We start from the raw sequence: 142,833 nt of genomic DNA, 5'->3' as shown, positions 1-142,833 counted from the left end.
CCAATTCAGACTGGCTCGCTGTCAAGACTTGACACACAGCAAAAACAGTCGAAAAATAGCAACGCTCCATCTGATCGGCTAATTTGGAAGTTTTGTGGGCTCAGAGCTGTAACAGTTGGGAAGGTAGCAGACCCGCAGCATTTTTAGATACCTGTTTCTATTAGAGTGCTTTGCAAAAGTTTACTCCGTGAGTTTTGGACAGGAAGCGGATGACTCGAGAATCTTGAACATTGAAAGGAAAGAAAGGGGGAAGGGAGAGAGAAAAGAGAGAGACAGCTCATTGCTATAGAACGCGTGCAAATGTAAATGTGCAGCCAAGCAGGACACATCAATGCGTCGCATTTGGACAGAAGATAAACTGAAGGTCGGCTAGAGCAGTGCTGCAAAGACAAACTGATGAAATGCAATTAAAGTCTCTTTTGTAAAGAATGGTCTAGTTCCAGTGTTTGGTCCCGTGCAAGGATTCACAATTGTTTTATAACTCTTCGCAAGAAAAAAAAAAATTTGCTTCCTGCCTTAGCTTAAAGGCACTGAAAGAAGTAGGGCCAGATTCATTTCCTTTGAGGCTTTTTCTAGTGATCTGTCAGAAAGAAACATCTCCATAAACACTTAATACATTTCACTTCCATCAGTAATCAAGTCCACATTGGTGAAAATAAAAGCATTAAAATGAAACAGACACCATTTCCATGGGGAAATTTTATTTTACATCAACTCCAGAGTGGACAATCAGATTCAAATCTTAAAGCAGTTGCACGTGGTGTACTGTTTTGGAAGTGTGGTGTACAAGTTTTAAGTTAGAGCAACTACTCTACAGGAAATAACTCCTAGAACTACAACATGTGGGAGGCAAAAGTGTTCAGTCCCAGTCAGAAACACATCAGCTGTTCATGTCATGTTGTAATGTGCATAACTCGTTAAACAACTATTTAGGCCATGGATTTTAGGTTCAGTCTAACACCTGCTTCCATACCAGATCAGTTCATAAGTTCCCTATGCAATTTTGAGTGGAAGCTTCACGCTGCAGAGTGAGTCCGTCTAGGAAGTTATCTGTTTATTTTTGTTTCTTTTCTGTGAGCGTCCAGAGCCATTGACTAATCAAAAGGAGAGTCTCCGACTTCTCTACTCCTCTTGGAGCTGAAGAGCGAACACAGTAACAGCAGTGAGACTTTTTTCATCTCACATTGTCAAGGAATGGGTTGCGGTACTGTTATTCACAGCATGCAGAATTTTATTCCACTGTCATTTCACCTGTGAGAGATGCTAATTAATTCAGAAAGATTTTTTTTGCCTCTTCAGGATGTGTGCGAGAAAACCTAGCTGAAATGTCAGCTTCCACGTTTCAACATTGACAGTTAAAAAACCAAAAGAAAACTTTCTGCTTGTCAGCTGCTGGGGTTTGCTTGAGGGAGACGCACAGGGAACTGCTCAACGCTTTGATTCCACATGGGGTCGTCCCCCCCCCTTTTTTTTTAACCAGTCTCTTTTAGGACTAGGACTGCATTTCAAAGTCTTCTAACCTAAGTGCCTGACTAAAAATAGGCTTTTTGAGAAACTGTTCAATAAAGCACAGTGCAAAACTCCCACTGTGAATAAGAAAATGAGCATGATAGGGTCTCAGGCTTGTTTTGACAGGGACATTCTTTGGCCACCCCAGCCGCCCGTCAGCTTGGAAATGGCGTCGAAATCCTTCTCTTTGAGGGACAGCTGGAAGCAACTGTGGGAGAGAGAGGAGCACTGTCACAGAGCAATAACTCAGCTCTGAGCCCAGCCTCAGTCAAGTAATTTAGGATGCTCAAGCATTCCTAAGGGATGGACAACATTTTCTGCATTGATGGCTGTAGCAGAGCAGAAACGTTACAGCCAACAGATGGTTAAATTCACTATACTCTGGTGACTTCTTAAGCAAGGCTTATGTAAATACTTCAGGAACTACCTCTTTTCATTAAAAAAAAAAAAGAAATCAAGAAATCTTTTACCCTACATCAAAAGCCTTGATGCTACTGACTACCTGAACTAGTTTGTTATCTCTCTGCTTTACAGCCCAGATTCCTACATCCTCACCGCTACCTACTAAAAGTGACTCTTGGCAAAAACATTTTTTTCAGGTCTCTGACTGTTCTCAAGGCCGTAACCCTTGAATATATAGAGTAAGGTGTGCTCTCTTGGCTGGACTGCGCGCTGATGGGCTGATCCGAGGGCAAACGGCAGATCGTATGAGAGGACTCAGTTAGCATTACACCGTCAGCCTATTCCTCCCATTCCGAGATGCCCACATCCTCACATCAAGGACTCAAATCTGCTTTAAGTAGGCAGACCGTGTATTCAAGTACTTGTTAAGCCAGGGAGTCCCAACTCCCACCCAAATCATAGCGTTTTTTCTTTTTTCTAGCAGGAATATTTTTTAGCTTACCGGATTTTGTGCTTCTAGGATTCACTTTTTCAGCTTCTCTTCACCATCGTGAAAGAGGCCTGTTTAAAATTCCCCAGAAAACTCTCCCTTAATTATAAGATTTCCAGAGCTGCTATTTCAAACAAGGAACAGCTCACATGAGATTTGTGGTTTACAGCAATAGAGTCAATAATATCGACCTGCCACACCTCTCGGTAGCTTCGCATTCTTTAACTGACATAACAAAGGACATTTTTTCCTCTGTAAAGCACAAAATCCCCCAGAAATTGAAGTGAAAGCTGCATGAGATCATCTACTGCCAGAAAGAGAAGGCAGTGTCAGTCTCTCTAGGTAACATGGCTGACTGCCTTCCAATTAAAGGACCGTTCCCTGGGAGGCAGACACCTTTTATCTTGGACATGGAAATCACCTAGTAGCCTCCCTCCTGCATTACCTCGGCTGTGTGCAGACAACCATCAAGATTATTATAACTCTTACAGGTAGAAAGTTCCAAGAGTGTCACATAAAGAAAAGACAAAAGAGAGGCATAACAAATCATCCCTTTCTTACGGGACTGAAAGTAACATGTGTTGCTGTAGAAATATCTATTTTATTTGGATTTCTGTGCTTTAGAAGATCCTAAAGCAATTTCCAAACCACAGCCCTATTTCTGAGGAGGTTTAAGTTCAACCATAGCCTTACTCGCTGGAGCTGGAAACGAACAAAAGCAAACAGAGCGAGAACTGAGTGAGGTGCAAAAGGCCAGGAACTCATAGCTATCTTCCCTTCTTTATGGCTCATCTCAGAGTTCATTTGTCCGGACAAACACTTTAGATAGAGGAGGGAAGGCAGGGGCAAGAGGGAGGATACATCCTGCCCCCTGAGCTCCAGAGCTCCTGAGCATATGTTTCCTCCCCAGTGTATCACAGAGGGAGGTCAAAGGCATCCCCCTCAGCAGAGTCAGGTCTCAGTCGTGCCGCTTTTTTAACGCACGTTCAGATTTAGCGCTGCTTGCATCACACACCTCACACATTCACCTTTATTAGCGCAAGGGCCAACCTACTGTGCACTCGGTGTTAGGTTGAACAAGGGTTCCTAGTACTGTGAAGCACGCAAAGGGAAAGTTCTGGTGTTATATTCCCTAAGCTCGATAAACGCAGCTAGGGCAAAGTCTTCTGGAAAGCCTACCGCTGCTTCTCTGACAAAGCAAGAGAAAGCGTTCCTGAAATAAAGCTGAAGGACATATACGTGATGCCTACAAGAGGATTTTTTAAAAAATATTGCAGAAAACTAGTCAGCCAAGCCCATAACCACCTTTTAACTCTCCTGGACCTGGAGAGAGTCCTAGGGTCCCGCACAGGCTAGAGCTGCCTGTCGCACCAACAACACATGGCAAGGCCTGGCCAGTGACCGCAATCCAGTCCCATACCACATCTCTGCATCAGTATTAAGGGAAGGGAGAGAAAGGAAACCCAGGACAACACACAGCCCTTGAGCCAGAAGCAGCACATGAACATGGAGCTGAGGAACGTGCCCATCACTACAGATTAGCTTTGTTACGCATTTCCCTCCACCCAACCCTAAGCACCCACGATCAAAGCCTTGGGAAGCTCCAGAGGAGGGGTGCCTCCCAGCCATGAGCCTAGTACCGGTCGGTTTGTAGATGCAGGTGTGAGTATCGCTCCCACTGCGCAAGATAAAACAAGCATAAAATCCCTCCTTGCTGCTCCATGGGCGTGGGTAGAGGGTAAAAAACCTAACTCCTTCCCCACACAGCCATACTAGATAGACAGGCTCTGGCCTCGGTAATACAGCTTTCTGTGATAAGCGATCTGTACAAGGCAGTGGATTTCTTATGGAAGCAACACGTTCCCTTTTCTTACCCAGAGCCACTCCAGTGACAAAGGGGACTGGCACGGGGCTCCACTTTACCAGTCACATAAGGTCGTCTTCCTCATTGACAGACTGCTGGGAGAGAGAAACTCGTTTCTAGAGAAGCCTGAGACACCGGCTAAGAAAAACTCAAAGGATTCTGTGAAATGCTGAACCCACTACTCAGCAACCACAAAAAGAAACTGGTCTCAGATCCAGCTGCTGAGAAATGCTGCAAAGTGACATCTTCTCATTTAGTTTGGGCGGTCACACAGTGTTTTTGTTTTAAGCTTAGGAGAAATAATAATACTAGTATCACAGTCCAGCAAGAAGTGCTACACCACCTGTACTAACTCACATCTCTAGAGAAGGAAGAGCAGGCTGGCCTGGTACACTGCATTATAACAAGTCCACCTTTCAAGAAGACCTCACACTTCTGTTGCACAAGAGCATTTCCAATTATTTGTCAGGGTATGTGCCCCGTGGCCCAAGAAGTACCTTTTCCCAGCCCCCAGAAATTGCCATCAGGTTTAGTTGGGATACGAATAGCTGACAGAGCCACAACTCCCCAAACAACTGTTTTCCTGCTTTTGCTCCTCTGGAAAATCCTGACGGGTCGAAGTCTGTAGGCACGTGACGGCCATTCAGCACAGCGCTGCCTGGAAAGCAGCAGCTGCTATGAATTATATCCTGCGAACTCCATGGAGAGGGTACAGATAAGTGAGGACAGGGCAGCATTCCCTTTCCGGCCCGGGACCTGGCTGTCTCATGTTCTAAACAAGCAAAAGAAACCGTATATGGGAAAATATTTTAATGGAAGTGCAAAAACTGCCAGAAAACTCTAGTTATTAATAATCCACCATCTAGATGGAAAAATGTATTTTGCAAGTTTCCAGAGGGGTATTTTCCTACCCCAGTGCTGTTAAATATTTCCACAGAAAATCCGGGTGATACTTTTACTGAAGAAAAAAAAAAAAAAATTAGAGATCATTCCTCTAAAACCTGCCACTGAGCCAGGAGGCCTGCACATACCACGGAAGAATAGAACTAGATTTAAGTGTGACTTGAAAAACAAGAGTGCAGCTAGCTACAGACGGGAGTAAAGCGCTCACTGCACTGGAGCAGGGGAAGGGAGGCGACCAGTCACTCCGCCGTTCCGCAGGAAGGACTCAAGGGGTCACGGCAGATCACAGACTGGACCCAAGTCAGCTGTATCGTGTGGTTTTCACAAGGGGCAGGCACTCAGTAGGGCTATGTTAAACAAGAATAGAGGATGCAAGAGGTGTGAAGTAACCCCTCCTTTCTATTCCATATCCACAGGAGTGCTGTGTCCAAGCGGAGTACTGCGCTTCAAAACGAGGTGTGGACAAACAGGATCAACTCCAGAGGATGTCAGTGAGAACCATCAGAAGTCTGGAAACTACATGGCCTGTGAGTAAATATTAAGTGGAAGGAGTGGTTGAGCCCAGAAAAGAGAAGACGGCGTCAGTACGTAGCCTATTATTTACAAAAATAGCAAATGGGAAGGGGACAGTCTGTGCAGCCGCGTTGCCTTTAATCAGGGCAGATAAAGGTGTACCTAAATTATACCAAATGAAATTTAGGTTAAACATCATGGACGAATTTTGTAGCTGCAAGGATAATTAAGTATTGAATGAGTTGCCTGGGGAGATGGTGATGTTTCCAGCACAGAGAGGTTTTCATAACAGGTTAGACGAACAGGTGTAGTTAATCCTGCTCTGGGGTAGGAGAAGAAACAGGATGAGCTCGTGAGATCCCTTTGAGACTTCTCTTGCAGTCTAGAGGAAACAGTGAGAATGGTGAGCGGCTTCAATTCCTCCTTTCTTCTACAAGTGAAAACAAGGGCGCAAGTATGTTTTTAGAATACAGCTCTTGACCAGCCCCATACTCCCCCTTTACCTGGCTAGTCCAACCTCTCCCTTCCTCCTCCTTTCCCCTAGCTCAACAGCAAGCATGTTAGTTTTAGGTTATTTTGCATTCTCCAGGCAGTCCCTTTTCCCAGTGCTCCCTCCCTCCTTCCCTGAGGATTTAACTACTTTGTCACCAGCCCACCTATCCCGCAAGCACCAGCTAACTTCTGAGACTCTCACAGGTTACATATCCCATACAATCCTTGGCATCTTGCTTGGTTTTGCAATTTACTGCTTCTGTGTCAGACTGCAATAAAGCTTTGTGTGCCTTACCGTTGAAATATTATCTGTCCGCTGATACTAGTTCACATCATAAAGGTGCGACCTACTCCGCACCATGTGGCTCAGCTAGAACCTAGACCAGCGACGCTATCAGGCCTACTTGCTGTCCTCCCACTCCCACCGGAATCAATCAGGTCAAGTGCCACACAGCATTTTGCGAGGGCTGAAAAACGGACTTGTTTCCTGGCTTGGCTGACAGAGCCAGAGTACAGAGCCTTGCCCAAGGATAGCTTCCTCTTTGCTAAGCGAGTATCACTGAGAATCCGTTGGTGGTTTTCAGCGTCTCTCTTCCTGCTCTGGAAGTTGCCCCTCTTTAGCATTCTGTGGTCAGGCTGTGTCTGGTGCCTGCTAACAGCCCTACAGACAGCTGCTACAAAGACAGTAGGAAGCACGTATGAACAAAATGGGTGCACGTTTCCAACAGCTGCTCTCCAAAAAAGCTTTCTGGAGCTTAATGTACGGCGAGCACTTTGTACCCAGCTAGAGACAGTCCTTTTTCAGCCATGTCGCCTGACAAAACAAAAATCATCCCATCTCCACGTAGCTCAACTGTTTCATAACAGCTGACGCTGCAGCAAAAAAACCCCTCCCTCCAGCTGGTAATGGACCACCTCTTAGTGATGCAAGGTATAGCACTGCTGCTAGCTCCTAGGGCCTGTTGGATCAAGGCCTTCCCACCCATTTCAGGATGGGTGGCTAACCAGTTGCGGTCATTCCCTCCGCCCACCAAGATACTAACTGACATCCAGCTTAGCCAAGATTCCTCACCGACATGGCATTTCTGTTCATGCTTCGATTTACACGCCGAGGATTATGGTAACTTCTTCTAGCTAAAGCTCGTGGTGGTTCTGCCTCACTCTGCCTCCACGAGATTTGGGAGTTTGTCTCGAAGCTAGCGTTAGCGATGGATTACCGATGACCAACCATTCAAATAGCCCGGTCCCACAGGATAGTTCTGCCTCCTGTAGCCTCTTGCTCGTCAACCCGTTCTTCCTGAAGGTCCCGTGTCCAGGAGCCCTAATCCTCCAGGAAAATTTGTCTAAGTTGTCCCTGTAATCAGGTGTATAAAAGTGTATAACCTTTAAGGCAGACACCACACTCCACAGGCAAAGAAAGCACTTGCCTTTACAGTGTGAAGCCTGCAAGACAAGTTTCCTTTAATCTACCACCTGATAAGTAGAGAGCTTTAGCACTGCTGTCAGAGTTCCCCGAAGCAAAGGCTATAAAGAAGTAGGATTTGGCAAGAGCTGCTGTCATCTGCAAGACTGCCTCTTTGATCCTCCTTATACTTCTGTAATCATGCCAACATCTCTGCAAAACAGAACAACAGAGCTGCTGCATAAAGGCAATCTCCTTCTCACTTCCTTTTTTCCTCTGATGGAATTTTTGCTTGCTGACATTTCTTTTTATACAGTAAGAAAACCCCTGCACCTCCTTCTCCACGGTCCCTTCCTCTTTATTGCAGCATTTCTGTTTAAGCTCATGGGAACCCTGACTCAAAGAAGTAGCGCTGACTAGGAGACAGGACACTGGTCTGCAAGCGAGGAGACCCTCACACTGCCAGCCGTGCCTCTGACCAGTCATGAAACTGAGTAACTGAGCATTTCCCTTGTGCTGCTTTAGACCGGGAGCTCTACAGAATCACAACTGGTGACTGCGTGTTTGCCTAGCCCATTGCCTATAAATGGTCCCCTGAAGCAAATCGGGGCTGAGTAACCCAGACTGCTCTCTGGCTTGAGGGGCTCCACAAACCGTCTCCTGGACGCCATGAAAATGAAGAAGGGCTCACTAAACGGTGATATGTGATCTCCAATGTACACGCACCAGTCCAGACAGTGGTTACTCCATGCCGTGTTACAGGTATTTCCTCTGATTTCTCACCGTATTTTCAGTACCGTGTTATGTTGCGCAACAGCGGCAAAGTAATTAACGAAGAAGTCAGGTAGGAAACCTTGTCCCGAAGAGTCAGCCGTCGCCAAGACCCGACTCTGCTATGCCAAAAGCTGTGGCAAAACTCCAGGCAGTCTCTTCCAGGGGCTCGCACTCATGTACTGCCAGTATCATCAGCCTTTCAGAATGCAGTCATTGAAGACATCAGTCAAACAACATATTAATAAAAATTCAGGGTTTTTTCCTCTCTAGCACTCTTCTGATTTCTGAGCCCCGAAGGTAAGCATCAGCCACATTTCTGAACCTTTTTGCCTTGTTCTTTTTAACACGGTAACTATGATTTTGCTAGCGGTGTATTAACACAGAAGGTCAGTCTATAAGAAAAGAACCAAGCACTGGAGGACTACGCAATGATATGCAAGGGCTGGCAATTACGACTTGAAGCATTTGAAGTCAAAGTCCCCCTTAATTCATGTAGTAAAAAACTCTTATGTATGTACTTCATTAAAGTACATCCAATATGTAATATGTTAATAATTCAATATTCATTGAAATATGTCAAGATTAACAGTATAAAAGTACAGGCGGAATAGAGAGTCAAAGAGAAATGTCAATTTTGCTTGAGACCCTTTGTACATCATAGATGAAAGCTGAGGGAGATAAAAATATATGTACAACTAGCATGCAAGCTTTCACTTGCAATTATGACCACACTACCCAATCCTTTTACTAGTTATGCTTCGCTAGACTGTTTCTGTTTTTGAAAGGAACAAACCGTGTCCAAGCTACTGAACTATACTTATCTAGAGAGCATGAAATCAGAGCTTCCCAACATGTGCCTTTACAGTTAACATCCACCACATAATTAGTACTTTCTTTAAGAACATGTGTTTTTAAGTGGGAGCATCTTTGGAACCTTTGAATAGGTATTTTTAGCTTCAAAAACAAACAGAATTTGGACACTCAAAGCACTGTGTTCAGTCTGTGTTGGTGTAGCAGCCAGTACAATGGGTCTTGGTTTGCAACCAGAGCTCCTGTAAACTGCCACAGTATTTGTTTTTAAAAAAACTCCCCCGGTGTCATCTACTAGGGTGGGAATTTTGTCCTTTAGAGGATCTTGCATTTTGCACAACTCTTGATTATTTCCTTTTTGGGGACGAACGGAGCCCTTTCATTTCCCAATACTTTAAATAAAAGGTGCCATTTAGAAAAGATGCAGCGTTAGGCTCCCTTTCACTTGATGCCTGCAGTACAGTTCAGTATTGCGATGCAGCAGTTGCTAGCATATTCTTGAACAGAATCGGAGAGTGAGAGCAAGTGCAGTACAGTATTCGTTGTAAACGTGGCATGAACTCATTGACCCAAGGCAGCAGGCCAGGTCCAAAAGTTATCAGTTTGCATTTGACCTTAAATATTAGGCTTCCATGAGTATCTGTATTTAACAGGTTTGTCCCCTACTCATATATCTTATTTTTTGTATAGTCATTTGTACCAGCGCACAGAGACATGAAAATTTATCTGGATCGGAGTGGTAACATCTGACGTGCACTCACTTAACCCTTCTGTCCTACATATTCATCAGTCCTTTTCTTTCTCTCTTTCTCTATTTACATCTAAGATGACATTTCAGACAAGAGAGCAAAAGAAAAGATCATTATTCTCTGCAGCACAAGGGCCAGATTCTCCACTGCTTTCCACCGTGCCAGATCATGCCTGTGAAAGTCATTTGGCTTTACTGTAGCACAAGAGGAGCACAAAGCCGCCCGAGTGCTTTGTGCCCTCTCTTTGAGCAGGTTGAAATGACAGCATGAGGTGTAGTGGAAGGTCAGGCGTATGGCACATAGTCTGTAAGCTGGAAACAAATACCATCACCGGACTGCAACACGTACATGTGCTCTCTGAATGTCAAACGAGAAAAACGCAGTAAGCACACAAAAACTTACTCAGAACCCCTGACCTATAGGATACCATTTTCCCTCAGTCATTCACAGACTTAGACACAGCATCAGCTTTTTCTGTTTGGTTCAATAGCATTAGCAGGCTCCCTCCGCTACCCAAGAGCTCAACTGCCTTGCAACCGAGAAGAAAGTCTCTCAAATGCCAGGACAGCTGTTGCTCTTTCTTGCACAGGCATTACCCAACACCATCTTTAGTTCCAAATACACTTTTAGCAAAGTAATTTAAGTGGAAAATCAGGTAAAATCTAGGGCAGATTGACATGGAGATCATGTTGATCGTTATTGAACGACATTACAGTACACAGGAAAATAGCAAGCGGAGCTGCTCTGCTTTCACCCCACGCTGCAGGTGAAGAGCAGCCCAAGTCATATTTGACTAATAGGAATCTCTACAGCGAAATTAAAAACCTAATGTAACTGTATTGTTGGGATGCTCTTCACACCAATGTTGTGAGAGCAGAGGGAGGCAGAGAGAAATCTTCCATTCCTTTGTGAAATGCCAAAAAAACCCCACCAAAATTAAGGGTGAGATTTGAAGTATTTAAAAAATACAGACTTTTTATGCAGTGCTCCCCAGTGATGCCTGACAGCCCAGATGGAAATCCTAAGGCTTAGACAGGGCTAGTCACATTTTTTGTCCTGACAAAGTTCATTTAAAAATCCTTTTCTATTTTTTGATCTGCGTTTTGATGCACCTGATAATTTCCAAGCTGCGGGTATTCAGTTTCATTAAAGGAATGAACAAAAAGCTTTCTGCTGCAGAACAGTTTAAAAAAGTAGTTGGGAGGGAGGACTCGGGTCCCGTCTCTTCTCTCCAAAACACGGCCTTACTTTTAACCAAGTGCTTTTTCATCGGAATTGCTCTGATGCCGCTCACCGATTTACCCCTCGTTTATTAAGCAGCCTGCTCTTACAAGCTCAGAGTTCTATTAAGATATATGTTCAGCTACCTTCATACGATAGGAATAACATGAAATTCTGTCTGGCTAAAACAGAGCTCGCAGGTTTTCTAGCCATCCTTTCAGTGCTTTCATTCCCAGAGCAGATTCTTCATTTTGAGCCTTTTCAGCATTACTAACCATGTGCCTCTTTGTTGACCTATTATGGAAGGAAAATACACATGAACTGTGCACTCAACATATTCCAGCATTTTAATGATCTAATACACATCGTTATCGACGGAGTATTTCTTGTTTTAAGACCTTGATCCTGACAATCTGAAGCATGTCTTTAGTAGTCCAGAAACAGTCTCACTGTGAGGGGATCTATGCAGTAGCTTAATGCCAAGCACACGTTAATGAACGCAGCGAACCTGGAAAACGGAAGCCTTTCCTAGCTCACCAGCACCCGAGCCGGCTTTGAGCAACACTGCTCCCCTGGCACTCTACAGCAGCTCGTGTCAGTGGAGCACTGCGAGCTGAATGACAGAGCGCGCTTCATTTCAGACAGGTGGCAGAGCTGGGAAGCCAGAAATCTTCCAGGCATAACTCCCATTAACTTCTGTACCCATTTCCAAAGGGAACTGTCATTTCCCTGCTGGTAAGTTTTCATCTGGGCTGTTGCTGACAAGCCGTCAAAGCGTCCAGCCGATCCTGCTCACACAACCAGTGATATGATCAACAGGGAGAGAACAGGAGCTAGACCTGAAAAGGCTTTTGGCCTCCTGCTGTGCTTAGATTATGATTTAATGCTGAAAAGTTGGCATGGCAACCAAATGCTTGGCAACAAAATGTCACGGCCAAGGAACAGGTCCAGAAGAGGGCCAAGCAAAAGCGCTGCCCAACTCTACCGCGGGCAGATCTGTGCCCTACATACACTTCTTGTCAGCGCTCCTGTAGCAGCCAGGATTACATCAGAAGGAAGCGTTATTAATAAACTAGGCAGGTCTGCAATAAGTGAACAGCAGATTTCTCCAAAACACTTGAAATGGACCCTGGCGCCTCATTCCGTCTCCTTTCGCTCCGTCCACCGATTGCCACGCGTTGCCAGGAGACAGTCTTGCTCCACACGAGGACTCGCCGCTAACTGCCATTGTGCTCCTTCCATGTCCCCCTCCTCCCCTGTCCTGCTCTTGCTCCCCTCGATGACAGGAGCCTGGCAATGCCCCATTTCTCAGTTCTGACACAATCAGCTCTTTTAATCTGGAAGTTTTCAAAAGCTTTTTGCTTTTTTCTACAATGACCAACCGAGCAAAATCCCCAACCCGCACAACTCTGGACTTGCAACACACAGGCTGGAAAAGGGATGCAAGTGCCTTAAAGGATAGGGCTGACCTAAGGGCAAATTAGTGAAGTACACTGTGAAGGACCTGGGTCAGATGGATCAAAGACTACTCGTTCGCTGCATGAGCACCGTGGCTGCGTCTCCTGAAGTCTAAGATAGTAAGCTCGGGCACCTGGTTAGCGCGCACAAGATACGTTAGCCTCATTTGCGCTGGGAACTTTTTATAACCCGTTAAAGCATACCCGTGGCTATTTAAATGCTCCCAGGCTTTTGTTTCATCGTATAGGGCTTCAAAAACCTCGCTTGCCTTTGGATATTGGCAAGCTTAGTCCCACGCACATCAGAAAACAAGCCATTCATTCTTCAGCCTTCATGAAGTGCTTTCCTTATACTCCTAAAGGAAACCTTTTGGATATAGACTCGGTACGAGCCAATACAGCGTCACCTTCCCGAGTCTGCTGGCGCCAGTGTCAATCTCTTACTGCAGAGAGCTGGGCTGTTAAGCAGATAAGTGAAGTTAAAGGCTAATCAGTTCCAGGGTTGGTTTGCCAAGGACTGTGAGCCAAGGATCAGTTTATGCTGCCATTTGGCATCGTCTTCCACGGTCAGAACAAACTGAAAGGTGGCAAGCGAGGAGGAGACCACTGTTGTACCAGAGACCTCAGCTCTGAAAGGCTCTAAGAGAACCGAGCCTAGTATAGCTGAGGCGTAACTAGAGAAAATAGTGCTTCGGCCTCGTCAAGGATCTTGGAAAGCAGACAGAAAATGAGCGAGGATTTTAATGCTCCATTTGCAGGGACTTAATCACACAGCCTGGCCCTGCACCTATGGGGAGGGCAATCCCTTCACGTGTTATTCTCAGTGCTGTATCCAGATCGAAGCATCAAGTCATCTTGTCTTCCCTGGATGAGAAATCCTTCACTGTCTGCAAGTAAACTAAGCTGAGCGTCCAATCTCCATCACTCCCAATACTTCTTTTTCTCCTTCCAGCATTCCTGTTCCCCGTCGTACACTTCACCACCCCCTGACCGCCGCTTTTCCCTCCTTAACGTCATAGTTTTCCAGATGCTCCTAGACACACATCAGCTCTTCCCCCCCTCACGTCATTTAACCTGGACAAACTGACACAAAGAAAATAATTTTCATTAAGTGGACAGGCTAATTAGACTGATTTATTTCATCTCGCCAGAACTTCACTGTTCTGTTTCCAATTCACTCTGGCACCATGGGACACATTCCCCTCATTCTTCCCTCCCATCACTAGGAGCAGTGACAAACGAGTTACATATTGTTACTGTTTTGAGCCTCCACAGTTGAAAACGACATTGGAAAATAAAGCGTCAACCTCACTGTTTCCAGCTTTCACAATCAGAACAGAGTAGCTGTGTTGTGAGCCAAGAGCGATGAAGCAGAGGAGTGGATTCTCTATCATCAGCAACGCCGGCTCTGTGCCTCACTAGCCGAAGATAAATGGTTGACGTGTTCCCTTGTACAAAATTGAAGGGAATTTCAGGCTACTCAGGCAGCAAAGTAACTCCCCAGCATGCTAGGTGATACAGCGGGCAGCTGAACAGTGCTGCGGTGCATGGAGAATAAAGGTGCACGGGTAGCACCAAGCTGCTCATCGCACCCTCTCTCACCATGCAGTCCTAACGACCATGTGAGTAACCCAATGAGCTATGCTCACAAGCCTCACTAGGATAGCTGTTCTGTTTGTAGTGCTCCATGAGGCAATTGTAGCCGGTCCTAATTCGTCTGAACTTACTTGCCCGCTGCGCTTTTACGAACATGTGGAACTACATACAGACAACTTTCAGACGCACCAGAGGCATACCGTAGGCCCGGCACAGACAAACTGCAGGTCTCCCAGTGCGTGGAAGGGTTATGTTTGCCTGTCGCTGCCTGCCCATCCCTCTCCTTTCGTCTTTGATTAAAGATACAAGCCACACAGTGACCAGCACGTGGACAGCCAGTAAAGTAAGTGCAAGGCGGTTCACAAGCACACACACATACAGCCGAGGCTTTGTTCGGGTCATGTTTACTCGCAAGGCAAACAGTTAGGCATTGTTTCTGCTTGACAAATTGTAACTGTCCAGCTAGGAGAGATCTAGTTCCAGCTGGTTAGGGCTGTTTTCATTTCTTGCCTCCTCCCCCTCCCTCTTCAATAACTTACGAATCCAGCTTACCCAGGGACAAAAAGAACAAGGACAAGCTGCCCCTTGGCTTTCTTCCCACTTTGAACTGACACTGACCTAACCGAAGTCCCTGCCTCGACTGCCAGCAGAGGTAAGATCCTTATGAAGCGTGGCTTGAAAGGTGAACTCGCGCTTGACAGGTGTCTCAAAGACATTAAGGTCCTGCGCTTTTGGTATTATTAGGAGCAGTGAAGAGAGAGACCCTTTCATAGTCCCCACAAAAGTGCTCTCAGCTTGTCAGACACTAGAGAACAATGGACATTTGATAGCATTGGAGCCACAGGAACCTCAGAGCTATTTACTACCTAATTACTTTTTTGCCTTGTATAGCATCTGGTGCAGCAGGTACTGATCATCCACTGTACCACACCAAATGTCAGGTACAACTCTTAATACCAGTCTCAGAAAATGAGTATGAGAGCGCGCTATCATCAGAACAAAGCCACTCATTTTCTCTTAGGCAGACATGACAAAGTAATACCAGAATGCCACTACGTGTTTGATTTACACCCTCTTTCCATCAAGCAAATTACCTTTTAAAGACAACTTACTACTTTAAAAGGACATTAAGGCTCTGTCACAGCAGAAGAAACACCTGTCTCCAGGAGCTGATAGTCTTCACAGCGAAGAGGTGGCAGAATCAGATTGGTGTTAGGTGACGTAAGATCTGTTATAGATCTGCAAAGAGAACCCAATGGTACTAGGAATACAGAACCGAACTGAAATTCCCGGCTCACTGCAGCCTAAAGTCTTGTTCCGAAAGACATCGGTATCATATGAAGTCCCTCCAAACAGATGCTTGTTAGCTTCACTGTTCTGTCAAGAAGGTGCTTTCAGAACCTCTCCCCGATCTTGGGCACCTTTCCTGTGAACCACAGCGTGTTCTCCTTTGAGGACTCTGATTTCAACCGTCAGTTCTCACGAGCGTTTGTAGAGAATGGGACTGCAGCGAGTTAATCCAGGTAAACCACAACTGTGATCCAAAGTGCACTAAGCAACACACCTCCTCCCATTGCCCGCCATGGGGCTCGGGCCCTGGAATTGCAGCGAAAACAAAAGTATTGGGAAAAACGTGAGGACGTGGAACATCACTAGAGACAATACTTTCTTTCTGTATGGGAGGTGGAGACCTAAGCGCACAGGATCGGCGATTGGTTCCAGCTAGCTGGGTCACCAAAGTCAGATCCGGACTGCTGAGGGTTCGGACAGCCCACGCCACTACCAAAGCAAAGCAACTCTAAAATCTGTTTTCCAAATAACCTTACTTACGTTATATAGCATTTTGAAACTGTTTTCCCTTTCAGTTTTTTCCCTTCTGTAATTAAAAGCCAATGTCCTTTACCTAGTGCTGAAATGCCTCCAAATAGCCACAAACACACAGGGAAGTCTTTCAGAGCATAATGTAAAGCTGAACTTGTACCATCGTCCAGAACCCTGACCTTTGACTGCTGACCAAACAGTAGGACTAGAAGCTAAGTGCACAGTTCATGTGCACATAATTTGTGCTTATATATGTGGTTAAAGCAGTGCATTTTAAGGACTATAAAACATGTCACAAAATCCAAATGTAACAAGCAGAACATGAGCCCCTAAAGTTCTTCATTTATTAACCCCACCATCAGTATACAAACCAAGTCCGAGACAGCAGTGTTAACGCTTTCCACTGCACTGCATTTAACATGCTTCTTGGAACTTTTTTGCATGACAACCTGGTGTGCGAGAACTCAGAGCTGGGTTACCCAAACATAAGTTTCCCCTTTAGAAGGGGAAATTGTTCTTGTGGGCACTGGCGAGGGAAGGCATGCTCAGCTTCAGTTCTGTGAGGCTAGCTCATATCAGCAGATCTCATGACCGCCCCTCTTGCTTGTTCCTCCAGTTACTAAGTATTCTATAGATAAACTTCACTTTATCTGAAGGGAGGAAGTTACTGCCGGATGCAGAGTCAGGAAAGACAGCAGCCTATTGCACAGAGCAGCAGCTTCTTAGAGGAACAGTCATTTTCCCAAGCAGATGGGAAAACAAGACTGTTAACCACTCGAGTGCCCAATGCCACTAATTCAGCCTGTACAGGCCTCAACCGCTTCAGCAAACTGGAAGGTGCAGCGCCTTTTCCCTTACAATCTTGAGAATGAAGTAGAAGCAAAACAACAGGCCTGTAACAAACATGAGAGACAACAGTCCTCTGAAAAACTGTGATTTCCTTTCTGGTAGAAGACTGAGCATCAGTGCCTGACTGAGCTCTAGGATCACTGAAGAGTTACTGCTCAATCCAGAGCCTATAGCCAGTAAAATGAAAAGACAAAAAATCGCTGCTGTAAAGAGACCCTAGCGCAGAGGAGGGCGAGAGCCGGTGGTCCCTGTCACCTCCCACTACCCTTCGCACAGGATTTCCAGACTCTCTGCTCAGAGCATTAGTGCTGGGCAGGCTGCTTGACCTCTGCAAACTGCCGCACGCACACAGAGGCTCAGCCTTGCAACAGACCTTCTGTGCACATGCCCGGTGCATCCAAGCAGACACTAGGCATTGGTGCACAGCGTGCCTAGGGGCACTTGCGTATCGGAAGCGCTGCAGAGGATTTAACGAGCCAAAGGACAGGAGACCTGTTTTCTCAGAGGAAATGTGCTCTCCCTGACATCATGGAAAGAAACCACCACAATCTTAGGATACTTGAAGAAGAGCACTGTAACGCATGTCCACAAGTGATGCTGCTCCAAGGCCCATTTTGTCTCCCAGAACAACAGCCATCCCCAGGGGTGGCACGGATGTAGCCTGTAACGGATTAAGGGTGGCAACATCACAGAGCCACAAAGGTAGACAGAACCTCCTTGGTTCAGCTGCTAAGCAGATAACATAGGGGAAAAAAAAAGAAAAAAAAGAGTAAAGCCTTCAAGCCTTCCAGTGGTTATCCCCCTGTGAACCACTTCTCCTCTGGAGGGTTGAAACAAGCAAACAGACTCAAGGGCAAGTGCTTCACAAAGCCTAAAGACAAGCCTCCCTGTACTGAAAATTACAGAGTGGTTTGCTCTCTTCCAGCATAGTATAATCCAGGCTCTTGGCTGGCAGGCAGCCACAGAGCTGGCTCTTCTGTAATAACGGAAGCCAGTGGATCAGGATCTTGTTTACAAAGAGCAGCCACCTGAGTTTGGAGACGGTGACCTCAAACCTCAGAAGCTGGGAGGACTTGAAATATCCCCAAGGGTGCAACATGCTGCGTGTAACCCAGCCCAGGCCTTTGCCCCATCTACTTACATCTGCTGCTTTATGGGGGAGAGTTACGGTTCATAGTTTGCAACATCGTTTTATTTTTTTAATGCTCTAGGATTAAAGTCCTCCAGGACTTGCTCACCTTAAGGAACCAAGGCACATCGACTCAGTCTTTACACAATCAACAACTTGCCACTTGGCCAGCCTCTACAGAGGCCTTGTATCTGCATATCCTGATAAGATAAGGATACATCAAAGGTGTGACTAACTCCCCGACTGCCTCTCTGAGCTCCTTTAGCTTTGTCCCTGCAGCATTGTTACTTTGAAGTGCAAGTCATTTGCTCCCTACTTACCTAAGTCCTCCGGGGAAATCTCTACCTTGTCTTAAGTGCAGTCTAGCTGTCCCTCTGCCAGAGATAAGTTACAGCACGAGCCCTACCTGGAGCGCTGGAGGGAACAGCGTGCCATAATCGCTTATCAGCATTAACAGCCACCCTGCTCTGAGGCACAAGTCATCCCATGGCTTGGGTGTCACCTCGCTAATCTTTTGGTGCAATGCTCTCCCCAACAGAGTGACTGTCTAATTCAGGGCCGTGGTAAAGCCCGAGCCAACGTCTGTGTTGGGACACGTGTTCTCTAGGGTTTTCTTTTCAATAGTTTGTTTTATTACCTCTGCTGAAGGCCACCTTCCTCATCCCTTCATGAAAAACAGAACACTATACACAACCAACCTTCAGCTGCTTCAGCGCCAAGTCCAGCAGTTCCCAAGCACTTAGTACAGGTCAGTTAAGCAAAATCTCTCCCGTTCAGGAATAAACACAGATGCCTCCTGCAGGCTCTGCTGAAGGGATAGCAGGCACCAGCTACCAGCAGTAATGAAACCAGTAGCCCTAATTGGATTTGCCCCTAAAATGAACGTAGGATCCTTAGGGTTACGGTACTGAGGTACTCTTGCTTACGCAATTTAAGGTTTCAGTGGAGCAATTTTCAGTTACAAATATAACCAAAATACAGGCCAGCAAACATACTGGTTCAGAACCAACTGCAGTAAGCATCAGTGCTACGGTGCACAGTCTGAAGGCATTGCACAAGCTTACATCTACGTACAGCAAGAAGTTACACAAATACCTTACAGGAGAAGAGAATAAAGTCACGAATAGACATTATCTCCCATGAGCAGACTCGCCACAAATAAAGTAAAGAGCAAGAACGCCGCTCACTTTCCTTTGCCCCTTTATATTGCTCATGGGACAGATCCAGGGTCCTGACTGCTCCTTGCCCTGGAGGAAGACAGGCATTTAAAGAGGCACTCACACAATTCTACTGGGAGTTACCGTAATATCGGCTGCTTGTTTGACATGCCAGGTGAAAAAGAGCAGAAACCCTTACACATCCCATTTGGACGCTAAAACCAAATAGTGCCATTTCCATAATCTGTTCCTCATAGGCTCCAACCCTGGTGAAAAGCATTTTTTTAATAATGTAAAACAGATCTGAACTGAATCACATCGCTGAGCCCCCCTAGTGCAGCACACCTGTAACTGGTAGTCCCAGCTTCTCTCGTTCCTGAAGCTCTTGGCTCTTAGCACAAAATCACTTTCTTTCATCCCTTCATACCGGCTTGTCGGATGTCCCACGTGCTATTTTATACAGGTTACAGAGTCTTTGGCAGGGTGCTTGGGCTAAAGCACGGGCAGCTGTAGCCAAAGTTAAGCGATTCCTCCCCAGAGTCGGGGCTCCATCCCATAGGTAGCCACCGCTCTTGAGCCATAGAGTCAATCAGAGCAGCGGAGTCACAATCGGAGCAGCGGAGTCACTTTGTAATTATAACATAATCTTCCCTTCTAAGGTCTTGATATCCTTTCTGGACAGGACATGGCTAAACAAAGTGATCTGCACAACCTCAGACGGCAGAGCTGGTGGCAGACTCCTGGTCTCACAGGTTAGCATGTTACGTGTCATCCAGTGGCGTGTAAACTTTATTATTCTAAAAGCAAAGTCACCCAATTAAGAACAATGCCTGAAGCAAGGGTGAAGGACGTTTCATCCTTTCTGAACTCAAAGTCTCTCTGTACACCTGCACTCTAGAGACACAAACACCTGCTAGTCCCAGCGAGTTCTTTTGATAACGATACATTTCCCTTATCGAATCAAATATCTGGAAAAAATGGCTTGGCAATGAACTTATAAAATCTACTGGAAGCTACAGAACAATTTTTTTTTCATCCTTTGAAAACACCCTCGTATTCAACCGTGCAGAGAATTCAGTGTTTCAGAGGGTTATTTTTTGGGTGACGGAGGGGGAGTTGCATTTGTCTTCACGCACTGAGCACGCTGACGCTAGAGGCTGAAAAAGCAAGAGCCATTCCACACAGGGAAGGGAAAGGAAGGGACAGTGCGAAGCGTGGAGACGAACCACGTAGGCAAAACAGGAAGCTCCGGCCGAAGAGGAAATGCTTCAGTGCTGTCTTAAAAACATTTTTCTGTGAAAGTCCAGGCAGCTAGAGAGAGTTGAAAGAAAACCAGCTTTCTGCTGATTCAGCAACCTAAAGCTCATGTTCTGCAGCATACGGACTGTTGCGCCTTTCCCCGAGGAGAGGGCCGCAGCTTACAGCAGCTCGCGCTACCGCTCTACAAGCAGCTGGAGCGAGGAACCAGCCTCCTGACAACCAGCCCCGAGCACACACACTCACATTTCACGTGCGCACTGTGCTTGTGTCATTTCAGGCGGTTTCTAGACGTAGATGGGGCACGGTCATAATCCTCGGTGGCATATGCTCTTCCACGTATTTGGAAGCAGCTTGTCCAACGATGAGATCGGCTACATCAGACGGCATCGTTTCCAGTCTCTGTTTGGCTGTCAGGATACTCTACAGGGGGAGGCTGCGCAGCGGCAGCCTCGAAAGCCTCAGCTGACGCTTCACCAGCAGATTGGTTTCCCCAGGACGCTCAGAAAGAGTCTTCTGACGTAAAGGTGCTAAGAGAAAATGGATTAACTGGATCACAATGAACCAGTGCGGACATTCCCATTTAGAAATAAAGTACCATTCATTTGTCTTACCTCACTTTAGTGCATCTATAAGTAGAGAGGAAGCAGACTCCTTTTTAAGGGTTAGGAGACCAAAAGTGTGAGCAATAAGGAAAGGTTAGAAGTGGCAAGTGTCTAGAGATGAGAGCAATCCTTGCATATCAGGTTGTGATGTCAGATGATGTAAGTCACAGATATCACTAACGCCTTGGCATGGTCGCAGCCACACAGCTCCTTCCTTCTGTGAATTAAAATCATTACAGACATTTAGCCTTTCAGACACAGCCTTTCTCCGAGCATTCATGGGTACTTCCCGTGAATGAATGACAGGATGAGAATCGATAAGCACTGTTCTTCCTAACTCAGACATCTCAAGAAATAATTGAAACGTCATGGACCTCAGTTGCGACTGTCCATTTAGTTTGTTAAATGCCAGGAGATCTCTTGTGCAAAAGCAAGTCAGCTTCTTAAAGCCAATTTAGATAATCCCATGATCCCTGGAACTACAAACAGGCAGAATTTCCAAGTACAAAGATGGCCCTGTAGTCAACATCTCTGAAGTTGAAAGACTCTTTGTTTCATGCAATCAGCATCATCTCCAAGTTTTCTCAGAAGCCGATGTAAAGGGGACCTCACTCCAACCTCCATTTTGTGGAGGGCAAACCTTTTTCGCCTAATGTGCGGGGCTCCTCCAACACAGAGGGTAGTTGTTGTAAGACACACACGAACCCAAACACACGCACGCATGCAGGCATGCACGCACGCACGCACGCATGATCTACCCAACCTGCTTTTGTTGCTGTGAGGGTTCAGCAAAGTCTGTTATCCATTTTGCCGAGTAGTCTTTTTTTTTTTTCCTACTAATGGTGAAAGGCAGTTTTCAGTTCGCCATCGACGGTGACCTCAAACTGACGGGCCAGCGAAACATTGCATAAACCACAAAGGAGTTTGCTTTCCTTGGCAGCACGCCCAATTCTGTCATATTAATGCTCTGCCAACAGCTATTGTCCTTGACAAGTGACTCTGCACCGGCAGAACAGGATCCACTGCAAAAAACTTCTTCCCCTGTGCTACATTGCTAGCATCTTCTGAGCCTTTAGGAAGGCTAAAATATCTGCCTACGCTGGAAAATTGACGACCCCTAGAAAACAGAGCTATTTTACAAAGTTTGGGGGCAGTGATTTGGCATTGGAAGAAAGAAACACCGTTCAGGAGAAATTAGCCACAAAATGGCACAAAATGCAACCGGAAGAGACCTAGGCAGACTCCACGGAGCCAAGCAAGACCCAGTAAATTGGTGGACAGGGCTGTATTGCATTTGTGCTCCCTGCGTTTTTTTGTTCGCTTGTTTCCACGTGCAAATCAGTTTTGGAGAAGAGGAAGCGATACATACGGATCCAGGGACTCGTCTCCTCGGTTAGAGCAATTAAGCATGCAGCCAAGTGACTGCGTGCACGTCTTTACTTTTGTCTATCGCTTGGAAGAGAGCACAGAGATAATGAGGAAGGGGTATTCACACTGTGCAAGGATAGGCAGTCAAGTTAGCAGACCAGTTAGTACACAACTGGCTTCTTTAGAGGCTGGCTTAGGGCAGGAGGTAAAAAGCACTTTGGGGACCACTAAAACACCGTGTTTTGCTAACACTGAAATATCTTGTCCAGGTTCTACTTTGTTAATACCCTCTCATTTGTGATGAAACAAAGTGCAGAAGCATTCCCAAATATGAGATTGAAGCATTTTCTTCCAGCGAAGAGCAAATTCGTCTTCCTCCCATCGCAGAAACCCTCCCGCAGAAAGCGTTCGTTCCATTTAGACGCGTTTTCCAGTGAATAAAAAGCTTTGTTGTGAAGTTGTCAGCCCGCCTGAGCGGAGCAGGGCACTATCAAACTGCTTAAATACTGACAGTAAGAATTTTCCTTTTAAAAAAAGGAAATGAAAGAACATTGGATGAGTCACAGAAAACTTCCCCCGTGTAAAAACAGAGCTGAAGGGGGATTTCTGGGAGCCAGTGAGACCAGAAAGTACACAACCGACACGTTGACCCATCCACTGGCGCCTGTACAGGGCACTTAACCTTCGGATAGCTATTAGCTTCTGTAGAGGGGCTGCATCTCCACAAGGCCTTGAGGAAGTCTGTAAGTACTAATTTTCACCCAGGAACAGAACTACCTGAGCGTGGCCAGCTTGTGTTTAAAAGAGACGACTTTCCCCAGCAAGGGCGACCTTGGTTACGGCTGCTGCTTGTCGACACGCTGTAAACTGCTGAACCAAAAAGAGAGGTGCCCCCAGCCGGCTCAGCACCCCCGTGCACAACACCCCACTCTGCCTCGGCGGGGCTCTGCCGGCAGTTTCTTGAGCTCCCTGGAAGGTTTTCCTGTGCTCAAGGAGACATTTGTGCTCCCTACTAATAAGTCAGAATGTGTTAAGCTTGAGGTCATGACGTGCGTTATAGGCAGGTAAACCTGGGAGTTAAAAGGACACCCATCGATGCTACGCCAGCTGCTTCTGAGGGGAGAGACCTCATAGCGTGAAAAGTCAAATGGTTCACATCTCCGTTCGTTCGCCTTTCAGCTACGCAAACTTTCTGGCACTTTGTCTCATCTACAGAGGAATCTCGCCCCCCATCACTTTCGCTCTGCTTTTAAGAGAGCAGAGGAAAAGACACGTGTTCCTTTCAAAGCACCTGTAAATCTTGGAACAGAACACGGTGTGTCTGTTTTATTTAATTGTTGATATTATTATCCCATTCTTGCTTTGGGATATTAGGCAAACCTTCCTTTCTCCGACGAAAGAGCAAAAACACCCTCTGCATATCTAAAGCAAGAAGATAACAGAAGCTCCATAAATGGTTTTGGTCTGTTTCTGTGACGGAGTCTGCGTGCCAGAAGAGGACGTTCGTGAACGAGATCTGAGTGTTACGGAAACGCGTTACACTTGCGGACTTTAAACAGAAATCCATGGTCGCTGTGCTCTGACACTTGTAGCTTTTTCTAGTCTTTGAATAGACCTTTTCTCTTACTTACACAAGGTCGTGCTTCCTCTCCCACCCCAGGGGATTGCCTGTGAGTTTTGAATAGAGTCACTTCTTTTCATAAATTGAGAAAGCGTTACTATTTTTCTAGCTGAGAGTCACCTATGCATGAACAAAGCTTTAAAGACACAATTTTCAAAGGTGGCTGGGGATTTGACTACTCAATTAAACCAAGAGAAATTGAATGTCCCAATCCTCTGAGGTGCTTCGGAAAAATGTCTCACTAAATGTAGCAGCTTAATGAAGATCTGAAGATATCTAAAGACGTTTTCATCTTCTGAAAAATCAAGGGTTACTTCCACACAGTGGAAACTTGACAGGCATTAACGAATATCAGTAATTCCCACAGAGGCAAATCTTATGCCATTCTTTTGGACTACAATCCAGTTAGTAGCCCTGTTGTTTCTTTCCTGAAGTACGGCTAAATTACGCGGCTAGGGCAGCATATCTGCTGCATTTTGGGGCTGCCTTTCCACGGGCAACACGGAGAATGGCGCATCAGCAGTCCGCAACGTCCCGTTTGGATCACGGCGACTGGAGATGCCGGAGGTATTCATACAGGTCAGGTGGCTTGGTTCAAGCTCACACCGCCGTATTTCCCTTCCTGTACGTAAGCGTAAGGAGAATTTGCGCTAGGCAACGGACGCGAATGCTGTTGGAGCGCTGAGGGCACCAGCTGCCCTAGTTGCCCTGACCAGCTACACCTGCTGCCACCACCACACTCCCTCCTCTGCCCATTGGCCCAGCAGCCTTATTTAAGCTGGGGCTCAGGCACTTGCTCCTTTTCTGGTGCTCTGCTGTTCCTTTGTTTTGTTTTTCAGTCTGCGTCTTGCTGTCCTGCTGCTTTGAATGTATTTTGGGGTTGTCTTATTGCTGTGGGGTGGTGTCTTAAAGTTTAGGTTGTGGCTTGCTGTGGTTGCCTTCATTAGACCTGTTGTGCCTGCTTTATTTAAGTAGCGTGGGACTGTGCCCGTGTTGCTGAGGGCACAGCCCTGCCTGCTGACGGTTAGCCAGAGATCCTGGCTTGCCTTCTTTCAAGTAGCCTGCTTTTGCTGCTCCTTCGTATAGGCGTGCGAAGCTTCAACCTATCACCCAGCACCGGTTGGGGGTAACAACAAAAGGGCTTCAATAAAACACCTGAGAACCAGATCCCTGCTTGCCATGAAGTGTAAGGTACCACTGTACTTATAAACATACTTAAAGCTTAAGTGCAGCTGTAAGTGAGGATTTGATTGCTCTGTAAATTGTCATCACATTTTGTTGGCTGGTATATCCAACAGGATTCCATAATAACTTCAGAGAGCTTTGCTATCCCATTACTGTTTATATGTTGAAAGCTTTTTAATGTACAGTTTTGTTAGGCGCAATAAAATTTTTTTCAGTTAGTCCCTTGGTTTATTTCATTTTAGAGCTGTGTACATGAGCTTGGTGAGTCATCTGGTTGAGAAACATAGGGAGAATCAGAGAAATGAGATATGTGCTGATGGGTTGTTTTGTTTATTGATAGATTATATTTTCCTTAGCAGGTATAAACAACAGATGACTTACTGAAAGAAAATTTGTGAAAGATGACCGATATTATCTATGTAAAGGTTGTCTATGATATTTAGAAAAAATGATTTACACAAAGTCTGAAGATCACACAATAGTTGAGGATTGCAAAACACATGAGTCTGTAACTCCTTGATGTTTTTCTTGACAGAACCTGTGAAGTGGTTTGGCTTAAGTGATAATTCGATCCAGATGTTGGCCTACATGGAGCAAAAGTATTTACTGGGTGGAATAATTCCCTGGTTTTCTTAGTGATAAATTTACCAGATCCCCATCTTGTGAGAAAGGAACGCGCTACTCCCAACAGTAGCAACTTTGCAGGAAGCTCTACATCTTATGAAATGGCTTGCTTAAACAAGTTGCTGACACCCACCCAATAATGACATCAAGCTTTGTTTTTGCCAAGTATTCATGGTGTGGGAGAGGGGGAATTGGGACTCATTTTACCTTACAGAATAAAGTTTCCTGCAATCTGGTGTACTCACTAAGCAGGATGCAAGTTGGGGGGATTTACTATGAAAGGTCATGCGGTCTGTCAGCAGTGAAGGGCTTAAGGCGGGGGGGTGGAAGCTTTGGGATTTATTACTTGGAGAGTATCAAATCTAATTGTTAAGGAAAACTCCTTTCTCCCGGAAGTTTGCTAGGTAGCATGATTTTGCACCTGTAAGCTCCCTACAGAAATTTGCTTTTGCTCTAGATCATTCCCTGGCTGCACTCTGGTGATGTTTACACAGTTGTCAAATGCTGTACTAAGTCAAATCAGGAATGAAACTCGGAGCTGTATCCTGTTGCCCCGGTAATTCAGGTAACTGCTTCCTTGACATCGCTTTGCAACTGGTTGAAACTGGAGTTTGCTGTAGAAAATATGCAAGTATAAGTACCTGTGTTGCTGTTGCTGGAAAAACACTGCTAAACCTCTTAATGAATGTGTGGGGGGATAGGAGATAAAGAAGCAGGAGTGGAAGATTTTTGAAGTAGTCTGAAACTTGCTGTAGCATCTTTAAGTGACCTCTTGTTTTCTGTGCGGCTTAGTGCAAAGCTCCCCTTCTTGCCTCTTTTCTGAGCATAATTATCTTGTTTGCGGTTCTGCAAGTTGAAGTTGATTGACAGTATTGATAGCCAAAGCTGTTGCCCCAAGAGGGTGCGCACGTAGGGAGAAATACAAATCACACTCAACTCAAGTCATAGGGAGGATATGTCTGTTGAAGTACAACCCCTAAGCTGCAGCAGGACAATGCAGGCAGAGAGGGTTAATCTATCTTCCCCACCTGCTGTCTAGAGACTTCAGCCAATTTCTAGTCAGTTGTTTCTTTTAATCTATTCCCTGAATGGAAGGATTTTTGTCAAGGTGGAGGCCAGACCTGTGAAGAGAAACCTGCCACTGATTTTTCAGGTGGTTTACTTTGTTTTATTTAATCTTGTGCTGAGTTAAATACAGCAGCCCTTGGTATGAGGGAAAGTAATTGTTTTACAAAGCTGGTCTATAGGGAACTTAGTGGAGACAGCTTTTATTAAAAAGCACCTGCAATGATTCCGTGATTTAATTCAAAGGCCACCACACTGAGCAAGGCATGTGCTGCAACAGGAGGGTGTGGATTAAGCCCTGCACCTTCAAGTGTGGCCATGAACATAGCTTCCCTCTAATGCAATTTTCTGGCACCAAAGCAGTTAAGTATTTCAAAACAGGTACCTGCACCAGCAAGTCTTTCCGTGCTCCTGCTGAGAATATTTTCTTGAATGCTGTGAGGGGCTTCCAGGCTGTGTGCCTGCAGGCAGGCCTGCCCATGTAAGCACTGCCTGGTACTCCGATGTGTCTGAAACAACATGAGAGAGATGGCTGGGCAGGACCTTGCTGTACTCCCCTACTATGTTCAAGGGGTGCTTACAGGAGCAGATGGCAGTACCCCGTGGACACGTCAGGGGTGTGCTTTGCAGCAGGCTGTGTGCAATGCCGGACTGAGTAACCCGGCTCTGCTGCCCAACCATCGGAACCAGGAAAAACTGTACTGCAGAAGTGGAGCCGGAGAGATGCCTGGCCACCCTCAGAGAGCCAGGCAGGCTTCAAGAGGGCTCTGCCACTGGTATAGCTCCTGAGTGACTTACTGCATGCTGGCAACTCAGCAGATTAGTCAGTGCTAGCGAAGGATGTTACTGGGTACAGACTGCTGCAGAGCAATGCAATGTCTTCCACAGGTCACTCCCTGGCTTCCTGGCAAAGCTTCTTGGGGAACAAGCTGTTCTTCCAAATAAGGGTTAAGGAAGTAGCAAAGGCAGAGGTGAGCTGGACCGCTGTGGGTTTGGTTCCTCCTGTTACAGAAATAAGTTGAATGGTTGAACTAGTTCTCATTTTAAAATTAAGTTTTGCTTGAGATGACAGAAGTTCGTTAAGCAGTCTTTTGTTGAGATAATGGCAAGATAAGCTTCTACTGCCCTGGTTTCTAAGTAGTTGCTTTGGTTTTATGATGATTTAGGAGTCATAACAGTGCTGATCACTTTACTTATCTGAAGTGTGACATGCATGAGCTCTGTAATTGGCTTGCTATGATCAAGGATGGGCATGTGATCTTGGTAGCAGCTCTTTTAGGAGAGAAACTGGAGCCTGGATCTAGGAGTATTGTGGAGCTTGCCAGATGGCTGTTTCTCCCAGTTTAATGCATTGCCTTATGTTCCGTTTCCAGCATGTTTCTTCTAGTGAGGTGACACCACCTGCTGCCAGCCTGCAAAGCTGCCTCTTTCTCTCCCCGGCCGCTACAGCCACCTGCCAAGAGTCCGTGCTGATAGCGCACTAAAGCTCGGGCAGGGAAATCAGACGAAGCATCATGGACTTGGTTTTCTCTTAAATGTATTCCCACATCTTGGTGGCAAGGTTGCACACAGATTTAAATAGATGTGCTGAATGCCTTAAGGAAATCCTGACTGGATTGGCAATCGGGAGATGAAAGAGCAAGTACTTGTTTTGTCTGCTCTTGCTCTAGTATTTTGTAGAAGGTCAGAAGGTCACCAGCAAATAGGAGATGACTGTGTCTACAAACCCTCCTGCAGAGATATAAAATAATGCTAACCCAGGGAAAAGGTGTGAAAGCCTTAAAGGGTTTTTATTACAGCTGTGATAGTAAAAAAAAAAAAACACCAACAAAACCAAAACCAAGACCACCATGACTTTTCCCACCACAGTAACAGGTATTTCCTTTCTGTGATGGCCTGTTAGATTTAGGGAGTTTCTAGAACAGGCTATTGAAAACAGCTGCTTTACAGCCTACATCCTTAACTGCCCAAGATAATGATGAGATTAGCAGCAACTGAAATAACAGAGAGGCATAAGATCTGAAACAGAAACTCATGCAATAAAAACAGACAGGCAACAAAGAAGCTCCCAGGAAGCATTATTATTTCTGGAGAATTTCTGTGAGCAGAAATACCCAAGCTGAAGTGGAAGTGGCCATGCAGAAATTGCAGCTGTGAGAAGACTGGTCTTGCAACTTGGCCCACATGTGAGAAACAAAAAACCACCTGCATCATCAGCTGACTGCTGAGAAGCTGCTCTGTGTTGCAGGGGCAGAATTGCAGTCTGTTTTTACTTAATCTCCATATTCTTTGATTTATGCTGGCCAGAGTAATACATTGCCATGTGCTTGCCAGTCTGTTGTCCCTTCTACCTTCCGTTTCAAAATTGCAGCCAAAATCTCTTTGTAAGGATCGCTGTCTCTATTTGCGATAATAGGTATCGGAGCAATCCTGAAACTTGCCTTTACATCTTCTAACTCCTTCTTCCAGGACTGGTGAAATCTGTGACTGGCAGTTACCAGCGTGAAGGTGATATCAAACACAGAAGGTCATACTCAAATTTTAGTGGATTGATTGGAAAAGACTTGAGGGTTTAGGCGGTTAGCTGACGAAACGCAGCTAGAAAATTGGGATTGGAGGAAGCTTTACTGTTTCCACTGCTCCAAAGTTACATCACATTTTCTTGATGCTGTACAGCTGCTGAATGGCTGTTGGTACTTTCAAACATGCTGTTACCTTGCAGGCAGCCACTGTCTTTGTATTTGGTAGAATCAGCCTCTGATCATTTTTAAGCATAGTTTACCCAGACCACAGCATGTGGCAAGATAACTATCAGTAACTGTCTAAAGAAAGCTGTTAAAATAAGCATCTGTTTATTCTGAGGCTTAATGAGAAAGCAGTTAGTGTGTTGCAATTTTACACTTATTTAAACATTTAAGAGCTTTGCAAAGTAAATGACAGTGAACAGGAGAAATGTAATCGTATTGTGTTCATTTAGAGTTTACCTGCAGCGACCTCCTCTACAGATTGTCAGCAGCGGGGCCACGTAGACCTCAGAAGTGTGAGACTGCCCAAGAGCAAAAGCAAGCTGAACTGCAAGATAGTAACGCTTGTGGGCAATTTCTGTCCGGTAGTGGGAAAACAGCTGTTTTCCTAAAGATCGGTCTCTGCTATCGTTAGCTTGCGTTCACCCGCTTCTAGGAATTTTGACCTGACGCGTGGAGGTATAGATATTTGCTTCTCCTTGAAAAATCATCTGCTAAGTTCTTGTTTTGGGGAGGCGGGGGTTGGGTAGAAGATGATTGTAATTATTTCAATGGCGTTCACAACTCAACAATGAAAAATGATGCTCTAAAGAAGTAAAACTGGTCAGACTCACCTATCGGAAGTGTTCTTTTGGTTTTCTTCCTATTTACTAAAGGAGTACATTTTGCTTGCTAGTGTTAATTGCTTGTTAGAAATGGAAGGTTGGTGGCCCCTGTTACGATTTGACTGGCAGTGGTTTAAACAGATCCTATCAAAACGAAGCGGTGCTTTAATTGTAGCTGATGCTTTTAAGTTTAAAAGAAGGCTTTGTTTCCTAAGTTCATTAAGATATCCAACTGCAATTTCTTTTTGAAGGAATTCAGGTGCAGGGATATTTTAGATTACCTCTCATTTAAACTACAGAAATGAAAACAAGTATGTGCGGAAGGGTTTGCTGTAGGTCACCTGAATTTAGCGTCGTCATTTTAGCACAGCCAGCTTCCTTAAGAAAATCTGAGGTTATGATGGAGAGTTCCATTCCAGAATATATGTAGGTAACAAAAGCTGTGTATAGGTATAGATACATATATATGTAGAATTTCCAAATAAATCCCGGTGTGACAGTACAGCAGATGGATTAAATGCAATGATGCCAAAGTCTTGAAGGGGGAAGTGGACTTGGAAGATCCCAAAGGGTGTTTCGTCAGTCTCTGAAGTGGGTCTGCAGCATCTGTGCATACTTGATGTTGCTCAAGAACTGAGTCACTCTGTCGCTTATTACACCAGTCAGGGAGCCAAGACTAGAAACCTGCACCATCCTGCACAGTTAACATCTAATGTGAACACGAAAAGGGAGTGAGGTGTAGGACACGGCAAAGAATTGCTGTGGGACGCCTGTCAAAAGTTGTTTTGGGGCGACCGACCGTGGGAGCTCCCTGATCTTGCTGTTTCTTGAATGCTTCAGGTTAGCACCACTTGAGAGAATGCAGGTAGTGAGTTAGCTGTAACCATGACAGCCAGCGATAGCACTCGAGCCCTTCTGAAGGGAAGGGCTTTATCTGGTGAAGGTTTTGTAATTACAAGCATCTTTTGGACAGAGAGCGTGTTTTGGGCAGTACGTTCCACGAGCCGTGGTGGTGCCCAGCACAAATGCAGTCGTCTAGCCAGAATTTTGGTCAGTATCTGGTCTGTATGCTGGAGTTATGTTGACGCTGTTGTGTTAGAACTGTGCCGTGATCCAGGCTGTCTTTGAGAGAACAGGGAAAAGAACATTTGCTGCAGGATTTAAGACCAGAAATCCTGTCTTTTCTCAGCGAAGGTGGAGAAGAGACTTACTCAGTTCTCGGGGGCATATTGATTCTGAATTCAGGAGTACTGACCTAGGGCAAACGGTGTTGTAGAGCAATCGTTTCAGTTTGCAGTCTGATTAAAGGCTTCCTTAAACAAATTAATGTGGTGTGGTCCATCTTGTCCTGGTTACGGCTGGGATAGAGTTAATTTTTCTTCCTAGTAGCTGGTACAGTGTTATGTTTTGGATTTAGCATGAGAATAATGTTGATAACACACTGATGTTTTTAGCTGTTGCTAAGTAGTGTTTATACTAAGGCAAGGATTTTTCAGCTTCTCACGCCCAGCCAGCAAGAAGGCTGGAGGGGCACAAGAAGCTGGGAGGGGACACAGCCAGGACAGCTGACCCCAACTGGCCAAAGGGATATTCCATACCATATGACATCATGCCCAGTACATATAAACTGGGGGGAGCTGGTTGGGAGGGGTGGATCGCTGCTCGGGAACTAACTGGGCGTTGGTCAGCGAGTGGTGAGCAATTGCATTGTGCCTCACTTGCTTTGTATATTCTAATTCTTTTAGTATTGTAATTTTTAAATTATTATCATTATTATTATTTTCCTTCCTTTCTGTCCTATTAAACTGTCTTTATCTCAGCCCATGAGTTTTGTTGTTTTTTCTGATTCTCTCCCCCATCCCACTGGGCGGGGGGAGCGAGCGAGCGGCTGCATGGTGCTTAGTTGCCGGCTGGGGTTGAACCAAGACACATCTTCATAAGTAGTGTTAGAAATTTTAAGAACTTAATACTAAGGGGTTTGAAATCTTCAAAAGCTATGACAGTGATGACAGAACAGTGTTACTGCCTTTATCTGTTCATCTCTAAATTCAACATGTTGCGAGATGGTCTGCAGAAATAATCATCTCCACAAAAATCTCACAAACCAGTCTCAATCGAATTGCGCGCTTCATTTCAGTGGAGGCTTGCTCCTAAAACACAGCAATGTGGTGAGTGTACTCTCATCCGTAATCCACTTCTCATCAGCATTGTAGAGAATCTTTCGAAGGGAAAAGAAGGAACAACAACATTGTCGCTGCGTCGTACGCTCTGTTCCCCTGCTCCGACATTAGATCTGGTCTACCACAAACCAGCCCCTAAATTCTCTCTCTTTTGAAGGCTAGCAGAAGAATCCCCTGGAAGGGAATTTCTACTGCTGTGCATTGTTACTGCTGCTTCAGTAGTTGAATTTCAAGCTTTGCATTTTTTTCGTCCTGCTAGGAGTCATTATAAAATGCAGAATTCATCTTCATTTTGGGTTTCAGTGAGATCTAAACTATTGTGAAGAACAAGATTAACAGATTTGTATGTTTTTGTATCACCGTGAGAGTTTTCCCATTCCATGACGATGAACATAGTGTCCATATTGGTATTATAAAAGACGCAATTTTACATGTGAGACAAATATTTGAATTAATTCCAGTAGAGCAAGCAGAAACTGTGGGTTTGGTACTAATACATCACTCGTTCAGGAAAGGGAATGGCTACCAATGCCCCGCCCCACTCATGTCTGTGGGAAAGCCTTCAGGGTTGCTCTTACCGCTCCAGGTACAGACTTCAGAAAAGTCCTCCTGCTGACAAAGCTGAGGGAAGCTGATTGCAGCATCTTGTGGGAACGGCCAAGGCTACTGAAGAAGTGGCCTCACAATGAGATGTTGAAAAAGTCCTAAGATGCATCACACTGATGATCTGTGTTAGCTCACGGTCCCCAAATCCAAGCTTGAATTTTCATACGTGAATAGCATCGCTGCATTGTTTTGCTAAGGGAAGGTGCAGTGTAACGACAGCTTTCCTCCCAGATGTTTAAAAATGTTAATTTGCGCTACTCAGCTTTTAGACTTGGAAAAGTACGTGAGTCTTAATAGGTAGTGGAACCCGTGGAGTAAAAGTACTGCCACGTTTATTTTGAGAAAACAATAATGTGAGCTTATAGTTCATTTTTTCTAGCATTTATTTGACCATTTTCTAGCAATAAGAAAAAAAAAATTCTCTGGTTCTATACTCTCGCTATATTTTGAAGGTGCTTAAATGTCAAATTTTATCACATAAGGCCTGTTTCCGAAGATAGGACTTTGTATCTCACGGCGAAAGTACTTCCTGCTCAGGCACTGTTTCATTTCACTGTACTTGTGCGTCTTCCTTTGTGAGATCTTCATACACTTTTAGACTTTCACCTCTTCTGCCGTGCAGTGTGGATAACAGAAGTGCTTAAAATGAGTAAAATAGCCTCTGAAGAACCAGGTGGGTTTTTTACAGGTACAAGCAGTACCTTTAGGCAGCATTTCACACACACACACATGCACACACACACACGCACAAACAAGATTAACAAGCGTGGAAGGCTGGGTACAAGCATATAAGGCTGGATATCCCCAGTTCCCCTGACTTCAAATTTGTGCCTGGCTATAGGAAAGGCTGGGGGTTTTTTTGTGGAAACTGAGGCAAAAATGAATTACCAAAACCACCTCAATCAACACAGCCAAGTTAACCATTTCCCAAACTCACCCTTGGGCCTTTCTGACTGAAGTATGACGACATAGTCGTTCTTATAATGTGCTTTTGTAAGAAAATATTTGTATTATCACAGGCATCAGCAGGAGTGGTACCAAACTACCCCCCTGGGGGGCCAGGAGGTATTTGGTTTTTACAGGCTTTGGATTTTTTTTTTAAGTCCTCATCCTGTTCTAAATACGGGAAAATGGCATTCACTTCTCTTTTTTAAGGTTCGTCTCTGACGACTGTTTTCTGTTTTAGACTGAAGGAAAACTATTTTGGTTTGGTCCTGGCATAGGGAAAAGATCACCATAGAAGCTTGGTGCTGTGAAAACTGAAATAAACTTTCTCGAGTCTTATTTAGCCTAAATGAAGACTCTGCATGTAGCTGGCATACAAAATTTCAAAGAACTAAAAGAGATCAGTTGACGGTAATGGAATAGTTTCTTCCTAGCTGTAACTTAACTGATCTCCCCATAGGTCAGTGATCTGCAGGGGAGGGTGAATGGTTCTCTGAAAGCAAGCACAATTGGGTGCGGGGGGTAAAAAGGAAAAGCAATTTGATATCGCAGTAGTTAGCGAACACAGTTTGGGGCCGTGTGGATCTAATGCTGAATATCAAGGTTATAAGAAAAAGGTTTCTACACTGTTGAGTCAAGTTTGCAAACACTTCTTGTATAGAGAGGGAAACAGAGTGAGTCGCCTTGCTAGACAAAAATCATACGGGTGATTATCAATGGAAAGATTTGTGGCAAAAAGGATGTGAGCCGATACGGGTAGCACCAGGATCAACTACAGAAACAAGTGTGACATCTAGTTTTGGCTGTATCTGAGTTTTGGGCAGCCTGCGTGGGTTTTCACAGGCTGGACGTTTTAAAGTAGCAGTGAGCAGCTATAGGTCCAGACAGCCTCAGTGGGAACCGCAGCTGCTCTTTGCTCTCCGAGTACCCGATCCTGCCAGTATCCATTTGCGCCCGACTGGGACCCCAGGGAGAAGGGCTGGCGGAGGGGTGGCGTGAGCAGAAAGGTGCATCTGCGTGCCCTGCCCACGCTGCGAGTGCCCCCTGCAGCACCTCGGTCCCCGGCAGGGCCGTGGGGACGCTGGTGCCACGGGTCTGTTGGAGTGCGGGGCACGGAGCCGTTAGCTCTTTCCGAAAGGTCTGTCCTTCTGGCTGTTTTTCTGGATGATCAAATGCCCCTGTTACTGCTGCATATAGGTACAGATTTAAAGACAAGACAAGTCAGCGTTCATTTGGAGACAGACCCAAAGGTGCTTGAAAGCTAAAGCCGCCAGTTTCCGTGCCTGTGTTTGGCACATCACAAGCACGGCTTGGCAGAGGTTCAGGCTGTAACATTACTGCATGAGCACCACTTCTGCTCGCCCTCCACAGCGTGTTTAACAGAAGCCAACATACTCTGTTGAGGAACATGCTGATACGTGCTCACGGGGAAGCTGATACATGGAAGTTACTGCCTGAGGTCAAAAATACTATCCAGAGTAATTACCTCAACAAAAGGTATCAGTAGGAAATACATACGTAGAAATAATAATTGCGATACCAAGATTTCATTATTTTTAATGTTCTCTGTCTTTCCCTTCAGAGTTCTCCTAGGGATGTAGGCCAGCCAAGACACTGCAATGATTGTGTTTAACAGTAGCATAAGGATAACTGAAAGTCATTGTTCCCTCCTACGTTATTCAGTATAGCAACATGCTGAAATTGAGCTTGTAACATATATATTCACAGAATAATTTTTATATCGCATTAACAAGCTTTGACACTGATGCTAATTCTTCATTAGAAGAAACATGACAAGTAGGCTGATTTAATGTGCATCTAGCACCGAAAGATTTCTAGCACGTGCAGTGAGACTTTTATTACTGTTTGACAGCTTTGGATATCTAATGCTCTGCTTAGTCACAGAGGAGGCGCAGACAGCAGCACAGCTTTTTCCCTCCTTTGCCTAAACTCTGGTCCTGATGCAGAGACCGTTCCTTTGCGTAAAGGCACACACATTTAACCTTCATGCCTGTTTTATCTGAGGTCTCTCTCTGTAGACTTTGCAGAGGAGTGGAGTGGACAGGAGCGCAGAAATGGGAGAACACTTACTTGCTGGGTTGTTAAATTGAGCAACTAAGTCAACGTTCCTGACAGACATTGCAAAGGTTGCAAAGAATTTGGAGGGGGGGAGGTTGTTGCTATCTAGTAAGTGACAACCTGACCTTAATCAACAAAACGGAACGTCACAAAGATAAAGTGGCAACAAAACTGGTTTTAATAACAGGGAAACCCAACCAAGAACGGGTGAATTTGCACAGTACGGGGGAAAAGGAGATACGAGCGCCCAGAAACTCTTACTTGTGGCAGAAAGGGCCGGTTTCCCCGGTCTGTGATTTCACCCGAGGCCGAGCCTTGAACAGAAGCAGGGCAGTTTTTCAGGCGCGGCGCTCGCTTGTGAGATTCCCTCAGGATGTGAGGAAGGCGCGGTCTCCGGTGTGGTTCGGCAGCGGCAGGCAGTTTGGGCAGGTGGACGCTAGAGGGGGTACCGAGTCCGTCCGTCCGTCCGTCCGCCTGCCTGGGAGCTGCAGCCTGAGCAAACAAGCGCTCCCCCTGTGCCTCCGGCCCTGGGCCGCCCGTTTCTGCTGTTCCTGCGACACCCCCTTTCCCGGCACAGCTCCGGTCTTTGCACCGCGGGCCTGAGGAGTGACCCAGCGTGTGCAGGCAGAAGGAAGGGAGTAAGAAACGCGTGCTGGCAAGGTGGCGGACCCGTGTCCTTCAGCAGCAAAGCAAGGGCTGCGGAAACGGCGCCGCTCTCTTGGCCGTGCGCTCACCCGTTTGGCTGGGGAGATGGGGGTGCTCGGGAGGGGGACTCCCTAGCTGCGGTGTGTGCAAGTGCTTCGCAATGACCGAGTCACGCTGCCAGCCAGCGGCTCAGTCCTGCTGTACTACACATACTAAAATAAAGACCTGGAACATGTCGGTCAAGTATCTCTCGGGTACGGGCACCGTATCTTCAAAGCTTGGAGGAGCTGACGCAGGCCTGGCTGACAAGTTACATCGTGCCCTGCCAGACGACTCTTTTCAGCTCTGCAGCATGCTGGGAGGGGCGAAGACATATACAGGGATTAATGGGCTAGAATGAGGATACTGAACACAATTTTGATGCTCATAAAAATAGCAGGTATTTACCTGACACGTCTCTCAGATGAACCTGTGACAAGAAATAGGAGGTGGAGTTGGTACCAGAGTTACTTTTCAGTCACTTGCAATGAATCATTGGCCTGCAGGAAAGAAGGGGTTTCCTTCCTCCTCCTCTCACCCATCTCTGTCCCATACTCTGGGAAAGGACTGCAGTTGTTCTCACCGGAGCTTTGCTGTAAAGCAATGTTAGTGAACAATCGGGAGGAAAACCAGACGCTTACTGACAGCTGTACTTGGAGGGGAGAGAGAAATCCATATGTATCATCTTGTCTCATTTTCTCCTGCTAGCATTCAGACAATTGAAACAGACAACCAGAGAGATGTCCAGGGCTGGGGAAGCGAATCCCAGACAGGGCATGAGCTCAGTCTGTCAGGAATTTTGACTTACTTGCTCAATGTAACAACCCAGCAAATACGCGTTCTCCCCTTTCTGTGCTCCTGTCCACTCTGCTCCTCTGCGTGGGTTTGATCCAGGGGAACTGGAAGAAGCAATGAAAGATGCTCCTGGAAAGCTGGAGTTTTTCCCACCGCCGCTGCCCTGCTGGGGCACTGTACAGCCGTCGGCAGAGCACCCACCCGTTCCTAGCTTTGGTGCACGGCCACTTCGTTCAAAGAACCCTTTGCTGGTCCCGCAGAAGTGCAGCGGGGGCAGGTAGAAAGCAGAGCGAACGGCGAGAACTTGAACTTGGCCTTCGGGCAAGTATAGCTTTGGCCCCAACGAGACCTTGGTCTGCGTGCCAGATGAGGAGATCAGCATTGCTTCTTTTTCTTGTCCCCTCTGCTCTGCAGGGCAGTGAAATGTGTGATGCAGAAGTCCTTGAGATCATTCCTGCTTCGGCTCAAAATGCTTCTCAGGGCTGTGAAACTGAGATGATAGCAAGTTTTCAGAAATACTCGAGTGGCAAAGAGAAGTCTTAAGGAGATCAAAGCACATCTACCACAGTTCCAGTTAGCCCGGGTCTGCTAGTGCTAAATGTGCAGCGTTTGAGTTCCTTGAGCGAGCTAGATACCCCTTCCCCAGCCCTCTGTTCCTCGTCTTGCCCCAGCACCAGCGTTGGTGCAGCCGTGTGGTGACACCCCTGGGGAAACAGTCTGCACAGAGCTAGATCGGCAAAGGGGAACGAGCTGGGTCCTTTGTAAGACAAGTCAGCTCCCTGGTCCGGTTCTCTGCGAGGACACGCAAATGCTTTTGTTGCTTGTGCTGCGTATGAACGAGCGAGGAGGCAGGGAGAAAGAGAAAGCAGGCTTGGCTGTCTTGGCGAGTGCTGGTTTACGGCCTTTGCTGCACAGCAGCTGAAGTTTCCTTGCTTACACACCAGTACCAGTGCGTTCCCGACCTCACGGTGGAGATAGAGACGCTCAGTGAGGCTGCGGGGAAAAGGCAGCGAGAGAAAGGCAGGCCAGCTTGTGGTGCTTGACTCTCCCTTTCTTCAGCTGCTATCCGGCTTCAAAGCGTGGCCGTGGGTACCTCAGGGAGACTCCCAGCTGATCAGCTGCACCATTTACAGAAGTACTTGGCAGTGAGGGGGTAAAGGGGCAGCTCATGAAATCCAGGAGCCTGGTAAGTGAGCTCCCCAGGCATCCGTACCGACCCCTGCTGCAGGGTGTCTTTGGGCTGCTCGTGAATTACACGACAGCAAGTTTCTGCTCCTGCCAGCCAAGCTCTTGCATCCGACTGCATATAAGGCAAAAGTGTTTTATCAGGAGGACAGTCGTTGGAACGGGTTGCCTGGGGAGGTTGTGGCATCCCCATCCCTGGAGGTTTTCAAAACCCGACTGGATACATTCCTGAGCAGCCCAATCTGGTCCCATGGCTGACCCTGGTCTGAGCAGGAGGTTGGAGTAGAGACCTCCCACTGTCTCCTCCGACCTGAATGATGCTACCATCCTGTGGCAGCTCTGGCTCCGTACCGTACCTGAGACCTGTTGGTTACATGGTCTGCAGAAAAGCTCCTTTGGACAGCAGGCAGTCCCTGAATGATCACGCGTCGGCGTCAGAGATCCCCGAAGCTGTCACGTGCCCCAGGCGTCCCTGATCTCCAGCGTTCGCCTTGGCACTGAAACGCTGCCGGGGCCTGTCCCTGCTGTGCAGCTCCACGGGGCTGCGAGAGAGGGGCGTCAGGCTCTGGGCCCTGGCAGCTCCCTCCCAGCCTGTGGTTTCTGATGCTCAGGGAGCTTTCCTCAGCCTCTGAGACTGTGCCAGCTTTCTGCTAGCGTTTTTTTCTTTCCCTGGTGGTTTCCTACAGACCCTTGTTTTGTGAACTTTCCACAGTGGAAGCTCATCCACTGAGATCCGTGAGAGAAATAGGAAATTGAGTTAACAATTTAGAGCTGTTCCTCTGCTTTGGGCCGTCGCACAACACTGCAGATGAGTTAGATGGTGGCTTGTGGTAAATGGGTGTCAGGGAAAGCTTCAAGCTTGGCAGTAGCAGGGTCAGCGATTTTAGGGGCCTCCTGTCCCAGAGGACGGTCAGAGAAACAGAGATTTCCTGTGACGGGGTGCAACACAGCACCTCGGCAAGACAATAAAATCACCCTGGTTTCAGGTCACTGTGTTCAATGTCACATCCAAGTTTTTGCACATCAACAGCAGCTTCTTGTCAACAAGCTCGTCATATCCCTAAGCCCCACATCCATCAGCCCAAGCTTCTCCACAGCTGCAGCTGTCAGCAAAAGGGCAGATTTCAACTTTGTGCTGCCCAGCGGCGAGCGGTGAGGAGGCTGGTGTGTCAGCCCGTGCCAAGGCCCAGCCCTCGTTGCACTAATTGGGCCCGTGGCAGGGATATGGCCGGTCCTTGCTACTGTGGCCCTGCTTCCAGTTGGGGTCTGGGGCTGAGCCGGGGAGTCACATCCAGATCTCTCAGCTACACAGAATACCAAAAGCCCTATATGCACAGCTGGATGTTAAAGCAGTTGTACCCTCCAGGACTAACCGGCCGCCCCGCTAATCACGTGCCTGAGTTTGCTCTCTTTTTTGAAGAGCCAGAATTGTGATGTGGTCTCTCCTGTTTCTGATTTCTCTCCAGAGTGTGGAGATGCAGATACATCCCCTCAGCAGAGGCCATGCTGACTTCATTTCTGCAGTGCTGGATGGGATGCTCTCCGTCAGACCCGCGTGTACTCAGGCAGCTGGTGAGTGGCTGGTGACCTTCCTGAAGAAATGCCGGGGGGGGACAATTATTGACAGAGGTAAAACAGACACCTTTGCCCTTTGGCTCTGCGCTTCCCATCTCAGCTGCTGCAGTGCACCGTGGGCAGTTGGTGTGGGCTAAAGAAGCACACGTGGTGTGGACAGCCAAGGGCTTTGTCCGATCTGAGTGCAGGCAGCCACATCCCAGACTTCTCAGTCAGGTGACGCTGACACTCTCAGGCCAAACCCAGCTCGTTGCCGTGACCGAAGCAGTTACAGCTGAGACACCCAAACTTCCCAGTTGCTCCCCGTTTCCCGGGGGGGTGCTCAGCCCTCCTTGCCCCTGGGCCCTAAGGGGGGTAGCACCGTCTTCTGCAACAAGAAGGTGGGGGCTGCAGCGAGTTGTTGACACCCCGAGTCCTTCCCGAGAAGGAATACTATGTTGACACTGTGGGTTTCATCCTCCTCACTCCTGGCGCTGCTGAGTTTTTATGTATATTCTAACACAATCCCCTTATTTGCTCTTTCTTTGTTGGTCCCCAGTTCCGCGAACTTCCCGAGTTTTAGTCTGTGTTTGGTGCATGTTATGACATTGTCTACCCATTCTTGGTTCTCCTTGTCTTCCCTGAGCCTGGCTGTTCCCAGTGATCCTGTGTCGCCTGGGCTGCCTGGCCATCACCCACAGTGAAGAGAGAGACCAAAGAGTGCCTGTGTCGCTCTCTGGGGGCCAGCCCCATCAGGAGAAGCTGAGTGCTCCCACAGGACAGTGACCCCATCGTTTGGCTGTCCTGATCCTGGACAGTTTCTAGCTTCAAAGGCTCAGGGGAAGGTCCTCTCCTATGGGGAAGGGGGCGGGCGTGGGGGAAAGGAGGAGGCTGGAGGAAAGAGAAGTGTCCCCAGAGAGCTGGGTTCGTCTGGAAGGGAGGGTGAGTACCTCGCACCTGGGAAAGGCGGGTGCGCTCTCTGTGTGCACACGGGATTCGCTGCAAACCGCTGGGGTGATGTTCAGGGTGGCACCTAGAGAAATTGTCAGGGGAACTGGCATTGCTCATCGTCTGCACGATCGTGTCTGGGCTCTGTAAGAGAATGGGGAAAGGATGGACAGAACAGCTCTTGTACCAGAAATCCTCAGCACTATTTACGTCCAGATGCTGATCATGCAGCACGACGCCCTCTGACCCCTCCTCGTCGTGGCAGTGCCTGGGCTCGTCCTCGCTCTCCCTGTGGCCATCATCAATAGCCTCCTGCAGACGCGGCTGCCCCTGGGCCGGTACGTGTCCTGCCCCAGCCCCTGTGGACAGGCAGGGACCTGCTCTCTGGTGGGTGAGGGCGAGTTGGTGAAGATGCTGGTCCTTCTCCTCCGGGGAGAGAAAGTGTGAGGGTGGCCAGATCCAGCGTTTGTGTCCAGAGCGCGGCCCCGACAGCCCCTTCGGGGCAGGGAGAGCGCTCGGCTGTGTCGAGAGCACTGCAGGTACCAGAGTGGCTGATGGGTGAACTGCTCCCTTGCAATGACATGACGGAGCCGTGGAGGATCCTGGGGAGCAAACGCTTCATCCTAAAGCTTTTAATGGAAAACTTAAAGAACTCAGACAGGGACAGACCCGGGACCAGCTCTGCCGATCTGAGGCCACTCTGAAGCTGCTCGGTGCGTTTCTGGCATACACTTTTCTGCAGCTCCTTGTCTGCCTTTCTGACTGACTCTTCATCCTGAGGGAGTCTCGGGCACGTTGCGAATGCCCATGAAGCCCCCCGGGGTGCTGTGTCAGCCCTGCGCAGCGCTGGCGGTGGGGAAGCCGAGGGAGTTTGCGGCTCCCAGGCTGCGGGGCTGTTGCAGAAGGCCGAACAGCAGACAGCAAAAGCCCCACAGGTGGGCGCGGGGCTGGTGGGAAAAGGCCTTGGTTTCACTGGCAGTTTCTATTGAACGTCTCTGCAGACCACCCGTGCCACCTCGGAGGTGGTGTCCGTGCGGCAGAGCCTGGCGGCTGTCACTCTTCGAGTGCCTCCCCGTCCTCCTGCAGCCCGTCAGTGCCACCCTGGGAAGGGAGATGCCTTTTTCCCCGCTCAGCCCCAGGGAAGGCTGTTCCTCGAGGGACACGCGAGTGGTGGGCATCCCTGCAGGTGGAGCAAACGGGATGGGTGCTTGGGCTGGGCTTTGCTGCCCAGGACCAGGTTGTGTTTGCTCATGGCACGGAGGCAGCACTTCAGCCTCCTCATCTCCTGGAGGGACAGATTGCTCTGGCTGGTTTTACTTCCATTTTTTTCATGGAGAAACTTTGATCCTCCGGGAGGAAGGTGTTGCCCAGCTCATAACCGCTGCCTGCTGGGGCCTTGCCTCCCATGTCTCCTCACTGCCAGCTGCCCTGCCTTCCCCTCCCTCCCGGTGCCCGCTGCAGAAGGCCCCTTGCAGGTGGCCCTGCCACCCTGCCCTCAACACGGAGGCAGCCGTGGGCTGCCTGTGAGGCTGGGGTAACTGGTGCAGCCCAGGCCGCTGGGAAGGGGGCATTCCCATGGGGCCAAAACCTGTTTGTTTGGTCTGTGCCTGCCTGGGGAGATTTGTTTTTTCCTCTAGCCTTTGTTTATTTTGCTGTGGGTTTGTCTGTTTGATTGTATTTCTCATTTTGTTAGTTTTAGCTTGACGATTGCTTTGGTTTCTGTTGCAGTTTCTGCAGTGCAGGTCTCTAGGGGATCCCCGTTTCAGGACTTTAGGGGCTGAGGACCATCCCTGTGTCCCCAGACATGCTGTGGTCACGCTCCATCACCTCCGGGGCTGTGATGGGGGACACTTTGCCCGGGTAATTCTTGGCCTCACAAGGTGTCAGTGCCACTCTTGCTCATGCGTGGGCCAGGTGCGGGACCCCTGCAGTGGTGGTCTGACCCCCGGCAGCTTATGTCCCGCTCAGGGGGACACCTCCTCGTGTGGCTTTCTCCAAGGCTTGTGCCCTGCTGATGCTCCATTCCCCAGGGAGGAGAGAAGACCGACGATGCCTCTCACCGCTCTTGCCACAACTCTGCCGGGAAGAACCTGTAGCTCCGCAGCCCTTGAGCTTCTGGTGCTGAGGCTGGGTTTGCTCGTGTGGCCAGCGAGTGTGGGGCTTGAAAATGGGTGGGAAGGGCAGTTTTCTCGTAGCTCTGCAGACATCAGGGCTGGGATATGTCATTTCAGAGGGACCTGGCCTCTCCTGGGGTGAGATTAAGCACGAATGAGCGAACATCCCCCAAGCGGCTGAGCTTTCTCAGCTCTACCCAAGATGCGTCTTCCTCTAAATACTTAATTAACGACCCCTTGCGCTTTGCTTCCCCCCCCTCCAGGGTTTCCACTGAGACGTTGGAGGTGGTGCTGTGCACATGCATTGATGGGCAGCGGCTGCGGCTGTTGAGGACATGGGCGCTCCCGGCACGGCTGCGTGTCTCCTGACCGTGTAAGAGCCCGAGGAGGGGTCTCCCTGCCCGGCGGGTGGCTGCGGCCCCGAGCAGGGCCGGCGGGACCCTTCCCTTGGGGCGGGGGGGGGGGTGTCTCCCAAGCTGCCGAACGGGGTCTGCATCGGGGCAGGTGGATTGCTGGGGCCCTGGGCTGTCTGCTTCCCTGAAGAGGGTCCGGGCAGCAGACAGCGGTGACGGCCCAGCCGCCTTTGGGGTCCCCGGGGAGGTGAGCGGCGGAGAGGGCAGCCCCCCGCCTTTCCCGGGGGCAGGACCCGGCCGCGGGCAGCAACCGCCGGGGCCGGCCTCGGCTTCCCGTACACAGCGGCAGGCGGTGAAGCCGCGGCGCCCGTAGCCCTGCCCCGCAGCGGGGCGGGGGACTCCCCGCGGGCGGGGTGGGGCGAGCCGGGGCGGGGCCGGTAGCGGGGCGGGGCGGGGTGGGGCGAGCCGGGGCGGAGCCGGTAGCGGGGCGGGGCGGGGTGGGGCGAGCCGGGGCGGGGCCGGTAGCGGGGCCGGTAGCAGGGCGGGGCCGGTGGCGGGGCGGGGCAGGGCGGGGGCGCCTGCGTGGGGCTAGAAGAGCAGCGGCGGCGGCGGCGGTCCCACGTATTTCTGTTCTCAGGTTCTCTCCGTTCCGCGCCGGGCCGGGAGGCAGTGGCGGCGGCGGCGGGAGCCGCGCCCGAGCAGGTGAGGGGTCGCGGGACCGGGCGCGTTACTGGGCCGGGGCTGTGGGAATCCTCGTCCCGCGGTCGGAGCCTCCGCCGGCGGGTCCGAGCTCTGCTCTACCCGGGCCGGCGGGGACAGAAGCTGCCCCGGGGCAGCCGGGGAGTTCTGGGGTCGGGGGGAGCAGGGGCAGCCCCATCCCGCCGCCGGCTGCTCGCCGCTGGGGTCGGGAAGCCTCTGCCGTTCCCGGCGCGGGTCGGGCAGCGGCGGCGCTGGGTGTTCTTGCGACGCCGGGCGAGTCCCGGAGCCCGCACGGGCGGGGAAGGGCCGCGGCTGCTGCCGCCGGGGGTTCCCCCCGGAGGAGGGGTTGGGGGGGGGTGTTCCCCCGGAGGAGGTTTGGGGGGGCGGGCGGGAGGTTCCCCTGGAAGGGAGTTGTAGCCTGTCTTGCCTGGCCCGGCAAGGGTCCCGGTGGGGGCCTGCAGCTGCTGTGCCGCGGCGGGGTGTTTGGGGTCCGGAGCCGGTGAAATAAAGCCTAATAAAGCGATTCCCTCCATGTACTGGTGCTGCCCCACAGAGACACGAGGCTCGACCCTCCCTCCGGGGAGGGTGCCTCTACCCCAGTTCCCAAGCACTCCCCAAAATTGCATTTGGGACCCTCGGGGTGGGGGGTGGGCTACATTCCCCCTGACCACCCATCGTCACATCACACAGGGGGTCAGAAAACAGACCTTCCATGCTATGTTTCAACCCCCAAAATGGAGACTAAAAGTGCTGTGTTTTGGGGGCTTAGAAACATGCTGAGTGCATTGGTTTTGGAGCTCAGAAAGGGAGTAAGTCATGTGTTTTCAGCCGTTGAAAATGGAGACTGAGTCCTGTGTTTTTGGGACTAAAAATGGAAACTAAAAGTCTTGCATTTTCATCTTCTGAAAACAGAGCCTAAGTAAGTGCTGTGTTGAAAATAAGCTCTCGGGACTGGTTTTGGGTCTCAAAAGCAGAGGATTATGTTTCTGAAGCTTGGAAAATGACTAAGTCCTGCGTTTTCACAGCTCAGAAAAAAACCTAAGTCATTTGTTTTTCAGGCTGGAAAGTGGAGACTAAGTGCTGCATTTTTTTGGGACTCAAAAGCAGAGGGTGAGCGCTGCCTTTCTGTAGCTCAGAAAAAGACTGGGTCGTGCGTTTTCAGTGCTTGAAAATGCAGGCTGAGTTCTGTGTTTCTGAGACTCAGCAAAAAACCCAAAACCCCTGAGTGCTGCGGTTTTGGGACTTGGAAACGGAGGCTCAGTCGGCCGTTTTCAGCCCCCAAAACAGAGGCTCCAAGGGGGAACGGTGGGTGGGTGGGTGACAGAGGGGGGTGAGGGAGGGGGCTGAGGGAGGGCACTTGGTGGGAGTGGGGTGGGCAGGGTGCGCGGACCCCTGCCGGAGGTGGGGGTCCGGTCGCGTTGGTCCCCAAAGTTAGGGAGGCTGGCATGCACCAGGCCGAATTAAACGTCTGAGATAGTCTCTGGGGGGAAAGGCGCTTTCCCCCACCTCTTTATTCAATTTGTGTACCAGAAGAGTAATTACACATATTTGTACAAGTATGACAGTTCATATTCATATACAAGTTATGACAGTGATTGATTTACGACCTAGCCCACATTGCTGCAATTAGCTGGAGGTTTAACTGGCTTGTAACAGGAAGGAGCATTTATTAAGCCAGAGCCGGTAACAAGAAGCATCATCCCTTCCCCAGTTGGAGCATCCATCAGCCAGCACTATATGAAGCAGGAGCATCTCATTGCCAGAGCTGGAGGTGAAATTAACTGGAGCATCTCATAGCCACAGCTGGAGCTTCCATAAGCTGAACCTCAAGTTTCCTCAAAGTGAAACAAGCTGGAGCATCCAGTAGCTAGAATTGAAATAACCTGAAACCAAAACAAGCAGCAGGAATTGAAATTACCTGGGGCTTCAAATACCCTGAGCAGTAACATGCTGGAGAGTCTGTCAGCAGGAGCTGTAAGAAGCAGGAACATCACTTACCCGGCACGTCCAGTTGCTGGAGCTGTAACAAGCCGTGACTGCACTCCCAGCATGCTTGAACAGGGCAGCGTCTGCTCTCCGTAGCCTCTGTCGGGGAGAACCGAGCTTACCTGCAGCTGTAACAGGAAGGACTATTACGAGGGACATCTCATGGCTTAAGTTACCTGAAGCTGTAATAAGCTGGGGTGTCCATCAGCTGGATCTGTACTCCGAGGCAGGAGCAGGCAGGGCGGTCCCTGACAAGGAGCTCCGAGCAGGGAGCCTGGCCTCTTCCCTCCGGAATTAAATCCACGTCAAGTGCCTCTCTCTGCGTGGAGCGTCTCTCCCAGTCTCGTTCCTGAGGGCAGAAGTGAGGTGGGGGTCACGCCAGAGATGGGTGGGGGCGGGCAAGGCAGCGTCAGTGTCTTCTCTGTACCTGCGAAAGGGGAGCAAAACGCGTCGGTCAGAGCTCCCGGGGTGCACAGCGTGACCCCACATAACCTGCGGGAGACGCCTGTCCCCCTCCCGGGCAACGGCAGCCCTTCCCTCCCGCCTGCCCCTCGCTTTCAGCAGAGGCTGCCCTGTGCCACGCATGGGCGACAGGGAGGGGAGGGAGAAACGACAACAGGAGAGCTCGGGGCTCAGCCTGAAAAAACACATTCCTCCCCAGAAGAGCAGGCGAGAATGCCCACCTTGCTGAACCCCCCCCTGCTCAGTGAGGAGCATTTCAGGCACAATACTGGGGCCGAGGACGGGCTGTTCCCATCCAGGGCCTGGCCTGGCACAGCACTCACCCCCCCCGGCTGCCACCCTGACCCTGCCAGGAGCGGGACTGGGGAATCCGCAGGCTGCGCTTCGCATCCTGCTAAACGTCATAGCCAAGCCCCACGCTAAACATCAAATAAAGCTGAACCGAGCCAAATGGGTTTCGGGAGGGGTCCAGAACAACCAGGAGCCCCACGGGGGAGCAGGACAGGGCAGTTGCCAGCCCGGCCGTGGCTGAGAGCCACACCACCACTTGCTGGGTGCAGGCTGAGCCATCACTGATGGCGTTGGGGAGAAGCCGCCCTGGGGCAGCTCTGGCACGGGAGCTCCCCTCAGCTCCCCCCGCAGCAACTGGGCCCGGAACCGTGGGGCACAGCCCCAGTCCCTGGCCTGGCCCCGCCACAGCCGGGGTGCCTGCCCAGGAGCGCTGTCAGTGCAGCCCCGAACTGCCCCGCAGCAGAACACACAACACAACCAGAAGCCGCAGGCAAAACCATTTTCCTCCCAAGCAACAGGCAGACACAATACAGATGCGAGGCGCAGCCATGAGCCTGACCCCACTGCAGCCCGGGAGCAGAGCCAGCCCTTAACCGGCCTGCAACAGGACCGGCACCAGCACCAGAAGCCACAAGCAAGGAATGTTTTCCTCCTCAGCCACAGCCAGCTGTGGCTTCCTCAGCTCACATGCATTTGGGGTGTTCATCTGTGCCTGACCCTGCCAAATGCCCCCGGAGCATGGCATGGCCGCCCGCCCGCTTCAGAGCACTCACTGGACATTTCCTCCCATGTCGGCATCCCCAGGTGCTGCCTGCGTCGGGGCTGTGCTCCTCGCCCAGGCTCATCCTCTCGTGTTAAGGCTGTGCTCCTCGCCCAGGCCCAGGCTGAGCCTTTCTGTCGTTTGGCTGCTCCCCTGCGCCATTGCCTGCGCTGAAAAAAGCCCTCATAAGTAAGCGGCTGCAGCGTTGCAGCCGGGAGGATGAAGCTCCCGCTCGAGCAGGAGCTCCCGGCCCACACCGCAGCCAACCAAGAGGCGACATGCCTCTTGGTTTGCCCTGATGCCTGGGGGAGCCTGGTGCGAATGCCCCTCCCCGAGTCACCACGCGTGCCGTAGGAGCGAGGCACCTCACCATGATGTCCCCGTTCCACTCCCCCAGCCATCCCCAACCTCGGCTGCACAGAGGCAGCTGCTGCCGGCAGCTGGGACTCCCCTACTCCTGCCACACGAGCTCCCTGCAGGCAGCAAAACCCATTAGTGAATGCAAACCCTGCTTTCAAAAGGTTTAAGGAGTGACGCTGAACCCTGGCAGTCGCTGCCTGCCACGTGCTCCCGCCTTTTCTCTGCACATGCAACAGGGGCCAGGTCTGCCCTCCTGAGCGCCTGGGGGCTGCAGCTTTCTGAGCAAACAGCAAACCCCAGTGCCTCCTCAGGAGGCTCCTCCTGGGCAGGCTGGGCCCACGGCTAGAGTAGAGGCTTTACCTCCTTTTCTTCCCCCTTCCCTGGCTACAGGCCCCTGCCTGCTCCCCTCAGGGCTCCCCACCAGCCCCTTCCCAACCTGACCTGCACTGCAGTTGCTCTCCTGGTCCTCCCGCAGCAGCTCTGAGCAGGGACTGAGCTGGGTTGGGCAGGGCCTCCCTGGGACTCGTTTGGAGACACTGGCAGGAAGCCTTTCCCCAGGTTTTCCCAATTTTGCAGGTGCAGCCAGGTGGCTGCGATTGGGGCAGCCCCACCCGCAGCGCAGCTGTGGCTGGCAGTCCTCTGCGTACAGTTCCTCAGGAGCTGGGTCTGAGCAAAGAGAAACACGTTTGGAAAAAACCACTAGCGTACACACAGAGACAGCTCCAGGTCGCCGCCGGGTCCCTTTCTCTATCAGATGACACGTATGTATCCCTTGGAGAGGCACCAGCCTCCCTTGACGAGCTAGCTGGGCTCCTGGCACGGCGCAGGGATGGCAGCCCGCTTCCTCGCCCCGCTCAGAGCCCAGCCGGGGGGCCGGCGGCTGAGATATACCCGTGCGCGGGAGCGCTCGTACGCGCCGCTGGGCCTCGTCTGTCCGCCGCAGGACGCACGGTCTTGCCAGGCAGAGGAAAAAAAAAAAAGGGCTCGCTGCGCTCCTGCGCGAACCCGGCTGCTCGCCCCGGCCCCGGTGCCGGCGGCGGTTCCGCTGCCCCGCCAGGCAGCCGCGCCCGGGCGCCGCCTCCCGCCCCCGGTTCCGCCCCTCGAGAAGGCGCCGGAGGGCACGCACCGCGCGCGCCCCTGCTCCCGGCCGCCCCCAGGCTCCCGTGCCGGCCCCGCCGCGCGCTGTCGGCGCCGCTTCGACGGTAGCGCCCCCTGGCGGCAGCCGCGCATCACTGCAGCGCCGCGGCACCGCAGCGCCCCCTGGCGGTCGATCTCGGAACTGGAAGCAGCGCGCGCGCCCCCCTTCGCCGCGACGACGCCCCCTGGCGGAGGCACCGAGGCGTAACGCGCCCCTTGCGCGGCGGCGCCCCCTGGCGGGCTGCCTGCGGTACTGCAGGAAGCAGCTCTGCCCCTCCCCGCTGTGGCGGCGCCCCCTGGCGGTCACGGAGCGACACTGCGGGGGCAGGCGGGGGCGGCGCCCCCTGGCGGTCGCAGCGCGGCACTGGATGATGCGGCGCGCCCGCGCCGCTCTGGCGCCCCCTGCCGGCTCCGAGCGGCGCTGCGGTGTTCCGTGTCCGCCCCCCGCCCCCGCCGGTGGCGGCACCTCCGTTCCACGCCGCGGGTGGCGCACCTCCGTGGGACAGGGCCGAACCCCGCTGGCAGAGGGGGACGCCCGTGCCCTTTCCCCCCACCCAAAGCGGCAGACCCCGCTGTCCCGGGGCCGCAGCCCCGAGTGCCTGCCGGGCCCCGCCCGCTGCCCGCGGGGTGCACACGTCCCCCCCTACAGCACCCAGCTTGTGCGAGAAATGACCCCGCCTCTCCCCTGGCGCGGTGACGGCCACCCCCGCCCGAGGGGACGGAGCGGGAGGAAGGGCCGGGTGGCATTTCACCTGAGCCCACGGTTGCTGTACGGAACCCCCATCCATCAGCCGGTGGCCGAGCAGCAACGCAGCAGCTTTCACACACTGCAGCCTGACAGGTGCTAATTTCTGCATCCCCTTTTATGACAGAAGAACATTTTTTACATGTTTTACCTTCAGAGTTTTTATTTATTTCTTCTTTCACGTGAGCAACTCGATGGATTCAGAGCACGGCTGCAGCCTCCAGTAGCTGAGTCCACTGGGCACACCACATCCTTCCTCCGACCCACTGCCCCTGGAGCTATTTTTCTTTCTTTCTTTCTTTTTTTTTTTTTTTTTTTTTTTTTTTTTTTTTTTTTAAATAAGAACTCCGTTTTACTCCATCTCGTGGGCCGTACTCTGGAGCCTGGAGATCTTCACATCAGGGCTGGGAACCCACGGCTTTACCCCTCCCCAGCACAGCGCTGCCCCTGTGCAGACTGCAGGGAGCAGAGCAGCAGAGGCTGACAGGTCAGGGAAAAGCCGATCGCTCCTTGCTTCTCGGGGAAACATCAGCAGCTCGCGCTGCACCTGCCGAGAGGGGAAAGCCGCACGCTTCAGCCCGGTGCAGCGGTACCGCTCCTGCCCCTGCGATGCTCCGGGAGAGGCTATGGCAGAGCTGTCGCGCTGTGCACAGGGCCTTCCCAGACAGTCTCTTGGTTCTTCTCTTTGCTGAGGAGGGGAGCCGAGCCAGAGAGCGGACTTGGTCCTGGTCACCCAAATCATCACTGACTCCCTATCCCAAACGGACGGCCCAACACCCCTCACCTCCCTCCTGTGCACTCCTGGCAGAGCACACCCGGTCCGTACCTGGGGCTGGCAGGTCACAGCGGCCAAGGGCTGACACAACAGCTCCTGCAAGGTTGGGTGCTTGGTCCATCAGGGCAAACACGGTGACGACGTGTTGCCCAGAGCAGCATTTCAGTAGCCGCACTTCGGGACTCGCTCACCATGAACGCTGCAGGGCCCAACGGGGCTACGAAGGTCTCAGCGGGGGCATGAAAGCCACCAGTACTTGATGCCTTGTTTTACCAGCTCTGGGTTGAATTCCTGTACCTTACCTCTCAGGGGACTCAAGGATTTCAAGCTTACGGAAAGGTCTGCAATTAAAACTGCATTGCAATAAGGCAGCCTGGAAGGGCATCGTGTCAGCACCTGCAAAAGCTGTTCTCAACTTGAATTCACACACATGCAAAAACACACACACACACACACACTGTACACACACACACATACACACGCTGTACTTCACGCTGTTCCCGCTTGTCGGACAGAACAGCAAGTGCTGCAGAGACCGCGTCAGAAGCACCGTTACTGAGATGTCTCGTTTCAGCTCGAGCCCGGGAGATGCCAGTCAGCACACGAGCGAAAGGTACGCCGAGGTCCCAAGCTGGTTTCCTTCCCCTTGCAAGAAGCCAAAGTGGAACCACGGACACCGAGAGGAGCTTTCCCACGGATTACCAGGCAGCCTGCTATCTTCTTCCATCCTGTCCGACAAAGCCACTTTTCCACGCTGTACTCCTCCACATGAAATGCAAAAGCCCAGCCGTCGCCGGGACTGCAAAGGCCTTTCGAAAATCACGTGCACAAAAATATATAACGGTACCTTAGCGCAAGCTGTGTCTGCACGCGGTTACCGCCAAGGTGACAGGCGAGGCCAGCGCGGCACTGAACGTGTGGACCGCGGCACTGAACGTGGCGTTGCTTTCCGACATCCGTTGGCTGCCCCCTGGCATTTCCTCACTTTTTGCTCCACTGAAAGCCCCCAGCTATCACTACGGTGCGCAAACGGATTGAGTTGTACTCTGCTCCATTTCAACCGCATGAAAAGAAAAAAAACCCGCACAGGCTGATCATTACGCAAAGTCATTCACAAAGCCTAACCGTCAGCTCAGGTGCTGCTAAACTGTGCTCTTCAACAATTGGAAATACGTAAGACTTCATGGCACAAGTAAAACTAGGTCCCGGCCGACCTTGTTTGGTTTCGGGTACCATTCTCTCTGCGATCTCCTCCCCTCCTCCCCAGCCCCAGATAAATACGCGTTTGCCGGCCTCCACCGTTTACCTCACAAAGCAACACGAAGGTCTGAATCCTCCAGGCCCTCCGGAGCCGGCATCCAGGGCATCGCGTTTCTTCGGGGATCTCTGGCACCAGCAGATCTCGTAGCTGCTGAGGCTGCTCCTCAGAGGAGTTTTTGGCGACTTGGGCTTAGGGGTCTTCTACAGGATCTGGTTTTTTTCATCCCGGTATTGCAACTCACACAACCGTGCAACTTTTCAGACACTTCCCAACTGCCATTTAGCAGAAAATATTACAGCCAAGACATGCACTCGGCAGAGGCCTTCAAGACACAGCAGACAGCACCTACCAGGAACTTCACCCAGAGCGGCACAGCTCCGCTGAGATTCCATGACTCAGACACAATTTATCTACAAGCAGTGCAAGAATAACCCCCTTACCAACCTTTCTGGGTAAACGCCGGCACCGGCAATGCCACCAAACACAAGGAGGGAAAAAAGAGGGATTATCTGGCAGAACGACAATCAGTTCCACAGTGTCAAGAGTAAGCGACCCTAAAGTTGAGAGCAAGGAACTCCGGATTGGTTTAAGACAACTCGGCTCGCGTTCCTCCCGGCACCGTCGCGGCGTCCGCTGAAGCCGTGTCCCCGAAGCCGGAGGCTGCAGCGCCCACGGCCCGGCGGGGCACGGAGGAGTCCCACCCGGGGCACGTCTGAGAGGAGCTCGCGTCCTCCCTGGACCACGCACGCCCCGAGGCGAGAGGAGCCGCCAGATCGAGGGGACCGACCCGCGCCGAGGGCGACGCCTTGCCGGCCACCCGCGACATGAACAAACCGCGTCCGCTTTCCTTGCCTTTCAGCTCTGGAGCCGGAGCGAGCCAAGCCAGGGCCCCTCACAAGCCACAGGGGACCCGGCCCGGTTTCTCAGTGGCACTCGCCGAGGGTTTCCGACCCTGGCGTCTTCTTAGGCCAACGTCCCAGGAAAGGAGTTTACACAGCCACGGCAAGCCAGAGCTTATCGACTCTACTCAAGTCAAACACTTCAACCGAAGTGTGTGACGCTGCGCTGCTGCGGCTTCCCGCCGCCGTCTGACAAGCCAGCAACAAAGTTCTTAAAAAGGCATTTTCTGTATAGCAAGGGATGAAACGGTGCTCTACAGCGACCTGCATTCGAGAGAATTAGGGACATGGATAAATGCTGCAGACATCAGTAGTTTATTGGTATGTTTAGTCAAAACACATTCAGAATGGAAACTTAAAAGTAAAAATACTTTCCACCCGCAACAATTAAACTAGAATCTACTAGCATATAATGCTTGACACGTTACAGCAATAAAGATGGTAATCCACTGTCTTGTATACCTACTAAAGCCAAGATGGTCAGCCAAGTTTGTTGAAGTAGAACCGTAATGACAAAATACTCCCACCATCCACAAATCAGCAACTAACAGTAATGGTCAGTGAATCCCTTCCTTTGCTCCGAGAGGTACATTGACTACCGAGAGGGTCGAGAACACGTAAGAGTCCACAGTACAGCAGGTGAGCTATCACCACGTAAACTTCTCTGGATGACGTTCCAACGGTTGTTCATGTCACTTAAACAAGAAGCAAGCCAGAAAGCAGAATGGCTCAGTAGCTCTTTTTAATACTCCGGTTTTTGTTGTTGAGATTATTCCCAGCGCCATTTGCCAGACAAATGACTTAGGTGGCGGCAAAACACCGCAGCGCTACAAAAGGAGAGGAAAAAAAAAAAAAAGGCTACACAAAACACACGGGTGGCAAACTGCTGACCGATGACAGCAATTTGTCCCAAGGCTTCAAACCTAAGCGGTGGCGTTGCGTGGCGAGCAGTTCAAGTACTATAGATTTCCAGGTAACAGCTGAAAATGCAAGACCTTCAACGGAAAAATGAAAATGGAAACTGGTAGAAACGTGCCCCGGGAAAAAAAGTGTACGAAAATAGTGCAAGACTTACCATCGAACACAGAAGACCTCGCGTCTGGGAGAAAACAGACAGATGCCGCTTCGCTTCGCCTAACGCATCAGAAAAATATGTGCAAAATCTTCCAACTTACTCGAAAACAGCAAATGATTGCATAATCCAGAGACAGATCGCTACGATGCCCTATCTGCTTTTGCTCGGAATGGCGATTGTTTTATTTGAGGTCTTCCACGCTTAGAAGCAGCTTTAAGCGGTCACACTTTCGCACAGACGCACACGCAAACACCCCCCCCTCTTTGACTCCTGACGCCGCGGAGCCGGGCGCTTGCCGCACGCCCCGGCATCGAGCCGAGCTGTACTGTCTGCTGCGGCGGCAGTTTACGGGAACGCGCTCCAGAACGTCATCCGGAAACAGACCTCTCCACTGGAAAAACCCACCAGTCAAACCGAAGAAGAGGATGTCTCCCTTCTATCCTTCAGTCCGGAGCCACGTAAGTGTCAACTTCGGCTGAGAGTTATGTGCAAAATGAGTAAGAGTTTTTAAAAAAGTGCAACTGGAAAATGCAAATACTTAAGAGCTGCTGTTTTGTTCTCTGAAAATTGCAGTATCCTCGTTTGATAAGCTCACCCTCACAAAGGATGCTCAGTTCTACAGATTACGAGCTGGCCAAAAGCGTTCACCGTTCTTGACTGACTGCTGAAATTCACGTCCCAGAGAGATTTCAACTCCGTTTCCTTTAACTTTGACACTGATTAAAGAGAAGAGACAACCTGGAGACTACTTGGATGCCTTCTTCCTCCCTTCCCCCCCTCTGCAAAAAAACAGGCGAACTTGTTAATGGAAGAGCAAGGTGGATGATCATTTTAGCAACGTTTACTGATTGAAAGATACTGCAATTTTTTTTAATACAATTTTTCAGTGATTTCCTTTAAATGCTTTGCAGCCGATTGGCTTTGCAGCACAGTAATTCATACACTATACTGTACAAAATCACCAGCAAGACTGGAATGATGTATTCATAGAAGGCACCATCATGCTTATTACATTACCAGAGAACTCAAATACAGTCAAGACAAATTTCACTGTACAATGCTTCTCGAAGGGGGAAGGGGAAGGAGGAGTGTGTTGAGCAGCCATCCCTGTACTGCAGAGGGGCAGATAGAAAAATCTGACGTGAGCTATCAAACTTGTTGCCTACTCAGGGCTACGACTTTGAAACTCTGGGTTCTGTTTAGTTTACAGCTAAATGGATTCCTTCTGAATAAACGTGTAGTCTTATTAAGGTTTGTGTGTGTACATATGTTGGTCACAGCAAGCAGATCAGATGCCCGCATCGTTTCACAAGCTATTCTGTCTGAATAAGAGGATGAAGGTTTTTTCTCCTCCGATGCCTCCTGCAGATGTCAATATAAATGAGTTCAGAGTACCCATTAGTGCATTTTGATGAGTGCGTAAACACGAGTTTGTTTGGAGCCGAGTGTTCTAAGAAGGAAAAAAAAAAGGCAAGCTTCTCCAATTGCACAAATTGCACGATTTGTGTTTCCAACAGTAATAGGCAGAAACAGTAACATTTACACAAAATGTGCAGCAGAGGGTTTTTGACTGAAAGGACCTGAATTCTATTGGGCATGTCCTTTAGTTCACTTTTGTTGCAGATAGTTAACCGGTCTTTTTTTTTCTTTTTCTTTTTTTTTTTTTTTCTTCCCCAGTCCTCAATTCTCCAAGTCTACATTTATAAATTAACAGTGTGACTCCTGTTGTGAAACTGGGGAAAGAACGTCCACCTCAATTTAAACTGGAAACCAAAGGATGCTTTCACATCAAAGAAATGATCAGAAGGGCTGTGTCACATTCCAAAGCCAAAAAAAATTAACAAGAATGCAAACACGATGGATAATGTACCACTGCCAAGACTGTCTGCCCACAGTGGAGATTTCAGCGACGCTGTCCAGTGAAACGGCCTTCCATTTGCCCGGTTCCTCGTCCAGAGCCAAGTTTCTGTGCCATGCCACCTCTCGGAGGGGTCCTCTTCCGTCACGGTCTCGCATCATGCCACCACCCACTATTCCACGGGGACCCCCAGGGCCTCTATCATTGCGACGAATATCCCTACGATCATCGCCTCCACCTCGGGTCTCTCTTTCACGAGCGGCTCTTGTTTTTTTCTCTTCTACGTTCAAGCGCACCTCACCCCGGAACATAATAGGCTTATAGGGAAAAGCGTTCAAGGCACACGTTAGTCACCGTTTCACAAAGTCCACTTATACAAGGCATACGAAACACTGCATTCGCTGCGTGCCTCAGGCTACCTTCGCTTACGTGCGAAAGACAAAAATTAACTGTTAACGGTTCCCTGCAGCACGCCACCTTAGCCCTAGAGGTCTACAGTAAATGGAACAGCATTTTTAAGTTCATTTGGCATGCAAGGAATTAAAACGTCTTTCTCAAGTAAGGGCAGGGTTGTCTTTCGCCTCCTCGCTTCAGGGCTAAAGTTCCTGAAGAATTGCTCTGCCAGGTCTCGCTCCCACATACTAGAAATGAAAACTGCCGCTTTCTCCTCTCCAATTCCCCAAGTCACAACCGCAAATAACCCGGCTCCTTTTTCTCAGCCCCAGGACGCAGAATTCAGAGATCCATGCGAGGCCCTTCAGAAGGCTACGTACTTGACTTTCAGCTTAAAAGGATCTCTAAAAGTAAGCGCTGAGCGCCACGTGGTGTCTACGTGCAGAGGTAAAAAACCCGAATTCGGTATGACGCGGTTTGAGGAACGCTGGCACGGCTTTCGTAAGCTACAGAACGCTCCTGACAGAGCGAGCGTGCCAAAACTACGTTTGTCTTACAACTGTTGTTTTGAATGCCAGAAACAACAGCAACGCAAACTGGGATGGCCCACGCCGCTTGGGGTCTAAGGCACTCAGTCCATTCTTTGAAGGCTATTCAATGCCGATACTTACTTTTGCAACTAAAATTCGCTGGACCGGCTCAGAATCGTCAAATACCACAAAACCAAAATTAGGCAGTTTTCCTCCCACTCCTTTAGTATTTATGCGAAGTTCTACCACGTTTCCGAAGCCTGGGAAAACACGAGGGAAAAGCCACGTTACCAAAAACCCACAGTGCCAGCTCTGCCACCCCTCCGCTTGTTCCAGGCAACACCTGTAGTGTTACCTCACGTAAAAGTTCCCCTGTGTGGCCCTAAGTGAACGTTACGTGACTTTCCAACACAGGGTTTTCTTCTTAGTCTCCGCAGCTGAAATTGCTACTTACTCATGAAGAACTCTTTCAGTTCGCTCTCATCGATATCGTGCGGCAAGTTCCCAACAAAGAGCTGGTGGCTGTCTGGATAGCGAATTATTCGACGATTATCCGACTCATTCTGTTCCATGTCCCCTCTCCCTGTCGTCAACAGAAAGAAGAAGGTGGAGCTGCTGAGGTTAGAAGATACGCGTAGATTCAGATGAACACATCTACCAAGGGCACCAAGCACGTTCACGCAAACAATTCTGTACCTTCAGCTCTGGAGCTTATGTTTACCACGGGTGACACAGCGGGGAGGATACTATCTTCCTCTTTACACAGTCCTGACAATTTTGTAATAATACCACAAAGAATTTGTTTTCTTTTCACCTGGTTTCCCTGGTTAGGTTAAACCAACCCCTGTTAACTACAACATCTGGCATACTGGGGAAGTTTGTTTAAGAGGTTCTTGTTATATCTTAAATCATTATACTGAAGAGGAGCTCACTACCTATTAAAACGTCCTTTTAAAAAGATTTGGCTTCAAGTCACCTCTTCATCAATTCCTTAGGACAACAACAACAGTATCCTTACTTTGGCACTCATATTAAAAACAATGTTTGCCAGTCACCTCTTCTGGCTTTCATCTTCCACCATTTCGTCCCAAATACAGGTGACAGTTCCTCGTGTTCTCTCCAGCTCAACCGAAGTATTAGTACGCTTAGCAGCACGCAAGATAAAATCTTTCCCGGTATCTCCCTACTAAATCATTACCTGCCTTGCACTGTGACAGCGGCACACTGTTACCCCTTTCGTACCTGAAGCATGACAGCGTAGGTATGTACCCCTTTCCTCAGCCTCCCCTACAAGCCCATTTCCAGCAAGCTTCCTGGCTCGTTTGAAAGGTTTCCTTAAGCAGATAAAGCAGCTCGCTGACTTCCTTTGAAAATCAGACCGTAGGGCTGAAGCTCCTCATTCGGTCAGCTGAGATTTCAGCTTTTTCTCCCCTGCCTCTGCTACCCGCCAGGGTAAGATTAGAATTAAAAGACTCGGGCTCTGTTACGCGTGTCCTGTATGACTTGTATTGCACCCAAGAGTAGCAGAAATGCAGATTTGCAACTGGATTTAGCCACAAGTTGCAGCTTTTGCTCCCTGCTGCAGATGACACGTTAAAAAACCAAGCAATGTTAACCTGTAACAGATGCCACAGTTCTTTCTCGGTGCCTTAAATCCTTTCAGTTTCCACGTTGTCCCCGAGTGAAGATACACTTGCACTGATCAAAGCCAAAAGCGCTTTTAAGCCCAATCCGTACCAGTTTGGTATGCACTTACTGAAAACCTTCATTAGAACCGATTTTAGCTAGAGCTGGTGGAGATGCTTACAGTCGCTGAGACTTAACCACTTGTGCAGGCAGCGCTCTGCCCGCTCCTGCCAGCTGTACACTACCGCTTCAGGATGATCGCAAATACCACCCCTCCCCTTAGAACTCATGACTTATTTTCACACTTAGGGAAGACGATGAACTCGTCAACATCCTGTAACTCCGGGCCTTTGACTAGATAGCTTTTGCCCAGCGCTGCGCAGAGGTTTGCCAAGCGACCAGGCTGGACCGACGCGTGCAACTCAGAAGGCCTCTCAACGCCACTTCTGACGACGGTCAAGTAACGTGCACGTTTTCTAGCCAGACCATCCTACAGATTTGGATACTCTGTATGAGTAAGAAAATGCAGAGCTGGCTGCTCATAAACTAAGACAAACACGAGGCAGCCAAGCTGAGAACGGTATTTTAGACAATTACACAAGATGGAAAAATATGTAGGAAATTATTAACTGACTAAGGCTGACACGGTGGGAAGGTTTTCTTCCAAAACAAAGAGCAACAACAGGCATTTAAGAGCACTCGCTTCCAAGGTTCAGCAAAATTAAGAGGACACGGAAAAAACCCATCAGATTTCCATACCAGCTTTTCAGAACTGCATCAAGGCACATGAGAAGTACTCAAGCATATAAGCAAGCGGCCCGACTATTAAAAAAACATTTCAACAAAACAGAAGCTTGGAAATAATGCCTGACCTTTGCAACAACTCATCACCAGCTTGGACTCCAACTCGTATTCCCCCATTTCCAGTTGAAGGCAGTAGGAACAGACAGCTCATTATAAGCCAAACACAATACAGGTACAGACAAGACCCATCAAGGAGAGACCTCTCATTAACTGGTCCCAAGCAGACACACAAGCTGATCTACGTTACCTGGTCGAGGTCCTCGGGGTGGAAAACCCGGTCTTTCCCTGGGACGCTGTTCACGTACACGAGGAGGCTGAGACTGAGCTTCAGGTTTAGTTTCAACTCTTGGCTAAAACAGGAGGAGAACATGCATTATTAAACACCGGCCCAGTAAAAAAACCCCAAACTCACCAAAACAAAAAACCCCACAAGACAAGACATAGATAAGTGGCATGCACAAAACGAACTCCAGAAGATATACATCCATGTCAATGTGTTTGGGAATACATTTTTTTCACCTCTATAAATTCCTCTGTACCAATCCAGGACTGCAAGGTTCAGTTATCTCTGCCAAAAGGTGCAAAGCAAACATCTCTCAATCAGAGCGTCTCCCCAAAACACAGCTGAGGTGATCTTTCCACGTTTGACCAGGCATTGAGACCCCGATGCTCCGTTATTCAAGAATCCCTCAACCTGACTAAAAACCCCACATAGATGAAATAAAGCTTCCTCATGCCAAGCTCAAACTTCACGGATTCGGAGGTAGTCCGAGATGAACACGAAGAGATGGGCAAATCACATTTTCTGTCTGGGATTCTTTTCCTCGAGTGCAGAACCACTATAAGGAAACTACCAAAAAGAAAGAGGAGAACAAAACAAAAGCCCTCAGAAGTGTAATAAGTATTTCTGATACAATAAAGCCACCTGAACTGACAATTTCTACAGACTACCTGCTGAGGATATTCTTCCATTTCCTGATGTCAAGACCATGATGCTCAAACTCAAAAGTACACCCTTCATTTTCTCAGGAACTAGAACACCTATTCCATTTTTTGCAAGCAAAAAATGCTTTTCAAGATAATTTGAGAAAAAGAGACAGAACAATAAAAAATATTTCTATGCAGCCTGTTGGTTACTGAAGCAATTTCCAACGTTTTTTAAATTCCATTTTCTGTACAACAGTCCAGCAGCTGCTGCTGTGCTGGATCCTTATCTTAGAAAAACAAAATTATCCTCAGGAGCAAAAAGAAGAACGCTAGCCTCCAAGGAAGATTAAACACAAGGACAACGGCTATAGGCCCAGACGGCTGTGGAGAAGTAGTTTCTGTTAAACGTCTCCCTTATTTTCCTTTAAGGACTCAAGACACTCATGGTTCAGCCAGAGAGCACCTCACAGGGGTAAAAAGACTGTATTTTACATGAAACCTGCAGGTATTACGCACCAAATAGATGTTTTAAGCCCTCCTATCACTCGTGCTCTACCCAGCTAGGCATTAGCTTGTCATTCTGACGTTTCTAGGATCATTTTTTTCAATTCCAAGAATAAGCTAGAAAGATCAGCCTTCCCGGTAAATCTCTTTTCATTATACCTCCTCACGCGTCACTGGAGCTCCCCCGCCGTCTTTTACTCACACATCTTTACCGCATTATACCTCAAAAGCAAAACTCAATAGATTCAGACCCCCATTTCTTAGATACTTATGGCTATCAGGCCTAAACACTCAGTCCTTCCGTCAACCATAGCAAAGACTTGCGAAGAAGTCACTGACGTCCTTCTATTAAATCCCGAATAACAGTTAACTTTCACCCGCTCGCTTGGCATTTCACTGAACTTCTCATCTATCACACAAATACTCCCTATCTACCCAAACAACGAACAGCTAATCTCATTAGTTGCTTTCTAATCAGTACCATCCCTTTTTACAGAGGAAGACTGCCTCAGTGCTCTCTGGCGCTGCCTGAAGAGGAAAGCACTTGCGCAAAACTGTGCCCCCCCAAAACCCTGCAATTATTAGCAGCATCACAAGATGCCTATTAAGGGCTGCCATTTACAGCCCAAGCAGCAGCTAATTGCAACTCTCATTTCAGAGAGAGCACGCAAAGCGGACCGAAAGGCACAGAGTAAGGATTTCAACAGACAACGACTGAAGGAGCGCTCGGCCCAGGAGCCAAGCACGCCACAAGCCTCAGCCTAACCGAGCTTTGAGAACAATTAAGGAAAAGGCGACATCGTCTCTCCTCTTCAGGAGCTCACATGGGGAGGGAAAGGGACCTCTTGCTGCTACGGCAACGCTACTGGCAACGACAGCCAAACCAGCCACGAGTCAGCCTTTACTCACCAACTACGGAACTGAATACGCCCCTGAAACAGAGGAGGACTGGACAGAAAGAGCAAGAGAAGAGGTGGCTCCAAAGGCTGGTACAATTCTATTTTTGAAATCTTACAAGGCTTAGAAGTTTCTCTAGAGTGAGATGCCTGCCACAATCAAAACGCATGCACGCAAAGAACCAACTAGCCAAGCAAACAAACAAGGAACCACACTTTGCATGAAACAAAAGGAAAAAAACCCACATCATCTCACCAGAATTCCAGTAGCTAGGTCAGATGCGTACCTCAGATAGCTACCGCACCGTCTCCGAGGTAAATGCGGACCACACAACTTACTGAAGGCACTCATCAATCACTTCCGCAAAGGCGCTATAGATTACCGAAGAGTCTATCCAGAGTCCGAACAGATTTAAGGCGGTGAGAGAATGCAGTATCTATGAACAGATCTTTCCCTGAACTCACCACTTCCAAGCCAGAAGACAAGAGTCCGGGGGCACCCTGCCTGCCTCCGCCCCTCCGGCACCCCTACGACAGCTGCCGTGTTAATGCAAATGGGAGGTCAGAATATCTGAAGATGCTATAAAGAGAAGGCCCGATTTATCAGTGTAGGCAGGCTGATTTCTAATCGCCCACAAGAAGAAAAAGAGCAAGGAATGCTGACCCGCTTAACTCCACAGCTGTAAATAAACAGGAACTGAACCGGTTTATATCCAATACGGGACGTCTGCAGTCCTTTGACGGGTTCTGACTTAACACTACAGAGGCTATGTTTTTAACGTGATAAAAGATGGGGGAAAAACTGGAGTGATGCAGAGAAAGGAACGAGAAGGACAGCTAACAGCTGCTTCGTAACATCACTGACGCTGGCTAGAACAGCATCCCAAAGGAGCCACCCACCCACTACTGCAATCTACTGTCCTCGTTCACATGCACAGTATCCGGCACTAATGGATCCAAGAGAACAGGAAAAAGCTGCTACTGATCTGTAACCCCTCGTAGAAATTGTTCAGGTGCCTTCTCCACCAGCTTTCTGTATAACACGTCTGAAAAGCGTGCAAGAAAAGGAGCTAAGAACTGACTAATTCTCTCTCCAGAAGAGCTGAGAGTTGACATTCTTGCCACTTCAGTATCGTTCAGAAACTTCCGCACAGAATTACTTAAACGTAAAGTCACAGCAAAAGTAATCCAAGAGGCAGAAAGGATGACGAGCTGCAGAGGCAACACAAAAGAGTTTAAGGAGACATCCATAAGCTATAGTCTGCCCTCTTGTACAGATAATTTAAAATGATTTTTGCAGTCATATTACAAAAATCCACCCTCTCTACTGCAAATAAATCAAAACCAATTTTGGTTTTGCATAAGGAAGATCTATTCTGTACTAGAAAGAAACAGTTTTTACGGCTCAAATACGGCCTAAGTGCTCAAAGCCCTGTTGAAGCTGATGAAGACAGAGGCTTCCCAACTCATTACATAGCCATTATCTGATTTCCATGACAGCCCTGTCAGACCAGAAGCAACACCATACAAGGTGTTGTTTTTCTGTTGGGTTTTTTTTTTCCTGTTTTGTTTTTTAACACGCATTTGGCTGAAGGGCAATCCTAGACAGGTTCCTCTGTCAGTAAAACCCGGAGAAGAAACCAGTGCGAAAACAACAGTTGCAGTAACCCAGCCGCTCTACTGAAAATTGCAGTCTCTTACAAAGGTTGGACATGAGCTACCACAACATACAGTGCTTTGGTACACAGCGTCAGTAGAAGAGGTTAAGGCACACATTTTCTATTTCGAGGATTTTTATATAGATGGAGGCGGGTGAACCGAGAGTGTCAGACCGTCTCACACCAGCTTGGCACGTGCAGGACATGAGCTATCACCCGGTCAAACTTTCTTTCCTCTTTCCCCTCCTCACCCAGTCAACCTAGGAATGGGAAGATAGCATTGTCCCGGCAAGGAAATGTGAATCCTTCCATTCCTCACACAGTCATAAGTTGGTACAGGGTTCTGTGACAAGTTAATTATAAACGGATAATGAAATCCAGCGTACTTCTGTAGTCGTTAGCCTTACAAGGCAACCTTGCACCTTCTCCGAAACGGTGCTATCCCTTCTTACTGCCGGGGCACTTCCGCCAGTGAAACACCCCTTTCAAACACACTTTAGAAAACCACCATTTTGTGGGGAGTTGGTTTTTTGTTTTGGTTTGTTTTTTTTTTCCCTTGTAAACCAAACCATATCCCATTAAGATAGGTCAGAAAAATTTCAGTAGTAATTTCCTGTTCCCAAATGAACAGATTTTAACGTCACCATCGCCCAAAGTTACACCTGTTATGTGTACGTGCCTTCGCTTGCGACAAGAAGGTGAGCGCATTAACATTTAAGACACAATTAATTTGTGCAATTTAAGTCAAACAAATTGATCTGTTCATTTAAAAAACTGAAGCAGTTTGCAGAAGTAATGAGACAATCCAAGGTGTTCACAGATGGGTTACCTGTGAGACTGGTGCTTTAACATGGGGTGGAATTCCAGAGGAAGAAACAGTACCACTAGGAGGCAGGTTTTTACTGGTCACTGAAGCCCAAGAGAAAGCCTGCAGGAAATGCAACAAACCTAGGCTACTAATCATGGCAAACCACTGACATTCCTACAGGGAAACTCGTCTGCTGAACACACACTTTTGGTTCATATCTGACTATTAAACAATGGTTGTGCAAGCATTACAACGAAGATACAGAAGGATTTGCAGTTCTAGCCGTCCGTGGACTCCAACGGCGTGGAGCAAGCGTGTACCGTGCCCACTATCCCTACTTGAGTGAGCCCCGTTCCCTCAGCATCCCCAGATCACTGCTTTCCATGATGTAACCAAACCTAGGACTGAAAACCCTGCAGTGTTAAGTGTGTTCTGCACAAAGAAAGAAAGTGGATGCCTGAAGTTAGAAGTAAAAACGGAAAAGAGAAAAAGGATTGGGGAAAAAAAAAAAAATACGGGAGACACGCTGGAGCTAGAAAACGACCTCGCTCCAGCTTTCACCGGTTCCTCCCATCTCTTTCAAACTACCTAAGTGTAACCATACCAGATCACGCCCGGTGTGCCCGGTGGTTTTTAAGATCAGGCATCCTGCCTCTAAGGGAGACAGTCAATGCCCCCGTATCGATGTTGAACCTATACCGCCAGCAGTTTTGCAAGCGTCAATGCATCATGGTTTTTTTCAAGGAAGAGCAGTGGTTCCCATTGTATGAGATTTTTGTTGGTGGTAGCCTGAGGTGTTTTCTTAACATATGTTAACTCCACATTTAAAAAGGTTTACACATGCATAAACACACACACACACTTTACAAGCAGAGCATTAAATTTACGATAGGTGACTTGAGCAGCACTTAAAAGTAACATTCTTTCCTTTTTTAGTGAAACTTCGCATTTTTACAAGTTCAAGGTTCAAGTCTAGCTGTTCATACAGCATGACTCCAAAAAGAGGTACCAGTCTGGCCACTCATAAAGGCTAAGTTCAAAACCAAATCTTCTGGTTTACCATCTGCACGTAGAAGCACAGAAACGACTTTTAACTCACCTTTGGTGGTTCTTGTGGTAGTGAAACAGGTTCTACGGGAGGTGGAGATGGAGACTTCTCTTCTAGCTCCTCAAGGGTCTTCTCTTCTACTTCAGCTTTCAGCTCCTCGGTTTTCGTTTCAGATTCCAATTCCGGCTCAGGTTCATGAGATGATTCTTCTAGCGCCTCCTCTATCCCATTGCTACAATAATCAAATGCATTTTATGCAGCTTATCACTTGCTTTGTATTTTATGACTTTTTATAAGCTATACTATGGTAACGGCTGGTATTAAAAAGATCATTCTGTTTGCAGTTGCTACCACACGGTACCTACATATACAATACTGCGAGAAGTTAAGCTGTACCCCTGTAGTTGCGTACAAAGCCAGATTTTACTCCTGCTGAAGCAAAGACATGTTTTACAAATCTCTGCGGAGAATCTGAAAATCACACAGACATATAAACCCTTTAAGGCATAGGTGCTAAACTCAAGAACTGCTGCTCCTAAAAGAACAGAAGCACAGTGAGAGACCAATGGAAGATTTAAGCTGTACACATAAATGAAGCCAATTTTGGAATGAAACCCACAGCTTATTTACAAAAATGCCACACAAGTTCCTTACCAAAGGAGCTGTGAGTCTCGTTTACTGAAAATCACACGCAACTACGTCTCTACTCTGTGTGTTCGAAATGTAAGGGATCTCAAGTTCTTCACTTCTCTCTTCAGCCACCCCAAAAGCTTACCAAAGTCCAAATACTTCTGCCTATGCAGCTCCTGCCACAGGCTAGCATATGCCAAAGTGACTACCTGATGAACGTTGCCTTTACAACTTCTTTCCAACTGGCACAGTAACCCAAAACCAAGACCTGACAATGGTTTTAGGCATCAAAAACTTCCCGCTTTATCTTGAGCAAGTCACTGCCAGAATTCCAGCAGACTCTCCTCTTCCATAAGATTTCCCACGAAAAGCATTATGTGACCAGCGTTTAGCGTTATCACTGGTGCACTTAACAGACATCATCTAGTGATGTCGTAAATGGTTTTTTTAACAAGGAAACCAGGAAGTCAGTTCTGGCCCGTTAAAAGGCATTCCTCCGTTTCAAAAAAAAGCACAGGGTTTTGGTGGTGTTTGTTCCTTTGTGTTTGTGGGGTTGGTTGGTTTGTTTGGTGTTTTTTTAATAAAATGTATTTTTCTTATAAAAACATAAAGAAACTTTTTTCTTTAATCTTGTTTAGATTTTAAGACACTCAGGACAGAGACCTATTCTTCCAATACAGCTGTACAGCAACTTCTCAAAAAGTAGACCGTCCTCTCAGTTTCAAGTGCTACCCAAATTTGAGGAGTAACATATCATTAACCACCTCTTTGCTAACCCATCCGTTCACATAAATTACATGGTATCAACTCACTGTTACAAGTTTATATAACGAAGACTCCATTAAGCGTGTACATAAACATGGTTGCTACCTTTTCACCTCACATTTGAAACCAGAAGTGAAAATAACTAACAAACATAAGAACACGCCCCACTTCCTCCCTCCATTCAAGAAGCAATGTTTCAATATAATATAACGTTAAGACAACACAGATCCATATCAAGTTAGGTGTAGTTTGCTAAACTACCTGTTAAATCACATCCAGAATCCAAAGCCAAAGCAATTCTGTCGTTTTTACTAAAAAAGCAAGTTCATATTATAAAACGGACTTCTTACGTTACAGGATGGTTTTCATAGTAAGTACTGCTGGCATTCTCTTGCACAGGCTCAGGTGATGGTTGTCTTTCCTCCTGCTCCTCTTCCACCTCTTCCTCAGACTCTGACACAAAAAGAAAAACTTCCTTAAACATCTCTGCAAGCGTACACAAGCCGCGCTTAAAATAAAAGCCTATTACACTAGTAGTAACCAAAATAAAGCTTCATCAACAAAATAAGGCAAATTTAGCTGCAAGAAAAGATAGAAGACCCTTCCACTCGTTCCAGAGGCTTTGTTTCTTACTATTTTCACAAAAAGGAGAAACTAGAGACATATTGCTGCTAGGAAGTTCTGGGAAGAGGGTTCGAGGGTCTTTTAAAGCAGCAGATGCTTTTCATACGGTGGCAGTAAAAGGGAAAGATTGCACTATTAGCTCCTAAATCTCAGTACCTAAAACTAAGAAGATGAACCTCAAATACAAGGATGATTGCTTAAGATGCTTTGTTCCACAGAACCGAGATGAAAAAATTCCAGAAATTATCCAGTGAACACAGGTACCTACGTTCTGGCTGTACTCTGATTCGCTTTGCCGCAGTGTACAGAGAGGAAAAAAACCACTCGGGTCAAGTTCAGCCCCTGAATAGAAATGAATTACCGAATGCGACGATGATACGAAAGTGAACTACATGTCATATTTGAAAAGCCCATTAGATTTTTTTTTCTTCAAATCACTTTACCTAAAAAATTCGACCGATCAGAGAAATCAAGTCTACCTGATGAAACTAGCGGCAGCAAAAGTACTATTGCTCATTATTTCCATTCTCTGCCAAGCCTCACCCACCCTCAGCCAGTTCAGCCCTTCAAGGAATGAGGTACTACTACACGACCTCGATTTCACAGAATGTTTTGGACCTGTAGATAGTTCCAGCAACATAACCTATACTCCCCGCCTCAGCTCCCTCCCAAATTACTACGCCCCATGAGAACGCAATACAGTTCGTGTCTTTCCGTCTCCTCTAGACGCTTCTGAAAGCTCTGCATACATGCGAGAGGAACAAGAACGAGACAAACTCTATGTGTACAGTTCTTCTCACCTTCATCAAGTTCTCCTTCTGAATCCCCAAACACTTCATCTTCGTATCTGAAGATATCATTATGGACATAGAACTTGTTTGGAACAGAACCCTGCAAGACAGCAACGTGGATTTTTTTGCATATACGGTGTATCAGCAGTCAACAACAAGGATGGATTAGAGGGATAAGCTTTGGGGTACACACCAACATTTTGGAATAGGACTATTTCACTAAAGCCATTTTCCAAGCGGTACCTTTTCTCTAAGCAAACAATTGAACGGTAACTTCCGCTCAACTAAGAAAGGAAGCTTCAAGCAGGAAAAAACCCAGAAACTTTACAATAGAAAAACAGAATGAACTTTCATGGTGTGACTGTATGCTTACAGGATTGCATAGGGAAACAACAAAGAAATTCAACAAGACTCTAAAACGTTAATCACCAACCACACGATAGTTTGTAAGAAAGTGGGGGTTAAGAAGTAGAAAGAACACAGGACACCCCTTACCCTTACACAGCTCTGCTCTCGCTAAGAGCTAAATTTGAGCAGTAACTTGCGCAGCATCAGCTCATACTCACGTTTGCCAGCAGACTCGAAGAAAGTACAGAACTACACTAGAGACTTGATCTGCAGAGCTGAACATGATTTTTTTTATTTATTTGTGCCAACGGCAGCTCCCAAATGCAAGCTCCAATTTGCTTTGTATTACTGCTCCAGTACTTCAAGCCTAAGAAAATAAAACAGCTCGGGACGGGTCCAATACACTCATTTCTCTGCACTCACGTACTGTGACACATTTAACGATAGCCTCTGGGCCAAGCTCTAAAAGCCAGATCATATTTTTTGCCCCAAAATGACCAATTGTAGCTACACGTCGGGTTTCCATCATTATTATTTGAAGTTAAATGCAATCTCACACATACTTACTTCTGGAGCAAGCACAAAAGTCTGCATGAACTTCCTCATCGGCTGCCCGTTGTTTGACAGCTCTCCCATTACTTGCACAACGACCCCATCGCTCAGAGTAGCATGAGCATCCACATGACGAATCTTGGTGTGGCATTCGCTGAATTGCAATGACATCACTTTCTTGTGTATCTCCTAGAAATAAAGAGTTACATTTTAGCTACACTGAGTTTTGTACAAAGCTTTACCCCTTTTAAATACCGGAGTCTGAACTAACACAAGAAAGCACCCCACTGAAGCTCAAAAGGTCAATACAGGAACCAAGAAGTGTCGTTCACTGAGACCAGTCCACCTGAGCTCATCTAACTTCTATTCTGAAGTTTCCCGCCAGGATTCAAGTACTTCTCAGAGTAGTCAAATAGCGCACAACTTGCTATCCAATTTTTCCGGCCGTATTACAACATATGACCTATTTTAAGGGTTTCATTTTTTTAAAGGGCCTGTGAGAGGGACAGGATTTACCTTGTGTTTAAAAAAAAAACAAACCACCACCCCTCAAACAAAAAACCCCAACCCTCAACGCATCCACAAAGTACCCAAACGTCACAGGAGGGGGTAACATCTGCACCGCCAGGATTTTTGTGCTGCCAAATCAGGTTCTGCTGGTGAAAGGAGAAGAAACCAAACCTGCCCTGGGCTAAAAGCCACATTGCTCAAAGATGTGGCTACCACATGAACAGATGCCCCTAGGTGACAGACATTATTCTGATGCAGAGCTACAACCAAAGAGAAGACTTGTGTTTCCTGGACTTCATTCACTTCTTCAAAAGTTATCTTCCGCTTTAAGAAAACTCCACTCACAGAAGAATTTGGTAACGCACAGAATTCCACGTAACTCGCAAAGACCAAAGTCCCCTTCCCAAGGAACCGCTTCTAACTGAAATAAGATACATCAATAGCACAAGTCTAACAGGTCCTCTTGACTTGGTTTCCCCTCCTAAAAGTATTTTCTGCAGTCCAGATGCAAAGCTGAGAGTCAAACACAACCCACAGTAAAAGCAGGAACAATCAAACCAAAAAATTCAAGCCAACAAATCGGTATCTGCCTCTGAACAGGAGGCAGTATCACAATACGTTCTTTACCAGATAAGAAAGTCGAAGCAACTGGTAAAGAAAAAGACTGATTTATACAAGTAAGTTCTGAACATTAATGAGGACTACAGGACTGATTTTGATACGCACAGCTTGCCCATACACTGCTTCTTGCGGTTTCCCACTGGCATCCAGTCCTCCATGGACGTAAGAAGAATTCCTGCCATAAAACCTGCAAGCGAAGAGATGTAAAGGTCATAGCAGTGAAAAAATAGAACGAAATCCAACAAGTATTTTAGCCGAAAGCTGTAGAGCTCAACGCATCAGGAATTTCAGCACAAACAGCAATTCAAGATACATTTTCCATTTCCGAGGCCCCAAGAATACAGGAACAAACAAGCTTAATATTCAGTATCCCAGTTTGCCCAAGATACGTAGCAAGCTCCTAAATCAACCTCAACCTTTCACTTGCTTCCTTTAAGCAAGGTCACCATTTCGGCATGAAGGTTCCCCAACGTCAAAGACATCTACCTGTGTTAAAGCCGCGCTACCCAGCCAAGGCGTTGGCCTAGGGAGGAACACCCTGCCTGCCTCTCCTCTGAACCCCCCTTCTCTTCAAAGCTTCGGGCAGCAGTGAGGGATTCTGCCTTCGATTCAGCCTGTACAGACAACTTGTCTGACCTGCCAACCCCCCTCCCCATCTATCCTGTCTCTCTGCTCTATGTGGCTGTTATTTCACACTTCAGCTTCCCCAGAAGCAATGCCCAAAGAGCTCATTACAAACCTCCAAAGTATTAGAAAAGACCACATTCCTCTGGGGCACCACAGCTGAACGCCAAGCCCCCAGAAGAAATGCTGTCTGAAATCAAGTGTAAAAAAACAGCAAATGAAAGAAGGCCAAACAAAACCGCATCTTACTGCTGCCACGCCAAGGGATAAATTCAGTACTAGATCTAGCCCAAAAGCAGCGTTCTCTCTATGCTTCTTACAGTTAGGCAGCGAACGGTATTTCATTTGCATTAATTGCATCGTCGTGCACAATAACTGAATCACCACTTAGAGCAGCCTCCACTGTATAACTTTGGACACAAAACTAATATCCCGTATTTACGCTACCCAACAAGTAGCAGTTGCGGTTTTGGTCTTGTAAACAGCACAAACCTCTGGACCACTCCAAGAAAAACAAACCCAAAGACCCTTTCTTGACCCAGCCTCTCGATTGAATTTCAAAAGCTCATATTTTTAATATGTAATATACATACACTTGCTTCCAATATTTTTCTTACCTTTCAGAGGTCTTTTTGCATTTTCACTCCACTACCAAATTTTGAGCGTAGAATAGTCTAAGTTTCGTTTTGGATTTTTACTGCCAGCTTATAAAGCATGTGACAAATGCTTGACATTTTCTGTACGTTTAAATTAATGGATCAGACAAAACCATCGTATCACACCTTTTTTTATTTAGAAGCATGCTTTGCCTTGGGAGTGATTGCCACGAGGTCTGAACGCTAACACTTGCCCTACTTCTACAAGATACCATCATTATCCACCCTTGTAACGCATATATGAAATAAGATTTTCATTAAGTACTTCTATGAACTCACTGTCACACAGATTAGCAAGGATACAGAACATTTCTCTCTAGTTAAACAAGCCAACGCAGGGGGTCTCTGTTAAGATACAGAATTAAACACCAGAACCTCCCCATTTGCCATTTCTTGGTTTATCCTACTAAACCTAGAAACTCTTTCCAGTTCTACTTTCCTGAAAATACCAACCCAAGATTTTAAGTCCTGTGACTATGTCCAGAAAAAAAGTCCAGGAAATATTAGATTGTTTTCTTTGGTACCAACTGCATAACCATGTTTTTGAGCATGGTCTAGCACTTCCTAACAGCAAGGAAGAACAGAAGTTCAGCTGAAGCAGCGTGCAAGCAGATAGAAAAACATCTTTTCACTCTCTAAATTCCAAAGTAAGCCCTCTGACAGTCATATATCTTACTAAGTGCTTTCACAGGGGCACCAAGAGTTTTAACTTGCTTTTAAGGAACTGTTCAAACTCTTTGGTAGGCAGAAAACCTAACAAGTGGGAAGTGCGGATCAGGAAACGAGTAAACGTTAAGTCCCCAGTTATATGGAATTATAGATTTTCAGTTAAGGGGCCACCGAAGCCATATAAATTCACCTGAAGTGCAACAGGCATGCAAACTACACTGAGCAACACCCATTGAGAGGGCAAACTGATCTCTGCTTACCCGTAATCCCGGGATAAGCTTCAGATAATGACCAGCGACAGGATACTCAGCGCTCTTCTCAAGCTTTTAGTAGGATAAACCAATAACTTTAACATTTGCTGTCCAAACTCCCTTACTGCTGCAAGAAGGAGCGCATCAAGCACCGGGAAGCCATGAAAACCAAAATCTTTCTGTGGCAGCGAACAAGTTGTTGTTCAGACTAACAGCAAGAGAAAGAGGGAAGATAAGATGTCCTCTCAGAAGGACATCACTCATAAACAACGTGGGGCGAAAGAACAGAGGGGCAAATGTCCTCCATATCTGAGCTTAACTAGAACCTCTAGGACACTTCTGTGCAGAGGTATTTAAGAGAAATTTCACAGATGCTATTGTTAGTGACACTTATGCCACCTTTCAAGTGGGCAGAGAATATTCGTGAGCACAGAGTATCACTTGCACCAGGGGAGCTTGCCTCGTGAGTGTCTACCCAGCTCCCCCGACCTCAGCAGGGCCACTCCAGGAGACAGTTAACCGACCGGTCATCAACAGCCCCTCCACTTTATAAAAGAAGAAAAATTCCGTAACGTTTTTGGACTAGAGCCCTTGATGAAAACACAGTTCCTGCAAGAAGGTAAACGCTATGGACAATTCCCTGTTCCCGCTCAACGTATCACCCATCCAGCATAATTTGGAAAGCTGCATTTCAGAGTTGTTTGAGGAAAGCTTGGAATTTAGAGGGGTGGGAGAAATATCTAGCACCTCCTATACAGCACCAAAGTTGTCTTCAACAGGCTACATGTCTCCGCAAAGTTGTCTTCAACAGGTTAAATGTCTCCACAGACACCTTTCTTCCTCACACGTACACTTCTGCCAATTTCATATCACCCCAATCTGGAAACATCAGCCTACATCCCAAATGTACCAGGAACACCAGCTCCGTAATGCTCCCATAGCATGTGTTAATATTGATGCAACGGAAGTCATGTCGCCATACTAAGGGAAAGCAAGAGGGAAGGCAAACCTGGAACGGCTGGCTGCTCTTCTTTGACTGAAGCAGTTAGGGAAGAAAAACATACCGACAGTATTTTGCTTCTCAAATCAAAACACGCACCCCCCACCCCCCAAATTCTGCCAAGGTTACAGTTGCTATCATTACAGGTAAACGCTCTTATGAGCAAAATCAAAGACTATTTTCAACGCCGAGTTTGAGGCATGGGTGATTTACCCCAATATACAGTTTAACTGCCATTGACGAGAAATGTTACAAAAGGAAAAGGCAATCTCACTGTAGAACCGATATAATTCTCCCTCTGCCTTTGGTATTAAGCTGTGACGCATGGCCTAGTCATCCCTTATAAACTCTTCTCTGTCTCTTTGTTCGTGCAAACAATTTCTGGGTTTCAGAGCAAAATGACAGCACACTTTACAAGAAACCCGTCTTACTAACTTGGGCTTTTCTATCATTCAAAAATAACCCTGCTGTTCTGATATCAGGATTTCCATTGCATCATTCGCTGACAACGTAATTGTTGCTTTCAAAAACTGGTATAGTCACACCGTTTCTAAGTCTCTTAAAACAATTTCAACTGCCTGACCTTTACAGGCAACGGACAGTTATGGATACCGACAAGATGCTAACTGCTGACAGACCTGCCCAAGAGGTGCCTCCGAAGCTAACTCCAAGGCAAGAGGTCCTCTCCCAGGCCGCGCGGGGAAAACAGCCGGGCACAATACGTACCTAAGGAACGCAGTTCTTGGGTCAGAGCGAGGTGTCAGTTTGTATATCGGGTGTCGATGTGTTACATGGACATACTTGCCCAGTTGTTGATCTGATCAGACTCATTTGATGAAGTTTTGAGGGCGAGGAAATATTCTGCAATTGCTAAAAATCCTGCTTTTAACTTCTGTCAGATTACTAAATATAGATTAGGAAAGCCTGGAATACACTGCTCAGACACCTTAAACATACACTTAAACACAAAAACCAACATGGTTCCACAGCCGTTCAGTGATTTAAATAAAAATACCATTCATTTTTCCCTACCTCAAAGCTATAGATGAAGAGAGGCATTATTTAAAAGACTGAATTCTTAAGTAAGCCATCTGAGAGCTCTAACTTGTGCTCAATCAAACAGTCCAATTTTTCACCGTCAGCCTTATGTCAAGTTCTGAGACAAGACCAACCCAAGCAGTGACTGCTTTTTTTCTTTTTATACGCTGGCAAAGCTACTTTCACCTTTCTTTATCACAAGTCCGTGCTGCTCTAAGTCCAAATGTGGAAATGCAAATCTTAAGGGACAAGCTGTATGTAGCCAACCAAAACCAGAAAAAGAAGGAAGAAAAAAAAAGGGGGGGGCAGGGGGAAAGAAGGAAGAAACACATTCAGAGTACCACTTAAATAGTGTACACAGGTATAAAAAAACCTACTGTATTTTCCACCTACCTTGTCCAGGCCATGACATTTATACTTACATCTCCAATCATGATCTGGATAAAAACTACTCAGAGGCAATGCAAAGTATGGTATCCTGACATAATTAGCATGCTTGTCTTAGGTACTAAATGCAAGCGCTTCCTCTGCCATTTCCTTTCCTCTTCTTTTATGTCTTTTTAGAAAAGTATTTCTGGAATATGTCCATATTACCATTTCATCAGCTGAGAAGCAGCTCACTTTTCCACACAGGAAATACCTTGATAACATGCCATACATCCATATGATCCGACTTGGTTCTAGAGCCTAAGGAGTTTTCAGTAAGATGAAACAGTTTTCCAAGAGCCCAAAAATTAGCCAGGTCCATTTCCTCCCATACTCAGAAATTAATGTTTATCTGATCTATAACAAACAGTACACACTTTTGTTCAAAAACATTAGTCACTTTGTGTGTGAAAGTGTTACCTGTGCAAGAAGTCAGGAGCTTTATTTAGCAGAGTGTAGTACTGTCTCACAAACTCCCGCCCTACGAGCAGGGGACTTGGCTTCTCCATCACCATTTCTTTGGTACACAGTGTCAAATGCTGTAATTAAAAATATTCACGTTAGTTTGAAGACAGCCCTGTATATCACAACTTCGCCATAAAAGGATGAGCGTATCGATATTAGAATTGAAACAACTATGCGAACAGGAACTTAATTCACACAGAACTATTCCACCAATTCAGGACATCCTCCCCCACCTCCTTCGAGTAAATAAAAAGATTTCAGTCAATTCATGTGTTAGTTTGACAAAGAGGGAACAGCAGAGACAAAGTCCCTTACAGAACAGGTGCTTTAAAAAAAACCCCCAACAATAAACAACTCCAAACAAACAAACAAAAACCCGGTTAAAAACATCTAGCACTATTTATTTAACCCTTTCGCAATCAACTGATGAACAATCAAAAATCCAAGTTCAACAGCACTGCAAAACAAACAGGAATACACTTTCTTAAGTCAGCCGGTAACATTCCTTTATCTCAAAGCGCATCTGCTTCAAAAGGCTACTGTCACATCTATAACATGAAGATGGTAGCAGCGATATTCTGAATTAATTAAGTGGGCTGGCTTCACATTCCCTGAAGACTGGGAAGGGAAACCTTTATGCCTCAAAGATGACTGAAGCCTTAGGTACTACTTGTCCAACCTAACTGCATTTCACGTTTGTCACAGGATAATTCAGGTTGGAAAGGACTTCTGGGGTCACCTGGTTCAACCCCGGGTGCAGAGCACGACCAGTTTCTACTATGTTGCTCATTAAAACAAGTTCTGAGTAAGATTATTTGCTAACATGTCAACAGAACTTCCATTCGCAATTTGTGCCTGTCGGCTCTCATTTTAACATGGCGCACCTTGGAGAAGTATGGATCCACGCCCTCCCACCAGGTAGCTGAAGGAAGCAGCAACGTATCATGCCCGCCCCTTCGGTCCTCTGTTCTTCAGGCCGAACAAGCCCAGCCCTCTCAAAGTCTCCTCTCTCCGGGTGCTCCAATCCTATAACAATCCTGGTGAGATTGTTACACCAGACCCATTCCGGCACGTTGGTTTCCTTCCTGTACGGAGGAGTTAAAACTGGGGGCAATACCCTGGGTCTAGGTGTCACAAGAGTCCCAACGGAAAGGAACAATCACTTCTGCTCGCTACAGTCCTGCTTACGCAGCCCGGAACGCAACCGCCCTTCATCGCTGCAAAGCTACACCGCTGACTCGAGTTCAACTTTTTTGCCAGGACACCAAGGTCCGTTTGTGCAAAGGTGCTTTGTATCCAGTCGTTTCCCAGCCGTTACTTTTGCACGCAGTTTTTCCATGCACGTGCAGAAGTTGGTAATTTGCCTTTATTGAACTTGGTGACCTTCCTGTCAGCCCATTTCTCCAGCCTATCCCTCCAGAAACTTGCTGTGGATCGCTTTAGCCCATCATCCAGGTCACGAGAAAGGTGTTAAACAGCATTAAACAGCATCAGCCCCAGTATCGCCCCGAGAGAAACTCTGCAAGCCACCAGCTACCAGTTGGACTTTGTATCGCTCACCACGACCTTTTGACGCTGGCTGTCCAAACAGTTTCCCACCCACCTCATAGGCTATCTGTCCAATTTGGCTCCAAGGATAGTACAGAAAACCAAGGCCTTACTGAAATCAAGGTAAACCACATCTATTGCACTTTCCTCACCCACTGAGCCGCTCGCGTCACTGCGGAAGGCAAGCTAGTCGGTCAGTTATGACTTGCCCTCGATAAATCCACGCTGGCTGAAGACCTTCTTGTCCTTCATGGATCATGGACTCGCTTTACAAGCCTTCCCAGGGATCAAGGAGAAGCCAGCCAACCTGTAATTCCCCCATGTCCCCGTGCTTCAAACGGTTCTTAGTTTTACTTGTTATGCTCCTACCCACCCATACTGTCTCGCAGATCATCCATGTCAGAAAACGATCTTCGGCGCTCTGGAAGTCTTTCTGACGGCTTGCCAGCACCCGACATGGTGCTTTTTCCAGCTCACGTCAGGAAGGCTGAACTCATTCGTAAATACCAGCGTCTGCAATCATGAGATTCCCTCCAGTTGTCTAAAGAAAGCTTAATCTGCTTTCTCTCTCAAAAAACTAACGCGTAGGCAAGGCAGCAGGCAAAGACGATCCAGTCAAAAACCTAAGTTTCTGACTTGGGAGCTAATCCTAGAATAAGATTTTTGTTTTCTTACCGAAAGAACCTCGACCCATCAATCCAAGCCGAGGGCCAATACAAAGGAGTGTTCGCAATTACAGCTGGACAGGACATAAAGCACGTGAGGTGAAATGGAGAGATTAATCTCAGCTCCAGAAGGGCCTGTAATAAAGGTAAAACGTACACAGGAACGGTGCCACAAACGTGTCAGATCCTGCACCAAAAATGAATTCTGAAGAAAAAAGCCCAAGGACTTAGCTCAAATAGTTTACACTTAATGGACTGTCAAAATAATCTCAACCCAGCAATCCAAGCCAGAAGACAATACCAAGAACTGTTCCCAAATATAGTTAGCCAGGAATCACACTTGAAGCAACGGTCTCAAAAACTTATAGGCCAGGCAGCAGGCAAAGCCCGAAATACAAGTTTTGGACTTGGAGATAAGAAATCAGAAAACTTATTTTAGGATTATCCAAAATTTTTATTATAACCTTCCAAGACTCAGAAATGCAGTATTAGTTGTGACTCATGGGAAGCCCCAGGGGAAGTAATTTTGACAATCAGACCCAAACCCAAATGTCAAGAATACTAAGGGACATCAAAGGCTTGAGTCCTGTGCACGTTCAAAGTGGGAACCTCCAAAGAAACAAAATCTCAGCAATTTGGGGATCTTCCTAACACGACTCATACTATAGCAATGGCACACACGTGGGAATTTTACTTGGAAACCAACCTTAAAAGAACAAGGACCTCAGTTTCTACAGGTGACACTATTCCTTTTTTTGCTCCCCTGCCCTACAAGCAGATGATGAACACAAAATCGGTGATACCGTCTTCACTACAAGCACTTGTGAGAATACACAAGGACGGAGCTTCATCACAAAATTGTGGTTTGTTTTTTTTCAAAGAACCTATTAAAAAGCAGATCATAGCCAGCACACATTCTTATGAATATAGCAATAAGCAAAGTACATATGTTAACAAATTGCTGGCATACCACAAGGAACACTGAAAATGCCTCTGGGTACAAAACATAATAATCCGTGACAAGTCATTACACTACATCAGATCTGTATCACACTAGATCTTTTCTTCATTGGAAGCCGTGCTATTTCAGGAAGGGCTGCCGAAACCTTTCAGAAAATCTGAGAAAGGCAAGTACGCAACGATCACACACAGCCAATTCTTCCCTAATGACTTGAAACAGAAGTTGGTTTACTTGCTCAGAGATGAGTACCATCCACCTCTGTCCATATTTCAAGTTACAGCACTATTGATTTACATCACAGAATCACAGTATTTTACAGGATGTCTCAGTACAATTCTTCATCTGTCTCAGTATTATTTCCTGTCATTCTCTCTTCAGAGATCTCAACAGGGGTAGCAGAGGCTTAATCAACTGTTCAGGTCTCTAAGTCATTAAAAGGCAGTAAAATAAAAATGCAGGTACTCCTTCCTACCAACATGGGTGCCATGAAACCAGGTTTTAAAAAGATTAATATCTCCACGTGTCCCAATTAGTATAGCACCTCCTTCAAGTCAGGGACCCGAGTCTTAGCAGGCCCGAGGGGTTTGGAGGTAAAGGCACCGGTGAAATTTAAGCCAAAACCCAACGCACTGGCATCAACACTTTAAACAGTCCAAACTTACAAAGAACGGTATCTCCCTGTTTTACCCGGCACTAATGGAAGCCCCACAGATACACATACTCTATAAAAGCTATTTTTCCAGTTTTCATCCGTAGATACTCAAGACTCAAGGAATAACAGCTAAGAAAGAAGAATCTGAGCGCTCTTCTCACTTGAATAAAATGAGCCACATTCTTAGATCAGCCTGAACAGCCATTGGGAAAGCGTCTTAACGAGAACTTACCGCTCGAGGCACTCGCGTACATACTAGCCAGAAACAAAATACTGAAACTGAGATGGCAAACACCAGAAATCAAATAAATTTATCTGCTAGTTTCTTTACGGTGCAACTGTACCGTTAAAGAACCCCCCTCCATCATGCACACTGATAAAAGCCATAAGCTACACAGACAGGGTAATACAAACGCCCATGCAATTGCTGCTCGTTCACGGGTAATCCTGCCCACATCAAGCTCGCATAACAATTAATCGACAAGATTTAATTTCCACCCTATTCAGTACTTTTGATTGCCGTGCTACCAGGAAGGCACATTGGATTTGCAGTGCTTTCTTGAGCCAACGAGAACCGGCAGCCACGGGATGTATTTCGTAATAGACTCGCGAGCTGGAGGACTAAACGAAACGTGGAATCCCTTTCTTCTCCAGACAAGGCTCAGAGCTAAGGGACCCAGAGGCACCCACCCAGGGGACCGCACTCCAAAACTGAAGGAACGTGCACACGCGCCGCCAGTGCAATACTTCTTGCAACTTCCATTGGCGTGACTCAAGTTACTCCATAACATCTTAAGCCTACGGGCAGGACTGGAGAAGCTTGTCACCGTTACCTCAAACAACCAAGTTCCTATCTCGAGTTATTTTCACGGTCACTTCTTTCAAGAAAACAAAAACAATGGGAGAGCCAGCACAGAAAGGAATTATTTGTTATCTGCATGCAAAGATAAGCGAATGCACAAAAGCAGAAAGGATATTTTCCTCTGAAGAGCAACACCAAGCGCAACTGCAGGGTTGCGCCGAAATAAATAGTAACATTCATTTAACTTTGTGACAACATCCCAGCTACATTCTGTTAGGATTCAGGTACAAGATTATTACAGACTTTCCTCAGCTCTGCAAAAAACATCTTTCGATGGCCCAGGATAGCAAATGCCAGCCCTGACAAATAAAGCTAGAAGTCAGCCTGTGCAATGAGGTGAAACTGTTAAGGGCTAAAAGGATGAGATACAGCTCACGTCAGGACAATTGGGCTGAAGTACTTGGGAACCAGCTGCTACAATAATTTCTCAAGTCCACGCTGAATTAATAGCGTGCAAATTCATTCAGCCTGTAATCATCTTTATACATAAAACTTTATTTATTAAACTGCGTTCGCCACTTCTTCAACTACACAAAACAAGCCACCAAACTATCACCCATCAGTTTGCACAGGAGGGCAGCAGCAATTTGTTTCTGAAGAAGTACTGAAGGCCACTACGCGTCGAGTAGTCAAAACGTTCGCTGGCACGCATCTTGCTCAATAAGCAGCTCTCACATTAGAGAAGCCTTTTTTCCTACAATATATGTAACCTTTCTCATTATTATTTCCCTTATCCTGTAGAAAAAAGAAGAGTGACTAGGCACTACCTGTGGCAAGGCACTAAGTTACCCGAAGCGATGACGGAGCTACAGAACGGTGGCGTACATGCTCAAATTTAGGTACCCAGAGAATAAACTTTGGAACAGTGTCTTTGGTTGTGCCAAAAGAGGTAGTTCCAAGCCACCTCCATCCTCTTTCGAGGCAGACCAACAACAGTGACGCTGCCTGGACGCTTCAACAATTCTAATTAAAAACAAACAAACGAACAAACAACCCCCACCCCCACCCCCCCCCCCCTCAAAAAAACCAAACACCAAAAAAAAATGGCAAGCTGAACCGAGCTCTAACAGGAGCTGAAGAGAGAGTCATCTGAACTTGAGGGTAACCTCCCTCAAGACAAGCTTTTAAGCTTTGGGAGGGAGATGCAGGCCTCACCGTTTGTTTTACTAAAACACTATGAGCAAGTAAAATATTTTGTTTTATTGACAAGCAAATTTCATCCTCTGAACAATTCTTCCATAGAACAATTTGTCCACGACTAAAAGCATTCAGACATCGAGCTATAGTTTTACATAGATCTGCAACAGCGTGGCTTGTTCTTAAATCCACAAGTCTGCAACTCGTGTCCAAGTCACTGATCACATTTGAATATACCGCTTAAACTGCAAATAAAATTGGTCAAAAGGCTTTTGCAAACCAGAAGGATGCTCCCCACACAGCGAGCACACAAAGCAAAGCCACGAGGGACACCGTGCCGCTTCCCACACCACAGAAGCCGAGGGAAAACAGAAGGGAACGGGAGAGCAGCTTTCACGTTCTTGGATGGGTTTCTCCTAAACCCGGATTATCACTTTTAAACGGCGTTTCCTACTGTAGACAAGGAAATAATGCCTTAAAGAGTGCGTCTGCTACCACGACCCATAAGCGTGACGCTGTGATCCCGCTACTGCAACACGCTGTGTGAGCAGCCACACCTTGAATAAAGCTAAAAAACCGAACGGCAACTGACAGTGCTGCTGGCACCAGCCAGGGCATCTGTAACGCAGCCCTGCAAAGGCTGGCGGGTACTCCGCGGTAAAGTAAAATAAGCATCGACTGAAACGAAAAAATACGGAAAGAGCAATCTAAAGTCCCAAACAACCCAGTTCAGTACTGAAACCACCTCCTCTCTTTCCTGCTCTGCGAGGTAAGCGCTCAGATCATCCTCCATCTCCAGGAAAGGCCAGCAAACCTGTATAGTCTACCAGAATCCCTTTACTTCATGATCTCCTTTACCTAACCCGCTACAATCTGAATTGGCTGAGCCCCAAGGCACAGCATGCAGTTCTTCCAAATCAAGCTGTCCTGAGGGATTGTTTTTTGTTTGGTGGTTTTTTTCTTTTTTTTTTTGAGAGGAGCTTAATAGCACCCTGTATTTTAGGCGTAACTACTATAGGGGACCATCTTCTGGGCAGTCAAGCTGCACCATCCAAAAGAGCTAACACCCACCCGAACAGCAATAACAACAGCAACCGTGGCCAATGGCACCACCCTTTCTGGGGAAGACACTGCATCTCTCTCTCTCTGTCATCATCCAACGCCAGGTTCAGTGCCTTTCTTCTGGTATCTCATCAGATATACCTATTAGTCTGACATATTAATCTTTTCACATGTTCCTTCAGTTGCAATGCAGGTCTTCATTTGTCAAATACTCTCAAAAGAAATGACATCCAGTGTCACAACTGCTACAGTAAGAAGGAAGACTCAAATTCACCACTGTGCGTTAAGATGCTGTGTTTCCTCAGCATATTTTCAGCACTGTAAAATATTCTTTAAGTGTGAGAGTAGATGTATAATTTGAAACCTCAGTTCCATAAAGGAAAACATTCTATTCAGAAGGACACTGGCGGATAAGTAGACTGGATGGTCAGCTCATTCTGTTTTCTCTTCAGTTTAAGCTAGCTGTCACAGAAAAGATTTTATTATGCTAATGAAGAAATCATATGATGCAGATCACAATTCCACACGGCGAGCCCTCATCTGCCAATCAGAACATTACAAGAACATTTCAAATGATAAACCAAGATTATGTCTCTTGCCCAAGCTACCACACTTCACAAGGAGAAGGAATCCTTCAGAATGAAAAGGCTTTCCTAGGGCAGGTGTGGCCCTGCAGGCATACTTACAATCACAATGAACACAGAATGCCTCCTTAACGATAAATTAACTCCTGAAGCTAAAGCAATACCGGTTTGTCAGTCACACCACCTTCTCGGCACAGAATGGAAGTTGACAAACTCTATACCCACTCGCAGTGCTATGATAATACAGCTATACTACCTTCAGGAACCTGGGTATACATAGCAGTGCTTGCTCCGTATTAGTTCACGTGAAGTCTGCCGCACGGCGCGGAGCAGGACGGCACGGCCTACGCTGCAGAGTAACCATTTCTTCTAAGTTGGTCCACTGATCCTCATTCTGCTATTACTCCCTAATTAAAAACGTCCATAAGAGAAAAGACAAAAAACCTCTGAGATATCCAATACAGCAAAGAGTGCTTTATACAAAAAATAAATGCTTACTAAGAGAGGATATCCTTCCCCTCATACTCCTCCATCCCCTTACAGGCCAAAGAATACTGTGCTAGCTTTAAACACACAGGTTGCGTATAAATAGTCTACCTGCAAAAGAACTGAGCAAGGAACAAAACAACTTACCCTATTTCTCAACCGTTCAAAAATACCGTGGGTATCTTTACGCTTCTTTCCGTAGCAAAGCGGAACGCTTGCACACTGAACTTGAAATGCCCAGAACATAGAGAGGGCTCGGGAATTGCCAAACCAACATGGAAGGCCACAATAACAAAACCTACACGACTAAGTCTTTCTGGTTGAAATCAAACAATAATTTCGTATTCTCTCATTCTCCGCTGTGTTAGTTCTTTCATGCAGCGGTGCTTGGCAGCAAGCTCAAGATCCAGGGTCACCCAACTAACCAAGGGATTTAAAAGCTTTGCCGTGGGGATGCTCCTGTGCACCCACACTGGAACTGCAATGACCTCTACTTTAGCCCTCCGAGGTTAAGGCGAGCAAAAGCCTGAGAACAGACCAAGCCCGGCTCAGGAAACAAATGAGAGAAGCTCAGAGAAGATCTACTCAAGGCATCCAGATCTGCAGAACATAAGGTGCTCGCAACAACTTCAGCCATGTTACGTGTGAAAACACAGCAGCTCAGGTTGTGATTGGGGAAAGAGGAAGCGGAGAAAGGCGAGGTCTGCAGAGCTGGGAGAGATCTTACAGCCAGTGATGCCATCGCAGTACCAATTCGTAAGAGAGAAGGAGGGCTCACTGAGCCGAGGGTGGGAAGCTAAGGTTGCTTCTGCAGTGCCAACGAGGCTGAGGAAGCGGCATCCCGCACATGCCGAAGTCCAGGTACCTCCGGAGGCCCCTGGAAGGCAATGCATGAGGCGAGCCGGGGAAAGGCGAGCGCAGGGCCGAACGCCGCAGCAAGCACCGAGTCACGCAGGGCGCGGGGCGTTACGCCCGCAAGCGGCGGGCGAGGGGGCGCTTTTCCCCCGGCCTCCCCCCGCCGCCCGGGGCGAGGCGGAAGAGCGATCGCCGGCAGGCGACACGCCGCCAAGGTGACGGCGAACAAAAGCCCCCGCCCCCCCCCGCTCCGCTCCGCGCCCCGGCCCGGCCTCGCCGCCCCCGCGCCACACCGGGCGAGGAACCGGGCCGGGAGCCAGCAGCCGGGCCCGGCCGCGCCGAGGCGGGGGCGGGCGGCGAAGGGCAAAACCGGGCCCCGGGGCGCTGCCGCCCGGCGCGCGCCGCTCCCCTCAGCCCCGCGCGCGCCGCGACCGTTAAACGGCCACCCCCCCCACCTCACACACACACGGCGGCGGGGCCTACCCCCGATCCCCCCCTCGCTCACCTAAGGAAAAAGTCTCGGTGCGCGGAGCCGGGGCACGTCCCCCCCAGGACCGGCTCGGTGTCGGGCGCGGCGAGCGTGTCCCTCGGCGTGTCCCGCAGCGGGGGCAGGACGGGGCGAGCGGGGCGCGGCGGCGGCGGCGGCGGCAGTGATGTCACGGCCGGGCGGGGGAGGGAGGGGCGGCCGGGGCTCCCGTGCGCGCGTGCCTGTGGGTGCGTGCGTGCGCGCCTGCGCGGAGGGAGGGCGCGGGCGGGGCCGCGAGGGAAAGGGCGGGGAGGAGACGAAGCGGCCGGGCGCTCGCGCCTGCGCGGCCCGTATTGTCTGCGCTCTGCGCGCGCGGGGCGGGCGGAGCTCTCTCTGGGCGCTCTCCGCCAATCGCCGCCGTCTTTCCGCGGTGACGTCGGCCGGAGCGGCCGCTTCCCGCCGAGCGGTCGGCCGTTAACGGGCGCGGCGGCCTTGGTCTTTGTGCCTGGCGGGGCCTCTGGGAGGGTGGGCGCGGGGGGTGCCCCGCACCGGGCTGGGAGGCTGGCGGTACCGGCAGCCCCACCGCTTACACGGGGATGGCGGGAGCTCCGCGCTCTTTCTTTTAACTAGCCTGGTTCGGCTTTCGGTAGCGCAGAAGGTACGTTTGTATGGCCGCTTCTTACCGCGCCGTCAGCCGTGGCGGAGTCGGGGCACGGGTAGCCGGCGGAGCGGACGGGCTCGCTGGCAGTGAGTTACCCTGGGTTTACCCGGGGAGTTTCATTCCTGACGCCTCTCTCGCTCGGCCGCTTCTGCGCGGGAGCAGCGTTTTGCCTCTCACGGCGGTCTGCAGCCACCTTAAAAGCTCGGGCTGTCGTCCGCGTTGGTTGAAAATGGGGATCTGCGTGCAGAGCTTTACCCCCCATTTGCAACTCAAAAGTTCAGAGCTCCTCACTGACACAGAGAAATTTTCTTGAGCTGAGCTGAGATCTAAAATAACGATTGTGAATGAAATGTGAAATAATTCCTTCCCAATGTGACAAAAGCTGGACCTTGGAGCGTGTTATGCCTCCAGACGCCTGGTTTGAGAGGGCTCTGGCTTGTCCCATTGACTTGTAAAAAATTTGTTGAGGTGTGGATGCCTTTAGCAGCTGGGGCACATCAAATGTCTTTCTCAGAAGCAAATCTCCTTTTTTTTTTTTTTTTTTTTTTTTTTTTTCCCCTGAGGCTGTATATGTAAGGATGGAAAACTTGGAAATAAAGAACTTGAGTGTTTTGCAGGAGAACCTGGTTTTGGTTGGTTGTTTCTTGTTGAGGGCCAGAATGTCCTTATGCCAAACTTGAGCATTTCTGGTGAGTTGTGGTGTGTGTCTGCCACTGGCCCAGAAAGGTAAGTACCTTGAACCATCCCCGTGGGCAAGGGGGGGATCCTTTCTTAACCTTTATGGTAGCCAAAGCCCTTTTACTTAGAAGGACTTCCCCCCCGCCTCCTTAAAGAAAAACCTGTTTCTCTGCTACTGGGCAATGAAGTGTAAGAGGGCATACCGGGAATTTACAGACTCGGACAGTTGTGAGTGAGCTGGCTCCAGCTCAGTTTTGTTGAGCCAGCTTGCTGCTGGGATGGGGAAGCAGGTGAGCGGCGTCAGGGATGTAAAGCCCCTCCAGGTCAGCCTCTCAGAGCAAAGCCAGCATTAAGGTGTGCGCTGTGACTGCAGGCTGGCTTTGTCCTGCTGTGGCTCACGGAACTGCTGACATGGCCATGTTTGCTGTAAAGCACCGGGTTATTTGGCGAGTAAACCTCACGGAAGGTTTCCTTGCTGCCCAGCAAGGCAGAAATCCTCTGGTTGCCATGCCAGGTGGTGTCCACGCAGGAGAAAAAAAACCAGGGTCAGTGGAAAAGGAAAAGGATGGCCAGCCACGAGGTTTGGGTAGGTTCCTGGTGGCACAGCAGAGAACTGTGCAAGTTGAGTTTCAGAGGCAGTTTGGGTTTTCTTGCCCATGGTGGGAGATCATGCTGGGGAGAAGGCAGTTGCTTAGAAAAGGTGTTTCCCTCAAAGAGGGAGACTGCAGGGCAGGTGAGAGATGAGTTGCAGGTGTGCCTGTGTGAAGTATTGCAGGAATGAGATGTGATGGCTCTGCATCTTCTTTTTATTAGGCTGAGGGGTTTGCCACATCCAAAAGCCTATGTAGCTTCTCAAGGACTGGAGGAGCTCGGGGCTTCGTTTTTGATGTTACAAGAAATGCAGTTATACACGAACAAAACTGCCTGGCAAAAGCCTAGTTTGTAATGACTGCTGTGATATCTCATCTTTTTAGACAAATGCATTGATTGTCGGTGTCTGTCTTTAGATGAGGAGGCAGGAAGCTATTAGTTTTAGGATATTGAAAGAGTAAATATTTAGTTTCAATTACATACTTTAAATTAACATCTTGATTTCATTTTTTAGTTGATGGGGAAAATAAAATCCCCAAAGCTCTTGATTTAAATTGAGCGGGGTTTTCTCCCCTGAATGAAATGAACTAATTTTAGTCCCAAGTAAGATGATGCGTTCCTTTCTGTGTTAATTTGCTATTGTTGCTATAAAATTTGCTGTAATTTGATATGCGGAAAAAACAAAATAGTGCCATACCAAAAATCCAGTGGGTAGCCATCAGGAGAGCTGCATCAGGCTGGGAGCTGATGTGCAGGTGCAGTGCCTGAAGGGTTTGGACTGCTGGTTCTTGGCAGTTGTGCCTCAGCAGGAACACAGAGTGCTGCAGCAGCATCCAATGAGGGGAAATTCAGCACCTGAAAAAAAATTTAACTTGTTGGTGCTCTTCTCTGACTGAACCATCAGTGGTATCTAGCTGAGCTGCTGAGTTGATTTAGTTCCAAAAGCGTAACAATTTTGTTCTAGTTAGGAGTTGGTATCACGTTTTCCTTTTCCATTATAAGCAAATACCATTTCTGAATTCCAAGCCTCAGGGTTTGTCTTGGGGTTGCTCTGGACGCACAGACCCCTGAGATGCCAGGGGGGAACTGGGTTACAGGGGTGTGCTGGGTTTACTTTTTAGGCAGGTTAATGCCCCCGGCCCCTGCAGGTCTGTTGTTTGTGCTGAGCAAATATGTAACAAAACCTTCTCCTAACTGATGTGGTGTTCAGAGCTCTTCCCTAATTTGTTAATTTTTCGTAGTGCAAAATGCAGGAAGTAATGGGGGTAGCAAACAATTATGCCAAAAAGTGTTAGGGGGGGGATTAATCTGGGAGGAAAGGCTGAGTTTCCTCCACGTGTCCTATCATATTTAAAAAGCTTAATGAGGCTGATAATTAGGGGAAGGAGGAGTTTTTTCGCTCCATTAATTCGGGGTGGGATGAAATGCAGCAGCCGACCAGCGGGCAGGACCGGGCGACGGCGGTACGGGCCCCCGCTGCGGAGGGACGCGGCGTCAACCGAGACGAGGCAGTGGGCAGGAGGGCCTGGCCCCGGTGAGGGGCGAGGAGGGGCGCGGCGGCGGGGGCCAGCCATGCCGACAGCCACCGCCGGAGCGGGGCTGCCCCGGCCCCGCACGCCTCCCGCCGCCGCCATCGGCCGTGGGCGCGGCCGCGGGGAGGCGGGGCTCCCGCCAGGCCCCGCCCCCTGACTGCCCGCCCGCCACGTCGGCGCCACGTCGCGGCGCAAGCGCTGCGGCCGCTTCCGTCGCGGGGGGGGCGGCGGCGGGGGTCGGGGGCGCGGGGCGAGCTCCGGTGTCCGCGCCGTAGCCGAGCCGCCATGAACTTCTTGCGGGGCGTCATGGGCGGCCCTAGCGCCGGGCCGCAGCCCTCCGGTGCCGACACGGTGAGCGGGGTTGGGACGCAGCTCGGCGGGGCCTAGCAGCGGCCCGGTGGGGTGGGGGGGGGGCGCGGGGCCGCGCCGGGAGCCGGCGGCCGCGGGGCGCCGCCCGGGCCCCTGCCGGCGGCTTGTTTTTGGCAGGCCGCGGCCGGGCGGGCCGGGCCGGGGAGCGCCGCCGGGGCCGCGGCGCTGGGGCCGGTAGCTGCAGGGCAGCGAGCGGAGCGGGGGGGCGGCGCGGGGGCGGCCACGGGGTGCCGGCCGGCAAACGTCCTTCCCTCTCGGTCCTGGGTCGGAACGGTGCGGCCGGGCGGGCCTGGTCCTCGCTAGGGCAGCTCCGGGAAGCCTTCCGAAGTTTCTTGCCCCTTTGCCGAGCGTGCCCGGGTCGCTCTCGCAGGTGCAGGTTTGTTCGGGTAGCCCGAACGCCCAGCGCCTTGCTCTGCTCGGAGAAATGAAGTTATCGTTTGAACGTGGGGAATTACCAGCTCTCCCGTGCCATTACCGGAATTTGGCCGTGCTGTGTGGAGCATTTTGGAACCTGTTACGTAGCTGTGGCATATTGTCTTTTACCCCACGTGTCTTGTACGTTTCCAGATTCAGAAGCTGTGTGACCGAGTCGCTTCTTCCACTTTATTGGATGACCGGAGGGATGCTGTACGTGCTCTTAAATCATTATCCAAGGTGAGTACCGAACTCCCTAAAGAGCCGCATGGGTTTTTAATAGTTTTGTGATGCGTTGCTTAAAAAGCTTTGTTTGGGCTTTGGGCTAGACCATTAACTATTCAATTTTTCTCCAAATAGAAATACCGATTGGAGGTAGGCATACAGGCTATGGAACATCTCATCCACGTTCTTCAGACAGACCGGTAAGCATGTTGCTGACTTCTGGCAGCCGCCTCCAGCTGATAACCCGAGCCTTCTCTGCCGCTGACACCGACACACACAGACTTGGTTCTCTGTACCAGTGAAGCTAGGAGGGGAGCTGGGTTTCTAACAACTCTTCTGTTACAGTGGCTTTTTATGATGACAAACTTAATCAGGACATATTCAGAGGTGAAAAGAACGGAATTCCGGGAGCTTGGATGAGAGGGACAGAAGGACCAGTTCTAGAGTAAGGATGGTACCGAAGTGCATCTTAATGCTTCTCAGTGGTCAGTTTCCACTACTGTGGAAAGGTAAATCCGAAATGATGATGATAATTACACACAGTATTTGAAACAACCCAAACCAACCTGTTATTGGGCCAAAGGTGAGCTAGACAGAATTAAGAGGAAATGAATGAAGTCAGCAAATGTGTGTTTTCTCAGATGTGTGTCATCAAATTAATTGGTAGAAGAATTCTGTCATGGGGAGTGATGCAGGCATTTATATTGAAGGATTCAAGTAAACAGGAGAGCTGGACTCCATGGCTGCTGTTAAGACAGATGACACTAGTCTAAATACTTTATGTGGACTAGAATGTAGTATTTATGCAATCCAGCATTTAAAATACCGTTGCTAGTCATCTCTTTCTGCCACTGATCGCATCGCTGTGCTTGATAGTACCCACATATTGTAACTTGGAACCTGTTTGCAGTGCTCTGATTTAAACTGCAAATCATGTGCAGTCTTGGTGCTGAGGTAGGCAAGTGTTTTGTGATAGTCTCTGGGTCTGGATTTGAACATAAAGCTGGTAAACATACAAAAAAAACCCCAAACCAACCCCAGTCATGAGGGCATATGTGGACCGCTTGCATGTGCGTACATGGGAAGCATCTTCTAATGTCAAGACAAAGGAGAATTAGGAAAGCAGCAGGTCGGTGTCTAGAAGGAGGCATTAATTCCATTCTGTTGGCTGCGTAGTTGAAAATGAACGTCTGGCCTGCACGCAGCTTGTGTGATGCAAACAGTAAAAGGGAAGGTTATAGGAGTAACTGTCACCCACATGAAGGGGAAGCCCTTGAAAAAATTAGGTCCAGGATCCTGCTTTCATGCACTTAACTGCTCTTGAGGCCAGATTTGAGCGTTGAGAAGGGAGGCGGGGCTCTAGCGGTCTCCTTTCCTTTGAGATGCTGACCCGAACCCTTCTGCGCAGGAACTTGAGAGCTGCTCTGTGCTGTCTGGGCTCCAGTTGTCCTTTTGGAATTTGTGTGTGCCGGGGCTCTGTGCAGATGTCTTGTGCGACTCAGGCTGCAGTTCAAAAAACAGTAAATACATCTTTGTGGCTTTTGGTTTTTCAGCTGAAAAAATGCTGTCTTCCACAAAATGTTGATAGGCAGATTTCCTAGTGCATGTTTTATGGCGGACCAGCATAAAACATGTAGCTGGCCTACACGTAGTATGCTGTGCTTCGTTTGAGGGAGGTCTAGTTGTAGCCTCTGTGTCCGATACGTTCAGGTATGCGTTGCAGGTGGTGCGAGCGCCGTGTTTGGTGTCGGTGGATGTAGAGGTGAGGCTTTGGGGACGCTCTCAGTTGTAGGAACACAAATCAAAGCCAGCTCATCTGAATAACTGGTTGATAAACGAGTCGCAGGCTCAGCTGCCCCCGATGCCCAGTGTGGCTGGCCTACTGAACCGAGGGGATGGCGGTCTGACAGAGGACAGTGCTGTTGTGCTGTCATCGCTGTTTCAGTGTGTGCCCGTAGGTGCGATCTTTGGACCTTTCCAGTCTCCACGTGAGGGGCCCTGAAGCTTTCTGCAGAAGTGGAAAATGCTCATTTCCTCCTCCTGCCCTCCTCTATTTTTTTGCATTGCAGCTGCTTAAGATTATTTTTAAGAAACAGCAATGCAACTTGAGAGAAAATGGAAGTCAATGATTGACTCAAGTTGTCTTCTCACGTGTCACCGTATTCATGCGAGTGACTCGCATGCGCTGGTCCTGTACGTTGACTGTGTTGCTGTGAAGTTTGAGATTGCAGAAGGTCTAATTTGATTAGAAACGTGAAAGGACCGGGAAACCTGTAGGCTGAAGTCAAAATAGTGACTTTTGTTTTCCTGTGTAGCTTAGCTTTAGGGAAGTGTGCTCTTTTCAGTGATTATTAGGTTGGCCTGAAGATGAGCGACTGAGCTCCTGAGGTGAAGCTCTTTGGCCATGAAAGTGCTGATGGTGGTTATTACTGACTGGAGATGTTACACACCTATCTGCCCATTGTTTGGGATGTACGCCTGTAGTTGCCGTGTTTTGTGCGCATCAGAACGTGAACATAATCCATGGGATTCCCCTCTTAGTTCCCAGTTGAGTAGAAGCAGGGCTGGGTTGGGCTGTATCAGGTGAGGCTGAATCTGCTCTCCGGCCTTTTTTGCAGGGACGGGGTCTTTGGGTGGAAAGAATTACGGGGGAGCAGCCAACAGCAGGCGTGGGTCTCTGAATTCGCAGAGCCTGAGTGCACGTGTGGAATGGATAGCTGGTGTACAGAGTACTGTAACGTGAGAACAGTGACAAGCGCAAACACGCTTTCCTATTATATATTTACCAAAAATTAATGGAATAGTTCAAGAGGCACAACTGTTTGATGTTCAGCAGCATTTGTCTTGCTGGAATATGTAATAGCAATATGAAGAACTGAAGTAACTTTGTTGGTAAGAGATGATTATTTCCTAACGCAAATAAGCTCATTGTGAAATCAGTATCTAATCGTAAAGTCATTTGCTTTTAAGACCTTCTCAGCCAAGTACGATAGCACAGCTCTTATCTTTTATGAGAATTAGGTTAACTATTATTCATGTAGCCGTTGAGTAAAAAAGTACCTGTCTTTCATCTCCGGTGTAGCTGTCTTTCATCTCCGGTGTATCTCCTGATTTTGGTGAATCAGTTGTGCCTTCTCTTGGAATTTCAAGTGATAAGCACAAGTACGTTATCAGCTCTGTAGTAGTAGTTCTTTCCTTCCGTCCATTTGCAGCCTCGTTGCTGTGCTAATCATTTACTTTCCTTGTAGTGAATCACGCTTTTCTTTAGCTCTGCGTTACAAGGCAGGCTGATATTTTCTTAATTCTGAAGTTGTTAGTATGAGGTGAGAGGCATTTACAGCTTCATCTCCTAACTTGAGTCGGGAAAAGGCCTGGTTTGCGTGGCTGTGCTGAAGTGGTGAGAGCTTCTTGTGCCCTGTTCTCGTTTCTGTCCTCAGACCTTACACTGTTGCTTCGAATTATTTACAGCCTTTATCCTGGAACAGAAATACACCACTTCTGTCTCTTAACTGAACAGGTCATTCCACTTGTTCTACGGTTTACTTGTAGACTGCCTGAAGCTCTACCTCCTGCCTGAGCGCTTAAAACTTGTTCTATAGAAAACTGACTTCTTTCACTAGTTTTTCAGCTATGCGCATCAGCCGTCCCGGAGCCCGATAACACTCCTGAGTCAGCCTTTAAACGTTCCAGACTCTTACACGCACCAGTTATTGTGCCATATGTTTATTTTGTAATACAAAGTAGGCACTGTGATCTAGTCGAGGACTTTTCCTGACTTGCTGTCTAGATGTTGCCACATCCCACCAGAGATAATTTTGAAAAAAATTTGGCATTGATTGTAGAACAGGCCAGTTCCACTTAACTGTTGGTGTGGGAGAAGGCACCGGCGCGGGAAGTCAACTTGATCTTTAACTGCTTTGGTTCTACTTACATAACAAGGTTTTTATATTTCAGCGTGACAATTCTAATAGTTTGAAAGCTAATATGAACCCAAGAGAAAGCATTCTTTTTTTTTTTCTTTAAGGCACAAAGCTCAGTTACTTATGTGCTATTAGTTCCAAGTTTTAGAATTGTAATATGCTTCTCATTAAAACTTCCGTAAGAGGTAATAGAAATGTTATTACCCCTTTGATAGCTTTTCCACGACTTGAGTTTTTAGGGGTAACAGAACACCCTCCTTTCCAGGTGTGCTGTGATGGATGACATGATCGAAACACTCTGCTTTTCCATGCTTTTCTTGAGAGCATAGACGATGCTTGTCTCTGTTGTGACAGTGAAATGCCATAGTTTTAGAAGAATAGGTAAAAGCATTTTTGAGGCACCCTACCTGGGCAGGGCAATACCTGGGCGCCTTCACTTCCATGTGATTCTTCACGAGTTCAGAAACAACAGCAGAGGAGCGCTGCGCTGACATCTTGGTCGCATGCCCCATAAAAGCACAAGTAGCCGAGGGAAGATGCCTGAGGTGGCTAATGCTGGATTGTTGCATTGCGTAAAGGCGGCATCTTTTATGGATGCATGAGAGGCTGGAAGTCTATTTCTTGACTGATTTTCACTACAGAGCAAAAGCTGCACAGCTTCAGTCTGAACAGAAGAATTAATAAAATGTTGTATGTGGTGAACAGCTGATGGTAGCAAGGCAGTAAACAGCAAAGATAGGATGCTGCTCTCCTCATTTTGTGATGTGTTCCCCTTTAGACAAGAGAAACAAGGCCTGCTTTTAGCACATCTACACAGAATTTGCTTATTCTTTTGTAGCTGCTGTGACTTCCCTAACAAGGGAAAGGAAAAGCAAGGCTGCGGCTTGGGTATTTTTAAGTCTCCAGGAAGTAATTTCTATGTAAAATTGTTTCAGTTACATGAAAAGGAAACCATAGGCTTTGTAGTGTTATGTTGAAGAACTAAAATCACAATGAAGGGAAAACATAAGCAGGCTGGAAATCTGAGCATACCTGCTGGATGAGAGTGTTCACATGGGCTAAAAGCTTCCTTTACTTGCTTTGACTAACAGTTTGGCAGAGGAGGAAATAATTTTTTTCCCCTTTTGTTTCCAATACAGCCCAGCTTAAAAGCAGGCGGTATGAGCCGAGTGACACACAGAGGAAAAATGCCTGTGTCCTCGCAAGACATTAGCAGGACCAGGATTCAATTCCAAATCCAACGTGAAAGAACAAACGACACTGACACTTGATTGTTGCTAGCTTTTGATTTAGCGTGAGAGTCGTAGAAAGGGAGGTGAGGTGTCGCTTGGACAGCTCGCTAAAGCTCTTGCTGTACTGATACAAGAAACGTAGGTACGGATTGCTCCTGTCTTCTCAAAGCTAGTGGATCACCTTGAGGCATCTCTAGTTTTCTTGGTTGCAACAACTGCTGTCGGTCTGTTGTCTTTAATTAGTGGTCTAGCAGAGATAGCTGGCCTCAATTAAGGCTTGGCTTTTAAGATTGCTGTCTAGGTTGTTTTTTAGGCCTCTGCTCTGAACCGGCCTAGTAGCTTCTTAAAACGCAAATCTATCTTTGGTGTGGAGGCCTTACTTTGTATGCCTTAGAGATCAGTGAAAGCAAATACTGAAAAGTTGGGATGAGAGGTCTTGTTTTGACAGCGTGCTCTTCTCATGCTTGGGCAAGACGTGAAAATAGCTGTGAGGTGTGTCCTCCTGCACTCTGAGGTGCCTTGCTTTGTGATGTAAGGTTTTCTTTTCCTTTGTTTTTTGACCAGCTGTGCCTTGATGCTTTTCTGCTTTATGAGCAAGAAAGCAAGCAGCAAAAATGGTTACATTCCCCCCCCAAACTCTTGCACTGAGTCTCCGTTGTAGCGTAGGGTTTACGGATTGCTTAGGCTTTGTAACGCAGAAGAAACAGGTCTCTTGTAAAGCAGGGCTTGTTAAGAGAAGAGTCTTGGTGTAAGCAGGTGAATGCTTTGGGGTTAGACTGGTTGCCCAGCAGCTTCCTGGGGATGCTTGGAGTTCAAAAACCCTTAATAACTGGGTGTAGTCCCAGTCGACGACACGGAGGCTTGCCTGTTTGGGAGAATCCGTAGCTGTCGCCATTGCATTCGCGTGGAGCGCGCGCTTTTGGCCCCTGGTTCTCGCTGATGGGGTAGCGGGGAGGGTCTTTCCTGGGCCGGTGCTGAAGCTTGTCTGCAGCTTCCGTGGGTGACTTTCTGGGAAGGGGTCCAAACGCCTCCCAGAGATTTCTCCTGGTATACTTGAGGAGCAGGTTGGAAGGAGTGACTCAGGAACTGGAAAACACGCTTACAGTGAAGCTTCCTGTGGTCATCTTGTGTCACCAGACTTTCTGGATGCGGCCACCTGAGGGAATGGAACTGGGAAAAGGAGTTTGACTCCGTTCAGGGACGGGACACTTCAAGGTTACGTGGTATTACAAAATGTCTGTCAACATCAGTCCTTCTCACGTGAACTAATGCTGCAAAGGGTACTGCCTGTGCAGAAAAACAATGTTGTAAGAGTAGTTGGAAATCAGTCATTAAAGAAAAGTGGTTCTTTCATTTGCAGTTCAGATTCTGAAATAATTGGCTATGCCTTGGACACTCTCTACAATGTAATATCGAATGACCTAGAAGAGGAGGAGCAAGGTAAGCGCTTGGTCATAATAGTTGATTTAACGGTGGGGGTGCTTTCCTTGGTGGTTTTGTTCAAATTATAAACTGTTATACTCTGTGATTTACTAATGCTGAGACTTGCTTTGTTACTGTGTAGCTGTTACGACAAAGCTAAAAATCTTGTTGTACGCAGCTTGCATTTTAGTAATACTGGATCTCTTGCTTATTAATTTTAAAAACTATGCTCTGTGAATAGCAGCCAGGTTGGAATGGGATAATTTGTTGTTTTTTCTAGTTGGTAAATAAAGAACCGAGTCATTCTTTGCTATTGGCAAAGGACGGTTCTGGCTGTTACTGTGACATGGGACACTAAGATCTGATGATTTAACAACGATATTGAGAGATAAAATCTCAGGTACCTATGATAAGGTGGCTATATGTAAGTGTGAAAACTTTCTTCTTTTCCAGCCCTGCTGTGGCATTTGAGAAAGAAACTTTGCCTGTCCTTCCCACCATAGTTAGATGCAGACTCTATCCAGCTAGGCTGTGAAACTCCCTGCCCCTCCTGCCTTTAGTTTATTTTCGAAAGCCTTTCCTGATAGGCCATCAAAACTGGTCTCCAAGGCCAATGAAATGGTTGCAGCTCTTAAAAATAACCCCGTATTTCACAGAAACATCAGTACGCTGAAGAAAATGACAGCAGTAACCCAAATTAGGCTTAATGTTAGAAACATTAAGAAGAATGTTCTTAAAACTAAATCCATGAATAGGAGCCGCGAGTGCCCAGCCTGCAGAAGAGCCAGATGCTTCTGACAAGTAAAACAGCTGTGGATTATAACCATTTCAGGCTCTTGAAGGGCGAATGGTGCGGAGGGCAGGACAGCCCGAGTTCCCCTCTGTTGAGCATCAAGGACATGTCTAGAGAATGGAGATGGGATCTGGCTGGGGGCCGTGCAAGTGCTAGCTTGGGAGGAGGCCTCAGTCAGAGCGCGATGTCTGTCAGACGCTGAGCCTGCGTGCCCTTGCTCTCATCGCCATCGCTGGGGAGAACGGAGACCAGGTACTAGTTACAGTCACGCAGGCAGCTGCCAAGTAGGTGCCTCTGCCAGAAAGGTCACTAGCTGTTAAACTGAAGCAGGCTGTGTGGTAGGGCCAACTGAGGGAATTCAGCTGATCTTTCTGACATTTCACTTGTGCCTTGTTGCAGGTGTTACTTGGAAAACCACTTCTGTTCGTATCTGCCGATCGGGCCTCGGCTTGATCGCAGTTTAAGCTAGTAATCTAAGCCAAATGGCCGTACACTTGTTTGCCGAGGTTTTAAAGAGGAAAACATCAACAACAAATAAAAAAGCTTGCAGGATATCCATTCTGCTTTTGGGTGAATGAACATGAAAAAGCATCGTACGAGCTTGTCCAAAAAAAAATTGGGCTTCTTGGGCAAGCGTGAATACAGTCTGAGCAGAAGGCTACATTTAAGATGACTGAATATCTACGTGTTCATAACATCCTTCATTTGCCATGGACCTCGAGTTTTTCTAGTCCTTGACAGCGCTTGTATCTCATTTTTCCGTTTCCATTGCATGTAGTGGAGTGCGAATTGTCCTGTGAATGGGCAAAATGTGAGGCGATACTGTTGTTTGAGTTGAAGTCTCTTGTCTGCAGTATTTAGCCCAAGACGTTTCTTCAAAGGCTCCTTAAGTGATAAATAGCCTTATGGAAAGTAGGTGAGGGTTCTCTAATATGAATAAATTTCTGCCAGTACGTTGGCATTACCTTGTGCACTATGTCCTTTCACGGTGCCTTCCACAAGGAACTGTCTCATCTTATATAGCTGCAAGAGACTTGCAAGCTGAAATCCCTCTGTGATACGTTATTCTTAACCATCTCTCAGATTGTCGCTTTGCGTACTTGCCGTTCTTTTCCTTGTTCACCCGGTGGCCTGATTTTGATGAAAGAGGTTTTGAACAAGAACAGAGTTTCACAGTGCTGGTGAATCCATGTTCATGGTAGTGGCCTTGATGATGGACTCGACAAGAATCTTGTTAGCAGTCTCTTACGAAGAGCAAAGAATTGACAAACTTGAGTTACGTACGTGCGATCACCAGTGTTGTAAGAGTATGGGGTCGTTTAGTTCGGCCGCTTCCACAAGAACTACCTGAAGGAGTAATTGCTGCTGTAGAAAGCTAGGATGGCTGCTTTGAAAATCTGAGCTTATGCTGCTATTGGTTGTGCTGTTTGGAAAGCTATTCAACTTGTAAACCTTTCTCTTGTTTCTTTTTCTTTTATCTGCATTGACAGATGATTCTGAAGGTAAAAGAACCTTTACTTATATAAATATGGCACTTTGTTTTAGGCCTAGTTGCTACTCACACCCATAACACTCGCTGCCGTTTAAAAAGGACACTGTAAAGACTTGCATTGGAGCTTAGTGAAAGCTTTTAGCATTCCGCTCTATCTATTTTCTTACGAGCTGAAGTGTCTTCCCAATTTTATTTCTCACGTGATTTGGGCATGTTGAATGCCAGCAGATCTCCAGAGATGGTAATAATGATAAATTCTTGTTTAGGATGTCATGGAAGTGTGCAGCTTCAGAACTGGTAGGATTTTAATGGGCAACCATTTGTGAACAGAGCTTCTGTTTTCAAGAAGCTCTGAAGTTTGACGCAAATGCACACGCTGCACGTAAGCATCCTTCACAGTGTCTCTTTTAAGCAATGCATGTTAAAATACAGTGCTCGCTTCTATCGTAAGTTACCACTAACACTTTGTATGCTCTCCTTTTTTAAACTGGTTTTATCAAAATGCACTTCATCTGTTTATTTTAAGATTAAATGCTAGTTTGCTGTGCTGTTTGTTAGTGAGTCACTACGAGCTAATCTTAATAGACGGAAGTCGTTCTCTTTATTTGTGCCCTGTGAATGTGTGGATTTAAAGAGCGATTATGGGTAGGAGTCTGGTTGCAAGATCTGTGGTGTATCCACATAAGTAGAAGATGCAGTTTCACTTTGCCTGTTTCTTTCTGTCTGGCTCCTTTTGCCTTTTCTTTTTTTTTAATTTAGTAGAAGAAATACTGATAGGAAAAAGCAAGAGTTGAGAGAAAAAGAAAAAAAAGACAACTTCAATTTGGCCCTTTTATAGAAGAATCTTAAACATCCTGAACTAGAGTCAAGCTTTTGGAGTAAATAAAAACTACAGTAAACTTGTTAGAGGCTGCGTAAGTTGTGTACACTGCTCAGGTTTTGCCTTAGCACCCGGAACTTGTGCCAGGACAAGAGTTGGGATTAGGAGGAATCCATAGTTCAAACACTTGCTGTTTGTAGCTGAGTTTGAGTAAAGGACAAGATGTTCAGTCACAGCTCATGGAAAATTCAAAGTGAAATATTTTGACTTAAGCATCTGTTTAAAAGAAAAAAAGTTCAAAGGCTTTCCTTGGTTTGCAGCAAGCTATGGCGCGTGCAATCCGTGTATGATTCTCAGCTGAGTTGCCTCTTATTCCACGGTAGGAAGCGCAGCAACTGAACTTCTGTGGAGTTGGCTTACCTGGTTTATTTTTCTTTACTCACGTAAACCGGGAGTGACCCCGACGTGATAAGCCCCTCAGCTTCAGAGAGCTCGCTATCAGACTTGTATTCTGCTAGATGCTACATGCCTGGCCTAGAGTTATTTTTGCACACAGTCTGTCCTCCCTTTCGTTATCTTTTGTTAGTATGTCATAGCTTCTGCAGCTAAAAATTTACAGCAGATTGGTGCCGCTTCTTTCTCCGTCTTGTAAGCTGCCTACTGATAAGCCTCCTTCAAGGGAGAAATGCAGCTATGCTACATTAGAGGAATGATCAGCTACTCTCCGATGTCTGAAAGGCCAAACAAAAGCCTCTTCCCTGTATTGGAAATCCTTAAGAATTAGATCTTATAAACTGATACCTTGCAGGGAATCACCGTAGCCAACAGTTTGAATTGGGCTGGTTGAATTAAAATTGTTTTCTTGGCACCAAATTTTTATGGTAGAGTCGTTTGATTTCTCTGTTTTGCCATACCCCGAACAAGGTGCAGAGTTTGAAGATTACCTGTGCTTTTTGACCCTTTTTATAGCTGCTCAGTTGTTAATGGTTTGTTAGTGACTCCTTGATGAGGCCGTAAATCCTGCAGTTGAAGCAGGAGGAAAAAATCCTTTTTTTGCCTTCACTGAACCACCTCAGACCTTCGGATTTGGTCAGCAATTCGGTGGCTTTACCACGTATTTTCTGTGCTTCGTGCTTCAGGCTGTTCCTGTGCCTGTGGTTTCATCAGCTAGCATGGGACGGTGTCGCAGTGCTGAACGTACATCTGCGTGATTTGTAGGGCAACCCGGTTTAGAAGATGAGCGGCAGTGCCTTTGCTGCGGCTCTTCAATGGAGCGCTGGGCTGTCTGAACTGCCTGAAACGGAGCGCAGGGGGCCTGGGCAGCTGGCAGCATGCTCTGTGAGACAGGAGGGGCTTGGAGGTTGTGGAGAGAGAAGGCAGCAAAGCAGCAAGTTGTTTAGGGGATGTGTGGGGAGAGGAAGCTTTGTAGGGAGAAGGGCGCTTGGCTGGAGCTGGATACGAGTGGTTGTGTCCTGTGTATTGCTCCCCTAGCAGTTACTTTGTGTTCACTGGCTTTCCGTGCTGTTGTGAGAAGCCTTGTATAAACACAACCAAGCGAAGAACCAGCCTATTTTTTGAACTCGGTGAGAGGCTTGTTTCACGTGGGGTGGCCGCTGGTGTCATGTACAACTGAATTCCCGCCCCCATTGAGTGGGACTGGCTTTGAACTACTGCTGAGCAGCTGAAAAGCTGAGGTCTCAGAAACTGTACTGGACTTGAATGAAAGGTCTTTTCTTCCTGTCCAAAATGCGAGTACAATAAAAAACTCCCTTTGAATTAGAATTGCTCTTACTCAATTTTTCAACTGAAATTCCTTAGCTATGCCAACCAGTAGTACCTACATATAATTGTTTTGTGAAGCAGCTTTGTAAATTGTCACTCGGCCTAGAAAAACAGCAGCAGTACCGAGATGCAGTTGGCATGTTTTCTGTTTTGTGGGATACTTTTGCATTTGTTTTTTGTTTGTGCAACAACGATGCATGAAATAATTGTGTAAGACGAAATTCGTGTGCTACCCCAATTCTACCCAACTGAAGAGTAAATAACAGAACGGCACTTGATTTCCCTTGTGAAATTAATGCAGATTCCAAGACTGAGAGGTTTTGATGCTCATCTGTTTCCAACTTACTCTCCTGATGTTTAGGTCTTTTCTATTGCAAAACTAAAATAAATAAATGAGGTGTTTGAGCCATTTAGCTTTAGATGCTTTATATTCCCCGCTGCTCGCTTCAAGCCTGTTGGTATGAAATGTGCTTTGCTTTTGCATATTAGCGAATGGTCCTTATGAGGAACTTCTCTACCGGACCAGTTCAGCTGCATGCGAACGTAGCCACTTTGACGCTTTCTGCTCCTCCTCTGCTGGGAGGCTTCCCTTTTTCTCTCTGAAATCTGTAACGGGCAACTGTGGGGGTGAGAACTGTGAATCTGGTTGGATATGATCAATGGAAATAGGACTTTTTTTCTTTTAATGCTGAAATGAGTTTGTTTAGCAGATTATTGGTTCCCTCCTGTTCTTAAAACAAAATACCTGTCAATAAAAGTTACGTTTAGAATAACGTAGGTTTTCTCTTTTGTGCAAAGCTTGTGTCAGTGTTTTGTTTTGAAAAGAATTCAATTAACATTATAGCAGTGACTCTAAACCTTTTTGTCACACGTGGCCCTATTTTAGTAAAAACAAAAATCACAACTACCTGAAGCTCTTCCAATCATGTGTTGTAATACGTTGTTTTTTACTATTACAGAAGAAAACTTAACCAAACAAGTTGATGATTTGGGAAGTCAGTTCACAGAGATTTTCATTAAACAGCAAGAAAACGTCACACTCTTGTTGACTCTTGTGGAGGTGAGTTACAGTATTGTACTTGGAATACTGAGGGATATGGAGTGCTGTACAGGGAGGTTACCTTAATGGATAAAGCTACATTTTTGTCTTTCTAGTGAAGCCTATGTCAAATGTGAGGTATTCTCAGACATAGTGAAGTGGGGTTGGAGGTTTGTGAAGGCTATGACCTGGATGAAGGCCGTTGGTGCAGCTTTTACAGCAGGGTAACATCGAAAGGGCTTTACATATTTGATTAGAAACAGTAAAAAATATTGCTCCACAAACAGCAACTGTTGTCACTCGCGCAAAGATAATTTTCCAAATCATCATTAAATGATAATGAGATAGTAATGTCTGTTGAGGTGCAGTTCAAGTAGAAAGGGTGACTGCTTTCTGTCAGCATGATGCGTTTAACTGATTTTTCCGATGGTTTTATCCTCAAGGACTGCCTCTTTATTCTCAACTGTTAAAAATTTTGTTTCCAAACTAAGATGATTGCGCTTGAGAGACAAAGAGCAATATGAATCTCTTTCTCCTCTTCTTTTTTCCTCTTCTTTTTTCCTCTTCTTTTTTCCTCTTCTTTTTTCCTCTTCTTTTTTCCTCTTCTTTTTTCCTCTTCTTTTTTCCTCTTCTTTTTTCCTCTTCTTTTTTCCTCTTCTTTTTTCCTCTTCTTTTTTCCTCTTCTTTTTTCCTCTTCTTTTTTCCTCTTCTTTTTTCCTCTTCTTTTTTCCTCTTCTTTTTTCCTCTTCTTTTTTCCTCTTCTTTTTTCCTCTTCTTTTTTCCTCTTCTTTTTTCCTCTTCTTTTTTCCTCTTCTTTTTTCCTCTTCTTTTTTCCTCTTCTTTTTTCCTCTTCTTTTTTCTTTTTTTTCCTCTTCTTTTTTCCTCTCCCCCCCCCCCCCCCCCATTTGTAGTCCATCTTCAGTAAAAAGATGATATTCTCCTCTTCCCATATGGAACTTATGTCATGCTTTCAGCAGTATTAAACATTTGTCAGTATATCTGAGGCTTAATCCCTGGGTGCCAAGTTTTGGCCTCAGTAGATGGAAATGCAAATCAGGAGCACAGTTTTGTAGACTACGGTTAGTGAGTTAGTAAAACTATCTTTCTGAAACTTCTGTTTGTGGCTGACAGTCCTATAAGACTACTTAGTGAGTGTGAAAGGTTGGCTTATAAATATACTCCTGAGACGCATAAATGCAATATGTGTTTTAGGAAAATCCAGGATATACTTGAGGGATGTATCTGTTACAAGTTAGACTAGGGCCTTACTCTGCAGCAGGGTTCTGTTGATTTTATTGATCGCAATATGAGATCTGCAAGTTCAAAACAGCAAGCATCTGTCCTAAAGACAGCTGCAGCCTACAGGTGGAGCTGCGTGACCGTTGAAACTGGCTTGGTGTGCAACTGCACACAGGAGTGGCGTTTGATAAAAATGTATATAGCGTTGTGCAGAGCGGGAAGCTTGCAATGTGCTTTGAAGTTATCCGTTCTTTTTCTCTGCAGATGCCTTAGTTCAGCGTCCTCTTTGCCAGCAATATCGTGCCATTCAGGGTTTGTCCTGTACAAGAGTCAGTTTTAGAAAAAGCTTTATAAACCATCTAGCCTGTTTGGCGAGACGGTTAGAAAATGGATTAGCTACCACCCCTCTTTTGCAGCTAGTAGAGTGGAGATGTTTATCGTGGCCAGTGCCTGAGGTAGGCAGGGTGCTGAGGAAAGGACGACACACACTCAGTTTTCACTTGTAACTAGGAACGGGGTTAAGATAAGACTGCTTGTCCAAATTGGTGATCTACTGACTTACTTCAAGGTGATGCTTTAAAACCAGCAGGATTAGAAGTACAGAAAGCTCTGTGAGGTGCCTCAGTTGAGATGTGGGTCCAGTCACCAGCTGTTGAATGCGTTTGAGCTGACCTGGGGAGCCCAAAGGTTTGTTGTGGTTCGTCAAGTCTGTCCATGGCCTCATTAGTTCTTGAGCTTTCTCTTGCTGACGAGACCCCATTTTAACAGAGAAGCTGCTGTTACTGTTTGGGAATAGGAAGAAGATATAAAAGGGCTTGCTTTTCTTTCCCTCGTGGATTTCTGGGTAATATGGGCTGATTTCTGGAGGATCGACTGACTGGTTTTTAGAAAGAAGTAGTAGCTAGGAAAGCTACCCCAAAGGAGAGGGAGGAAAGGAAACTACTGGGAGTTGTGTTGCTGATAATAAAACAGAAAGAACCATGGAACAGGATAGTGTTTTGACTTGCTGGCGGTGTGCTGTAACAGGATGGATGAAAAAAGAAATTGACAGGAGATGAAATTCCGTATCTGTTTGGTATCTGTTCACAACTGGTGTCTAGAAGAGAAGGTTGAATACTGAGGAATTTATTACTTAATGTACTCGTCTCCATCTTTGCAGGAGTTCGATTTCCATGTTCGTTGGCCTGGAGTGAAACTACTTACATCTCTCTTAAAGCAGCAAGGACCTCAAGTGCAGCAGATAATTCTTGTCAGCCCTATGGGTAAGTGGTTGAGTTTATTGCTGATAAACTTGAAGCTGGAAGCTCAGCAAACATCGTGGCAGAGGGCTAGAGGAGTGTCAATCAAGGTGTTTTAAAGACCTCCAACACGAAAAAGCTGCATCTTTTTTATGCCTTTTTTTTTTAATGCGTTTCTTGCAGGTGTTTCCAGACTCATGGATTTACTAGCAGACTCTAGGGAGGTTATACGAAATGATGTAAGTACAGAACAAAGGCAGTTCATCCTCTTGATAAATAATGACTGGCAATTGAATTGCTTAGTACTTGTGCAGAATTTGGATTAAGTTAAATGAATGCACATGAAGAAATCATTGTGGTTGCTAATTGGGAATATTTCATTCCTCAGTTGAGTTGGGTGGCCTTTGGATGTCTCGCCACAGTTCACATAACAAAGGCAAACTGTTACTCTATTTAATACGAACATTGACCCTTGTGTAGGGTTTTCCTAGTATGTTATTGATCTTTCTCTTGGCCTTCTGTCAGGTTCGCTTCAGTTCTTCCTCTTTACTCCTCAGATGCCAAAATGCTCTAATTACTTACTACAGAAGAGATGAGGTGCTTTGCAAGTTCCCTCTTCCTTCTGTATAGCCCCTTAGCAGCCTTTTTAACAGTACTGTCCTTTTATTTTGAAGTGCAGCGAGGCACGAGGGAACTATTGCGTGGTGTCCGTGGTATGTTTTGTTAGATGTGTTGAGTTGCAGGGCATGCAGTTTTCTCCTGTGATTCTGGCCAAGCATTATGCTGCTGATTTAGCGTCCTTCTAAGAGCTGTGACTTGTAAAAAGCAATGTAGTTCTTGTAAAACTAAGTTTAATTTCTCCCCTCCCTCACCTGTCAAGGGAGTCTTGTTGTTACAGCAATTGACAAAAAGTAACGCAGCCATACAGAAGATTGTTGCCTTCGAAAATGCCTTTGAGAGACTTCTGGATATCATAACAGAAGAAGGAAACAGCGATGGAGGTACAGAAAAGTCTAACACTTACTCATAGTCTTGTGCTTCTGCACAAACTATTAGGTGACAGTCTTTACAGGCGGACATTAGTACGTAATTGGAGTTAGGTCAGTGGGTAAAAGGATCAAAACATACAGCCTGGCTGTAACAAAACAAGCAAAACCAGATTGAGCAAGTAGGCAGGGTTTCAGCATCTTTTGAAAACTAGTCTTGAGATATTTAGTTAAAACATTATTTAATTTCTCTGAGCATGTGTGCATGAGTTTGTGTGTTCCTGTTTGGCTTAGGTCTGTGAGTGTATATACTTTGAGTGGCAGTGTCAGATCCGCGTATGCTGCGTTTGTCACTTACAGTTAAGCATCTGCATTCCTCCTGCAAGATCCTTGGATGCTTGGAGTGGCTGGAAGTAACAGCTTGCTGAGCTTCTTGAGCCTCACTAATAACTTCAGTCTTCTGGTCAGCTCCTTGCCAAATCATTTACCTGTTGGGGGGGGTGGAAAGGGTAAAAAAAAAAAAATGAGCAAAAACGATGCAGCACTTGGGTGCGCTCTTTTTTTTTTTTATTAGCAACACATTATGAGTTTACCACCAATTCTAGTTTGCTACAGGATCTGTTTCAGTAACAAGGCAGGTTGCTGTTCTGTGACCTTTCTGTGGGCTGCAGGAGCAGTTAGTGCTTCTCTCCCAGCTGAATTATTCCAGGTATGTTGGCATGGAATAATTAAGCAAACCTTTGATTCAAAGCTGCTATTTTTAGGCAGCTAAGAATTTTAGGAGACTTGGTATGTAAATTCTTAAGTGCTAAGAGTTCTCTGCTTCCCCCCTCCTACGTGTCCATTCCTCCTGTCTGCAGCCCTGCTGAGGGCTGGATTACCAGCTGTGGTTCTGCAGCAGGACCGGGAAGCGGGGAATGTGACAACTGGTCTCTCTTTGTTCTCCCACTCCCACGCCTGGCACTGCCTGTGTGTTTTCAGAAGTGCAAGGAGTAAGTCTTGATCCTTTCTGTTGAGTTCAGATCGGGAGGCATCCCAGCAGTAGCAGAAGCAGGCTGCCTTTATTTGCGTTGTCTTCTGGACAGAGTTGTCTGAGGATTTTCTCTTCACAGAGTACATAGGGGATTAGCATCTACCGTGCTTTTTCAGTACTGATAAAACCTGAGGGTAAAAAAAAAAAAACAAACAAACCAACCAAAACCGCTGCAACTCCAAGGAGTTGAGTTCAAGTGGGCTCATTGTAAGGGCTATTTCTAAGAATTGCTTCTCCACCAAAATAACCCAAAAAGTAGCTTTGAACTGAGTTGAAGATGTAGCCAGTGATTAAAGAGAATGAACGTGTGATCTGGTAACAATTGCTGCATTTGAATCATGATGCAGTTCAAGAGGAACTTCATTTTAGTGCTTACAATACAGGAGACAGTAGCGCAGCCTGACTCTGAAGTAGGTATACTTCAGGACGCAAAGTGGTTGTGAGGCCTTGTTTGAAGTTCTTCCCATTCCTACCCAATTAACTCATACAAACTGTATATTCTTCGGAAAGTATGTTTTTGCTTCAGACTTGGGGAAGAAACACAATTATGGTTTCCTTGGAAATACGCTGGATCAACATCGATGTATTTAATTTAGAGTGACCTTTGATTATTTTTTTCAAGCATGAGGTTCACAGTTCTTGATCCAAATCTAATGTTTGTTAAGAATGAAGAGTTCAGAAGTGTGTGCTCTGTTCCATCTAGAACGTACTTCGTGCATGGAGAAGTTAGTTAGTTTTCCATGTGTCAGGTCTTGATTAATCTTTGGGTTTTTTGGCTCACCAGGAATAGTAGTGGAAGACTGTCTCCTCCTATTACAAAACTTGTTGAAGAATAATAATTCCAATCAGAATTTCTTCAAAGAAGGTTCATACATTCAGCGTATGAAGCCTTGGTTTGAAGTTGAAGATGACAACTGTGGGTGGTCTGCACAGAAAGTAACTAATCTTCACCTAATGCTGCAGGTAAAGCACTTCATCTAACTCCTAAGTACCGATGTCAACTCTTTTTCAGCTCTCTTGCAATGAAGAATAAGCGTGATGTAACAGTTAACTGTGAAATCCGTGTGTTGTCTTTAGCTCAGAATTACCTACCAACATTGATGAGACGTACTGCTTTCAGCACAAATACTATTGCCAAATCGTGAATTTTTAACGGCTGGCGTATCGCATAATTTCATTTCACGTAACTTAGGATGTAACAACGATCTGAGTTAAATACATAATTAGGCGTGTTCTATATAAAGAATCCTCCTGTATGAATTCACGTACGGCTATGGTGCCTTAACCGAGTTCCAGTAGCTGCCTTCACTACGGGTTCGTAATTATTGATTGTTGGGCATCTTCTTCCCTTCTGGTCATCCCTCCAAAAAAATGAAACAAGGTTTTCCTGTTCTGTGGCACTTTGTGCGGTAGCTGAACGTTAATGATGACGGTAGTTTCTCACTTTCTGAACGTAGTTCTGACAAATGGCCAGCCAAATAATAGAATAGTTACAGCTTGATTTCTCATCACTTAGATGCAAAGTTTGCAATGGAGTCAGATATTGGAAGATTTTTAGAGGGTTTCACTGAACTCAAAATCCAACGGCCATACGTAGTAACGAGATGAACATGCTGTTTAGTCTTTGTCTTCTATCTCCATTTTTAGGAGCAATTCTATTTCATGGCTAAACTTCAAGTGGGTAAATTTCAGAAGGTCTTGGGCTCTCTTCACGGGGAAACGTTTCTTTTTTTCTAGCTTGTGCGGGTACTCGTGTCTCCCACAAATCCTCCTGGTGCTACCAGCAGTTGTCAGAAGGCAATGTTTCACTGTGGGTTGTTACAGCAGCTCTGCACAATCCTGATGGCAACTGGAGTTCCTGCTGATATCCTGACAGAAGTAAGAGGGAGCAAATAGATGTAGGGATGGGGGCAACTAAATGGGTGAAAGCAGGAGTCAACAGGGATAACTGGTTACTGCAGAGACCAACTGAAATTAGAGTATTTGCTCAGGATGCCAGAGATGTCAGCTTCCCGTGTGGGCAACATAAATGTAAGGTAGTCTTTTACCTTATATTCTGCAACCCGAAAGTATTTGGATTTGCTTGTTTTTTCTGTTGGATTTCAGCATATCCCAGAGTGGCTGAATTGATTCATGTTCTTCCCTTTTTTGGGGGTGGGTTTTTTAATTGTTGTTTTTGTCTTCTGAGAGAGTCTAGAAGTATTCTGACTTGGCAGGTTTCCAGTGATGAGGGATTTCTGGCTTCTAGAAAGCCCTGTCAGCAGTGCAGGACGAGATGGTTTTTCCCTACATAAAGTGATGTGCTTAGATTGAGTGTAGACTGGTTCCTTTGGCGTGGGCTCCATTCCAATTTTTTTATCTCTTAAGGTTTCGACTTCTTTAAAATGTCTGGTTTAACTGGCTGTCGTAGCAAAACCGAGCTGACATAGAGAATGCAGTTGGAGGTAACTGGGTACGGTAGCGCTGTCTGAGTTTTCTGTCCCTTAACCTTTGCTCAGCGTGCTTCACAGCTGTTAGTTGTTTGGATTTCATTTGAAATGGTTTTATTGACTAAATCTCTGTGCTGAGACTTGGTATGTGTTTTCCGATACCAAGCTGTCAGGGTAATCTTGAAGAATTTTGAGTGATCTAGGTAGTAGATCGTGGCTCACGTCTAACTAACTGTCCATTTAATTTTTTTTTTCTGCCCTTTCTGTAGACCATTAATACTGTATCAGAGGTCATTCGGGGATGCCAGATGAATCAGGACTACTTTGCCTCTGTAAATGCACCTTCTAATCCACCAAGGTAGAGGAAGAAAAGTGTTTAACTGTGTTAGGTAATGATGTATTGGTATGGGCAATGGCAGTCTAATCCAAAGGATTGTTTAAATCCAGAGTTTGGAATTATGACACGGAGCAACAGCTTCAGGTTCACGTTGGGTGTATTAGATAGAGCATGAAGGTGTCAGGTGTGTGTCCACAGAGAGGAGGCCTAGAACTGATTCTATTTGTTACGTGGTACCTGAAAAGCGAATGAGCAATAGTTGAGAAATTCCTAGATCGGGCTGAGCTGCCGCTGTCAGCCAGAGGACAGTCTACAAAAGATTTAGAGGCTAGGAAAATAGGCAGGTAGTCAATATTTACTCAGACTGGGGAACAGCAAGCGTTAGCTTAATGAGATCTTAATCTCAACATTTGTATATGAGGGTAGAAAAAGAGCATTCTGTATTACAAGTTGCTCGTGGCCTTATGAGGCATCTTCTACGGTATTATGGAAGCTAGCAGGGAGCAGCAGGGGACTCTATGGGGAATGAAAATATTGCGGAGGAACGCTAGCTCGTTGCAGTCATGTATAATGAATCTCCTGTTTTGTGTTTTAACTACCTGAAAAACTTTGGCATTAAAATCAAAGGTTTTACTCAAATGTTTGAAATGGTAATAGATGGAGTAGGCAGAAGTCTCTTTCCTTACCTGGGGAATACGCTCCAAATTGTGTATCTGTGGTTGTCTCCCTTCACAACTAGGTCCTAACGGTTTTTCTCTGTCCTTTCCGAACAGGCCTGCCATTGTAGTACTTCTGATGTCCATGGTAAACGAAAGGCAGCCTTTTGTGCTACGTTGTGCTGTTCTCTATTGTTTCCAGTGCTTTTTATACAAAAACCAAAAAGGACAAGGAGAAATTGTTTCAACGCTTCTGCCATCTACTATTGACGGTACGCAAAGCTAACGTCTCTGCAGTGTGTTGTGAACTAGCACAAACGTTTAATGCATCAGCTGATGTCTTCGGCAAAATTATTTACCTGCCGTTAAGCGTGTGATCCAAGCGAGATGATTTGGCTTATGATTTCTCTAGAACTTCACTAGTTCCATTTTTCTGGGTTTTAACTGTATGTTGAGGTCTTAAATATTTTGCCGGTTTTGTGGCTTGTGTTCATCTGACTTGTACCTCTTGGCCGTTCTGGTAGCTACAGGTAACTCTGTCTCAGCTGGTCAGCTGCTCTGTGGGGGCCTCTTTTCCACGGACTCTCTCTCAAACTGGTGTGCTGCTGTGGCCCTGGCCCACGCGTTACAGGAAAACGCCACTCTGAAAGAACAGCTCCTGAGAGTTCAGCTAGCGACGAGCATCGGCAACCCGCCAGTGTCGCTGCTGCAGCAGTGCACCAACATCCTCTCGCAGGTACGGCACCGAGTGCCCCCCGCTTGGGGTTAAAATTCCGGGTATCCAGGAAGACTGCTGCTCTTGTGCAGGGGCATCGCAGGAAGACATGAACGCTAGCTTAAGAAGGAGGATTCTCTCTTTTGCAGACCGTTTTTAAGCTTTGCTTAAAGCACTCGGTCCTTCACGGGGAGGAGAAAAGCAGCAAATCTTGCTTTTTCATCAGCGATTGCTGCTTGATGTTGCCTGCTCTCAGTAGGCAGAGGGCCCTAAAGCATCTAGACCTTAAACTTGGTTTAGAAGACAAGGCAAACTGGCAGGATCTCTAGTCACGTTTTGTTGCTGATGAAGGGCCTGGTTAGTATTTAACCTGCAACTGCTAACTTGAAACAACTTGAAAATACCAGGCTCTCATGTACTGATTGTTGTTGGTTTTGCTATTCAAAGCCAAAAGCTTTTTTGAACTCGTTCAACGTGTTAACAGCTGGCTTTGCAAATGACGAGTGAGTGAACCTCACCTCCTAGTCCACGCTTCCTTGTGACATTCGCTTCCGTTACGCATGCTTTTTCCCCCATTGATGGTAATAATAAGGAGCTAGTTAACTCTGGCAGCAATTAGACTTCCCTGCAATTGAGAAAAACGGCAGAATGCTGGAATTTTGAAATCGTTCATGTGACTTTTTTCATCTGCTTTACCTGAAAATAGACAGTACTCCTTTGTAGCTTTTCCCCGGCTTTTTTGTCTAAGGTAAATTTGAGTCAGTAAAACTACTTCTGGCTCTTTAGCCTTAAATGATACAAGGGACTCAAACTTTGGGGGGATGTTTGTGAAATGTGTTTCACTTCAAGGTTCTCAAGTAATATGTGTGTAACTTGCAGGGTGATAAGATCGACAGACGGGTATGTATTTTTTGGCACAGCTTCGGCATTTTCTTGCCAAAAGCAGGCCTTTTCCTCTTGTCTTGGGTTTTGCTGGGGAGGTTTTCTTTAACTGCTTTTTGACGTGTTTACACTTACAGCTTTGTGTTGCCGTTGGGTTTGGGTTTTTTCTTAGCATAACCAGCTCTTTCTGTGTCTCCAGGGGATTCGCTGGGGGTGCTCCACAAAACTATGGGATAAAGGTCTTGGGTAGCATGGGCGCTTTCTTTCCAGTGGGGCGGACTCGTTCACCATCTGTTCACCTAACAGATGCGCTTTCTTGTAAGAAAACTTACAACTGTTTTTCTCAGACTGGCCTGTAGCAAACATCTGGTACAATCTGAAGTGGGAACATGCTGCTCATTTCCGGAGTGCTAAAAGAAAAACTGTGTTTAACCTGCCTTCCGGCCACTTTGTACGTTCTGCTTACCAGCAGAAGTTTTAACCTTGGAGCTGCTAGTTGTGAATAGCAGGGATCTCGTTACTAGCAAGTGACCCTTGAAGCGACTTGTTTGACTTTCGGGCCGCGTTAGTTAAAGCACTGCTAAGTTGGTTATCAGCGGCAGAAAAAACAGTTCTGAAATATTGCTGCTGTGGAATTGTCTGCTTTATTTACCACATTTATCACAGTTGTCCTGAGGGGTGGGGTTGTACTGTTACCAGCCCTGAATTGTCCAACAGCAGCCATGGAGAGCTGTCATCTATCACAGTAGGCATTATCATGGTACGTCTAGAAAATAGCTGTGTGGTTTGGGTTTTTTTTTTTTTTTTTTAAGAGAGGGTGTTTTGGACTGTGTGGAAATCCTTAGGCAGAACGTCTTAATTTGACCTCAGAATAGCATGCAGCGCTTGAGAATAAATGTAGTTTGTGACTGCTTCCAGCAGGTAATGTGTGCTGTAAATGCTGGGTCGCACAAGCAAAAGTAACTTTGCGTTCCTGACAAGATAAGCGACACTTCTACCAGGGTTCTCTTAAGAAGCACGAGGTGTGCCAACGTGCTGTAGGGCACGACTGCCAGTTACGGTGGTTATTCCCAGTGCGTGTGAACTGGCTAATAGCACTGGGACAGTAAGAGCCAGTATTTGTAAATGTAAGTGCGGGGAAAAGGGTTTCTGGTGGTGCTTGTTTGTTCTGTTTGAAGCAAGCATTTCGTTTTGTTCAGTTAGGGGAGAATTGGCTCTATCTTTTGACAAATAGTAAGTTGGTGTGGCTGATGTGTTTGTGCGGATAATGGGTGTCATAGCCATTCCGTCAGTAATTATTTAGTGTGAGCTTTTAACTTCCTTGGACTGATTCTGGTCGCTCCACGTAACTTTTGTCTATCCCAGAAGGATGAAAGCACTGTTGCATGGGCGGTTACTGGGCGATTAAATGCAGACTGTCAGCAATTAAACTAGTGAAGCGTAGCAAAAGTCTGGCATTTCTAGAAACAGGAGTTTGGTGGAGCTGGTCAAGCCGAGTGGCCTGTTCTCAGGTTTGCGAGAGATTTTAAGGGTGAGCACAGGGAGGGGCGTAACTCTCCCTCTAGAGTGGAAAGACTGGGAAAAAGGTATTCCTGGCAGTTTTGAAGCAGTCTGAGGTGTGAGGAGCAACGAGTGGGGAAAAAAGGGCAGTTTCCCTGTCCGTCGCATAATGGTACTTGCAGGTGGGGGCACGCTGCAAGCGTGGAGGGTGGACGGTCCGTCCATCCCGTGGATGCAAGGACACTCCAGCCTTCAGTGCTGCTGCGTTAGGGCCACGGTTCCCCAAAGGGGTTTCTGGGGCAGGTTAATTAACACAGTTGGCAGCGTCATGAGGCTGTTACTGCATCTGATCTGGAAGTAATCTGGGCAGAATTGGTGCCTTTACAGCGCTCTTGTGCTAAAGCAGTGTACAGCCTGTGTGATTTCCAGGGTCCCTTTCAACCTAAGTGACCCTGTAGTGCTGTGAGATGGCAATGAGGAAGCCAACAGCCTGGCTAGAGGCGTCAGCATAGCAAGAAGGGCTTGTGAGGTCTAGGTCAGTGGAAACCAGTTGTGGCATTTGGCTAGAAGGGTAGCAGCAAGGAAGATAATCTGTGTGTTAATACAACAGCACGACAGGGTTGCAACAAAGCTGCAGACTAACCTATAGCAAAGACTAAACGGTGATTGCTAGTAGGGCAAGTAGTACTCACTGTGAAACCCAACAGGCAGGTGCTGTGCAGCTGGTGGTGATGGCTGTGTTGTCTGCTGTTCCAACACAGCTCCCTTGGGTCTCTGGAACTAATGATGATGATAATGATGAAAAAGGGCTAGATGCTCCGTTCCCCATGTGTGCAGCATGAGGGATGGCTGCCACAGTCTTGGTATCTGTAATCTGTGTTCTCCTCCTTTAAGGAGATGGTTTCACCTTAGTGATGGTGATATACTGCAGCAAATCACAGCACCTCAGAGGGAAGTCCTCGAAGGCAGTCCCTTCAGAGCTTGCTATTTTCTTCCAGAGTTGTTAGACTCAATTCCTGTCTGTCTTGTGGTCTGCAGTGGCAGTTGGGTAACTGGGAGCCTGCTACAGAAGAGCTTCTTGACAGACTGCTGCTCGCTGGCTGTTTCGATGGGCAAACTGGCTTATTCAAAGACCTTGCGGGGCCTTTTTTTGTGTTGGTTTTTTTTTTTTTTAAATGCTTAGCTAGAGGTAAAACCAACACTGCCTTCAGCTGTAAAGCATAGGGGTTAGCAGAGGCAAGGATGGAAGTTCAGTGTCTCAGGCGCAGATAACTCTCAAGCACAGACTCTTTGTTGTTGATGAATACTTCTCTCTTTTCCTGCTGTCTTGATCCCTGTGACCGGTCGTTCCCATGTATGTTCTTGCCCCCTTTTGAAGATATCCCAGCAGTTCTATATGCCTCATCTTGCCTTCGAGACGAGACTTGACTTGAGCTTTCCGTTACTTTACCCAATTTATTAGGTGCTTGCGTGAAGTTTAGTTTTCCATGCAGGGAACGTTTTTCTTGGTTGCCTTCTGAATGTTGACTATTGGAAGAGATTTATGCCTGTCGTAACGCTGCTGTGCCCGCAATATCTGCAGCAAAGACAAGGGGGACAGAATTGAGAAGACAGTCAATTTGTAGATGAAAACTAATTTTCCCTAGTTAACAAAAACAAATACTGCAGTTAGCATTCCTCTTGCTGGCTTAATGTGCATATTGTCTGAACCAAAAGCCATTCCAGTATTACCTTTCTTTATTTAGAAAATAATACTAGGAACACATGGCAATTTTTAGTCAGCAGGGCAAGTGTCAGTGATGCATCTCTTCTTACAGGGAATCCTCACCTGACTTAATTTACACCTTGTTCCTTCTTTACAGGGCTTGTGTGTATGTTCCTTCATGTTAGCCTGGTATTAATTATAAATGCAGAACTAATTTGTTATGATTTTATATTGGTGCTAATTTGCATTGAGTCATATTTCACATCTGTGTTGCTTGTTGTTTTGCTCTGAAAACAGTTAAATAGGAGTGGTTTAATGCTTGTTTCATCAAAGCACTAAAGCTGTGTTCAGTATAACTAACGAGTGGGTATTCTGAAAGACATGACTTGTGGTTTTTAAAATGATGAGGTGAAAGTGGGTGAGTTCTGAATCAGTACAGCTTTTTTGGTATTTTAGTCCTCCGCTGTGGAAAGATAACGATGGGGGTTTTATTCTTTTCAGGGCAGCAAAGTACAGACCAGGGTTGGACTACTGATGTTGCTTTGCACTTGGCTAAGCAACTGCTCGATTGCTGTCACCCACTTCCTTCACAACCCAGCCAATATACCTTTTGTATCCTTGACCCGCTTGCAGAGTAGAACCGCTTGCCTAGAAGTTACTTGGATTATTCACGTTAATTGTTTATCTAGATCAGTTTGCAGGGATACTGCATGACATAAAAGAAAATGCATGGGGGCAAAAGATATAACCAGCCTTTTGTTGACAGTGCTCTGTGTATGCTGACCTGTCTCTAAGATGCGCCTGTAAATTCAAGTACAGCAGAAAGCTGCGTCATTCTGCCAGCAAAGCGTATTTTCTATTGCGACAAGCCTGTTGATATTTTTAGTGTGACTTAGCTTATACCCAAGAGGTAGGAAGAATGCTTCCTACTTCGGCTGAACCTTATTTCTTTGCTTGCTTTTCAGGAGAAAATCGGACTAAAGTACATAAGGCAAAACTGTCACCTTGTCTGAACGGGAAGTCCGTTCTGGAACAACTAAATCTCTTTGGTTAAGCAGACAGATACTCAGAAAAGAAATTTCAGGGAAACCACTGATTACCCAAGTCCTTCAAAATAGGAGCTAGCTTTGCGAGGGTTTCGTCAGCTATTTTGCCTACTTCCTAATCAAGCTTGGTTTTGCATGTGAAAATAATTTTAACTAGGAATTTATACAGGGAGTAGTATGTTACACGTGTTGTGCTTATGAATTATCTCAAACATCCTTAACAAGAGCTCTAGCTCACAGGGCAGATCGCCGAAAACCTTGGAGAAGAGGAGCAGCTCGTCCAAGGCCTCTGTGCACTTTTGCTTGGCATTTCCATCTACTACAATGACAATTCCCTTGAAAATTATAGGAAGTAAGTATGATGTAGAAATAAGAGGACTGTAGGGAAAGGTTCTGTGAAGGGCAGGTGGTGGTTGAAGAGGCTTTTAACTGAGGCGGTGCAGTTGAGAATCTTTGGTTGAATGTTTTCTATGCATGTTCCTTACGGGGTGCAAAATAACTGACCGACCTCTGGCCAGGCACAGCAGCTAGTTGTTTTGCACAGGCCCTCCTAACCTGTGTATTCCTGAGAACAGATGTCGGTGGCAACTGAAAAACTGCATCTTGAATGCGACGCATCTAGCGCGGTTAAGACTCGAGACAGATGGTCAGAGTTGTAACTGCAAAAACCACCTTGAGGGAAGGATGGGTTGGTTTCTCTTCAAGTGTTGCACTGTGATGGATTTGTCTCTTCCTTTCAGAGAGAAGCTGAAACAGCTGATTGAGAAGAGGATTGGCAGGGAGAACTTCATTGAGAAGCTTGGCTTCATTAGCAAACATGAACTTTATTCCAGAGCTGCTCAGAAACCACAGCCCAGTTTTTCTAGCCCAGACCACATGATGTTTGATCATGAATTTACTAAGCTTGTAAAGGAATTGGAAGGTGAGATGTTATGCTCATATCTGTAGTTTTTGTGATGAACCGATGACTGAACTCCCAAATGAGCTGAATGTAACCTTCTTAAAAGTAGTGTGATTGTACTAAAATGGAGTGTTCTGAAAAAGATGTTACAGTAATAGCTGCAGGTAATCATATACCCAAGCTCGCAGTTCAAGTATTTAGTAGAAATACTCCCAGGACAAGCCCAGAATCAGGGCTTGTACTAACTGGCTAACTTTATATTCTTAGGTGGAATGATTCTTAATACATGCGGTGAGTTACCACACTGTGGCCAAGAGGTGTATTTACCTGTGCTCGCACAGAGACTAAAGCATTGAGCACGTACGACGGTCGTAGAAGCTTGATTTGCGGAAGTACGCAATCTAGATACTTGCTGTTTCTAACTTGACTCATTAAGAAAAATCATGAATGCTGAATTCTCTGGCTTGTTAGAAAACAACAGGGACTTTCTTTAGTGTTTTCTGTCCTTCACAAGAGAGACAGGTTGTCATCATGCTTAACGCCTAACTAACGTCCTGTTTATTAATATTGCTCAACTTAAATCAGTCTAGAGAAGGAAAAAACCTTGAAGCAGCAACAGTAAAGATGGTTTTGCCCAACCACGTTTCATCTGCGTGTTGCCCTTGTAGTCCTAAGTGTGTCACTTATTTGCACCACCGCTTGGGCAACAGTTGCAGTGGAGCCATAATGCAAGTAAAACACACCTTTCCTGATAGGAAGGACTCAAAACACCCATTTGCCTTTCTGAAACGGTGTAAAGCAGTAAGTGTGCAAACCTTGCTACAAAAAAATTTGCCGTTTTCTATTTTCTTAAACCTGTTTGTGACACTTGCTTTTTTTGAAGTGCAGGTTGAGTGTCTTATGCCATGAACTTGGTTAAACTGGGTGAGGCTGTGAGACTGTTTTGAGAACAAAAGAGATATGTGAACCGGGCTGTAGTTGACAGAAACTGTTTTTGACAGGTGTCATAAGTAAAGCTATTTACAAGTCCAGTGAGGAAGATAAAAAGGAGGAGGAGGTCAAGAAGACATTGGAACAGCATGACAACATTGTGACTCACTACAAAAAAGTCATTAGAGAGCAGGTAAGAGGGAGGTACACTGCATATGTGCCTCTAGAAGTTGTTTGTTCTGGCTTTCGGAGGTACCGCAGTGCAGTTTGATACCCAGCGTTCCAAAACAAGTAACAAGGAATGTAGCAATGTAGAAACACTTCTGAAAACACTTAAGCCAAGTCCTGGTTCAACTGAAACGTCAGTGCTTAGAATACTGGTTAAGTTTAATTCTTTTCCTGGGGTACATCTGCTCTTGCCTGTGTGTGTTTCTTTTCAAACGAGTAACTGGAGAACTTGCAGCCCTTTGCAGTGAGCCGTAATTCTTAGTTCTGTGCTCTCACCTTTGAAAAGATGACAGATGAAATGTGGCTGAACGAAGAAATGAAGTTTGTCAGTGAAGTCCGGGTGTACCTGCTGTGGTTGCACTCTCAAAAATTTTTTTCCAATGGTAGTTCACTTGTTTTGTTGCCACAGCTTAGCTTGAGAAGTAGAGGAGCAAAGCTAATTAAACAGCTAATGGGGAACTGAAGTAGGTGGTTTTAGTTCAGGGATCTGGAATGGACACAGAGTATAGTGGTACATGTGGAATTAAGGGGCTCTTCTGAACCACCAGCGAGGCTTTATTGAACATGTGATGACTGCAGTTACCACGACCTCTTCGAAGACTCTTGCAGTGGACCGAATGCCTGCAGGCTTCAGTGTGATGGAGAAAAATTACAATAACCAGATTTCATGTACTTCCTTTTTCTTTCTCCTGCTGTCCCTGGTGTGGGGATGCTGGAGGTCTCTTCCAAAAGGTGTGGAAGGCATTGGTTTGGTGTGACAGGCTGCTTCTGTCTTACCCAGGCTTTTTTCCTAGGAATAGCTATCTAGGTTTGCATGAGGCTTTTCTGCTCGCCTGTCACAGGTAGCGCTGACAGGGTCACTGACCAGTTGTGTGTAATGGTGGAGTTAAGGTTTTTGTGTCTTTATTTGCCTTCCTGACAGTATTGTATTCAAAAGTGTTATTACTCTAAGTGCCTCTTTTTTTTCCTTTCACAGGACCAGGAGCTTGAAGAATTAAAACAACGAATTAACACTTTAACATCTCAAAATGAACAGCTCCAAGCAACGGTTACACAGCAAGTGTCGCAGATCCAACAGCATAAGGACCAGTATAATCTCCTTAAAGTACAGCTAGGTAGGCTTCAGAAAGAATAATAACAAATGATCTTGCTAGTGCAAAGATCTTGTGTGATTTATGGCAAGCTACAGAACAGCTCCAGCAGGCAATCTTCTGTCACTTCAGGCATGCTGTTGTATGTTCTGCAGCATATGAAAACTTCCCATAGAGATAAAATATACTTTTTTCTACTTGCTGTTGAGCATTGCAAACAATTTTGTTTAAGCATCAGATTTGCCGCATTATCTAAAAATACTAGGCTTTCCTTCAAGTGTCTTTAAACTTACAGAATAAAGCACCGTGAGAACTGAGAGGACATCTTGAAAATGTCAACGAGGTACAATTTGTTCTTGCTTTGTGCTTAAGTCTTGGGTCTCTTGAAATAATAGTACCGTTTTCTGCAAGATCCCTTTGAGCACTTGAGCTAGGGCCTATCTGCCATGTAGGCCTGCTCATGGGCCTACAAAGCAAGCACCTGAAGAAGACCGCTGTAGGCCAGACAGTTCACTTAGATGGACACATGGAAATACTGGGATTAGCAATAGCTTCTGACCTGATCCCGGTATCACTTTGGTTGCCCTCGATGAAAAGCAAAGCCCTTCCTTGCCACCCTAGCTGCTTTCCTGCAGGTGTGCCTGGTGAGGGGTAAGAGCTGAAGCTTGCTGTAGGAACCGCTGGCTACCGGGGAGCTGCTGGTAGAGGCTTTCTACACCTTTGTTTCTTAAGTTAGTCCAAAACAGTCGTTGCCTGTTCAGAGTTAGAACATGAACAGATGGGCCACGGTGTGTGCTGAAGTTTGGGTCTGCGAATGAAGGCATGAATTAGGGAAGAATTGTGGTATGGCAGATGTGCAAGAGGGGGCCTGTTACTGTCGCTGGAGAGATAGCTAGCTGAATGCTTAAATCAGGACAGTATATTCAAGTTATTCCAAGGTCAAGATGCCTGATAAGCTGGATATGACTTGATTTTAAAAAGTAATTCTGCCTTCAGGATTATTTATGATTAAAAATACGTAAGGAAACAATTGTCGTCCTCTATAGAATGATTTGTCTATGAACTTACTTTGGGATGAACTGAATGACTGAAGCAGCATGCAGGTGCAGCCACAAATACATACTTGAAGGAATGGCAGATTAGAGCTCTTTATTCAGCTTTTGATAGAGAATTCTTAAATACTCTGCTTTGGTTCTTGAGCTAGAATGGCTTGTATTGCCCTGCGGGGCAGCAGGAGGACAGGCAATAAATAGTTTAATTGGTGTGTTTGGAGCTAACTTCAAAATGATGTTGGTGTTTGTGACCTTTGTTATAAACTCTGTCTTTTAGGAAAGGACACTCAGCATCATAATTCCCACAGCGATACGTTTCAGATGAATGGCATTCAGACGGAAGAAGCGAGCAAATTGAAAGAGGAGTTGGAAGAATGGAAAAATAAGCACGAACTGCTGCAAGGGCAGTTAAGAGAAAAGGATTCTCTGATTGAAAAATTGGTAAGCGCTACCTCTCTCGGCAGAACTTGACGCAGCTTCCAATTCCTGTTTTCAAATGTAATTTGCCTTAAGCTGTGTAAGGCCTCATTATCATGGCAGTCAAGCAATCATAACTGATGGCGTGCTGAGAATAGGAAATATGGTGGGAGACGGCTTGAGCAGAGCCTTGCCTGTTTCACGCTGTTCCCAAGAGTACCTTGTGCAGCGGACCTGTTGTACTGTGGAATCAGTGGTTTTTAGCATGTTTTGGGTGGGGAAAAAATGGTAGGCGTCTTCTAGGAGCTTAGTGGGGGTAATGCCCAAGATACTTGTGGTGGCCTGAGTTTGGTGGCCTGCTTGTCAAAATGCAGGATGACGCATGCTTCTTTTATTTTGTGCGTGTCTTCTGCGTTTGAATTGGTGAAAGATGCTTTTGCATCCACCTTAGAGCAGACCACCCAGCGGCTCTCGTGAAATTGGAGAGCTTTATGACGTGCGTTTCTTAGCCTGTTTGCAACTTCTCTGCTGGGAACTTTGATCATGCAAGCACACGGTTTGCTCTGTGTTCTGACAACGTGACCGTATTGAGTCTGTGAGTTCTACGGCTGATTTTACTGTTGCTATTCCAGAAGTCTTCACAGTTGGAAATGGGAACAACAGAGCAGTCTTCGCAGACCAGCAAATCTGGTGGCTTGGAGCACAATAATGAACTACAGAAGGTGAACTTGTGGTGTTTCAGCAAAGCTGCGGCGAACAGTGGTAGCTCGGGGTGGGAAGGGAGCTTTGTCAAACTTCAGGGAGGAGCATCGATTCCCGAGCATGGTGATGTTTTTTATGGTGTACCTTCATGCGATGATGGTACTAATCCTGGAGCATCGGGATTAGGCATCCAAAAACGAATCGGTTGTTATTGCTAAGCAGATTTGAGCCAGCAGAAGACACTTCAACTGACTCTTCCGACTTGCAAAAGCTATCTGTGTATCCATTGCAAAACGTATCTTTAAACGTTGGTATGAAAGCTTCCGGGTATTAGATGTACAGCATAGAGTAAGTGTTTGAATATCTGCAGGTTCAGTAATTTAAGGTAGCTGTTGCTCAAAAAATACCTAGCAGAGTTTCTCTGATGAGAGAACTAATAATGCCTGGATTGATAAGTCATAAGGGTTTTCTGCACCAAGAACGGTAATGCGTAGAGGATGCCAATGGGAGTGGTAGTGGTGTGAAACACCTTTATAAACACGACTGAGGCTCAGACAGACTGGGCATTCCACAGAAAAGAGTTCATAAGGGCAGGGTGGAAAATGGCGCATGTTGCTGACTCGTTTTGCCTTCTAGAGAAACGGTTGCTGTGCTCTCATTGAGAGAGATGCAGCTTTCCTCTCATGTATGTTAGTAGGAAGCAGTTAGTCTGGTAGCATTTAACTTAAGAACAATTTGATGTGAATAACTACCTTGCTTTATCAAATGAACTTAAAAGTATGTTTTGTCTTTGTTTCCCAAAGGAATTAGAAATGCTCAGGAGTCAGATACAACTACAGTCTGCAGAAATCTCTAAGCTTCAGATTGAGAATCAAAAGCTACAGGTAAAGGTACCAGTGAACAAGTTGCTTATTTTCTCTTTGGAGACTAAATCTTGAAGACTTTGCTTTCCTGTTTATGCTGTCTGTAGCTATTGTCCTAAACCAAGCTTGTTTTAAGAATACACATCAGCAAGTGCTTCCAACAGTGTTTTAAATAAAGTAATGTGTTACCTAGACAAATCCTTCATGAGGAAAGAGGGAACATCCAGTCAAGTCAGTGCTCCGTGAGGCCACTGGTCCTTGGTATTTTCAAACAAAGGAATACCAACTATTCAGTGTTTTAAGCTTATACCCTAATCAAAGGAAATAGTCTCTTCTGAGACACAAATGCATGATATCCTGTACATTACAGGGATCATGATTCTTACAAACAGTTGAGGATTCTAATTTGAAAGTTGACATACGGTTGAATGGCAAATGGTAGGTGCATCTGCCTGTGCAGACCTCCAAATGCTTCAGAGCTTTTTTTTTTTAGCCGTGTATTGAAAAGATTAGCCAAAAAGCCTCATAGAATAGCTAAATAAATGTGATTGTGTCCTCAAGACTAGCTAACGGCATTAGAAAGTAAATGTTGAGCTCGAGAACTTAAACGACGAGTTGCATGAAAATGTTACAGGTGTTTCCACAGCAGAGCTAACAGATAAAGCTGCAGGAGCATGGGCCACACGAACAATTGAAACGATGACGATATGGGATGTTTGGTGCTCTGGCAGAACGAGGGTAGCTCCTGTGTGCCCTGCTTGACTAACTCTGCTATAACGAAAACAGGGTAGCTGGTCTGTGGTAGCTGGACTCGCTTAAACTCTTGCTTCTGGCTGGTTTGTTCTGACTTGTGCACCAAATTCTAATTTCGGTATTGCAAGAGGACTTGTGCGGGCAAAATATCAAGTGTTTAATGTAATGTACGTATCATCTGAGAGAGGAAGGCTTTTAACACTTCTGCTGTCAGAAGTCTCAGCTGCTCCCATGAAAGATGCCGTTGCACATGTCTTGGCCTTGTGTGGCCGTGAGGCAGAGGCGCATTCAAGTGCTCCACGCTGCCACCAGTTGTCAGACCACCTCGTTGCCATCCTACAGACTGCCCGCCTTTCCTAGAGCTTTGGCTTAAACGTGGTCTAGCTGGAGAAGCAATTGTCTTGAATTCATGCCATGTTGCAGTTTTAGCTGAAAGACAGCTGCCACATTTTGGAAATAATAACTTTGGGTAGGGCTGGCTGAGACTAAACTATTGCTATTTTTAGTAGTCAAATATAAAGATTCCGATATTTAGCCTAATTAAAAAAAAATCTTTGGCACTTAAGAAGCATCTGAGTGAAGGCTGGTGGCCTATAATAGACAGGATCTGCCTAGGAAAAAACCTAAGTCTCTTCAGAGAGCAACTTCTATGAAATAAGGGTTGTACATTGTGTTTGCCTCTTCGTGTGTATGTGCCTATGTGTTCGCTGAGACCCCAGGAAGCAGAGATCTGTTTCCTGATGCCTTGCAGCGCAGGATGTATGTAACTACCGCACCTTGGCTATGCTGTAAGAAGAAAATACGCTTTTAAATTCTACATCTGACTGTATAATGTCTTAGTTTTCTGTTTTTGAATGTGAGGCATTCAGTGCTCCGATACTGAATTTCTTGTCCACAGAACACAACTGCAGATCCTGTGTTAGGAGGCAGCGGTGCAACAGCAGCAAACAGCTCTGAATTGGAGGGACGACTTGAGCAAGAAATAAAAGAATTGAAGGTTGGTAGTGGGTGAACACCGAACCAAGTCACTTGTTACTCAGCCTTCAGTTAGGAGGACTTCTACAACAGGAGAAGCTTTGGGTGGAAGCGTGTCCTCCTTAATTTTTCCCTGGGGAAGTGTAGGCCTTGTCTGCCTTTAAAGAGGTGGTAAGGACAGTCTAAGAAATAGCTTTGCTCTGACACGGACAGTCTGGTTTGGCTGGGAGGAAGGTAGCCAACGTTAAGACTTCTACCTACCTTACTCCTGGTTGGTAATAAGGGGAATTTGGGTAAGGAAATGTGTGGGAGCAAGGGCACTTGGTGGGGTTCGAGCTGTTACAGGTAGTGTCTGGAATGTGTTTGTAGGAAGTAAGGCTTCAGCTGTTCCTATGCTTATGGTGTAACTTGGTGTGGGATTTTTCCTGTTGCCAGAGTGAACTCAAAGCCCTTTCCGAGGAAAAAGAATCACTAAAACAGCACCTGGATTCATCCACTAGTACAGTTGCTATCTTGCAAGATGAGAAAAGTAAACTTCAGCAAGAAGTTGCAGAATCAAAGAAAGAACAGGATGATCTTCTGGTGCTTTTGGCTGACCAGGATCAGAAACTATCTGCACTGAAGATCAAATTGAAGGATCTTGGTGTACCGGTAAGCAAAACAATGGGTCCAGTGAGTTCTCAGGTCCCAGCAGTCTGGGTATGGCAATACTTGATCCAGTAAGTCTGGTGAGGCATCTTTCTATAAATAGAGGGCTGTTGAATCTACGAGAGTTGGTTTCTCAACTTATATTGGAAGCCACCGATAAAAGATGACGACTGCCTCTTGAAAGAAGTGTTCAGCTTAGGGATGTTGAGAGGTACTTGCCAAACGCCTGTGAGGAACAGTACTTGTCATGTATGTGTCTGGAATGATACCTGACTGCGTGCCTGGCCTTGCTGCAGCTTATCCTGGCTGCCATCTAGAAAGCAGGTGATGGCCATGTTATAATCCTAAGGGATCGTTCTACAGATAATACAAGTGATAACTAGAAAGTTATCTACCTAGTCTGCTGCTTAAGCAGCGCTGCAAAACGTCAGGGCAGTTTCTGGGAGCCTCGTCGTCTGGGCGATTTCTTTCAAGAATTCTTGTGACTCGCAGCTGGACGTGTGACGGTGAGGTGGATGTAACTAGCTGTTGCGCTGCAGTTACTGTGGCTGAACGCCAGGCTAGAGCCTGGGTTTCCTATCGGGAAACAATCGTTCTGCTGTTTAAGCAGTCCTTCTTAAAGGAGGGATTACTTTTTGGGAGTTAAGTCATCTCGTTTAGCTTCAGCTGTAGGAATAGGGTTTTAAAGAGTCTACGGTGAGCGGAGGCATTATTTGTTTTGAGAATTATTTGTAGCAAGTGTAGATCCTGTAAGCGTAACCAAGGAATCTTTGAGTCTGTCGACTTTTAAATAACTTAAATAGGGAGAAAGTACCCTACAAGACATTAGCAGCTTCACTCGTGGCATTGCAAAGCATTGGACAGACGTGTTTTCCTCCTCAGCCTATTTGGTGAAGAATGCGGGTTTTAGTTCACGCAACTGCATGGGAAACTGAAGCGCGTGTGAAGTTGCTTACTTGAATGTACAGGGCAGAACTGATGGTGCTGAACGGAGGCTGTTGTTCCCAGTCGTCAGCCGTCCTTAGCAGAGAAGTTAAAGCCTATGTGACATTACAAGACGACAGTTGCCTTTATTAAGCGCCAGTTGATACAGCGTGATAATTTTAGGTTAGCTTTAAGCTTATTTTCACTCCCTTAGCATTTGTCTTGCCTTCAAAAGGTTGGATCAGAGTAAGGGATGAGACTGCTCACAAGAGATCTTTCTTAATTTCAGGTTGAAGATGAAGATGATATTGAGTCTGGAGATCAAGGGGATGAAGATGAGGATGGGGATGAAGAGGAGCAAGACTAGAATGCTTTTGTGTGTTAACATGAAAACTAGATTGCATTGTTATTGGGAAAAAAATCTCTTACTGGTATACAAAGCAAAATATCTGCTCATGAGAAGCAGACGGGAAAATGGCACCCGTGAGACTAGCTATAAGTTACTGAAGTGTTTGAAAACTCTTCATACTAGGTAAAGCAAACAAAAATCACTGTTTAAGTTCTACATGAGTATCCCAAATTGTACTTGTTTAGAAGTTGCTTTAGACACTGTTTAAAGCATGGGGATGACAATGTTGCTGCCTCAGTTCATTGTCATTGACGGAAGTTCTGTGCGTTTGTCTACGGTTTTAACCTTCTGGAACTCTTAACGTAATTAAATACAAAAGTATTTGGTTTAACGTTTGTCAAATGGAATCATTGCCCCTGCCTTCAGCACGGAGCTTCAGTGTAATTTGTGGCTTCCTTGAAAGAGCAGCGGCGAGGTGGAAGGGTTGGGGTGGCTGCGGGGTGCGGCGGCCGCTCTGCCAGCCTCGGGGGCTGGTTCTCGAGGTGCGAACGGACCTGCACGGCATCGAGTGCCTTGACACCTGATACGGCTGCATTCGGAACCTCCTGGGGGGAACTGCAAGGCTACGCTAGTAACGTGGAAGAGGTTTCGCGGAAACCTGCGCAAGAAAGGTAGCGTTTTTAAGAAGAATCTCTATGGAAAAACAAAGACCAATACACTCTTTCTAAAGATCTAATGTGCTACCGAGTCAGCATAAAAATAAGTAAAAAATCTTGTTGACTACTTCAGTAAGGAGATGAAAACGACTATGATTTATATAACTTATTGGCTCGTGATGAGTGAATAAAAGATAAAATTTTAAAAGAAAAAACTGAATACGGTAAATGCATCAATTTCATTTTTTGGTAATAAAAACAGGTATATTCACTTAGTACTCATGCATTTAATTCTCTTGTCCTGTTTTAATACACGTGTAAAACTGTCTAAAACCAGTCTAGGCTGGCAGATGAATGTAATAATACACCATGTAGTGGGGCCCTCATCACATGAGTAGACAGGGGTGCTGGTTCAGTTTGTGCGTTTTTCAACAATATACGCTTCAGTAGGTGCTTAACTTCCTTAGAGCTTTTCTTAAACAGCAAATCATTCCTTAATCAAATGATAATTTGAGGAAGACCAGGAAACAAAGACTTTTGAAGTCACCTCATACACTCAGTGTGTGTTTAACATGAAATGGTTGGAAGGAGTACTTTAAATAAGCTCCACTCTTGCACTACACCCGCAGGCAGATTTTTTTGGAATGGGGGGAAAAGAGCAAGGATGAGAAACAATGGTAGAACAGGAGCTGAAATACTATATGACTGTGGGGGGCTTACTTACATATAACAAGGCCTGGTTCTCATCTTCAGTGTGACTTGCTTTCGGTTAAACATTGCACATCAACAAGGAGCTGTGAGCAAGCAGCTCACAGGCACTGCCTGTCCCCCTTCTCTTTCTCTATGCAAAATCTGAGAATGAAGGCAGAAGCGTGCAGGCCCCAGAACGGTGTTCTAGATGGCTTTGCCACCTTTACTTACGCAGCAAGAGCTGCAGACAGATTTCTTGATAAGAGTACTTTGATTCTGAGGCAGTACTTTCTCCCTTTTTTTTTTTTCCCCCTTCAAAGGTAGGCGATGCACAAACTATAACAACAAAAAAGCCAGTGCAGAGGGCCTGAAGTGGTCTTTCTGCATATGCAGTGATGTGAACAAGTTCTGAAAGAAGTGACAGCTTCGCTGCTTGCAAACCCTTATCAGAAACACAACGCATGAGTTCAGCCCAATTCAGTGTCTTAGACAAGTCTCTTTTCCTGGTATGACTATACTCTCTTCTTCACATGAAACAGAAGAAAGAAGATACCTCGTGGCCCCTGTGTAAGCAGAAGGTGGTACAACAGCGGCACTGACTGCTAACAGGTCTTCATCCCCCCCGCCCTCCCCTAGTGCAAAGCGGGAAGTGAAGGTTATTTGCTTTGCCAAGGGGGTTCTGGAGCTCTTGTGTCAAACTGGATGGAGTAATATATGGCTTTTAAAGTTAGCAGGGGGAATAATAAAAAGTAGTGTAATTTAATGCCCGAGCTTTCTGTGTTGATACTTGGTACAAAGTAGGTGAAAGGGTATGCTATCATCCTTACTCCCAGATACTGCAGTCACAAGATGGGATTATTACAAATAGCTGAAGAATTTAAATACCCAGCTCCCACTGTGTGCATGGATATAGGCTGGTATTTCTTATCCCTTGAAAATTCTGTTTGTGACTAGGGTTCTCCTTCAGGCACAATGCAATGGGAGCCTTTAAGCGTGGTGCCTGTAATCTGTTCAAGAAGAAAATTAGTTTAAATCTAGACTTTCTGGTATGGGTTTTATATAATGATCTAGATCAGTTTCGTTGTCAGGTCCTCTTAGCGCTCACGTTAGGTTAGACTTGCCTAAATTGATTTTTGTCATCACGATGTCTTCTGCAAGCTTTAAACTAAACTACTTCCGAGTGTTGGAAGCCATGCGTGCCTTTCAGTTTCTCCTTTCAGTGCATTTCAGCATCAGATAGTTCCTGTCTTGTTTACTGCTGTATTCGCTTGCCACCATGTGCTGTCGCTCCTAACCAGATGCAAGGCCTATTAACTATTCCCATTCGACCTTATTCCAGGGGGGCTGAAACATACAATTAGATTAGCTGGTAATCAGAGTGGGGATGGAGCTGTCCTGCTAGTTTTAATGTTTCTTACATAAATGGTGTTGGTAAGAACTGCAGCGAGATTTTTACTCCAACCCAGAGCCCAAGTTGGGGGTTCCTAGAGGTCAGTGAGAGGTGCTTTGATGTAACCAGGGCTACCATTGGGCTTGCTAGGCATGTAACTGTACCCGTGTGCCATTATGAATGGCACTTCAATAGAAGAGTGGAAAGGAAGGGCATGCTCACTTTTTAAGGAGTTTAAATTTGCACTGAGTGATTCAGTCACCGTGTTATCGCCTGAAGAAATGGGAGCTCCTTTCTGCACATCTTGGGAAGCCAGTTTTAAAAATGCCTTTTTTTAATGAACCCTGGTAGAGGTGACAGCTTCAGTACCCCGGTGTCCCGCTGTTTGCTGCTGTCAGCAGTACCACCCCTAGGGAGTTGGTGATGGTTTGTCCTACCCTACTTAGACAAAACAGACCTGCTTATTTATATCTGCTTGAACCTCTTCCCCCATCAGTGTCAGCTGTCCTGTGAAGCAGTGCTTTTCTTTGGAAGTGTTGGATCCTTCAGTAGAGAGCGAAGGTGGCAATGGAAAAGGAGTGGTGTCGGGAAGCCTCGTGGCTTTGTCATGTATGGAGAGGCTGGAAAGCTGATGTGGCCTGTAGAGCTGGACCAGCAGGGAAATCTGCTCTTCCCTCCCCATGTCCCGCTAGGCGATCTGTGACCTTGCAGGCTCTTTGTCTTTTCTACGCACCTTTCACATTGCCCCAGACGTTTTTACTTTATTGTCTTCTGGGTGCCTTTCTGCGAGGTCTCTAAAAATGCTGTGGGCAGATATAAACAGATATTTCTGTAAGTTGTTCTTCAGTACGTGATCATGCCCTAGGAGGCAAGCGTGCCTCTCTAGAGTACAGGGAAGGGGAACAGAAAAAGGAAGATAGGGGAAAATAAACGAACCTTTTCCTTACGCTCATGAGATGGAATCACCTGAAAAATAAGCATAAACACAGACTCAGTATGTGAAAACACAAGGCATGTGATTGATGGCCTGGCCTGATCTTGATCAGGAGCTGTTAATCTGGCAACCTCACCTGGACATCAGTGCCACTCCCGAAAGATGGTAAGCCGCAACATTTTTTTGTTGCCGTCCTCTGCAGTGTTATGCTTGGGAAGTTCTTCCTTTTGGATGCAACCTCAAAATGTTTGAAATTGCAAAAAAATGAAGGAAGAGAGAACTAGGTGGGGTAGGAAGTTCAGGAGACAGACAAACTGGTTGCAAACAGGTTTTAAAGAAGCCTGTTCAAAGCGCTTTTCCCAATTAGAAAACCTGTTTTGTTGATTATTTTATTGCACCATCCTAGTGGTATATCTTCCTGCTGGTAGCAGACGTGTCTGCATTATAACTGTATTACTGTCAAATGGGTGGCCTTTGCCCAGAAGGTATTCACTTGACGGTGCGTTCTTGGCTGTGTCATGAAAATTAGATTTATTCTTAATTCTTTGGAATCTTTTCTTGTCCCATCACGATTGGGACATCATGAACGCAGGGTGTTTTTCCTCACTCTGCACGGCATTTGGATCCTTTCCACATACTCTCTTTGTCAAAACAAGCAACTGATGATAGTCAGAAGGTAAATACATCATAGATTTCTAGCTCGCTTGTTGCACGTACTGACATTGATACAGATAAAGAGGCCAGACAGGTACCAGGAGGGAAGAGCAGAAGCAAGTAATTCTGATTATTGTATGCTAACAGTAGAACACCATAACCCACTTGGAGTCCAGAGCTGGTGCTTTTGCGCCGTGTCCAGACCAGGCAGTGTGGGCCCCTTCATACACACCCTTTCAGTGCAAGGGCTTTCAGGAAAGGTCCGGTGCTGCCTGGTCTGAACATGGGAAGTCTTTGTAATTTCTTTAAGACGGCTGCTACGCCATTTTCTGGATCAGCTGTTTGCAAAGTACGGACTTCAGGGAAGCAAAAGCAGCCTTACCTGTGTTACGCAGCCTCTGCCTGCCGCCGGTCTTCTGCAAGCTCAAAAATTGCCAAAGCCTCTTCATTTGTGTGAAGTTCTTCCTAGAAAATAAAATCAAAACAAAGTGTTCAGCAGTGCATACAGGCTTAAGAGATTTTTTTTTTTTTTTAAATACTTTACTAGAAAGCATGTCTCCCTTTCTTTACACTATAGGAATAAGGGAAAGTTTGAATGGGGAGAGACTGGAGACTGATTGAGGGGGGAAACTGCCAAGCAATCAAATCCCCAGCCTGTGCGGTGCCCACGTAAGGCAGGTGTGGGTGTCCATGAAACACGGCTGCTCACTAAAGCCCTTCGGCCAGTTGCCAGTGCGGTCGGTGTTCGGTGGTGCGAGCGGGACTTAATGCTGGCAAACCCGACACCTCTCGGGATGGGTCGAGTGCCGCCGTACCACCTGCAGCATCGTTCTCCCTTCCATCAAGAGGATTTTTAACCATTGTGCACTCCCCTGGCCACCTTGCTCGCTGAACCAATCCATCCCATGAGCAAGGTTTGCCATTGTCCCACAGGGTGGTTCCTCCCTCAGCCCCCAAGAGACACTGGAGGAGAACCAGGACCTTTTCTCCCGTTCCTCCTGAGTGCCCAAGTGTTTGCCAAACAGCATCTCCGCCTTAAATAAACAGCTGACGGGTTACCCCAGCCTCGTGCATTCATGAGCAAAAGGACAGCAGTTGCAAAAGGACAACTGCCATCAAACAAGAGCGAAGTCCCTATGGTCGGCTGAGTTGTGCGCTTTTCTTCTGTACCACAACTCTGTTGGTGAAGAGAGAAGTGACACACATTTTTTATTTTCTCACTATCCCTCTCAATTGCTATTTAAGGTGGGACTCTGTCACGCTACTGATTTCTCTCTGTTACAGCATTTGGCACGTTTCTAAATCACACCTCCTACCTGCATGGCACTGTTGTGCACGTGCATGTGTGTTCTGTATGAAACAGCCTCGTCAGTGACGCTTTGCAGAAATGGGTGTTGGGAAGTGACACCTACAGCTCGAGTCCTCACCAGGCGAGGTGCTGTAGTTCACCTGGCATGCCGATCCAACTAAACTGATTTTTGAAAAACCACAGGCCCCCTCTGTGGAGGCAAGTGGTGAATCTATGTCACTAAATAGGTAGTTGCGGCACTTACAAATTGCTCTCTGCTAATGTTATAGCCCTGTTGTGACGGCTGTAGGTTTTTCCGTACTTATCCGACTCCTTTGCTCCATGAAGCAGGCACAGAACATCACATTTATTTGAAATGACATCTCAGAAGCAAGAAATGGGTCTGGACAAGCCTGTGATCACTTCCTACCACTTACATAAGAGACCAATAACCTTATGACACTGTTCTTGATAAAGGACATCCTACTGGGAGCAAACTGTGATGCAATGGACGCGGATCCTGAGGCTAATGTGAAGGTCAGGCCAAGGCTGAAAATACCATTGGTGCGTAGTGTTGCGCCTTGAAGCTGAAAATTTCACCGCTGGGCAAAGAGGGGACAGTCAGTGGTCATCAACGGTTGCTCGCAGGCAGCACGTGTTTCACTAGAAGCAGTATAATAAATCGCAGGGCAGACAGCCCGCTTGATTGGAGGGAGTGCCAGTCAAGAAGAGCCGTTGCTCTTCAGGCTGGTGCGTTTACACAGGGGAAGAACCTTGGGAAAGCATGTGCTCTGGGGTTAGTGTTACAGAGGGGCCTCAGACCGACCCCCGTGAGAGCGAGCGACAGATGAGCGCAGCACCGAGAAAAATGAATTAGCCCCGATCGCCAGTGAGACCCGAGGCGCAGGACAGCTGAGACTCCCCCCAGCCATGTCAGCAGACGCAGCCGTTGCAGCCAGATCCATATCTCCTTAGTGACCTGGGGTGTTGAGGCTACGTGACAGACTGGGTGAGAGAGGTGCTTCCCAGCTCACAGGGCTGACACCGAGCACACAGGTCACAAAATCAGGCCCACGCTACAGGAATGAACCATTTCTGACTCTTCCGTTGCTGCGTCTCCATTTAGGCAAGGGAAGCACAGTCTGACTTCTACGCAGGTCCCTGGCTGTGCCTGGAAGCGTCACCAAGAAAATCAACTGGGCAGTATGGAGATGTGCCTGGCTCTGCAGTCTCTGCCCTCATCTAAGACAGCCAGCACGGGAGGACTACGCCCCACATCCAGAGAGCGAGAAGGCTCTCATCTAAGTTTCACCACCAATGAGGGGTTCCCAGAGCTTCCCCGATGGCTGCTGAGTTGTCTGGTGCAGCCAGGGCTCTTGGCAGGGCAGGGATTTCTAAACACCCTGTCTTACACCAAGGAGCCACGTGGTGAGCCTGAGAAAGGCAAGTTCTGCATCCACAACAGGAAACCAGCTTGCTCTTTGGCTTCTCGGCTCTCCATTTGGGCCACGTTGGGCCAAAGACAGAGCTGGTGCTTATGCACTTCTCAGTCGTGCTGGCCCCAGATTTCCAACAGAGCAGGAGCCAACCTGCAGAAGCGCACAAGTCTAAGGAGAAGCTCTGCCGGCACTTGCATGACTCTAAATTTGCTTCTTGAACTCCCAATCACCTGCTCCTCCCCCTGTGGACAGATTTGTTGCCTGTATCTTAACGTATTTCCAAGGATGTTACCTGAAAGACCTTTCTTATTCATTCTGTATGTGACTTACCCCAAGTTTTAGCCTGTCCTGTCTATTCATACCTCCTCTTTCAGAATAAAGTGCAGAGTGGAACAAAGAGTCTGCATAGCTGCTATCTGCAGCTTAAGACACGAAATAGGTGCAAAATCTCCGCCGCCTCAGTGGAGGAAGGGCCCAGTTGCTGCATGCTTACATCTCTAACTCTACAGGCTCCCTCTGTGGTATGTACTTACACCAGTAAATCCATCACGGATTTGGACATTTCACTGGGTAAAGAGCTGAGCTCCCAGATGATACACATACGGTCCAAAGGCAAAGGAGAAATGGGGCTTCCCCACTAATTAGGGGAGTCCTGAGACATGTACTGGTTTAAGCTAGCGGTACAAGCCTTCCTGCACCTCATCTGGTGACAGATTCTCGCTGCTGAACACTCACGACGAGATTCAGTCTAAACTGCGACCAAAGTACAGCCAAATGTTGTCTTCATGTCATCTCCCACGACACAAGCAAGTTGGGTAATGAGAGCACAAAGCCGCAAGCTGTGTCTCCACCTGCCGTCCTGGGGGACCCCTGACTCTCATCTGCATGCTTTCAGCCCCAAAAATGATGATGCAAGGGACAGCGGGTTTGCTGCAGGCTGCATTCTTCTCCCAGTGGCTCGGGAGGGCGTGCGTGTGGCTGGGAGGGAGAAAGCTGCCGAGGTAATTAGTTAGACCTTGTTTATCCTTAGGCATGTCTCTGTAGCCATCTGGGCCTACCACAGTGATCCTGGGGAACGCTTTGCTACCAGACGGCCTGACGCTCGCCGAGCTGCAGCGTGGCCACCAGAGGTCATGGTGCTCACACGCACGGCACGGCCACCCAGCCAGAGCCGCCCCGAGCTACGGCCTGGGAACCCAAGCGCTGCAGCTACGGAGGTTACGCGAGTGGAAGGGTTGCCAAGCTAACTAGACGGTTGCTTTTGGTTTTAAACAGAGCTGTAGGGCAAACAGCTATAATATAACTTACTCTCCTGCTACCTAAGTCTAGTGATTCTCAATCTAAAATAGTTTTAGCAGCCGGCACAGTTTGAGGACCTAAGTTTAGCTGAAACAAGAGCTCGTAATGAAACCTGCGTTCGGACTTTAGCTGCAGAGAGCGTGTTGCCCTCCCGAGGCAGAGCGGCCAGTGGGGCCGTCCCGTGCCACACGCACAGCGGCGCGGCCTGGGCTTCCCGCAGCCAGGGCCGGGCTCTGCCGGAAGAGCTGTGCCGGCTCCAGGGATGCACACAGTGAGCCTGCACCTGCAGGAGGGCACGGCCAGCGCGGGCTTCGTGCTCCAGTGCATCCTCTTTGCACGCCCACAGTGGTTCCCTGTTAGGGTGCTCCTGCCCTGTAGCCTCTGAAATCCTGGGGTTTCTGTTGCGTACTTGTTAAGCAGCAAACAAAGCTCTTCTGCTGAATTCCCCACTAAAGATGGATGTGCCTGGCAGTTTTGAGGTGGTCGGTCCCCTTGTCCCTCCTCCTTAGGTGGAACAGAAAGAAACCTGTTTATGCTCCAGCTGCCAGGCTGAAGCCAGCACTGTGTCGACTTGGGTTCAAACCTTCCAAACTCCCATTCAGCACTGTGGTGACACACATGGAAACATGAAGGCCTGTCTGTCCACTCTTTGATGGAGAAGCAGCAGAGCCTAAGAGGGAGAGTGCTGGACCAAGTTAAAAGACCTGTTTTGCCACTGATGCACTGTGCGACCTCTGCAGATGAGCGGCTTGATTTGCCTCAACCTCCACGCAGCTTCCTTTCCTGGGCTTTTGCAAACTTCCGTGATGCACGTTGTGCTGTATGTGGATATGGAGCCAACACCTCTGGCTGTGGGGCTCCTGGGAAATGCAGGTGAGAAGGCAGGCGCAGCTAGCTCCCAGGCTGAGGACACGCCGAGGCGTTGTGCTGCCCTCCCATCCTCTCCCCTCCCCTCTCGCTGGCTCCTTTTTGTTAAATTGCTGCTCCTGAGTTCACTGCAAGGTGACTGGAGGGCTGCTTGTTTGCTTATGTCTCAGTAAATCAGGGAGTTAGTACAAAATCACCCAGGTTGAATGAAAAGCTTTATCTGACCGGAAATATCGGCATGCTTGAGATCACACAGGGTGTGAGTGGCAGGTGAAAGTGTTTGAGATAACTTGTTAGAAGTTTCTAAGCTGTTTTAAAGCACAAAATGGGAAAAAAATCTGGACGTAAAACCAATGCTAACTCTTCCACATTTTTCACTGCAAAATGTGTCAATGTCTCTCTCCGCTCACACAGACACCAGGAACCGGAATGGACTGCCTGAAAGGTTTAAATGCAGAAAGTCAGCTATTTCTTGGGAGGGTTGTTTTTTGGTTTCTTTTCGGGGGAACTGTTTTCCTAAACATCTGTTGGTGGGAAAAACATTTTCCCGGGTGGCTAGAGAAGAGAGCATCTGTTAGGATGCCTGGTGAATGAGCAAAGGGCTTCTCCGGCCTGCCACGGCCACGAGTGGGTACAGGAATATGGGAGGCTGCCAAGGGTCTGATTTACTGGAGCTGCTTGTGGTAGGAGGCAGTCGGTTTTGGCCCAGAGCAGCAAGCAAAGACAGCAGGTACGGCACCCCAAGGCGACAGCAGCAAGACGCTCTCCATGCAGGTTAGTTCTCCCCTGCTCCCTCCCGCGTAGCCGCCCCAGAGGATGCACAGCGAACGTGCACAAGGGCCGGTGCTGGGGCTAGTGCAGCAGAGGCGAGGACAGAGTAGGCTCTAACAGAGTACTTGTAAGGGTAACCGCTCCTTCCTCGGTAGAAACGGACGAGGCTGTATCAGCCCGCCCAGATGTACAGGCACATGCCAAAGGTAGAGTAGAAACATGCCAGGCTCACTCATCACTCCAGGAAATCCGCTTGGATAAGAACAAACTTTCTCTATTATTTTTTTAAAATCTCTCAGACACCTACACTCAACTTTTTGTCATAAGCTGTCTGGAGCTGATTTTATCTTGCACGCTATGCGCTTCAATGGGAAGGAAGGGGGTGATGGTTGGGCAACTGACACAAGGCTTCCACTCTGAGCAACCTCAGCTGCAGGTAGCCAATTACTCACTCCTCTTCCTGGCAGGGCCCAGTCTACCTGCTTTTCAAAGTATTTCTAAACACATGCGTAGCTGCAGGCCACAGGACCGGCTGCCGTGCCAGAACTAATGGGGCTTGGACTGGGGTCCGAGGGGCTTGAATCGCTGGGAGTTTTGCCACCTTCTGGGCAGCCCGAGCAGGTCTGCCTTCCTCCTGCAACCGCTACGGACCGAGAGCAACTGCTGCTTCTGTCCCCCGTTTTCTGCTCTGTGGTACGAGAAGGATAAAAAGTACCTTTCATCTAGAGGCTAGAAGCTTTCAGCAGGGAGATTACACCTTCATTCCCAACATGTTATTCTTACTCCAAGACCAGACCGAGAGGCATCTTTTCTCCGGGATTTCCAGCCCATGGGGCTGCCTATTTCCCACACACGTGAGTGCACGTCCAAAGGGGAATGGGGTAAACGAGGCCCCTCAGGACTGCCGTTCCCAGCTCTTGGCAGATTGTGCTTTGCCCTGGTCACCTGTGTGTTGTGTTGGTGGCATTTCCACCACAACCACTGTAGCTAGATACAGTATAGACATCTGTTTGTTCGGCTTGCTTTTAAAATAAAGCCGGGATGCTGAAGAGCGACGTATCACTGATGCTATCATCTGCCACCCCTCAGCCTGACCCTCCTGTGCTGAGAGCTATCCCAATGACAAGAAGTGTCAGAACTTGCACTTGTTTATTGTGTGCTTCGCAAGTCCACAGAAGCGGCTGGACTTACGGCAGCTATGTCACACACCTGACAACTTCGAAAAGATGCCCTTTATCCAAAGCTATGCTCTAGATGTGCACTCCTAGGGTGGTTGCATCATCTGTACAAATCACCGACTTGGCCATCTAAAGACAAATGCTCCTCCTATGCACACAGAGAGCGTGCGAGTGTCTGAGCTGGGCCCAGCGCTGCGGGTGAAGTGCTCTGATGCGATTACTGTGGGACTTGAGACAATTTCCTGGTGAAGTTTCATATACGCTTGAGTCACGTCTGCCCTTTGCCCTGGAAACCTCTTGCTTTGACCTCAGCAGACAGCAGAAAAGACCAAGTGAGAAATGCCCCCCCATTTCTGCTTTTACCCTTGAAATGTAGCTTTTACAATGGGGCTGGCTATACGGTATTTTTCCTCAGCCTTCAACTCCTGTTTGAATGCTCCTGGTGACGCTCCCAGCTCCTCATCAGAGGTTTGTGCTGACTTCTGATTGAGCAGATAACGTGACTGTTATTCTTTCTTCCCTGTTGCTTCATGGTATGCAACAGGACATTAGTCAAAACTGTTGCTTCCAGGTACCTGCTGTTTCAGGAATGACCTATCTACAAATATCTATTACTTGCAGATTTGCTGCTGTATTTCCCTGAAGAATCTCCCAAATGAAGTGTCAGGGCAACAGGATTGATGATGTAGCACATCTTTCCATCTCTGAGAAGATGACAGGACTGACAGCAGCTATAAGTCAATGTGAGACCAGGAACCGCACAGAGGATCCCTGCTTTCTGCCAAAGCCACTCCTTACATCCAGTCCTCTCTGCCAGCAAGGGAAGCAGTACCCCTTTCCTCGGAGGACGCTGGCAAAGATGTGCTTCTGAGCGCCTGTCGCACTTGGCATTCAGCAACGTGCATGAGCTGACTGAAGCTCTGGGGGCCTGCCTCAACTGTCTGCTCACATACGGTGCCCGTGACCCATACCTGCCAGAGGCCATGGTGCTGCCTGGAAGGAAGGAGCGAGCTCGGAGGGAAGAGCGCTCTTGCAGCATGAAGCCCACACTCAGCTTCTCCCTGCATCTCTGTCTGTGGTTTTCCAGGCAGATTTCCAGGCGTGTGTGTATGTCTTGCTATGTCTAGGCCCCAAAGAAACACCCGAGTCCTAGACTGCTCAGGAAAGAAACAGAGGGAGTGAAATCCCCGTTTCAAATGGCCTCTCTTTTAAAACGTCTCAAACCATGCATGTGCCACATGTATGCTTTCCACAGCAGCCCCTTATGTCCAGTTCCCTTGGACACAGGTGAGCGCAGAGCAGAACAGTTTTAATCCTTCATCTCTCCGTTCTTTGTCCAAAGAACAAGAGAGAGCAAGAGAGAGAGGGTTGCTGGTGTGATGGAAAAGCCACCCTAATGGGGAGACAGACGGGGACCACCTTGCAGTTGTGGCCTAAAGACAACGATGTCATTCACGTGGCCTGTGCATGGCCCCTTGCTGCCCAGCCCCTCCAATACCTCAGCCGGACAAGAGGAGAACAGGAGAGGTCCTGCCTGCTCAGTGTTTTCTGGATCAAAGCAGAAGGCAAATTAGGGAGGAAGGAGCTGGCCCCATGCAAGCTGGGTTCTTGTAACACCTCAGAAGACAGTCAGCATGTCGGGGCAACGGGCAGCAGCCAGCGCCTGAGTGTGCCTGGCAGAAGACCAAGTGCACAAAGACGAGCTCTGTCTACTGAGTAAACGGCGAGCAATCTCCTGTGAGATCTTGGCAGCGGGAGGTATTCTGTAAAATCACAGCTTCCGCTGTGGTGTTTGTTTTGTGTGGAGCTGGGTTTTGTCCCATCGCCATCGGCAGGGGGGAGCTGCTCGGTTTGTGTGAACAAAGGCGCTCGGGAACCCCGGGCTGCTCAGACAGATCCCAGCCCTCCCGCTGCCTTTTCATGAGCCGAGCACGTACAGCCACCCAGACATCCTTCACAGGCCACGCAGACCTCAGCGCCGAGAGCTGGTCTTTGACTCAACTGTGCTCCCATTGCCCAAGCCCTAAAGGGTGGAGGATTTCTTTAGAAACTTCTAGCCACTGCAGAGTAAAGACTTACAGGTAATACCACTTCATACTAACATCCTGCACACCCCGTGCTGACAGAAGAGTATAGAGTAAGAGTACAAGCAGCAGTTTTGCCTTTCTATATCATGGCTTTTGTTTTTCTCAAAGCACTAAGACTCCTGGGAGTTGCAGACCTGACAGCTCTAAAGACCACGATGGCATACAGGGCAACTGCAGCTCTGGTGTGCTTCTGGTCTATGGGGATTTCTGGCGTCACGCTGAGTAGTGTCGTGGTATCTGGGCTGTGCTCTGCTGTGGGGAGGGCTGTTAACATCAAAATGCCAGAACTTTAGAGTCATACCTGCTATCAGTGAGGAAACTTGAATGAGCATATATTTTCCCAAACCTGACTTCACAGTTTTCCAAAATCCAATAAAAACAATTACATATATATTATATTATTTATATATATGTACGTGTGTATATATATATACACACACTTGCTTATCCTGCTGCAAAGCCGCAGGTTAGCCAAAGCGAGCCTGCTCTGGATTTAGCAAAAGCAAATCAGACGTGGCAGCTTTGACTTATGTAGCTAGCATGCTCTCAGCTAATGCTTTCCAGTTCCTCTCTGTGCTATTAGAAAATTAATTACAAGAGGGGCCTCACAGAAGCATTTTGTTATCATTATCATCACATAAAGTTTTGAACGGGGCTCAAGAAAAGGCGGTGCTTGAAAAGCACCTCGTTTGAATTCATGCCAACTGCATATTTATGATACAGAACTGAAATGTGTCCTGGAGATGGATCTGTGGCCTGTCATGGTAACACTGCACCTCAGAGATGGACTTTGCATGAGTATGGATACACACATCCATGACTGTACCTCTAAACTGCCTGGGACTCTAATTAAAATTTATTGCCATGGCTGCAGGTCAAATGAAGTAATACCTCCAAGTGCCTTAAAGATCCTTCCATGGAAAGATCTCAGCTGGCATCAGCGGGGTGGGAGGCACCTCCCTGCTATGTCAGAAACTCTGTACTGATGAGGGGCTGCTCTTCAGTATCTATCTGGAACAAGAGATACTGCAGTGCTGGGGTTAACTGCACCCAGGACATCCCCAGGGGACCACTATGTCCGGGCCACAGCAAAACCCACAGCTTCTGATGAAAAGTTCCCATTGACCTGAGAAGCTTGTGGCTTAATATTTGTCAAAACTGTAAAGATCTTTACTGTGGCGTGAAACTTGAAAAGAAACTATGGCAAGAATATATTTAAATACTACCACTGGATGCACTAATATTATTTTGATCTGGTGGATTGTCTATACACTCAAAGAAATACACTTTCAGGAAACAAGGCTTACAGCTTGGATTTGACAAATATGTTTGGCCGAGCCAAGGACTAGGAGGGGGTGACATTTTTCATATTTGTTTCATTTTGTTTTCATATCATTTCTTTTTAAGGAAACTGTTTGGGGTTTTGCCTTTTTTAATGTGTTCATGGTGAAAATAGCTAGGATTAGATGCTGAAAAAAGGAAATGTTTTGGTCAACACCAAACAAAGCTTTAAGAGTCTTCCTTTCACTCTGTTGAAAACACGCTTTCAGGTTGACGCAAAAGACAGTATTTCCTTTGATTTTTTTTTTGGTTCCTCCTTAACAAAATGCCCCTCTCAACCTAGCTTTTAAAATATAGCAGATAGATTTTAAATATATCTATTCACAGCCTGTGAGGTTGTGAAGCAGAAACTGAAAAACTAAAGCAGCACTTCCAAGTTGATGCAGCTCCACCAGACTACAAGGTGCAAAAGCTGCTCGACGGAAAGCGGACTGAGAGGAAGTGCCCATTCTGCTCAGTGAAGCAGACGGTCGCATCTGAAAGCCAGCGAGTTTCTGTGGCGTGCTTGCTCCAAAGAGAAGGCTGCTGTAGCTGATCGTGTTGATCTTGTATGATTTGGAGTTGGGTAAAAAGAGGGTTAAGCTGGCTCCCTATTAATTCAGAATGCGCACTGACTACGTGTACTCATAAATAGTGGCAGCTCACAGGTGTTTAGGAAAACGGAAGATTTTGGTTCCTTCATTGTGCTCAGGAAAAGCTTTCCCAGTGCGCCACTGATCCAGCCTCATTTGAGGCAGCTTCATGTGTAGACTGGGAAGATTTCATGAGTTTTACTTTCTATTTGGGAGGGTGCTTTTTAGAGTCCGCAGAAAGAATGCGAGGCTTTGCACAGCCCGTTCGCAAATGAACAAAGAAAACTTGGACGCTATGCTCCTGCATCACTCCCTTTCTTCCTATCTGTTTGGTTTCCATTTCTATAATATCAAGGTAATTTTCGGTGAAACAAAACTGCGCAAACCCTCTGGCTCACAGCAGACGGAAGACGGCAGCACAGACTCAGCTGCCAGGATGAATTTACCAGTTGCAGAAGTCAGGACTCACTCCCCCAGTCGTAAAATTAAAAATGAGTTAAACATCCAGCAGGTGTGAATGGAAGGCACGAACCACCTGGCAAACCGCAAGCCTTGGAAGAGGTACAAATTAAGCGCAGACAGGAAATCCCCCACCCAGCCAGGACCTAGAAGTTGTCTACACCTGAAGGAGAAATAACTGGCGATGGTTTACTTTAGGTCGATTATTTGCAAATGACTGAATGTGAGTGACGTTCATTCCCTCAGTACCACAGTAACGGTATCAAATGAGTGAAAAATCAGCCCTTGCTATCTCCCTTGACCAGCTTCCTCTAACTGGTAGGTTCCCTCCTCTCTGAAGACCTGATCCTGATCTCCTTGCATCAATGGCGCTTCATCATGACACAGGTGTCAAAAGAGCACTTCTGCCAGCCGGTATCTCTCTATGCAGCTGGGTCACAGTCTCAGGGCATTCAGGGCTGCCTGAGGGATGAGGAAAGGGAATTATGTCCATGAGGTGCAAGGAAGGCTAAATTTCTTGGTAGAAACGGGCTGCGGTGTTTCAAGGATTGCTGCTTACATAAAATGTCTTTGCTCCCATCTTTACTATTCCTTCACAGAGATCCAAAAGCTGACAAAGATTACAGGGCAACAGACAGAGATGCGTATTTTACGGATAAGGCAAAACAGTCGTAAACATGGCCAATACTCACAAGGAGAAAGATGGCTGGGACAACAGTCCCACACTTTTCTCTCTGGCATCCCATTTCACCTGGCCTGAATCTTCGCTAGAGTAACACATCTTTTCTGAAATCCACCCCCTCTTACTAGTAGTCAATTTTTCATTTCCCTATTCACACACCTCCCCTGCCCCAGCACGCCCTTGTTAGTTCAGACCGGCTCCAGCTAACTCTACGTGTACATATCTTGAAGAAACAATCAACCACTTACGTTTTCTGGTTTATGGACGTTCTCCCATCTGGCACCTGGCTCCGTTACAGTTTGTTTTATTACGTGACCTCCCTGTCCTCCTGGAGACTCTGCTATGGCTCCCATCTCCGTGCATCAGCGCCAACAGTCAAGGGTTAGGCCCTGCAACAGACGGGAAGGACTGTGTCTCTACAATGGCCAGTTACTCCTTTCGCTTTCCACGTATGCTTTTGTTGGGAAATGGAAACTCATTTTAACTGTCTGCTGACAAAGATGGACTGGGCTGGGTGAATTTCAGAGTTCTCTGGCTGGTGCTACAGATGGGACATAAACTGATCAGAGAGACACCAAGCGTACACATTTTCACACGTCATTTTTTTGGCACAGAAACCACTCACTATGAATAAAGGGAAAAGAGCAACTCAAGGCCTCTGGAGACAGAGGCTGCGGTGGTGATGAGCTATGTTCCTAGAAGAGGTATGAGCTTGCTCTTGTTATCTAATTCTCAGTGTACCAAGGGAGTGTATTTACATTGCAAAGTGTTCCTCGTATATCAATGGGTCTATGCAAGGCAATCAGTAAGTATTTTTAAAGCTTTCCAAATAAAGGTCAAAGCAGGAGCACTTCCTGTCGGTAGGGAAGGGCTGGCTATGAGTGGGAGCTCTGAATGCCACCTGCTAACCACTTCCTTCCTGCCATCAGGGCTCTCCCCACGGGTGGGCTTCTCCTGCCTTTGTTTCCTAGCAGAATAGCCTCATGAATCATGAGCAAGCGCTAGAGAAAAACCCAATTATTGAAAAAAGAGGCTGGAACCGCAGGCCTCAAAGCAGAGGCTGGAAGAGTTACACAACTCCCAAGAGCGGTGCCACGAGTAAACGCAGTTTCACGGAGCGGGCTGCCGTTTATCACCTCTCTCCCAGTTAGCATTACTCGTTTCAGAAGCAGGACTACTGGCGTCCGATGAGGCCAGCGCGTCAGGCGCACGTCTGGCTGGATACGGGCTAAATAAGCAGAGCAGAAACAAGCGGGAAAGGACTCTTGCTCTGCCACCCCACTGGCTTTCTGGCCGCCAGGAGAGGAGTGTACTGCCAGCCCCCACCGCTGTCTGGACACTAGCTCAGTGGCTCAGTACCTCCTCGCTGCTCAGATGCTGACGTTGGAGGGAAATGCCACACTTTACGCAACCCTTTCCACACACAAGATGGAAAATGTGACCTGTGACTTCCTATGTGACAGCTGCTTTCTGTGAACGCTGGCAGGGTGAGCCAGGAAAACCTTCGGTGTGAATCCTGGGCCAAGCTTTCTTTTGCATCACATGCCTTTAT

At 47.1% G+C, this 142,833-nt stretch overlaps 2 protein-coding genes and 1 long non-coding RNA gene across 7 annotated transcripts; 1 reads left to right on the top strand and 2 right to left on the bottom strand.

The window, feature by feature from the left end:
• Window positions 1-45,831: 45,831 nt before the first annotated feature.
• Window positions 45,832-48,873, bottom strand: LOC127015999 (uncharacterized). The gene is made up of 4 exons (XR_007766411.1): window positions 48,655-48,873; window positions 47,867-48,023; window positions 46,353-46,767; window positions 45,832-46,237 (listed from the first exon to the last, which is right to left on the bottom strand). It is a non-coding gene; the product is annotated as an uncharacterized LOC127015999 (long non-coding RNA).
• Window positions 48,874-55,941: 7,068 nt separating this feature from the next.
• On the bottom strand, window positions 55,942-84,533 carry G3BP2 (G3BP stress granule assembly factor 2). Its single transcript, XM_050895932.1, is given in 13 exon segments — window positions 55,942-56,097; window positions 56,100-56,280; window positions 57,028-57,146; window positions 57,341-57,469; window positions 59,564-59,666; window positions 64,131-64,229; window positions 65,209-65,389; window positions 66,903-67,005; window positions 67,977-68,067; window positions 68,883-69,056; window positions 70,104-70,185; window positions 75,083-75,201; window positions 84,445-84,533. Coding segments are annotated over 12 exon segments (1,446 nt in total). The 5' UTR covers window positions 75,178-75,201; window positions 84,445-84,533; the 3' UTR covers window positions 55,942-56,008.
• A 3,619-nt stretch (window positions 84,534-88,152) lies between these two features.
• USO1 (USO1 vesicle transport factor) lies at window positions 88,153-125,905 on the top strand. 5 transcript variants are annotated; one of them, XM_050895388.1, is made up of 26 exons: window positions 88,153-88,218; window positions 88,804-88,890; window positions 89,011-89,075; window positions 95,388-95,467; window positions 97,733-97,744; window positions 101,296-101,396; window positions 103,774-103,876; window positions 104,036-104,091; window positions 104,733-104,853; window positions 106,656-106,834; window positions 107,609-107,749; window positions 108,570-108,658; window positions 109,411-109,565; window positions 109,818-110,029; window positions 110,888-110,908; window positions 114,597-114,707; window positions 115,375-115,493; window positions 115,882-116,063; window positions 117,044-117,165; window positions 118,177-118,315; window positions 119,621-119,784; window positions 120,393-120,482; window positions 121,266-121,346; window positions 122,977-123,075; window positions 123,489-123,704; window positions 124,915-125,905. In XM_050895388.1, the coding sequence occupies exons 1-26, from the start codon at window positions 88,153-88,155 to the stop codon at window positions 124,990-124,992; spliced, it is 2,889 nt and encodes a 962-aa protein (XP_050751345.1). In that variant the 3' UTR covers window positions 124,993-125,905. The 5 variants fall into 5 exon arrangements, with proteins under 5 accessions (XP_050751345.1, XP_050751344.1, XP_050751346.1 ...); XM_050895387.1 differs by having other exon boundaries at window positions 121,266-121,352; XM_050895389.1 differs by lacking the exon at window positions 97,733-97,744 and having other exon boundaries at window positions 109,824-110,029; window positions 121,266-121,352.
• The last annotated feature ends 16,928 nt before the right edge of the window (window positions 125,906-142,833 follow it).

Source organism: Gymnogyps californianus, chromosome 4 (assembly GCF_018139145.2).
Source record: "Gymnogyps californianus isolate 813 chromosome 4, ASM1813914v2, whole genome shotgun sequence".
Classification (NCBI taxonomy): Eukaryota; Metazoa; Chordata; class Aves; order Accipitriformes; family Cathartidae; genus Gymnogyps; species Gymnogyps californianus.
The sequence above is the reverse complement of the archived record's forward strand: the minus strand, read 5'-3'. Positions and strand labels throughout refer to the sequence as shown.

What these genes read in the sequence shown, in the direction of transcription:
- USO1 (XM_050895387.1), top strand. Translation starts at nt 88,153, where the DNA reads ATGAACTTCTTGCGGGGCGTCATGGGCGGCCCTAGCGCCGGGCCGCAG. An exon ending in AGAAGGAAACAGCGATGGAG is followed by an intron (nt 104,854 to 106,655) that starts GTACAGAAAAGT and finishes TTGGCTCACCAG; the next exon opens with GAATAGTAGTGGAAGACTGT. An exon ending in ATTCTCTGATTGAAAAATTG is followed by an intron (nt 119,785 to 120,392) that starts GTAAGCGCTACC and finishes TTGCTATTCCAG; the next exon opens with AAGTCTTCACAGTTGGAAAT.